This window comes from Barbus barbus (assembly GCF_936440315.1).
Source record: "Barbus barbus genome assembly, chromosome: 19".
Classification (NCBI taxonomy): domain Eukaryota; kingdom Metazoa; phylum Chordata; class Actinopteri; order Cypriniformes; family Cyprinidae; genus Barbus; species Barbus barbus.
Window position 1 is genome coordinate 25461891 of NC_136747.1, and position 144179 is coordinate 25606069.

The following is a 144179-nucleotide window of genomic DNA, read 5'->3' on the forward strand; positions in this document are numbered from 1 at the left end:
TTGTCCTTAATGGAAAGCTTCAAACTATAATGGACACAAGAGCAATCTATGACCATATTCGCTGAGAAAATAAATTAAGCTGTCTCATTCTAATGGAGGCTAACATTAGTCCCTCATAAAACATTGATTTAACCTCTCAACCATGGCCAAACAAATCGAAAACTGTCTGACATGTGGGCAGCGTAGCCTTTTGAAACTCGACTTATTAAATGTCAGACCATTATGGGATTTTCCTGCCGCTGATTTGTCGCATTTTGATCACTCAGAGATCTACATCTGTACGGAAAACATTACTGGCATGCGGGCTTAGATTACTGTGACCTACAATATTAAACTGTGTCAACCTTAACTTTCAGTACTACATTAAGTGTTCTGCTTCTCACAAATAAACCACACTGTGCCTGCAAAGATGAAGGCTGTTTGCATGGCAGCAATGGCAGACTGAGGTGTGTGAGAAACGGATTTGTGGGTAGCAGTGGAGGAAGTTATCATTTTGTGCAACAGATTTATATACTATAAGCTACTGGTCACACAGTGAGATTTTAAAATACCAAAGCTGCAATTCTAAAATGACACTATAAACCAGTCTGAGGTTAAACAATTGTGGAATCATGCTAGATATACTCAGTGCATCTTTCATGTGGTTAAATGGAATGCAAATCTGGAACCATATTTATCAGCCATTATTATTGATTTTTATTCATTTGTTTAGTAACTATTGCTCTATAACCTAACACTCATTAAGAGAGACAGCTCTAGATTGGAAAAAGTCTTAACTCTCTAGTTCTTGAAGAGTGTTTTTGCTAGAACACAGTCACGCTTCTAATACAATAATATAAAAATAAAAAAAATTGCATACTATATATGCATAGAGATAAATTAACATTTATTCAAATTATATAAAGTCATTAATTCATTTTATTAATCAGGCAATATCAAGCAAATCATGCAAATATATATTCCTCCTTAACATCACCACCCTCTTTATTCACCATATTACAATATAGGTCATAGGTCACATAGGTCACTTGTTCAGTTTCGGCTGAAAAATGACTGGTGTCAGTTTCCTGTGACAAACACACAATCACAGTACATTTTTTGGAGTCATACAACACGAATAACACATACCTGCTAAAAAAAACACAGCAGAGATGAAACACAAGAGTGCTGTCATTAGGACGTGAGTCACGGCTAGGAAACATTACGCAATGGTTCTTGAGAACAGTTGAAGGCATTTACCTTTCAAATGACATTTACATAACTGTTCAGTCGCCGTCTAGTACATATGATCACCATTTAGTACATAAACACCATTTATTTCTTTAGAATCCTTCACATTGCAATGCATATACCGTCAGACTATGACAATTCCAAATCATCAGACCACAAGAGCAAGACTGATAATTCCACATTCTCCATGAATCACAATCATTCCACACAATGCTTTCATAGTTTGCATGAGGGTTGTTTTTGTTGCATGGTGGTCAAAAATGAGTGTTTTTTTCATTTAAATGAATGTACTATATTTTAATTAATTTTTTATTTAATATTTTGTGTTTTAGGGGATTTTATGCCGCTAAATTATATTTATGCCATATATTTATACCTGTTAACTACTTTTGAACATTGAAAATGTTGGAAAATGAAATTTCCAACATAAGCTGTCATAAACCTTGAAAGCCTTGGAGCAGACTTAAGTTCGGTATCTTTTTTTTTTTTTTTTTAAAGAAGGGACTTGGAAGATTATTGCTGAAGTGAAAAAAGCAAATTAAAAAAGTGAAGAAAAAATTAGTTTAGTATTATGAAAAAATGCACAAAATACTATTTTTTCAATTGCATGTGAATTTTCCAAAACATGCTTTACTCAAAATCTGAGAAAATCTAAATTTTGTTTGGGTGTTGGACCAAATGTTTGCACTATGAAATTCACTTCCAATTTGTTTCCAGTGCAGTCATTTTTGACTATTTTTTTCAGAACCATTTACCCTTTCCAGGATCATTATTTTGTTTGTGTGTGTGTGTTTTTGTTTTTATATTCCGGTGGGGACTTAAACCTGAATACACACAGACTCATGGGGACTTGTGTCACGGTGGGGACCTAAATTGAGGTCCCCATGGGTAAACAAGCTTATAAATCACACAGAATTAAGTTTTTTGAAAATCTAAAAATGCAAAAAGTCTCCTGTGAGGGCTAAGTTTAGGTGTAGGGCAATAGAATATATGGTCTGTACAGTAGAAAACCATTACACCTATGGGAGTCCCCACAAGGATAGCGAAACAAGTCTGTGTGTGTGTGTGTGTTCACATAAAAAAGGCCAAAATCATTATCAAGTTTCGTACCATTCTGATAAAAAAAAGGAAAAAAAGAAATGTTAAAAAATCAAAACAAAAATGTTTTGGTTCAAAAATGACCAAAGGGTTAAACCAAAAGCCAAAGTAGCTCTTCCACTGAAGAGCAGCACTTAAACTACTACACGTGTGGAAGGAAAAACACAACAGGCCTACAGGGAGTCTGTGAATCTCACTGTCTTGTTTACTGAGCTAATGGGTTAAAGAGTAAAGGAGTGATCAATAATTGGGAGTATGCTTTCAGTTCTGAGGAAACAGCCGTGTGCTTCCCAGTCCACCGAAACAGGCACAAACATGTATATTTTAAGAAACAAAAGGAAATAAAACAAAATTAGTGTGGGTTTAAGTCATTTTCCCAGATTGACAGAATGCCGGAAACTCCTGCATGCTGCGCATACATTTCATACATGATGTGTTCATTGAATCGACATGTAATTGTGTAAGCACACACAGACACACACCCCACCTCTGTGCTGTAGAGTGTCTCAGTTTGTTTATTGCTAGTGTAAGAGAGCTGCTTGCCTTCTACTGTTGCATTCCTCAATAATTACCTACAGCATGTCCCGTCCTGCTGCCGCCTGTGCATCACACCAATCATCTTATAGAAAAGATGCTCTAGTCACATTAAGCTTTTAGGATGCATCTTCTATTACCACTTTGGGTCAGACATCAGGTCTTAAAAGCAGACATTGGTCACACACAACAACATACCATGGATATACCAACACATCAAATACCCACCTAAACAACAAGAAATTCGATTTTTCTTAAAGGACACCAGACTGTTTGATAGCCTACCTCAATTTAGCATCAGGTAGCTAGTTAGCTAGCCAGTTATCATCAGCAAACTTTTTTTGTTTTTCAAATAGACTATTATAATTTTGTAATTCATAATTATTGATTATATTCTTTTTTAAATTTAAGCTAAAGCTGCTTGCACTCTGATCTTGCTGTAAATGTTTAAAGCAAATTGATTTGTCATACTGGGGGCATTTTACCCCACTTATGGAGGCATTTTGAATTTTGAATTTTTAAAAATCTAATAACATGAAAACTGTGGACAATTTTACATACTTGGTTTATAATTTATGTAATTGTCACTAAAACTATGATAAGTTTTCTGAACACATTTAACTTTTGTCTCACTGAAAAAAAAAGTGACACGCTCCTTAAGGGGGTGTTTCCAGTTCCAGAATAGTTTGTTTTATGGGTATTGTAATGTCCATTCAACAAAAGCAACTGAAACCTCTAAAATATGCCGTGTTCTAACAGTTTTGGCCACCACTTTATATTATACCATATATAATGGTTTTTTCATTATAATAATAATTGATGTTTTCTTCGTATTTTTGTGGTTTCGTGAGATTCATTCCAATAGCTGTCTGTGGTGCGGGTCTGGATTTGACCACATAAAGGGATAAAGGGAGGTGGTTTGAATATTTGTAGGGATTTTAGATGAAAAGTTTTTCTTGACAACACTCTCAGCTGGTTTTTTTATAGGTGTCCCACCTGAGGGAAGTCCTGTCAGATCTGATTAGAAACTTAAGTTGCTTTGGGATGAATGTCGGTTCTGAAAATCAGCTACGCCTAATTAAGCAGCTGATAGTGTCTCTTTACAAATCACTATGCAGTGTTGTTTTAGAGCTTTCATTATCATGATGAGTGTCCTCGCTTGAGTTCACCGCAGTCTCTGTTTGAATAGTGGCTTCAGAGCAGCACAAGAGGCACATAATCACTATTTCTTTGAGAGATGAAGACTTGATTTTTGGATGTTTCTGAGGGATGCATATCCAAAAAATAAAGACCAAATTCAGAGCAGATGCCATGTTATTATGACGTAAAAAGTGAAAGCTGTAGATAAAAATTGAATTTTTCTTGTTTTTTTAAATACAATAATAGTGGTTCTAGTATTTTGGTTCTTTGTTATATTGTTTTCTTTTGCATAATTCAACATGAACCATGTTAACACATGGACTTCAAACCCTACAACTGAATTCCCAAAATAAGTCATGCTGAATTTTCATGAAGGGCTGGCAAATTCCAAAAATATGCCCATGTTTTATGGAATAAAGGATGGATGACCCATTTCCAGTAAATCTGCTCAATCCAGTAATCTTTATGATCATTATGACACAATTACTAGCATAAAAATGAGTCAGCTTCCTTACGGAGGTCAAATTGACAGTAAATTGCTTCATCACGACGTCAATTTGTAGGCAAATATGGAATGCATTGGTTCCCTCACAAAAACGTTTTGGATGTATTAGTAATAAAGCTGCTATCAAGTTGATAAATAAGGACTACAACTACCAGAAGAATTTCAGTTTACATTATTACATCTAAAAACCACTGTAGTCCTAATATAGCAAATGTTTTCAAATGTTTACAAAATTCAGGTTTGAGGATTGACTGTGCATAATTTATGTTGTAGGACAAAATGAGAAAGTATCCAAGTAATTTTAACCACAGACCTTGTTTTACTCATAAATCTTAAATCAAGAAAATCTAAAAAACCCATTAGACATTCCAGAGGGAATCCATATCTCCAAAATGCTAGTTTACTTCCAGATCCCATATGACAATTAGTTTTTGTTTTTTTTAATGACCAATATATTTGAAATAGCCTATATATTGTAAACAGGCAGTGAAGCTCAATGGAACTATTTTGGAAATTGAAAATATATTTAGTTAAAATATGTATTACAGACGAATCCTGCGAGCTAAAAGTCAGTCATGTCACGAGCGTCTCTGGGTTTATGACGGGAAGCCAGAGCATGTTCAAACAAATTGCACCGTATATCATACACTGAACAAATACATATAAGGAGCGCCTACAATATACTCGTACAAACCCGCCTAAGGCTTTAAAAGCTGGAAATGAAGCGAGCAAACCTCAAATGAACTCAGATGGGTTATTTCTAACACAAAACAGGCCTATTATTTCCCAGTTGATGCATTTAATTATTTACAGTTTTTACTGTTTAACAATACAGTTACTATAACCGTAAAAACATGTAATATTAAAAATAGAAATTATAGGTTTAGAGAGTTACACACAATCTAAAAGTTGATCTGTTCTTAAAGGGACAGTTCACCCAAAAATGAAGAAATGGACAATTTTTCTGCGGGTCTTAAAGATCTTAATTTCATTCATTCTCAGTCTTTGCATCTTGTTTTCCATGCAAGTCAACATACATTTACTTGAGATGGAAAGTAAAGATATGAAGTCCTGTTTTCTGAGAAATTTTACCAAATTAAAACAACAGCTATGTGAAAAAGCAATTTTATTTGTTATATCTGTTCTTATTTTTTTATCCTAAACTCGCTTCATTTTGATGAATTTCCTTGTTCCCTTCCATTTTCTTGGCCTCAAAAAGCCTTAAATTTACCTTTGCAAAAATGGTTTTCAATACAATATTGGATTTTCATAACATTTAGATTTATGCATTTAGCAGATGCTTTTATCCAAAGCAACTGACAATTGATGAATACAATAAGCGATTCATCATGAAGAGGCAAATAAACGTGGGAAGTGCTTACAATACAAAGTTTGAGGCATTGTTCAGATTAGCACAAGATAGACAGGGAGAGATTAAGGAAAGAGAAAGCAAAGGTTTTTGTTCTTAGGATGACGTCAAATGCTGATGAAAGATTTCAGGTGTCATTACATGGACAAAACACTCAAACACTTCTATTAAAATATCTTCTTTTGTGCTCCACCGAAGAAAGTCATACAAGAACGACATGAAGTTGAATAAATGATGACATATTTTACCATTTTTGTTAGTCAACTGTCTTTTTAACACTTTGTTTTAATCAGAAAATTCCAACAGTTCAAACTTATTTATTAGATGCTTAATAAAATAAAAAAAACTGCTAAATCAGGATGAAACTAATGCAGTTATGTGCTAAGAAAACTAACCCTTGGCATCCAGCAAAGGTAATGACAGCCTTTGGGACTTGCACAAGCAAGTTGGCGAAATGTTTCGACAGCGGAATTAAAAAAACACACAACACCACCGTCATGCACCTCCTCCTGTCTGTTTCTCACACACGCATGCGACGGAGCCACTACAGCTAAATTACTGGTTCACACTGAATACTGCAGACAAACAGGTTTGTAACTTAATGGACTCAGAGAAGGCAGAGAGACGGATACGGCAGAGATGCAATGAGAGCGTGTCAGGGGAGGGGAGCTATTGTGTGAAGGAGAAGAGCGGGGCGAGAAGATACAAACCTGAAAGACTTCATTCTGAAGCCTCGGGGTGTTTACTGAACCGTGAGCAGGGATGGTGAAATACGGTGACCACACACATAAACTCAAACGCACTGTACCATCAGCCCCGGACGATTTGTTTGGGTGGGTCTGGACCAAAGGAGCAGACTATAAAGGACCCTTTGTCATACTAGGTTGTCACCTTCCTGACCATATCACAGATTGGGTGTTTTTTTTTTTTATTGGATATGTGAACACCTCTGGACATGCACATTCAAATGCAGGCAACACCCATGACAAAAATTTACCATGGTAACCCTATAGAGTATCCCAAAACACCAGTTAGTACAGTTCAAATAACTACTGCAAACAAAAACAAAAATGCGATGTATAATCTAATATTTGTTTTATTTAGAAACAATTGGTGTAGAAACAATTTTCACATAGAAATTAATAGTAAATTTCACAATTACATACAAACGATAAGAAACACGTTGAATTAAATGCAAAATTTAGAAGTAGAAACACTCAAATAGTGTTTTCTTGGAAAAATGTCATTCAATGTGTTACTTGCCGTTTCTTGTGAAAATTGTTCCTACACCAATTTGTTTAGAGACATTTTCACTCAGAAATTACTAGTAAATTTCACAAATAATTAGAGTAAAATTTGCTAGCAATTTCTGAGTGAAAATGATTTATACACTTTTTTTTTCAGTGATATACAGTACTTTGATACAATTTACACTTTCAAATAAATACAAAGAAATGGCAGGTAACACATTAAATAAACATGACATTTTGAAGTAGAAATTGTATATTTTCTTGTCAAACATACTAATAATCTTTAATGACATCTTTGAAAATTTTTTAAATGATAGTTTATTTTTACAGTGTGTGATCTACAAAAAGTTTTTGCTGCTTTTTATAAACAACCTTTTTATGTCAAACACCACAGCTTTTGAAGTTATTTATCTATAATATTTTGGCATAAACTGTGGTTATCATGGTATTTTTCTCACTATTCAGAATAACAAAAAGAGACCTGTTCAAGCAACATACTGTACAAACATACTCATCCAGGCCTGTGCCACATTGGATTATATTTCTGAGATGATAAATTGTGCTGTATGGCCAGTGGGAAAGCAGTCATGCATACTTTGGTTTACAGCACACATTCAGTGCATCAGTCAGGGAGTGTTGGAGAAACACCAAAAGCCTCAACAGAACGGCAGGCGTGGCTCTCGCAATTCACAACGGGCCGTCGTGACACTGACTAAACACACATTTGTTTCTTTTTTGACATTTACATTTATTGAATGGGTGCACACATTCAAGTCGAGTCTCCCACAGTGAAGGTATTAAGTACACCTCAGCTTTAAACATCTTTGTGTTGACTTAAGGCCAATGAACCCGCTCAACTGGTCACATATGAAAGGAGACCTGTGCAATTCAACACAGCTCCTTCACACCAGCCCAAGAATAGTGATATTAACGTCCATAAAGAACTGTCTTCAATAGAAAAAAAGAACTGCATACAACATTATGATGTAAACACTGTAAAGCCCATGCAATTAAAATCAGTTAAACAAATATACTGTACGCATTTAACATTTACAGTCTTTCTCTTCCATTAAAATGGACCAAAAATATTGATGATTCATCCTGCACTACACAGATTTTTGTACAATCATATGTTCTCTATTTGGACATTTTTATATAGATGTGATCTCTCTCTTTACCTTTTTTTCTAAATGATTTGTTCAACCCAAGCTAAAGAATAATATTTAATCAGATATAACTGCAGTACAAGATTATAAGATGCATTATGTGAATGCTTGGCTAAAGAGATGTGTCTTTAATCTAGATTTAAACAGATAGAGTGTGTCTGAACACCGAACGTTATCAGGAAGGCTATTAGTTTTGCGACCTTAGGGAGCGGGTTGGATTATAGCGTGGTAGAAGACTAGTTAGGTACGCAGGAGCTAAACCATTTAGGGCCTTATAGGCAAGTAATAATATTTTGTAAATGATATGGAACTTAATAGGTAGCCAGTGCAGAGACTGTAAAATTGGGGTAATATGATCATATTTTCTTGACCTGGTAAGAACTCTAGCCGCTGTATTTTGGACTATCTGTAGCTTGTTTATTGAAGATGCAGGACAACCACCTAGCAGTGCACTACAATAGTCCAGTCTAGAGGTCATGAATGCATGAACTAGCTTTTCTGCATCAGAAACAGGTAGCATGTTTCGAAGCATGGCAATGTTTCTAAGATGGAAGAATGCTGTTTTTGTAACATGGGAAATATGATTTTCAAAGGACAAGTTGCTGTCTAATATAGATTTTTGACTTTAGAGGACGTAACAGTGCATCCGTCTAGTACTGTACTGTTATTTGGTCCAATAAGTAAGATCTCTGTCTTATCTGAATTTAATAGGAGGAAATTATTGATCATCCAATCTTTTACATTTTTTACACAATCTATTAGCTTAGATAGTTTAGACGTTTCATCTGGTCTTGTTGAGATATATAGTTGAGTATCATCAGCATAACAATGAAAACTAATCCCGTATTTTCTAATAATATTACCAAGAGGCAACATGTATATTGAAAATAGCAGAGGACCTAGGACAGATCCTTGTGGTACTCCATACTTTACTGGTGATAATTGAGATGACTCCCCATTTAAATGAACAAAGTGGTAGCGATTGGACAGGTAGGATCTAAACCATCTTAAAGCCTGCCCTTGAATACCAGTATAGTTTTGTAATCGATCTATGAGTGTTTCATGGTCTATAGTGTCGAACGCAGCACTAAGATCAAGTAATACTAGCAATGAGATGCAGCCTTGGTCTGAAGCAAGAAGCAAGTCATTTGTAATTTTAACAAGTGCAGTTTCTGTGCTATGGTGAGGCCTGAAACCTGACTGAAAATCTTCATAGATAATTTTTTTGCAAGTAGGAACACAATTGAGCAGACACAACTTTTTCTAAAGTTTTAGACATAAACAGAAGATTTGAAATGGGTCTGTAATTTGCCAGTTCATTAGAATCTAGTTGTGGTTTCTTAATAAGAGGCTTAATAACCGCCAGCTTGAATGGTTTTGGGACGTGACCTAAAGATAACGATGAGTTAATAATATTGAGAAGCGGTTCTTCTGCTACAGGTAACAACTCTTTCAGTAGTTTAGTGGGTACAGGATCTAATAAACATGTTGTTGGTTTAGATGCACTGATAAGTTTATTTAGCTCTTCCTGTCCTATAGTTGTAAAGCACTGCAGTTTTTCTTTGGGTGCAATGAATGAAGCTGAAATACTAGATGCAGTAGAATCTACATTTGATGTTGTATTTCTGATGTTATCTATTTTATCAGTAAAGAAATTCATAAAGTCATTACTATTAAATTGTGAGGGAATATTTAGATCGGGTGGTGTCTGTTTATTTGTTAATCTAGCCACTGTGCTAAACAATAACCTTGGATTGTTTTGGTTATCTATGAGTTTGCGGATATGCTCTGCCCTGGCAGCTTTTAGAGCCTGTCTATAGCTGGAAATACTGTTTTTCCACGCAATTCTAAAAACTTTCAAGCTAGTTTTTCTCCATTTGCGCTCAAGATTACGAGTTTCTTTCTTGAGAGAATGGGTATAACTGTTGTACCATGGCACAGTACGTTTTTCTCTGACCGTTTTCAATTTGAGGGGGGCAACAGCTTCTAATGTATTAGAGAAGATAGTGCCCATGTTGCTAGTCATTTCGTCTAGTTCATGTGTATTTATGGGTACACAGAGCAGTTGAAATAAATCAGGCAGGTTATTTGTGAATCTGTCTTTGGCGGCTGGAACAATAGTTCTGCCCGGACGATAACGCGGAGTAAAACTAATATCAGTAATACGCAGCATGCACGATACAAGGAAATAATCAGTAACATAATCACTTTGAGGTACGATATCTATATCGGTAAGATCCATTCCATGCAATATAATTAAATCTAGCATATGATTAAAACGATGAGTGGGCCCGGTGATGCTTTGCTTGACTGCAAAAGAGTTAGGTCAGTAAATGCAAGTCCTAACGCATCATTTGTATTATCAACGTCAATGTTAAAATCTCCGACAATTAGCTTTATCAACTTTATCAACATTAACTAATAGATCTGAGAGGAAATCTGCAAATTCTCAGGCCCTGGCGGTCTATACACAGTTTTTTTTTTAGTGACATACTGCCAAGTATGGTGACCCATACTCGGAATTTAACCCATCCAACGTGCACACACACAGCAGTGTCACACCGTGAACACACACCCGGAGCAGTGGGCAGCCATTTATGCTGTTGGAGGAGCATTTGCCCGGGGAGCAGTTGGAGGTTCGGTGCCTTGCTCAAGGCACCTCAGTCGTGGTATTGAGGGTGGAGAGAGTGCTGTACATTCACTCCCCCCACCTACAATCCCTGCCGGCCCGAGACTCAAACCCACAACCTTTGGATTATGAGTCCAACTCTCTAACCATTAGGCCACGACTTCCCCACAGTAGCCAGAGCAAGAGATTTCTTTTGCGTATCTAACAGTGTAACATTAAGCAGACGTATTTCGAATGAGTTAAACCTCCTGTATCCTGTTTTCTGAGTAACATTGAGAATATCACTATATATTGTTGCAACACCGCCGCCACGACCAGTCTGACGGGGCTCATGTTTATAACAGTAGCTTGGTGGAGTAGACTCATTTAGACCAAAATATTAATTTGGTTTAAGCCAGGTTTCAGTCAGGCAGAGTACATCAAAATTATTATCTGTGGTCATTTAATTTACAATAACTGCTTTGGGTGCGAGTGATCTAATATTTAGGAGCCCAAGCTTTAAAAATTGTTTTTGTTCATTTATTTTGCATTTTTCTGGTTTAATCACGATCAGATTTTTTCTAGATCCTGCATTAAATTTATATTTTGACCCCGCTATTCGGGGAACAGACACAGTCTGTATAGATTGGACAACGCAAGTACTTCTATCTAAGTGGGTAGAACAAAAGTCATCATAGCAGTTATTTGAGAGTTGGCTTACTAGTCAGATGGAGCGTAGCGTCCTGGAGATGTTGTCCGACAGGAGTTCCGGTCCGACTCTGCTGGGGTGCAGGCCATCAGCACGGAAAAGCCTAGGACGCTCCCAGAAAAGATTCAAATTATTAACAAAGAGCAGTTTCCGTTCTTTACACCATGACCATAACCAGTCATTTAAAGCAAAAAGTGTACTGAACCTTTCGTGTCGATACGTGGGAAGCGGTCCTGACACGATGATCGTCGTCGCGGGCGATGTGCTGCGTACCGTCTCGATCAGGCTCCTGAAGTCCCTCTTCAGTGTCTCCGTCTGCCGCAGCTTGGTGTCGTTAAGCCCCGCGTGCAGCATGACAGCACAGATGCTCTCATCGCCCTTCAGAATGTGAGGGCTGTAGATACTGCTTTGGATGCGACTAACTCAGGGAGTCCTGTACATTGTTCGTTTCCGGTTGAGCCCGTGCAGCTGGGCAGCTAGGTGACTGTAAGGTAGCTTAGTCGCGGGTCAAAACACAGCTTTTCCGTCCCGATCAGAACATCAAACAGGTTCTCCCCACTCAGTGAGGCACCCACTGAGAAACCTGATGAAAGTGCTCTGGTTATTGGTGATTCTATTGTACGGAATGTGAAAATATAGACACCAGCCACCAAAGTCCAATGTTTACCGGGAGCCAGAGCGCCTTACATCTTGGCAAATTTAAAAGTGCTGGCTAATGCTAAACGTAAATTCAGTAAGATTGTTATCCACATCGGCGCTAATGATGTTTCGACTTCGCCAGTCGGAGATCACTAAAAATAATGTTAAAGAGGTGTGTGAACTTGCAAGTATGATGTCAGACACTGTAATATGCTCTGGTCCGCTCCCTGCTTACCGTGGCGATGAGATTCATAGCAGACTGTTGTCACTCAATGGCTGGATGTCTAAGTGGTGCCTGCAGAATAGCATAGACTTTCTAGACAATTGGACGAGTTTTTGGGGCAGACCTGACCTGTTGAAAAGAGATGGTATTCATCCCTCCTGGGGTAGTGCCGCTCTTCTCTCTAGAAATATGGCACATAGTCTTAGAGTTCGTACTTGACTAACTGGGGCTCAGGTCAGGAAGCAGACAGACTGGCTAAACTGACAGTCTGCTAGCCGCCTTACGTCACAGAAGTCAGTTAATTCTCAGCACATAGAGACTCCCTCACCCAGATATCACACTATAGAGACTGTGTCCGTTCCCCGAACTAGAAAATACAGAAAACGTCCAAACCAAATTAAGAGTAACACTTTAATTGATGTTCAACAAATAAAAAATGTTTACAATACAGAGAAACAATTGATAAAGCTTGGCTTACTGAATATCAGGTCCCTTTCTACAAAAGCACTTTTTGTAAATGATTTGATCAATGATAATAATCTAGATTTGCACTGTTTGACAGAAACATGGCTAAAACCAGATGAATACATTACTTTAAATGAGTCCACCCGCTACTGCTATAAAAATGAGCCACGTCCGAAAGGTAAAGGGGGAGGTGTTGCTACAATTTATAGCGATATTCTCAGTATTTCTCGGAGGGCAGGCTTTAAGTATAACTCGTTTGAAGTTATGGTGCTGCGTATAACATTATCTAGAGAAACACGTGTTAGTGATAAATCCCCTGTGATGTTTGTACTGGCTACTATATACAGGCCACCACACAGATTTTATTAAAGAATTTGCTGATTTTCTATCTGAGTTAGTACTGGCTGCAGATAAAGTCTTAATTGTTGGCGATTTTAATATCCATGTCGATAATGAAAAAGATGCATTAGGATCAGCATTCATAGACATTCTGAACTCTATTGGGGTTAGAAAACACGTTTCCGGACCTACTCATTGTCGAAATCATACTCTAGATTTAATACTGTCACATGGGATTGATGTTAGTGGTGTTGAAATTCTGCAGCAAAGCGATATCTCAGATCATTATCTAGTCTTGTGTAAACTCCATATAGCTAAAACTGTAAATTCTACTCCTTGTTACAAGTATGATAGAACCATCACCTCTACCACAAAAGACTGCTTTGTTAGTAATCTTCCTGATTTATCTCAATTCCTCAGCATATCCAACAGCGCAGAAAAACTTGATGATGTAACAGAAACTATGGACTCTCTCTTTTCTAGCACTTTAGATACAGTTGCTCCTTTACGCTTAAGGAAGATCAAAGAAAACAGTCCGACTCCGAGGTATAATGAGCACACTCTCACATCGAGAGCAGCCCGGAAAATGTAGCGCAGATGGAGGAAAACAAAACTAGAGGTATTTCGTATAACCTGGCAGGAAAATACCCTATCCTACAGAAAAGCATTAAAACTGCTAGATCTGATTACTTTTCGTCTCTTCTAGAAAAAAAAAACCTAACCTCCGGTATTTATTCAATACAGTCACTAAATGAATGAAAAATAAAGCATCAACAGGTGTTGGCATTTCCCAAAAGCACAGCAGTAATGACTTTATGAACTACTTTACTTCCAAGATCGATTCTATCAAGAGATAAAATTGTAACCATGCAGCCGTCAGCTACAATATCGCATCAGATAGTGCACTATAGATCCCCTGAGGAACAATTTCACTCATTATCTACTATAGGAGAGCAAGAATTGTATAAATTTGTTAAATCATCTAAACCAACAACATGTATGTTAGACCCTATTCCATCTAAACTACTAAAAGAGCTGCTTCCAGAAGTCATAGATCCTCTTTTGTCTATCATTAATTCATCACTGTCATTAGTATATGTCCCCAAAACCTTCAAATTGGCTGTTATTTTACATTTATTCATTTAGCTGACGCTTTTATCCAAAGCGACTTACAATTGCTATATATGTCAGAGGTCGCACGCCTCTGGAGCAACTAGGGGTTAAGTGTCTTGCTCAGGGACACATTGGTGTCTCACAGTGGATTCGAACCCGGGTCTCTCACACCAAAGGCATGTGTCTTATCCACTGCGCCATCACCACCCCATAACACCCCATATCTTAATATTATTAAGCCTCTCATTAAAAAACCACAACTTGACCTCAAAGATTTAGTTAATTACAGACCGATCTCAAATCTCCCTTTTCTGTCAAAGATACTAGAAACCGTAGTATCCTCGCAATTATATTCCTTCTTAAGAGAAAAATAGTATTTGTGAGGAATTCCAGTCAGGATTTAGACCATATCATAGTACTGAGACTGCTCTCATTAGAGTTACAAATTACCTGCTTCTATCATCTGATCGTGGTTGTTTCTCTTTATTAGTGCTACTGGATCTTAGCGCTGCGTTTGACACTATCGACCACAACATTCTTTTAAATAGACTAGAACACTTTGTTGGCATTAGTGGAAGTGCATTAGCATGGTTCAAATCGTACTTGTCTGAACGCCATCAGTCCGTAGCAGTGAATGAAGAGGTATCATATCGATCACAAGTGCAGTATGGAGTACCTCAAGGCTCAGTACTAGGGCTGTTACTTTTCACGCTTTACATGTTACCCTTGGGAGATATTATCAGGAGACATGGTGTTAGTTTTCACTGTTATGCTGATGATACTCAGCTCTATATTTCTTCGCGGCCCAGTGAAACACACCAAATTGAGAAACTAACGGAATGCATAGTCGATATAAAAAATGGATGACGAGTAATTTCTTACTGCTAAACTCTGAAAAAACAGAGGTGTTAATTATCAGACCTAAAAACCCCACATGTAATAACCTAGAACACTATCTAACACTTGACGGCTGCTCTGTCAATTCTTCTTCATCAGTTAGGAACCTAGGTGTGCTGTTTGATAGCAATCTTTCATTTGAAAGCCATGTTTCTAGCATCTGTAAAACTGTGTTTTTCCATCTCAAAAACATATCTAAATTGCGACCTATGCTCTCAACGTCAAATGCAGAAATACTAGATCATGCGTTTATGACCTCAACCTTAGACTATTGTAATGCTTTATTGGGTGGTTGTTCTGCACGCTTGATCAACAAATTACAGTTGGTCCAAAATTCAGCAGCTAGAGTCCTAACTAGAACCAGGAATTACGACCATATTAGCCCGGTTCTGTCAACACTGCATTGGCTCCCCATCAAACATCGTATAGATTTTAAAATCTTGTTAATTACTTATAAAGCTCTGAATGGCTCAGCTCCTCAGTACTTGAGCAAGCTCTTATCACATTATAGTCCTCCACGTCTGCTGCGTTCTTAAAACTCTGGCCATTTGATAATACCTAGAATATCAAAATCGACTGCAGGCGGCAGATCCTTTTCCTATTTAGCACCCAAACTCTGGAACAATCTACCTAATACTGTTCGGGAGGCAGACACACTCTGTCAGTTTAAACCTTGATTAAAGACACATTTCTTTAACCTGGCTTACACATAACACACTAATACACTTCTATTATTCAAATCCGTTAAAGGATTGTTAGGCTGCATTAATTAGATCAACCGGAACTGGGAACACTCCCCATAACACATGATGTACTCATTACATCATAAGAAGAATGGCATCTACGCTAATATTTGTCTGTTTCTATACTGTTTCTCAGTCTGTGTCCGGATCAGATGGTGGATCGCCACCGGGAGATGATGTATGTGGCCCTGATCGTCGATGGAGGCCGGACACCTGGATGAGCCCCGGGGACATATCCCCAGTCACTGCAGTCACCAGATCCAGTCCGTATCCAGATCAGATGGTGGATCAGCACCCAGAGACGACCTCTACAGCCCTAAATGTCAGCGGAGACCATGACACCGAGATGATCGCCAGAGACAGATCCCCAGTGAGGACCCCGCCACTTAGACAGCCATCGGGAAAGACCACTGGAACCAGTTGAGCCCTTACAATCTGACTTTGCTGCAGTTGGAATTGAACTGCTGGTTCGTTTGGCCAGAGGAGAACTGGCCTCCCGACTGAGCCTGGTTTCTCCCAAGGTTTTTTTCTCCATTCTGTCACCGATGGAGTTTTGTTTCCTTGCCGCTGTCGCCTCTGGCTTGCTTAGTTGGGGACAATTCATTTTCAGCGATATCGTCGACCTGATTGCAAAGACACTATTTAAACTGAACTGAGCTGAATGATGACATCACTGAATTCAATAATGAAATGCCTTTAACTGAAAATCTTTTTTTTTATCTTTTCATTTTACATTATTGACACACTATTTTCCTTTTTTGATATTGTGCAGTTGCTTTGACACAATTTACATTGTTAAAAGCACTATATAAATAAAGGTGACTTGACTTGAAAAACTGCTAGATGTAAACACAGAATTGCAAGAAACTCAGTGAGATATAAACTCAGAATTGCTAGATATAAATGGAATTGTGAGATAAACGCTGAATTACGATATATAAATCTTGTTGGATGTAAATGCAGAAATTGCGAGAAAAACTGAATTGCTAAATAAAAATGGAATTGCAAGAATAAACAGAATTGTGAGATTTAAATTCAGAATTCTGAGAAAAAAAAACAAATCAGAATTGCTGAATGATATGTGCAAAAAAGCAAATATAAACTATTTGCAATTCTGAGAAAAATACTGAAAACTGCAAGACGTTAACTCTTTCAAGTTTCAAGATAAGTTTCTATCTCACTAAAAAAAGGGTGAAATAAAGTCGCAATTGCCTCGTTTACTTTTTATTCCATGGCAAAAAAACAAACAAACACTATATTGCGAGATACAAACTCAGAATTCAGAGAAAAATGTCAGAATTGCAAGATAAAATCTTACAACTGTGAGATCATTGATTACAACTTGCAATTGCCATTTTTATTTTATATTCCATGGCGGAAGCAAGCTTCCGTAAAAAACAGATCAAAGTCACAGATCAAATTGATTTCTTGTAAATCAATGAATGACACAAAAAAGTGGGGCAGTTCAAACATTCTTTTTAAACACATAACATATAACAGCTACATAAAAGCAAAACATTTGATTTTGAAAATAAATTATTAAAAGAAACATTGAGAATATAAAACATAACTGCACTGCACTTTAACACAATATAAACACCCTGTAAACAACCTGAGAACATTTCACAAATGATAGATGTTGTTTGGTGACTATTCAAATAACTTTAATGCACTGAACAGCATTTGTGCACAAAAAAAAAAAAAAAAAAAAAATCCATTTTAAATTTGACATTATCCAATTGCATTTGAAATTCTATCTATCCTATACAAAAACATACTTCACATTCAAAACAACACCTAATATTAGCTATTGCAAAGTACACAAGGATAAGACGCTCTCAAATGATGTCTGTCTCCATAGTGTGGTACAGTACAAACTAACCGTTAATTCAGTGTATCTGTGGTCAGACTCATATGATTACTGGTCTCTCCACACGAACAGCCCAGACCACTAAAAACACACGCAGGCTGCCGGAGATGGAACTGTCTACAGGTTTGCAAGGAGTTATAAAGCTCAGCATTTTATGATATTTCTGTGTTTTAATGCTAAAAGGGAGTACAAATATATTTAATGAATGGGTTAGTGTGTTTTTGCTGTCGATTTGCACATACATATATATTAAGATGGTTCTGAAAGGTGCTTGCGTACATCTAGGGTTAGAAGAAAGTGTGGGCAAGGACATGTTATAAATCTGATTAACCCATGAATATTGTATTGTTCTCCTCATAGTCCTAGCTGAAGTGGATGCTGGACATTTCTATTTGGATGTTTGTTCACTTAGACCATATGGCAAAAAAATATATTTTTCTGTGGCCAATATATGTTAAGATTGTATTATACAAATTAGCATTATTATATTATATTGTTATTATTATATTATATAATGATATATATTTATCAAATTAAAAACACATTCCGTTTAAACCTTCAAATGCCAAAATATATTACATTATATATTTAAAGAGGCAAAAAAAACTGTTGCAATCTTAAGTTTTTGTGAATGCATTTTTTTAAAATATATTTTGGAAATATATAATATATATTGGAAAATATATTTAGACTGACAATATACAAAAAAGTCTATAAAATATATAAAGAGCTAAAATTAACTAAAACCTATTAAAAATATATTTATGCAAATTTATCAGCAATTTATTTAACTTGGCCATTTTTGTCTATTTTGAAATACAATTTAAAATATACATTTGTAATATATTTGCCATATAGGAGCAGAGGCTTCTTCCATTTTTTTTCAGCCATAACTCTTATTTCCAAAAAAATGAGGGGATCAACTTAGAAATCTCTTAAAATGAATGGGAAATACCAGGAAAGATGGCTGCTCTGCCCCTGTATACAAACAAGCACACAACTAAAGACAAGCTGAGATTCTACACAGATGCATCTCTAGATCTAGAGAGATTATTAAATTAAACAGATAGAAAAACAAGATCGTCAAGGTCACTGTTTTGGTCAAAGAGAAAAACTAAACAATGAAAGAAAGAATCAGTATCAGACATCTGTTGATAAGAAGAAAAAAAATAATTTTCTCACATAATGGATCGCAATAATCAACTTAAATGTATTAATACAAACACTTTTCAGTTTTAAACTTCAGATATGTTTGTCAACTCAAGGTGATTTTGAAAACAGGCCTGTTTTAGAAATCCATTGGAATCCTGATTACAGCAGGACGAATCGTTGTGGGGACGCCCAAGGACAGAGTAGCAATTTCGCTGCAAAACTGTGGTATGCCGTTGTCCGCAAAAATGCATTTTTTTTTTTCCCGCTTCTGAGTTCAAGCATGTTGGATCTTGCCTTACTCTTAAAATACAATGTGTACAGCTCACTAACAGACACAGGAATAGATGAGGGGTAAAAAAAAAAAAAAAAAAAAAAAGTGTAGCAAAACATGGAAAAAGTGTAAGAAGCTTAAAACCTGCATCTGATCTCCAAGGCACGCTTTGGCACGAATGACCTTCCATCGATAGCTCAACAGAGCCTTCGGCTTCAAGTCAAGTTGGCCCAGTATATCTTCATTGCCTTGGGATTTCCGAGCATGTTGAACAGGTCTTAAATTCTTGATATTTCAGTGCCTTGTGGGTGCGTTGAGATCTCAAACACGTGACCGTCTCGTCACCCCTCAGTGCATTTCAGGGTGGATTTTGTTACCAAAACAGAGCTTTTTCAAAGTGACCTCTGTGACGTCAAGCCGAGCTGTCGGTTTCGGGTCAACTGAAGGATTGAGAGGGTGGAGGAGGAAGAACAAAGGAAGCTGTCCACTTCAGCCAAGGAAAGGAAGAGTCTCGCCGTTTGCACAGGGTATAACAGAAAAACAATGGACATTATAAACACGGTGAGCTCCTGAAAGGGCCAAGCCTTCAGGTTTAAGTCACTTGTGAGGGCAGTTTTTCCAGTTGCCTCGAGAGAAGGCTTTTGCAGATAAAAAAGGCTGATAAATGGCTGAAGGGTTGTCTTGAAGATATGCTCTGAGGAAGAGATGTACATATCTGGTTACCCACGTAATCGATTTGTGAGTGCAAGCAAATGCAGACAGACTGACAATACTTTCAGCACATCGACGGCACAAATATTCCCCAGTTGTCATTAAAATAACACAACGGCAAGAGTAAAACAGGCTTCTATCGCAGAGAGTTTCCCACACCCAATGAACAGACATGAAAACTAGTTTTCTTGCGACAGAACAGCCACTCCTTTGTTAGCCCTTCAGATCGAAGCATATCCCTCCTTTCTTTTAAGCATATCTTTGCGAAAGTGTACAGAGCGAAGTCAGGCACTTAATCAACATGTGCTGCCAAAACCGATACTGATATGCGATAAGGAAGCCTTTTGAAAGCCCGGAAGTATCATGCAGGAAAGTCAACAGCCTGGAGACATTGCATAGAGCTAGCATGGAAAACAACAACAAATAAAGCTAAATAAATGATGTTAGTCTGCTGTAGTAAAACAAAAGATGCTATGCACTTACCGGGTCACTTCAACGTCACACATCTCGCTTTAATATGGAGATGCAATGCTAAAAAAAAAAAAAAGGAAGTAATTATATCATGGACAGATGACATTTTTGCATATATGGAGGAATAAATGAATGAAATACACCACTAGGTTACGAAAGAATGGGGTGTAGTCACTATAGGTAAACACAGACACAATGACTTAACTAAAATAAAACCTCACAAGTGACTGAAAACTCCACTTACTCTTATAGCATAAAGGTACATACTGTATCACACACAAACTTTGGGTAAAAGCCTGTTTTTAATTTGATTCAGTTCAGTATTCAATGAAATATAACTGCACTACCATTCAAAAGTTTGGGGTTGGTAAGATTTTCTTATGTTCTTTGAATAAAAGTATTTTATGCTCAACAAAGATTGATTTATTTGATCAAAAAATACAGTAAAAACAGTAATATTGTGAAATATTATTACAATTTAAAATAACCATTTTCTATTTTAATATATTTTAAAATGCAATATTCTTGAGATGGAAAAGCTGAATTTGCAGCAGCTATTATGGTAGAAATTGAGAATTATTTCAGGATTTGTTCTGTTCTATGAATGTAAAGTTTCAAAGAATAACATTTACCGTAAATAGAAATCTTTCGTAAAATTATAAATGTCTTTATTGTCTCTTTTGATCAATTAAAACCATCTTTGCTTTTACTGACCAAACACTTTTGAACAGGAATGTATATTTGTCTGCCCATTTTGCATTTATGTTTTCAATGAACTCTTTCAGTTCATTCTGGCATTGCCTTCTCTGCAAAGTATGACTTCAAGTGAAATAAGGTAACTTAGAAGAAAGCATAAGTTTGGGGTGGTGCCTAGGTAGTGCTGTCTAGGTAGGCGGTTCACAATGTTTTGGAACACAGCAAATATTATTCGCTTGCGTATGTTGCACAAGCATGTTAGTTACATACAAATTACACATATTATGTTCTTCTTCTGATAATGTAATTACAGAGTGAACCATATATTCTTGCAAAATAAATGTTTTAGTGACAAAAAAAAATATCTGAACAACTCGTGCTATGACAAATAGGTCAAGCCCTCTTAGCGTTTGTGAGACTTCATTGACATGCACGACAGATAACAGGGCGAAATAAGCAAGCAACAAGACAGACAGTTGTGCAAGGCTGAAACTACTGCAGAAATGCTCACAAGGGTAAGACAGTGAGACGTGTGTGGACATGACTGACATTCCAACGATATTCCTCAATGATCTCACTTTAATTCTTCTGATTCCTTCATTGAGATACATGAGAGATTTGGATTAAAAGATAATTACATAGCAGGTAAATGTAGGTAATTATGTCATTTCATCATTATTTTTATTCACCTGAATAGAAAAGTCAATCAAAGAGACTTTGAGACTGACAGGCAGGCATTTGAGACTGACAGGCAGTCTCAAATTAATGGTGAGAAAAGAAAAAAAAGAAATGTTTTTTACAAATATGACTTATGTTTTTATATGTACTTATATTCAAATATATATCTGTTGACAAAAATATGCAATCCACAGGTGGTCTAAGAGAAAATGCACTAAGGTTGTACGTTATCTATGACAGAAATCAGAAAACAAATGAAGAGGAGTTGGCCTTCACTCCCTCCCAGGATGCATTTGTCACAGATGAAAAACTCTTGCAACTTCCAGTTAACGATCTGATACATTTTGGCAGTAAAACTCTTTAGATCTTTACACAAACTGTGCATTTCAGAAACTGAAACGTATCTAAAATTGACAAAGAAATGCAATGCACTACCTTCACTTGGGTGGTTTTGCGTGCAGTGTGTGTGTGTGTTTGCATTTCTGTGAGTCGTGTTAGTTTCTTATCAAATAAACATCTCTCTGTTAGACTAATCAGCTGCATTTGCATATGATATCCCTCAAAGCTTAGTTTTGCATTTCCAGTATTTCCTGTCCTTTCCATTTGCTACATATACTATCCCATTTAGATAGGAACACTAGCCTTCTATGAAATTATCAGTATGCTATGAAGCTCTTCTTGTAGTGATTAGACGATTGTCTAAACAAAACATATTTTTCCATGTACTATCATCTATCTGATAAAATCAATGCCAAACTTTTTCTACACGAAATTTAAAAACATTGTCATCTAGTTTCTTTATCATCTCAGCATAAGATGTAAGCTGTAAGCTTACAATGTAAGCTGCTGTCTGCTTTCAGAGTCAAGCGTAGAAGGGTTGGGTGTGGACGGCTTGGCAAACAGACCTCACCACTTGGAGTATTTAGCGGTAGAACATTTGAAGACAGGAAGAGAGTAGAGAAGAGAAGAAAAGAGACAACCATTGATTTTAGAGCGTAAAGGCAATAAAACATCCATAGAGCAAAAGTAAACTCAAAAATGAAAATTCTGTCATTATGTAGCTCAAAACATTCCGAATATGCTGTTGCAGAACACAAAAGATCAAAAATATCAGAACTTTCAGATATGGAATATGTAAGTCATACAAGTCAACTACGTTTTTTTTTTTCCTGTTTGGGTTTGAAACGGACGACATGTGACTGTTTTGGAACGACATGTGAATGAGTCAATAATGACAGATTTTTCAGTTTCATGTTAACTATTCCATTAACAGCCCATACTAGAGTTTTTGCTTTAGTATGCATTCATAACTGCAGTAAATCAGCATATTAGACTGATTTCTGAAGGATCATGTGACAACGAAGACTGGAGTAATGATGCTGAAAATTCAGCTTTGCATCACAGGAATTTTAAAATATATTCAAACAGAAAACAGTTATTTTAAATTGAAATAATATTTCACAATATTACTGTTTTACTGTATTTTTCTTAAATAAATGCAGCTTTGAATACCATAAGAGAAAAATCTAACCCACTCCAAACTTTTGAATGATACTGATGAATAAGTGTGATTATGTTATCAAATACTAGTGCTTAACAAAATTCTGAGTTATATACCACAGGCAAGACTGAACAATATTGCCACATTATTAGTGCTGTATCATCACCTAAAACCACTATAAAAGACTCGAGTTATGAAAGAACAATAATCACTTCAATCCATTTTAAACTGCCCTTTTGGCAATTCAATGTGACTGGAATGGAATCAGGAAGTGGCAGAATGCATCATATCCTCTCTGACAATCATGTCTTACAACACATGTGGGCTGAAGGTTTACTGTGACATCATGTCACCGAAACCACCCCCGTATCCTGTGAGGTCAAAGTGGTGAATTTATTTGCATAATGTCATTGCCTAATTATTAGGTTTAAATGTCTGAGGATGCAAAAATTGAGAAGAGCGGGAAAGGGGCGACATGGAGAATAAAGATCTACAGTAGCTGTGAATGTGAAGAGAAAGAGACAACTGACTTCTGAGGCTTAATGGTGATTATCATACAGAATCATTTCAAATCAAACCTACATTTATATGCACTGGATTCATGAATGTGACGGGAGGGTAGAAGAATGAATTTTAGACTCACTTTGCGTTTGACTTTTTCTTGCGCTTAATAATACAAACAATGATGATCACGGCCACAAGCACACTAATTACAATCCCGGCAATTGCTCCACCAGACAGGCCCTCATCTACCGCACCGACCTCTGCAAAACAGGAGGTGTTTAGATTATAGACCAAACACACACAACAAATGAAAATCACTGTATCTAAACATATAAACAGGGCCTAAAACTATCATTCTGCTACACCTGCCAATGGCTGGTGACTTGAGAAAATTTGCTGGCCATAATTTTTTTTACCATCCCATGAAATTGTGTGCGAATTATTTGATTAAGAAAACAGGCCAAAATTGGGGAAATTAATTGCAGTTTTGTATTATTATTATTTTAACTAAATTAAAAGAATTAAACAAATCAATAAAGAAATATCATTATAATAACTTATGAATTATTCAATTATTAATAATAATTATTATTGACATTAAATAAACATTGTACTTAATATTCACTCTAAATAAACAGTTAATTTTTTCAAATAATGACAAATAATTCTGTTAATCTGGCACATTACAAGCCATTATTCTCAAATCGGACAAATAATGGCCGATTAATCGGTTTGGCTGACATATGTCGGTCGAAATATAGATATGAATTACCATTCAAAATGTATATTAATCAGTACTGGCACACTTAGTGGCCTATGGCAATAATGTCATAATCACTTAACACCGGATAAATACTACTTATATAATATTAAAATAATGAATGCAATATATAATAATACTATATTAATAATTTATAATCTCATAGAATTAAACTACTACGGAAGTTCTACGCGGCCATGCATTATTATAATTTTTCTGTCTTGTTTTCTCGTGATCACGACGTGACGAAAAGTAACGAAAGTTGTTTTGTCGTTATCACGACTTAATTTTCTCGTGATCTCGACATAACGAAAGTTGTTTTGTCGTTATCACGACTTAATTTTCTCGTGATCTCGACATAACGAAAGTTGTTTTGTCGTTATCACGACTTAATTTTCTCGTGATCTCGACATAACGAAAGTTGTTTTGTCGTTATCACGACTTAATTTTCTCGTGATCTCGACATAACGAAAGTTGTTTTGTCGTTATCACGACTTAATTTTCTCGTGATCTCGACATAACGAAAGTTGTTTTGTCGTTATCACGACTTAATTTTCGCGTGATCTCGACATAACGAAAGTTGTTTTGTCGTTATCACGACTTAATTTTCTCGTGATCTCGACATAACGAAAGTTGTTTTGTCGTTATCACGACTTAATTTTCTCGTGATCTCGACATAACGAAAGTTGTTTTGTCGTTATCACGACTTAATTTTCGCGTGATCTCGACATAACGAAAGTTGTTTTGTCGTTATCACGACTTAATTTTCGCGTGATCTCGACATAACGAAAGTTGTTTTGTCGTTATCACGACTTAATTTTCGCGTGATCTCGACATAACGAAAGTTTTTTGTCGTTATCACGACTTAATTTTCTCGTGATCTCGACATAACGAAAGTTGTTTTCTGGTTATCTGGACATAACGAAAGTTGCTGATCTCAACCTAAAAACCGTTTTCTCACGACGTAATTGTAACTATCGTGAGAAAATCAGGGTCGCTATATTGTCTTCGACGATAAAGTTGCAGACCCGACAGCCTCCTTCTCAAGTGTCGAACACTTATGTGTAAGTCGTCAATCACTGACAGACACAGAGCTAAAATGTCCGAGTATGAATATGCATGACAAGTATTCTATCATGGATCAATGTAGTCGGTCACACACACAACACCTTCAATATTTGGGATAGTACTTATACCATATTTTTATTTTTATTATTTCAGTTTGAGTGAGTCCCTGATCAAAGTAAAAGCGAATACGATCATCCATGATGCTGCGATGATGCTGCTTCTATAGCATTTTCTCATGCCGAATACACAGAGAAAATTAAGTCGTGATAACGACAAAACCACTTTCGTTATGTCGATATCACGAGAAAATTAAGTCGTGATCACGAGAAAACAAGACAGAAAAATGATAATAATGCATGGCCGCTTAGAACTTCCGTAAACTACTATAATATAACAGGATGTAAATTAATGTGAAACATAAATATTAACTTAAGATTTAATTAATAATCTTGCCAATATATCAGTATTTGAATTACAAAAATTATATACCAATAATACCTTTACCGATAATCTTAAAATGCCAAGATGTGGATTCTATGTTTTGTGAGCTGAGAATGGGAGTGAATTCTTGAACTGCCACGTTTACCTGTGACTGCGAGTTTGTGTGTCGTTGTTTTCGTCATTCCTGTGATGGAGTTGAATGCCTCGCAGGTGTACGTGCCACTATCCGTGACTCTGGCCTTGTCAATAATAATGTGTGCCTGGCTGACGTTCATTACTGTACCATTGAGCTTCCATGAGAATGTACTGGGAGGAACAGAGTCTGCAGAGCATTTTAATTCTGCAGGTTCTTCAAACTTCACTGCATTCTTCCCTTTAACGTTCACACCTTCTGGACCATCTGAGGGACATCAGAAAGATCAGCTCAGTTAGGAAGGTCACATTTACATCAGAGTAATGCAAACAAACAGTCGGTAACAATACAAGCAGAAAGGAAACCACCACCATTTACAAACAGCATAGGCTAATGTTTAGACAAGACAACAAAAGAGAAGTGATACACGAATCACTGTGTCCTAAGCAGTCATGACACGTGTCTCGGTCCCCCAAAGTGAGAAAATCTCAGTCAATGCTCATGCTCAGTTTTCAGCTATGGATATAACAGGTGGATTTCTGATCAATAAGATTTCAGCGACACAATGTGGAAAAACTATATAATATTGAGTAGGAAATCTTGCAATCTTGTAAAAATAATGTGAATAATATAAAATGAAATATCTTGTCACTGTTTAGTACAAAATCTGAAAAAATATAATGGAGGACATTCAATTTATAGTTAAAACTTGTAGTTTTAGCATCATGTCTGGTTGGGTCACAGTGAACTTTAATTATTGTTACATAAAACCCCTTCTTAAGTTAATTGCGGTAAGAACAGCTCACATAAACAGCATTTCAATTAATCTCTCCTCTCTTGGATACTTACAGCTGATCACCATCACAAAGGTGCTTTCGTCTTTGTTGATTTTGTTCTTCAGTTGGCACTTGTAGCTGCCAGCATCCTCTTTAACAACCTTAATAATGGTCAGAGTTTTCTTGTCAGCCGAGAGAATTATACGGTCACCAGAAGTCACAGGTTTGCTTTCCTTCAGCCATTCCACACTTTCGGTTTTTCCAGCGGCTGCTGAGCAGGTGATGTTGACCGTGCTGTTGCCAGCGATGAGAAGTGATGAGGAGCTGGAGATATTTGTTCCAGATAAGGCCTCTAGCAGAACACAGTAGAAGAGAAGACAAGTAATATGTGATGCTTTCAGAATATGAGAAAAAAGGTTCACCAAGGCTGCATTTATTTGACTAAAAATACAGTAAAACAGTACTACTGGGATAAATTATGATAAATTCAAATAGCTCTGTGCTTTTTGAATATGTTTTAAAATGTAATTTATTTCTGTGATGCCAAGCTGAATTTTCAGCATCATTACGCCAGTCTCCAGTGTCACAATCCTTAAGAAATTATTCTAAATGCTGGTCTGCTGCTCAAGAAACATTTCTTATTTTTTATGAAAACAGATGTTCTGCTTAATATTTTTGTAGAAAACTGTGTTTTAGGTACCTTTGATGAATATAAAAATCAAAAGAACAGCAGTTGTTTGAAATAGAAATTTTTTACAGTCACGTTTGATCAATTTAATGAACCCATGCTGAATAAAAGTATCGAAGGAGTCCTTACTGTAAATTACAATGTAATCCTTACTGTGAACTTTTGAATAGTACTATAAATGGCACATAACTGGGACCACACCACTGGGATTGGTCATTTAAAATTTTATTTAGACGGTGGCTTTCTGTCTAAGTGGGTGAGTCTTGCTTTAAAAAAAAAGACGAAAAAGACAATCCTGACCAGGATTTCTAATTTACCTTTGCTTTACCATTGGTTTCAAACCTGCTGAAGTTAATGACTGTAAAGTAGTTTGACCAATAGCGTGCAGGCATTCTACAAAACCGACCAATTGTGGCCTGCGAGAAGGCAGGATCTACAAAGAATATTCAAATCAATGCAAATATGCGTACATATAATGTATGAACACTGTAGAGAGCACGTCAATAACAAAAAAAAAAAAAGATAAAAAAGGACACAGACATTTTGACAATTTAGAAATCCCTGCCAGGTTATGTGTGAAAACAACAAGATCTATGGTCACCCTAAATTCTGACTGTGTGAGATAATCTCTCAACAGCTTCATTAACCACAGCATTTACTTTTGACCATCGGCCTTCTTCTCTGGCACTATTCTCTTGTTTGTTCAGACATCATTACTGTGGAATGTACCAGTCTGATTCAGACTCATTGCATTCATCAAATATCTGCAACTCTACCGCTCAGCACACGCTGTCTTCCACATCACCACCTGTGCTTTTAGTTTCGTGTAAGATGCATCAAACAGCTGCAAATTACCTCTCTGAAATCATCTTGAAAAATGCATTTAAGAATTGCATTTGTACCCCAAAAGATATTAGATGTCGTTAAATCTGTTTTGCATGAACAGTTTGCATTAAAATTTTATACAAAATCAATGACACAAAAACACATTACGGTTATGACCCTGCACTGACAGATCATTCCAGTATTCTGTGAGTGAAACCTTAGCCGAGCAGTACCTGCCTAAACTGTATGTGACGTCAGACAGTTTGTATTCTGCTTTCTTTAGTGTGCGGGTTTCTCATACACGTGGAAACACCTCAGGGGAAGGCACTGTTCTTTACAAAAGCCACAGAGCCTGAGACCACAGGTTCAGAAGCCATGTACAATCAGTCTGCCCCCAATCAAAGAAAGTAGAACATTCCTGAAACTTCTACCCACTAACATGAGCCGAGGCAGACCTCAGAGCAAAGCAGACAAACAGGTTCATCTTTTAAAAGCACTTGTAAACCAGGAAGCCATTTTGAATAATAAGAAACAGAAAAACAGCTGTTGCTTGGTGATATATATAAAAAAACATTGTTCACCCACAAATGACAATTCTATCATAATGTCATTCCAACCTTATATGACTTTCTTTTTTTCAGCATAACAAAGATAAAATTCTGAAGAGGTACCAGCTGATTTTTTTTTACATGCAATTACAATGAATGGTCCTGAAGCTTTCAAGCTTTTCAAATAATGAAAATGCATCTTCAAAATATACTAAAATCAGTTCATATGACTTATGCACGATATTCTAAATCTTCTGAAGCCATACAATTGCTTTGTGAAACTGGATTTAAACTGGATTTGTGAACCAGATCAATAAATAAATTGAAAAGGGAATTGTCAAGATTTTTCTTGTTCCTCAGTTAAAGTTATGGTAGGATTTCGGAAGATTTGGAATTTAGTGCATGAGGCTTATTTTTATGCTGTCTTTGTGTCCTTTTTGAAGTTTGAATGCCTCGGTTCCCACTTGTTGTAAATGCATTAAAGAAGTGCAACCAGCAGCAAAACCTTTTGTGTTCCAGGGAAGAAAGTCATTCGGGACTGGGATAACATGAGTAAATAATGACTTAAAATGACCATTTCTAGCTAAACTAACCCTTCGACATTTAACAGATCTCAAATCTCATTTAAGTTTAATTTCAATTGTCCTTTCGAGGCAAATATACGTGTTCCTCTTCCAGAGTACTTGCATTTTTTTTAAACCCTTATCTCATTTTTTGGTAAAGCGTGTCTATCGCTGTACTGCTCCACTGCTAATCAAAAGATTTCAACGGCTGTCTTTACTAACTTACACGTCTAAAAACAATGGTGGTTCTATGCAGCACCATTCAGAAGGTTTAAACAAAAGATCCTATCTCATTCAGAAGGTTTAAACAAAAGGTCCTATCTCATGAACTATTTTTTTTACTAGATTGTTCTTTAGAGAATAAATAAAGTTATATTTTAAGGGAATATGGTTTAAAACATGTTAATTCAACTATATATAGCAAAAGGGCCTCTCAATATGCCTTTCTGAAATGAGCATATCCAAATTCTAGCTTGCTATTTTGCAACATTTATTCAAATACAAAATATGCAAGAACATCATAGTTTGTATGATCAGTGATTTCCTAAAAACATTTATCATTATCAATTTGATTTGAGAATATAAAAAAACATTCTTATTGGTGATTATTGGAACTATTGGTTCTTATTAGAACCTATCTTTAATAGTGGACTGTATGTACTTGCATTTACTCAGACTGCTGTAATAGCAGTACTAGAGAAACAATGCACAATTGATGAAACTTCTGTTTGTATTCAAAGCATCTGTACATGTCTTTAGGCTTCTGACTTACCCAGAACAGACACCACAGCGACCGGCGAGGAAACGTAGCGGTTGGTCTTTGCATTGTAGGCTACACAGCTATAGTTTCCACTGTTTGCTTCCTCTATATTGGTGAGGGTGATGTTGGCCGTGGTCTTCTGAGGCATCGCCTCCCCATTAAACATCCACTGGAGCTGAGCAGGAGGGTCAGACTGGGCTGAGCATGTGAAGGTTAAGTTAGAACCTTTCTTAAGGAATGAATCTGCTGGAGTCTGTGTCATGACGACTTTCTCTGGGCCATCTAGGCAGAAGGAAAAAAGAAGAACAAAACGAGGTGATGAAAAGGAGGCACAAGTGAAGGTTCATAAAAGGCAGCTATGTTTTATGGATTTTTGATCAATTTAAGATTAATCCCAAACCAAATACAATTCTGGTTTTTGACAACAAAAGCTCAACGAGAAATTGAAGAATTTGAGTTTTTACTAGAAGAGAAACATCAAACGTTGTGCCATGTTACGTCATTTCACATCTTCCATTTTATCAAGATACTGTTAATCTTATCTTTAAATGAGGAGGATGTATTTTGAGGATCAGGATGTGGTTAAAGTTCAAATTTAGGCTAAAGAATCTTATTGTAACTCAAAAAATGTTTTTAGAAAGCACTGATAGTCTAAGACTCAATAGATTCTGCTGCAATGCATTTACTTTATGACCAAACCATGCACTTGAGATTTGTAAATGCACACATGCACAAACAATATTTTAAAACATTCATCCTCTTCCTGCTGTTCTCAGGCTCATTCACAACCCTATTTTATCTAAGCTCGGCCTGCATTTTTTCCTGCACCTGCAGCAGAACCTGTCTGAACTAGAAAGTCTCTTCTGATCTCTGCTGTCATGTGTGCTTTCTAGTGCACACCATCTGCAGAGACAAAGAGTGCAGATAGTAAAAACCAAAGACAATCTCAATTTATCTTTACTGCAAGTACTTGTTTGCACAGAATTGTGAAAATTTATGTGAATCACATAATCTTTGTTGTAAAATCAGGGTTATTATGAAACACAATTCAGAGGTGCTTTTTTCAAGTTTAGACCTTTTTCCAGCTTGAAAGACCTGGTCACTATGAACTGTCACTCCATGGAAAGTATTGCCTAAACCTAAAAGGTTACAATCATATGGGCTTGGAACAACATAAGGGTGAGTAATCAATGACTACTCTTTGGCTGAACTGTTCCTTTAAGGCATGTGTGTATTTGTCTTAGACTAAGCATGTGTGGGTGTGATCAGGTACGTACAGCTCACAGTGAGATTGAAGGGAGCGCTCCTCCCTGACTCCAGTGCATTTTCTGCAATGCAGAAGATGGGTCCTCGCAGATCTGTACGGCGAACTTCAGCGATAGTTAGCTCATTGCCATCTGTGTTTACTTTCATACGTGTGCCATCCACCACCAAAGGGACTGAACCGTTCAGCCACTTGTAAGTAAAGGAGCCTTTGGCAGAGCAGGAAAGAACCACGGTGTCATTAACCTCTACAGCTTCAGGTAGATTGGACGAGATCTTGACGTCAGTTACAGGTTCTGGAGAAGAGAGAAGAGAACCATGGATGGGGTTCATTCAGAAACATCTTTGCTCTTGCTTAGACTTTCCCAGGGAATGAAACCCAAGAGAAACCTGAGGTTAAGTGCCTTGCTCAAGGCCATAATAGTGACAGGTCATGACTTGCTTTTTGGGCGATTCAGCCAACAACTTCTGGATAACCAACCCTGAGATTTGACAACATATATCTTGCATCAAGAAAGTCTCCTAGACAGATCTAAAATCTCTGTAAGCACTTGATTTCCAGTCAATGGATGAATCATATTGCAATACGTTTAAAGCAAGTCACAAACTGAGTCATCACTATTATCATTTGGGTAGATTCAATCATATCATTCATCGTTCTCTAAAACCAAATGCAAATTGCATATGACCTGAAATTAACCCACTGTTCAGCTGTGAAATGAACTGTTTTTGTGATTCAGTGCAACACTGTCTTAAAGAACTGCTATAAAGTTTACTTTTTGTATTTACCTAATGCTTTTAACAAATTTGTGCAGGACGTGGACCTTCAACCTTTCATTCACCATCAGACCTTCAAACACTAGGCTTCACCAACCAGTGTCTAGATAACTAGACACGAAACCTAAAGATTGTACTGGATAGTGAATACTTACCAAGAACCTCGAGATCAATCTGTCCGGACAGTGGCTGTCCTTTATTAGTGACTATATTGAGAATATATTCCCCTTCATCCTCCTTCACCAGCGGCCCGAGCTGAAGCTCACACGTCGTCTTATTGTAGATGATTCTGCCGGTGTATTTCTCATCAATGTTATCTGTGTTTGTTACTGTGACACTTGTAATTATCGGTGCAATTACTGATCCTTTGTTGAAATTCCATGTTATGGTTAGAAAATCTTGTGTTGAGGTGATTGTTGTCTTGAAGGTCACATTTTTACCTGGTTCAATGAGGTAAGGAGTAATCTAGATTAATAATAAAATATTAGAAACGTATCTAATATTTTATGAATAGCTTCATACATTTTTAATGAATATTTTGATTTAATGAACAAATGGTGGTGCAACCATCTACTGAAATTATACTCAAATACTATCCTTGCATAGCCTTGAATAGCCTACATGTGAGTAGCCTATACAGCAAGTTTTCTCGTCACGTGGCAACAAAATGGCTTAGTTATGCCACACTGTAATAATTAATAATAATTAAAACTATTCAATAAAATTATATTCTAAAATAAATACACAATATATTGTGGCAAACTTCTAAACTATCAAATTACTGACAGCACTTCTTTTTAAAGATTTCCAGACATTTTTTAAATCAAGAAATAATAGAAAACAAAAACACACCGAACCGTGGATAAACCATTCAGCGACTCACCGATAACGCCGTTCGTTTTGTCGTTGAGAAGCGGGCTGCCCTCGGAACAGCATCCTATAACAGGATTGATTTTCAGTCAGGACACTTAATGTGAACTAAGGCATAACAATTAAACTACACATTACCACATCATGTCCTGATGTAGGCTACTGTTAAAAAGCTTTCAATGATTCTTACATACAACATTTTATTTTTTGAAACTTAAAAGTAAAACATGTGCTAAGTGACAATTTTGTCTTACCAAGAGCGGCCAAAATGAGCAAAGACAGCCTAAAGTTATAGAAATCCATATGGAGAGATGTGAGTCTCTGGAGCGACAGACAGGAATGCGAGACGGTGTGACTTCTCTAGAAGAACTTGAGAAAACAGTTTACACCCAAACGGTTTATCTGAAAACCCGCCCCGTTCAACCTGTACTCTTCCGATGTCATCATTTACCGTGCTTTAGGGGGAAGCATTGCCCCCTAGGCTTCATTTGTCATTGGCATTTTGTTTCTTACTATATAAAAGCACACAGCATGTTGCCTATTTGCATAGGATAGGCCTACTTAATCAGGGAATGTAAACAAACTGACAGTATAAATAACTGTTTTTTTAAATTAAATAAGCATTAAATACAAAAGTAAAACAGGCTGTTGTATTAACACTGCAATATATGCACATAAAAAAACATGAATAATATATATATATATATATATATATATATATATATATATATATACACACATACACAGGCCTATGTATGTATATATATATATATATATATATATATATATATATATATATATATATATATATATATATATATATATATAGCCTATATATAAAACATATATACACACACACACACATATATACATAGGCCTATATATATATATATATATATATGTATTATGCTATACACACACACACACACACACACACACACACACACATATATATATATATAAATACAAAAGTAAATTATCAAGCTGTTATATTAACATTGAAATATATATCCATGTTAAATCATATATTATAATAATATATAAACATAGACTAATATGTTATATAAATATGTAGATATGTATGAAAATAATTTTTTTTTTATGCAAACTAAAACATACCTCTTCTCTTAACCGTTGCATTATAGGTAACATTAAACTACTATAATGTGTAATGTGGGGATGGGGATATGTATTTCTTGCTTCTACTGACTCCTAGTGTCAAAATGAGACACTTCATGCTTGCACATGACTGTAAGGAGCAACACCCAAAATTAGGAATATAGTTAGTAATTGGTAATAGGGATCTGATTTTAAAAAGCTTAAAGGAGCTCAGCAAAAACATCGGTTTCTGTAATCACTTTTTTTCCCCCATCGCATGCGACAGTGTCTTATGGGTTTACATCTGTTATCTCTTACTTTACCATTGTGACAGCATGAGAAAATGTGACGGCCCTTGTGTTTTACCTCTAGCTGTCTCTTTGAACATGCTCTCAAGATGCTTTGGGGCTTTAAAAATGTAAATTTCCTAGTCTTTACATAGGAACATTTAAAGGTTTGTCTGTATCTGCCCACTGCCACATGCTGCTCTCCTTCCTCATCCATCCTGCAGTTAAAGGACACGCAGCTGCACTTGTGTGTGGTTCTGCGAGAACACCTTACAGAGACAGATGCCTTTGAAATACATGGCTGTCTATGAAGCTTTACAGGTGTTCATACTTCTTACAACGATCCCTGGAGAGCTGAATGACAGTGGAACAACACTGCTGGCAGTCGGTCTGCTCAAGAGTGAGTTGAAATGGAAAAACAATTATCTTAAGATAACACATTTTTCTACCTTTTTCTGATTTATGTCTACCTCCAACTAATAACTGCCCAGGTGTGTTGCATATGGGAACCGAGCGAATTGACTTGCCATCACATGTTTTCTTATCTAGTCCAGGGCCCCAAATTAAATATTTTTTACCCTTCAGGGGGAAAACAATCAAGTTGACGCATATTTTGAAATATGTAGTGCTGTCAGCTGTCAGTATAGACTAATAATAATTTTGTCTTGCCCAGCTGTAAGTTCATTACTATATTACTATGTATAGTTTTACAAGTTACTGTCAGATGACAGCTGTTTAAGGAATAATAAGGTATAATGCAATGCCATGGTTTTGGGAAAATTTAGGAGAAATGACTCCTTTAATTGACTTTTCTACAAAGTTTTCTTTTAAAATGAATCATGATTCAAACAACAAGAAAATCCTACTTACTGTTAAAAATAGTATACAATATTCAGAAATGTCAACTATACAAATACCATAAAAAATTTTTTTAAATCACTTTCGCAGTGTACATCAGGGACATTGTGCATTTATGTCTTAGGAGGGGGGACTAGGGACAGTTGTGGCTCATTTGGTGTCCAAAACAAGATACAACACGACCAAACAGGGAGGACACACTTTAATTATTTAATTTTAATGCAATTGTATGTTTTCCAGTGAGAATCCTAACTTAAGGCTATTGTTTGATTTTGTAATTAAAAAAAAAATTAATCTGGAGATGAAAATTCATTTACTTTGATTCAAAATAGAAGCTTTGACTTGTAAATTATTTCAGGACTTTCATTTTAAAGCTGTGGAAGATGCAACTTAATTAGACTGACCAAATTTAGACGTGTACATGAATTATGTACACAGCGTTTCACCATTTTACCTACAAAAATGGTGCATTTTAATAATATAATATATATTATAATGTTAGGGACCATGTGCGGGGCGTGACACATTTGAGGTTAAATATTTTAAATGCATGATTACAGCATCTCTCTCTGTAACATTCTGACCCTTTCGCTTGGACTAGAAGACATTGTTTAAAAATAGATTCTCATTTTGTCCTGTTCTGTATTTTCCTTTAAGCCAGTGCTACTCATTTCACTTGAACTCACAGTCTGTGCTTCTTCCCATGTTTTCTAATTTTGCTGCCCTAATTTTAGCCCAGACACCCAGGCCAGAACATCCCATAAAACACACTGCATTCGCCTGTGAACATCTCGATGAAGCCACTATCCTCGGGTAATGCTTCTGTCAACCACTGGAAGGCAGTTTTGTGCAGTTTATTTCACCCTGTTTTCTCTGTTGCATGTAAAAGCACAAAAAACAGGATATCTGCTCCGTTTAGTCATCTTATCATATCCCTTTGGCTGCCCTTATGTAATTCAGAAGCAAATGTCAGGTTGGGAATGCTTTAATATCGTCTGTCCTGTTGAATTCTTTATCTTAAACGATGTTTAACAGGTCGGTAACATGAAGCTACTGTCTGCATAGTGACTCACCTGCGCTTGTCCTTCTAAGAATTTTTCACAGGTTTTTTTTTTAACCTGGGTTTTTAATTACGCATTGTATTTTGTGTTTTCAGGTGATAGGGTTACAACGGATAATGGATAATATCCTGGAAAATTACTTTTGCCTTTTTAATTTTTCTAGATATTTTTCTTACATGTCCTAACTGATGAACAATCGCAGGTACAAGCTACGAATAAGGTGTATCATAAATGAACAATTAATTCAATTATTATTATTAAACTGGACAATTGCAAATAGCAGCTAACTTAATTCACGTGACGTTTGTACTGCTAGGTTTGTACTGTTTGTACTCTTTTGTTTCCTCTTTTTGTGTAATTTAGATGGAAAATGTGTGCCTTTTTATCGTTTGAATCATTTATCAAAAGTTGCCAAATAAATAATAAAAATAGCTAAATTTGTTACTAGGTGCTTTTGTAAGACAAAGTTGCTAGAGTGGTCTGAAAAGTTGCTAAATTTAGGGACAAAATTGCTAAAATGGTGGAGTAGGGTTTTGGACCAATGATATTTCACTAAGGGCGGGGCCACACGGAAGGGCTACGCAGAGATTGGCCAAAATTCGACGTTTGGTGTAAGGATGAAATATAATCTGAGAATGTGAGAGAATATGGCTGGCGCTTTTTTAAATCTATAATTCAATCTCTAATGATAAAAAGCAGTATAATATCAGCAGTCTTCATTTAGACGCAGCCGTAGAAACTAAGTGAGCGACAAAATGTCCTGTCATTCATTGCATGTCGTAGTTACAAGTTAGTACTATTATAAAACTAATTCTGATTTATTAAGTTTTATAACTTTTATCTCCAAATTAATTAATTTATCGCATCACACCTAGTTAGGACACTTGTAAGAATTTGAAAGCATTCCAAACAGAGTATTATTAAGATTGTTATCAACTAACAGAAACATGAAGGGGCGACAATCACAGTTTGAATCACCGTTTTATTCCAAACATGTGTCTATATATTTAACGAAAGAGGGCAACAGCCCTCCTACATTACCCCACAGTTTTATTGGAATATTAATAACAATATAATCTGAATCATTTGCCTTATTTTCTTCATTGTGGGTGTGATTCTTCAAGCACTGGTATAGAAATCTTTGAAAATTAATGAGAAATAAAAAATCAGCTTTGATTAAAAAATGATTATCACATTTCCATCTCCCTTGACACAAACGGACTCACTCTCACACACAATCATAAAGCACCAACATACGAATGCTATAACGCTGCAGATTCTAAACAGGGCTGCTATGTTTACACTTTGGATATAAATGGATATTGGCATCTCAACAAGCACCCAGACAGCAACTTCTAGTGCACTTCAACAAACCATTCATGATAGAGGCTCATTTAGTTCTGTAATGAAAAACATCATTAATTGTCCTCCCACATAATCAGATAAATGCCCCTTCAGGTCCACAAAGGGGTTTCTGTCTCGTCTTGTTGTTGTTCTTGTCATTGTCTTCCAGGGATGAAAAATGTTTCTTGGTGTCCTCGCGAATTGCAAATATTGACGGGCAGCTTGTTAAGTCAACATGAAATCGAAGCTGATCCTATTTAGTTTCTTTACACACATTCCTGGTCTTATTGTGAACGATTCACAAGTGTATGTTAGGGAAAATGCTAAAAATGTAACTTTCTTGCTTCTGAAATAACTTTCCTGTTCGCTTGACATTGTCAAGGTTGTGTGGCTGTTAGTATTAACCAACAGTCAAATTGGTATTATTGTAGATTACTGGATTAAGTACAGTAATGCAGCCTTTCTAAAAGCTTGCCAATAATTAACACAGTAATTCAATGGCAGTTAACAATAATACAATGAAGGTTATGGCAAAAATAGCAAATAAAGTATAGATTTAGAAAGCAGTGTTACCACTAGGATATGCTGAGGTGGTCTCAAGGGTGAATCTTGAACTCCACAATCCAATGATATTCAGATCTGGAATGCTCACTTTGTGAGATCCAATCAATTGTTGATGGATAAAATCCTGCCCTACATATTCCTCCTTGAATATCTTGTTTTACCTGGAAATATGTCACATTATGGAAGTAAACTGGGTTTTTAATACTTTTCATGTTGATTTTGAACTTTAACGGTTGGCATTTTAAGACAGAAGATGAGAGACTGAAACCAGGTGAGCAATCTTAGAGGTTTAAGAAGAGGAAAACCAATTCCTGACCACAAAAACTCCCCAAAAAACTTACAAAAATCTATATACCTTGTCTTCAGAGAAATTAACAAGAGGGAAAAAAACAGGTACCATATATATATATTTTTTTAAAGGACTAAAAGAATGAAACCAAAGAAAAAGCTAGAAAGGAAAACAAGCAAGAGACATTCAGGAATATTGTAACCCTCCCCCCTATTTAAAAAAAAAAAAATCTGGATTTGCACTGAAGTCATTTCAGTTCAACGTGCACACATTTTAGGTATAGACTCCATCGTCCTCTCACAGGAGCATAGTCCCCCATCACAAAGCAGTGAAGATCCGCACTTCTATGCAAAACTAACAGCTGTCCTCATAGTTTTCCTCAGCGTTTCCCTTTATGACATGTTGCATAGCATACTTTCACGGGATATGCATTACATAGTCTCAACAGCATGCCGATCCTCACTGGCTTTCTGAGCGCCGCTGCAAGACGTGGTGTTAAAACCAGACACTTGGACAGCAAGCAGTTGGCTGAATCATCTTTCTCTCACTCAGTGTCCATGTAAATTTGCATCCAAAAATGGCCTTTATTTGCAGTATCCCAGAGGTCCCTTTGACTGGAGGCGTAGGCTGAGTCTTTCCGTCTGTCCTCCAGCACTCATTTACATTAAATTGTTGTCCCGACAAAAGTTTACTTACTCTCGGTCTCAGTCCTGCTTGCAGAGGAGATCGGTAGAGGGAGTTTTAGTGGGCGGCAGCGGCCTTGGAGGGGGCGTGGGTTTGGCCCTGCATGGGCTGCCCGAGCCTCCTCCCTCGCTGTCGGTGTTAGTATTGGAGGTGGAGGGGGGCGGCGGCAAACGCGGGAGAGACGACGTGGCGGAGGCCAGCGGTGAGATGCGCGAGCAAGATGATGTGGAGCGAAGGCTCTGGATCCGCCGGCACTCCTGGCACACCCGCACGTGTGTGCAGCCACGGGGCGCCGCCGTGGGGACCAGAGCGGGTGCGCTACTGGGGACACTGGCACTGAGAGGGTCCTCCAGCAGTCTCTGAGGGCCTGGGCCCATTTCCGCAGCGCCTCCGCTGGGACCCGGTCCAGCAGCGGTGCCGGTTAATGGTCCCGTCCCGCTGTAGAGTTTGCCGTTGCTGAGACGCATCTCCCTCACGAGTCGCATCTGACGGGGAGCTCCTAAAGGGAGACGGGCTGGGTGCCGGAGGATGCCCTTGGACGAGTGGGGCCGCCGGCGCCGCAAACGAGAGTTCTTTTTACAGGAGATAACGTTTCTGAATTCAGTAATCATTTCCTGACATACTGACACCTTAGTGAGGATCAAAGAGGAAGAGAGAGGAAAGAGAGTCAGGAAGGAAATATATAAGGAAAAAGACAAAATGAAAATGGACAGGAGTAAAGTGAAAACAGAACATCATTTGCTCAATTATCTGAAGTGGGCATCGCTATTCGTATCTCATACTGAAAGTTAGGGCAGTGGTTCTCCACCTTTTTCACTTCAAGAGCCCTCATTTGAAGGCCCAATGACTCATCCAACTGCTCGTTATTTACTTCATAAGGATTTGTAAAACTATTTTCACTACCATTTTCTCAAATATTTTAAGCATGGCATCAATTTATAGTCAGAAAAATATTCATGAAATTATACGGATTCAAATTTACATGACTACCAGTTCTATTTTAAAATAGTTTTTCAAGACAAAAGGAATCCTGGTTCTTCAAAGAGGTGGTGAATTATCTTGAGCTTTAGTTGTTTCAGCTTATTTTAATGCTTTTCATCATCTTGAGGCCACTTGGAAGTTTGCTGAGGACCCATAGTGGGCCACAGTCTCCTAATTGAGTTAGGGGTGTATCTACCTGCTGGACTAATAAATTAATGTAAAAATCCCATACATTTAAATGTACAGTGCTGCTAGAAAGTTTGTGAACCCCTTGCAGAATTTGTAATTTTAACAAAATAAGAGAGATCATACAACATGCATGTTATTTTTTTATTTAGTACTGTCCTGAGTAAGATATTTTACATAAAAGATGATTACATTTAGTCCACAAGACAAAGAAAAAAAAAAAAAGATGAAATGATTCAAATAACCCAATTCAAAAGTTTGGGAACCCTTGGTTTTTAATACTGTGTGTGGTTACCTGGATGATCCATGGCTGTGTTTTTTTTTTGTTTTGTGATGGTTATTCATGAGTTCCTTGCTTGTTTTGAAAATATCAACTGAGCACTGTTCTTCAGAAAAATCCTCCATGTCCTGCTGAATCTACAGTTTTCCAGCATCTTTTGCATATTTAAACCCTTTCCAGCAATGACTGTATGATTTTGAGATCCATGTTTTCATACTGAGGACAATACAGGGACGTTCACTGATGCTCCAGAAGGAAATACGATTCATTAAGAGCTGGGCGGTGAAAACCTTTTTGAATTTGAAGATCAAGGTAAATTGTACTTCCGGGAAACATGCAGATATCTTCTGTTGCATCTGAAGGGCAGTACTAAATGGGAAAAAAATATATTTCTATAAAATAATAAAAATTTGGACATCATCCTGTTCAAAAGTTTTCACCCCCCCCCCAGCTCTTAATGCATTGTGTTTCTTCTGGAGCATCAGTGAATGTTTGAACCTTTTTTTAATAGTTGTGTTTGAGTCCCTCAATTGTCCTCAGTGTGAAAAGATGGATCTCAAAATCATACAGTCACTGCTGGAAAGGGTTCAAATATGCAAAAGATGCTGGAAAACTGAAGATTCTTCAGAACAGTGCTCAGTTTAACTGTTCAGAACAAACAAGGGACTCGTGAACCACCATCACAAAACAAAAAACAGTCGTAGATCATCCAGGTATTAACACACACAGTATTAAGAGCCAAGGGTTCCCAAACTTTTGAATGGGGTTATTTTAATCATTTCAGCTATTTTTTTGTCTTGTGGACTAAATGTAAACATATTTTATGTAATATATCTTACTCAGGACAGTACTAAATAAAAACTAACATGCATTTTGTATAATCACTCTTATTTTGCTAAAACTACTCATATTTTCATAGATTCTGCAAGGGGTTCACAAATTTAAGCAGCACTGTATGCATTTGGTAGATCATTTTATACATGGCGACTTACAATGCATTCAAAATACATGTTATATCAGTAAATGTGATATTGCCACGTGAACTACATAAATAACCTGCATTGAATAACGTTTTGTGCAATGTAGAGTTTTCAGAACCAGAACAACTACATCTTTATTTTCTCCATTTGTCTAAAACAAAATGGATAAAATATGTTCTCAAATCTTGTGGAACTCATAAATAAAGGCTGTGATCCATCATTGCGCCCATAAGCATTGCACTTCAGTCTCAAAATTGTTTAATTTTCCATTTAATAAGCCAAAAAATAGGTCTATAATAGCACTCGTTCGTATTCCAAACAACTTGTCTCTAAATTTACATTAATGAATCAGGCAGATGCTTTTATCCAAAGCAACCTATATGCAGCACACACTGCATATACATTTTATCATTTCTGAGAATCAAACCCATGACCTTGTTGCTGCTAGAGCCATGTTTGAACTGCGGTAAACTGTGAGAAAGCTATGGAACAGTTATATCACAAACACAGACGGCTTGACTGGTTGGCGTTGTGACCTACTCGTGAGTGTCTGTGGTTTCGGATGGGGCAGGAGTGAGGGCGTACCTCATCTGTCTCAGCCGAGCGGCGTGTGGACCACACAAATTCCATAATGGCTACAAAAACAGCTATTATGAGTCCACATATCAGCACCACGAATATCCCGCCAATATTCTCCATACCTAGACCTGAAGGAAAAACACGGTAATGTGAGAAACACAAAAACTCCTTCCACACACACACTGTGGATCTAATTAGAGATCTGCATTCCCGCAGGATTCCAGAGGGATCCTATTAAACTATATTTCAGAGATGTAGGCGGGTGGAGGTGGTATTCCTAAGAGTTATCAAGCGGAAGCATGAAGCCAGGTGGTTTGATAAATACAAATTTTAATTTCTCTGTTTCTTAAAAATAAACAATGCATGTCAGAAATGTTTGTTTAAATTAATTGATTATAATAATAATGATAATCGGGGATTATTTGACTTTTATTTGACATGTATGATAATCAGCTTCTGTTGTGTATTGGGTCACCATTCAAATTTGAATCCTGAAGCATCATCAACTAAGAGGAGACAAGGATTTTTGCTTCCCTTAACCAGGATTCAGGTGGTTTAGTTGCCAGCGATACAATTAATTCATTCACTTGCAAAGAAACACCAACTAAAAACTTTTTGAATAAGAGGAAACCCACAACAATTCTAAGTTTAGCAGAATCACAAAAACAGAGCTCATAAGACATTTTCTTGCAGACCTGTAAATAACCCTGAGATCCTGTAAATGTCACTTTCTGGTGAATATACAATGTTTGCAAACCACACTAGAGAAATTACACACACAAGCACACGTGTGTTCATGCCTATGCTCCAAATAGCTCCCATTTTCCCTCCATTCCCCCTGGGCCAGCATGAGTCTACAATACACAGAATGCAAATATCACCAGACCACATAAATAAACACTCACAGTGTTAGTAGAGCTGTGAAGCATCTGTCATTTGAATCAGACCCATGTAGTACATCCTATATGCAATATTATAACAATATAGAGAGTGACAGGAAACCAAATATTCACACTGCCAATGTTTGTGTGATTTGAGCAAATCTCATTTTTTATATTTCACACAAATAGATGTTTATTTGAAGAGCAGATATACTTAGGTAGGCTAGGTAAACGAATCATACCATGCAAACACTACATTCAGGATTCACGCACTTTATGACTAATGAATTTCTATTATCCACGTTTGTTTAGAAAAATCTATTTGGTGACACTGCACTCACAAATAGTCATTTATAACCAAACAAATACTTTAGAAATGACCGTATCTAGAAAAATTTCCATGACCTTTTAAGATTTTATTAATTTTCAGGATTTAGTTGTGAAAATCTCTGATATTATCAGGTTTTCCAGGATAATCTGAGAGAGCCCTTGTGTATTCATATATATTCATCTCTAATCCAAAAATTCGACATAAAATATTAAGGCTAGATGCTTCAGGCAAAACCATTGTTTTTCCATGCACTGGTCTATTGTGAGGTTTTGGGCTCTTTTGCTTCCATAACACATCTTCTTTCAGACTAGTGAAAATAAAACATCCTAAATGCACATTAAGTGTTTGTTTTATGACACTTTATCTATTTGTGCCTGTAGATTTCAATTACACTACATATCTGTAAAGGCTGTTGTCTCAAAATAAGTTTTTTCTCATGCACTAAGCCAGAAATCTCCATTTCAATAGCTCTGACGTACACCAAACATGACAGTTTTATTCCTATATACTGTATATTCTGAATGTTTTTACAGAGAGGTTTATCCACATATCAGTTGCCTGATTTATATAACATTTTATTCCTAAAGACATGGTGAAAATGTATTTATTGTTGACTATATTTTCTGATTTATGGAGTGACAAAAGAGATATATTTGTACTACAGTGTGTCAACAAAATGAAACAAGAATTTTGAACCTGGCTTTATCCATTGTTTAGACTTTTGTTCTGGAAATATATTGTGCCTTATTTGCATATTTAATATATATATTTATATATAAAACTTAAATCTTAATGTACTGCGAACTGGTGAATGCATGGTGATATCTATTAGCTATCAATTTTACCCTGTTCACCTATAAAATAATGTTGCCTTACAGTCTTTTATTGCAAAGACATTCATCAGGTTTTAGTATTCATCTAAAGGATAAAAGAATGAAAAACTATAGGACAAAATGAATAATTTTTTTTGTCCCTGTGAGAATAGCACAACTTTAACTAATACACACACGCAGACTTCAGGTTATAAATATTCAGGATTGTACCAGAACCATATATTAAAATGCCAGTACTGTTGGTATCAGGACGTACAGTAACAGAACGGTATATTATGTTGAGGTGCTAATGAGTAAAATAACAGCATTTCACTCACCTTTGGCTCGATGGTCTTCTTCTTTAGGACACTTTCCACCTTCCCACCATCGACGCTTTAGGATTTCTAATCTGTTGTTCTCTTGCAGCTGCAGTATGCCTAACGTGATCTCATCTCTGAATGGTGAACCTGCAAGAGAGTGAATTAAATTAGCTACACTAGTTTAGCTGTTAGCTAACTGGACTCCAAGGGTTACCTTAAACCTTTGCGAGGCTGAAAAACTTACCAACTATCTACCGCAGACAGGCTAAGGCTAGCAATGCTATGTTAAGTTTAGCAATGATACAGTAAACAGTTTTTGGCCTTTTGGACACCTATAGTGACAAGAACTGTTACAGCAAGTGACCCAAACCAGTGTTGCTCTCATTAGCACTCTGGTTTAACGTGTCATAACACATACGCTAACTGCTAAGACATGACTGAGTATGTCTTAAGTCAACTGATGTTGTGCAAATGAGTTAAATTAGCCAGTGTGTCAGAGTGAAAATGAATGTTATGATAGGTTAATTCCAAATTATTTGACTTGTTAGAATAACATCACCCTTCATTAAACATTACTGTATCACAGCTAATCATGTCTCGTTAATAACGACGTGAAATGAAAGGATGTGTTCATCAAATTAAAAGATGTTAATTCAAATTAAACACTGCAGATATGCACTGGAATGGATCCGGCTGTCACTGAATGTTAGTTTATTTTTCATTCAAAGGCTGTGAAGGTGCACCTCAATATAATAAGCACAAAACATTTATTTTATGTGTCAATCTCACTTACATCAAGCCCTGTGTTCAAAGTTGCAATTTTCTTATGTCATGTAAGCTAATAAATATGCACGCTTTCAAAATTACCTTCAACCTCATTAGAGAAAACCTGCCAGTGTCCAGTGATTGGTGCGGAAAACGTTCAGTTTTATCCGAAATGCCATTTTTGCTTGCTTCAACAAGTCTTTGAGCTGATTTATTGTGACTCATGTTTCACAGGACCCGTATCTGAGCACTTTGCCTCACTGTACCAGGTGAGCTACCGAGCAAGTTTACATCAGGAAAGCCATATGAAGCTAATTATGTGATGCAAACATCAAAATGTATTGGTTTACATATGCTTTGAAATAACAACATTGAATTGTGAAAGGTCTTTTTTTATTGATAATCCCCAGTAATAATAATTTTTATGAAAAAATTTGTGTTTTTTTTCTAGAAACTGCCGTTAATTTGTAGTTTGTTTGTTTTTTTGGTACGTAGAGGCACATTTTTCCAATTAACCTAAGTTATTTCTAAATTAATGTTTCATATCTTATAAAATTGTTTGCAAATATATTGGTTAACAAGAATAAATCTGATATTTAAAACTGCGCAGTTTTGAAAGGTCACCAACTGGATATTGCATTGCTTGTTGTAATTATATTCTAAGCTTGTTATCTCAGGTTATAAATGAATTTCTTTCACCTTTCAGCACTGAAATGTTTTGAGAAGTTTAACTATTTGTTGTTTTATTTGAAAATGACCCGATTGAACCTCACTATTGATGCTGATTATTCAACACAAAAGCACATACAGTACATTAAACATGAAAAGCTATTCACAAACAATTTTACTACTGTAATGTGATGTACTTTTCGACTGAAATAGAATATTTATAGAAGAACATATTCTGATGAATAAAGCAAATTTCATAACATTTGTTAATGCATTAGGTACCTTTAGCCTTTAATCTATCTATATTTAAGTATCTAATATGAACTAACAAATTAAATGACCAATATATTCAAAATAATATTATACTACATCAATAAATGTGTTAATGTTTTTTCATAGTTTATGTTACTAGTCTTCAACAAATTGAACCATATTGTGAGGTGTTACAGAAGGTATGGGTGTGATTAAATAGTCGCTTGAAAGGTCAATTTTGATTTCATGTTTTACAGTCTAACCCAGTCTAAGGACTCTGTGGTGACACCATCTGCACTCCAGGTTGCTATGGAAGTGGATGTGGGGTGTCCATGGTGACCAGCCTCTTCATGAATGAGTGGATGAGAGGATTTTATCACTTGGCACCAGAACTTTAGAAGGCGACCTGAAGAGATGAGTTAGAACCGGGAGGAGGGAATGAATGTTTGAGCTCCTGGAAGACATTCTATGACCTGGAGATAGTCTTTGAAGACGGATGCTGCTCCTGGGCTCTCATTTCAAATCTGTTTACGGGATCATGCGATTATGAGCGTATGGTGATGTTTTGGAGGGCAGTTTAGCCTAGTGGTCATGAGGTTGTTGGACTGATCTTCCCGGAGGACAGAAGATCAAAAACAGCAAGCAGCACTGGTAATTTTCTCACTGCATCTATTAACCTACTGTAGGTACAAGTTCCCCACTGATGTTTGGGAGTATTCATAAGCATCCCAGTTTCATATGTCCTGTCTTTTACTCATACTCTCATAATTTTATCTGCTAAAACAAGACTTGTTAACTATGAATGTTAACTATGTTAATAGTCATTTTTTTCCATGCTATAGAAGTCAATGGCTACCATCAACTGTTTGGTTAACAACATTTTTCAAAATACCTTCTTTTGTGTTAAACAGTTTATAGAAATTCATATACTTTTGGAACTTAAAAGATGAATAGATGATGACAGAATTTTAATTTTTTATGAACTTCCCTTTAATAATAACCACTAGTGAGTATTAAATCTACCTCCCAAAGCCTTTAACACCCCCGACGGGTTTAATTAAAAACCTTTGGACTGAATAGTTTGGATATCAGTGTTGTAATTGTTAACTGAAAGTAAAACTATTTGAATCTGTTTTAGTTGACTGAAATAAAGCTGAAATAAAACAAAATAAAAATATTAGATAAAAAAACCCTCAAACTTAACTTAAAAAACTCAAAAATGAAATTAAAGTTTAGAAATGTTGCCTTTGCAACCAGCTGAAATAAAATAAGTTTAAATTACTAAAACTGAAATATACATTAAAATGAAAATATATAAATAAAATACAAATGACAAAAGCACTTTTTAAAACATTCTTAAAACTTCAACTAAAATCTAAAAATTAAAGTGAATTAAAAATGAAAGTATATAAATATCACTAGAATAAAATTTATTACTTTTTATTGCTAGCAGTGTTTTCAATTTCTGTCCAATTAGATTTCCACTATTTCTAATCCTCCTACAGGTTTCATCAGATTTCATCAGAAAACCCACAGACCATGTCAGAAAAGAGCTATTAAAAGGTTTCTGATATACTACACTGTTCAAGTGTAAGACGTCAAAGACATGAAACAATTCTTTACCAATCGTAGGGACATGAAACTTGATATGTATTGCTGCCAAAAGCAACAAGAGCATTTGGTGACAGCTCCGTGTTCTACTCAAAGCTTCATAAAAATACAACTTTTTAGCATTTTATTTAATATTATTTCATGAGTTAGAATAGTATTCACTGTCATGACTACTCTACTGATGATAGATTTAATTCTTTGTAATCTTCTAGAGGTAGTTTTAATTAAAATCCAGAACGTTCATATTTTAAGCTCTTGTCTCTGTTCTTACAAATGCCAAAGGTGGCTGGTGGGGATCCAATACAGGACAAAAAGCAATACAATTGTTTAGTATTTTCAGTGCTTTGATTAACTGTACTGACGACAGTAGAAGTAAAGACATTTTGCATTTCAGAAATGTCCTGATCATCTTCAAAAGAACGCAGAAAAAATATAATAGAACTATTAGTTTGCTTAGACGTCTTTGGGAATTGGAGCAGTAGGCCTACTGTGCAAAATCACCACATGACGCCAATAACACTTTTACGGCCTATTTCACTTTCACAGCTGGATGTAAGCTTCTTAAATTTTGACTTGACAAGCCCCTTTGCACTCAAGTCCAGAAACCCCTTCTACATTATTCCAGCGTATACAGTGGCTCAATAGTGGGCATTATCTCACCAGCCCAATTCTTTAGCTACGATTAAGACCCCACGTTTTCTCTTTTCCAGCCTTCCTCATCGTAATACCCACTAGTGAGTATTAAAGCCCTCAATGCAAAACACATATGCCATAAATTGTTTCTTTTCCCTCCCTCATATCTTTGTCTGTCAAGGAGTAATTGCTGAAAATGTCAAATGTCAAAGACAAAGTCAGAATTGCTATTTATCAAGCGTTGTGAAAAGTGGCAAGCCATCTATCCAGGAGAAAAATTAGAAAGAAATGTGCAATGCCAGAGTGTAAAGAGATGCTATCATTGTGACAACAGCTTTCTTGTCTGTGTGATGTTCTCTGGGCCATCATCATATTTATTTCTGACAGAAATAAAACACTATTTTTGATTTTACTTTTGGACTTTTTATGCAGAGGGACAATGGAGAGACAACAAGAAATATTAAAGAAAAAATAGCGACTTCAGAAAATGCCACAAACCACACTCAAACTGGCACCATCCTCTTGAGCACCACGGCTAAACATATCAGAGTATATGGTAACAGCTAAGCCACTTCTCAGACACAACTAAAACACAGAAAGTTGATGTTTTGCCTAATATATAAACAAATGTTGGAATGTATTTACAATTATATATTTATATTTATTTACTGGCATATTTACTGCCATAAAAATAAATACATACTGCAAATAAAATGTTTGACTGTTTGGTTAATTAATATAAATACTGTAAATTTTAAAGTGCATAATTTCTGTGCCACTAGAAGTAATTTTTTCCACTTTAGTTGTCTCTGCACATTACACTTGGAAAAGAATAAATGTTCTGGCATTAATAGTGCTGTATATGATTTTTTTGACTGTACTAAAGCATAAAAATACCATAATATATTAGCAGATATTTAGGACACAGTTCACTGAAAAAAAAAAAAAAAAAATTCTACAGCCAGTTATTCTATGTTGAAGTGTGTGTTCCGTGTCAGAATGTCTGTTTTGTTTTGATCTGTGTGATTCTGCCCACTGCCAATTTAACCAATTTCGACAACCTGGGTTGCCAGATGACGGAAAACACAGCGTGTTGCAGCCATGGAAACCAGCAAACAATATGGATCAGTGACTGCAGATTGTATCTGACCTATAAAGCTTTGGCAACCATTGAAAAAGCTAAAGTTGATAAATTAACTGCTCAGCTTAAGGCTTGTTGCCTAACATTGTCAGTTATGCTCTTTCATTGTGGTACCTGGCAGCCTGTGTGAGAATCAAGGAAGAGGTGGCAGAAGAAATAACGCTGTCCAATATTTTGAATTTTGAGTACTCACTAGGTATCAATATTACATACTGCATCTTTAAACTGGAATATGTCTGGATGTCAGTGGGTCATGGTTTGGCTCGGGTTAGATGCCAAAATGAAAACAAGGCTGTGAGTGTACAATACATTGAACACATATGTGACCCTGGACCACAAAACCAGTCTTAAGTCGCTGGGATATATTTGTAGCAATAGCCAAAAATACACTATATGGGTCAAAATTATAGATTTTTCTTTTATGCCAAAAATCATTAGGATATTAAGTAAAGATGAAGATATTTAGTCAATTTCCTACTGTAAATATATAAAAACTTAATTTTTTGATTAGTAATATGCATTGCTAAGAGCTTCATTTGGACAACTTTAAAGGAGATTTTCTCAATATTTAGATTTTTTTGCACCCTCAGATTCCAGATGTTCAAACGGTTGTATCTCGGCCAAATACTGTCCTATCCTAAAAAACCATACATCAATGGAAAGATTATTTATTCAGATTTCAGAAGATGTATAAATCTCAATTTAAAAAAATTGACCCTTATGACTGGTTTTGTGGTCCATGGTCACATATCTCTCACAGCCTTGTTTTCATGTAAAAAATTACTACCCTGAATAATTTTGATTAACTCCTTAAATAAAGCTCTTTATTGTCTCTATGTCTCTTTATTCACACCTATTCCAAAGTCACAATGAAAGTCTGCTTCCACCTCAGACTAAAAAAAATAGAACTGGCAATTTTTCTGAGATAAAGTTCAAAATAAGAAATAGAAAGATTTAAGACTCAAAGTTATTAGACACATTGTGAGACTTTTTCCACCGTTTGCTGCTTTAACCACTTGGATGAATAGGAATGCTAATGGCTAACTTTTTCCAGATACTGCATTAAAGACCTCCTTGCTGGACACTCAAAAATATTTCTACTTACATAAGAAGGTTAAAATCAGACTTTGATTTCTCTTAAACCTTTATATTCCACCTGAAGCCTTTCTCTCTCTTTCTCTTTCTTTTCTGCCTTACTCACCCAGAGGCATGCCGATGCCGTAGCCCTTGGTGTCCAGCAGGCCTCCAATCTGCGTGAGGTTGCAGTTGAGGCGTCGGTAGTACTCGTTCATGGTGCTCTCCAGAAGAAAGGCATACTTGGAGTTCAAAATCCGCGCTATGCCCTCCTCCGTGCTCTTCACGAACACGCTGGGCTGCTTGGAGTACATGTAATTCCACATGCGCTGGTACGTCTGGTAGCGCGAGTTCTGAGAGAGGCGATGAAAGTCATCGGAAAAGATGGAGAGAGAAAAGATAGGTGAAACAGATATAGTATTGGAAGGCGGAGAAAAATCAAAGATGAAATTATATTAGCGGTGACATGAAGACAGGTGAATGAATAAAGAGGCATTTTATTGGCAGACATTGAGTGAACTAGATTAAGGTAACAGATTGAAAGAAAGTGAAAATGTAAGGGAAAGAGAGATGGATAATACATTATTAATGTAATGGGGAAGTGAACTTGGCCTCCAGTGTGAATATGGATGTAGCTGTGAGTCACTAGGCCAACTGCTTACTGCCACAAACAGGACATGATGCATTATGACATGAGTCAAAGCACACACAGACTAGTCAATTAGTTTTACCTCTAATTAAAGAGTCTGTTTCAACTGTTTGTGTATCACATGACTTTATCTGCACTTGTTTTATATGTGGTGACAACATTTTGGTTTAGCTTTGGTTTTTCAGCCAGTATTTTAATTTCGCACACTAGTCAACTACTTTTCTGGGCAACTAATCAAAAAGAGTAGTTAAGAAAACTGTACTGGGAATGGATGCATCTATGATTTGTGGAACTGATTTAAACTAAGCTACACTTAAAAGTATTACAAAATTAGCCAAAGTATCAATAATAAATATGAATGCATTTAAATATTACTAATAATATATATATTGTTAAAATAAAATGTATATTGTTTGTTTTTAAGTATTAATATTCATTAGTAGTAATAAATCAGCAATAAAAAGGTTAGAAATGTGTAATATTTAAACTGTCATTTGAAGTTTTGGGCTCAGTAAGATTATTTTTAAAGAAATTAATACTTTTATTAAGCAAGGATGCATTAAATCAATCAAAAGTAACAGCATTTATAATGTTAAAAAATTATTTCTAATTCAAATAAAAGTTCTATTTCACCGTTTCAGACCGCCAGAGATGGTCAATACATGGTGGAAGAAGTTGCGTCTCTCACATCACATCGAGAATCTCGTATTAATTCAGTCACACGTGACCTTGACCGATGACTTGTCGGAAGCTATATCAGCTCCTGACTACGTCACGGTTGGTCTCTTTGTCATTCTTGCGGAGAGATCTCGTTGAGCGTACACAGCTTTTGGGTTGGCGTTTGCTCCCTGCTATAGCTGTGCCTCAAGAGAGAAAAGACAGTGCGATTGCGTTGAATTATTGGATTAGTCGTTGGATTTTTGGATTGGATTATACTTGGCCCATTGGTTGTCCAGGGTCATTACAAGCGGTGTTCCAGCTGCTGTGGTGAGTACTGCTAGAACTTATTGGGTCACCAGGGTTCTGTGTTCACTGCGTGTGCATTCAAACTAGAGCTCACTGGTAAACCAGGGCGTCGGTTTATTACGTGCGGTTACTGAGGCAACCACGTAACGCGTTATTGTTGCAGTTCTGTATCTTTCCCGTTCGACACCGAGACCAGGGGAATGGTGCCTACACAAGGAGGTTGTTCAGACAATTTGGAAGGATTACGGGACAGCAGCTGTAGACCTTTTTGCCAGCAAGTCAACGACACATTGTCTCCTATCGTTTTCAGCACAGGAGGAAGAGGGCTCATTGGGACAGGATGCTCTGGCCCACGAATGGCCAGATCTACTCCTCTGTGCCTTTCCCCCAATTCCTCTTCTTTGGTCTGTCCTGACGCAGGCGCAGGAGTGACATCACAGACTCCTTCTAGTGGCTCCTTGTTGGCCAGCAATGCCTTGGTTCAGCCTCCTATTGACTCTGACAACTGGTCCGCCTCAGCCGCTACCAGTTCGGAAGGATCTGCTGTCACAAATGGAGGGAGCGTTGTGGCATCCTTTCCCGGGCAGGCTGAAATTGTAAATCTGGCCCCTGGGGTTGAGAGGATGCTATCCCAGTGTTCAGCGGGAGTGAGGAATACGGTCATGAGTGCTAGGGCTCCTTCAACTTGCACTTAGGCGAGTAAGTGGAAGCAGTTTGTCTCTTGGTGCGCAAACCGAGCTCTCAGTCCAACTGATTGCCCAATCAGTGTGGTGTTGGACTTCCTGCAATATTTGTTGGATGCTGGATGATCTCCAGCCACACTTAAAGTGTTTGTGGCTGCCCTGTCAGCCCACCGCCACCAGTACGGGCAGTATGTTCCCAGTAGGATTTACAGGTGGTATTGGACAGGTTATGTCTAGCACCCTATGAGGCTGTTGAGCAAGCAGACATAAGGAGTCTCTCTATGAAGACGGCATTTCTGTTGGCCATAACGTCAGCCAGAAGAGTCAGCGAGTTGCATGCACTGTCTGCGAGCCCGCAATGTCTCAGGTGGGGACCAGAGGACAGTCAGGTTACACTTTGGCCGAATCCAGCGTTTCAGCCCAAAGTATTGTCACCTCAATTCATGAATTAACCTATTCAGCTGGCAGCATTCCCGCAGGAGGGAAGGGCCTCGTGGGCAGCCCTATGCCCAGTCCGTATGTGAAGTGAAGTGAAGTAACATACTGCCAAGTATGGTGACCCATACTCGGAATTCGTGTTCTGCATTTAACCCATCCAACGTGCACACACACAGCAGTGAACACACACACACCGTGAACACACACCCGGAGCAGTGGGCAGCCATTTATGCTGCGGCGCCCGGGGAGCAGTTGGGGGTTTGGTGCCTTGCTCAACCTTTGGAATACGAGTCCGACTCTCTAACCATTAGGCTAGAGACTTCCCAGTTGAAGCAGTATGTATTGAGGACTGTCTCATTGCGCGTCACAGACCCGGCAAGTTTTGGACCCGGCAAGAAAGGTGAACCTTTGTCAAAACAAAGGCTCGCTCACAGGGTGGCGGACTCTATTGTGGAGGCATAACGTGCGACAGGTTGTGTATTGCCTGCAACTGTTAAATGTCATTCCACTCAAGCAGTGGCCACTTCTTATGCAGCATTACGTGGTGTGCCTCTCTCGGAAATATGTGCGGCAGCTACATGGGCCTCACCTTGCACATTCACAATTTTATTGACTTAATGTGGCTCCTTCTTCCCTGATCAGTTCTGCCATATTTTCAGAAGATGTTTGAGCTTATATCCTCGTAACTTGGCTGTATTCGTCTTCCACCATGTCTTGACCGTCTCTGGCGGTCTGAAACGGTGAAATAGAACGCTGGTTACGCCAGAGTCTCTGGTCACTCAGATTGAGAATGACTATGAGACCGACCGTGACGTAGTCAGGAGCTGATATAGCTTCCGACAAGTCATTAGTCAAGGTCACGTGTGACTGAATTAATACGAGATTCTCGAAATGATGTGCGAGACGCGACTCCTTCCACCATGTATTGACCATCTCTGGCGGTCTTCCACCGTTCATAGAACCACGGTTACTCCAGTAACCAGCGTTATTTTAAGCTTTCTATTGATCAAATAATCCTTAAAAAGAAAAAAAAAAAAAAAAAAAACACTTCTTGAGCAGTAAATCAGCATATGAGAATTTTTTTTTTTTAACGCTCACGAGACACTAAGACTGGAGTAATGACACTGAAAATTCAGCTTTGAATCACAGGAATAAATTACATTTTAAAATTTGTTTCAATAAAACACGTTAAAAACAAAAATTTTGACTGTTTTTTGATTAAATAAATGTAGTCTTGGTGGGCACACAGACGGCATTTTTTTACAGACCCCAATGTTTTAAACTGTAGTGTGTAAATATTGTCAGAATTATTCATACAAAACCTAATATTTCCATTATTGAATATTCATATATGCAAGGAGTGGGACATGTGTAGAATTTTGTGAATGAACAGTTTCAGTTCAGTGGAAATCTGAAGCTTTTAGTGAAATTTAGCCGGCAGATTCTGTGTGGGCCTGAATATGAGTCACTAGTTAAAACTCCCGTCATAAACAGGAAGTGATGCAATATGACATCACATGTGCACACATGGTAAGCCAGTGACACAAATCTCACACATAAACAGTTTCAAACAAACAAATATTTGTACCATGAAGAAGGTCATAGTACTTCCTCCTTGAATAGTCCCATACTGGATGTTGGTCTGATCGGCCAAGTCGTCAGCAGATTCGATTGGCACGTCCATTCTCTGGACCGTCAGGAAAGCTGCGAGGTTCGCCGTGTAGGAGGAAATGATGATCAACGTGAATGCCCACCTGTTTCAGACACACACAAACACATTTTTTATTTCCTATCAGAAATATCAGTGTGTACATTAGAGCCACATGTTTACATTAGACACATCTGTGTGCAGATTTGCTGACACACACAAACATCATTCAATGAAATATTGAAAAACACCCACAGCTGCAATGTTGACCACCAGATCAACCTGGTTTGATCTAATGCAAAATAACAAGCTTTCAATAAATACACTAATAATTTCTGGGTTAAATACAACCCAGTGCTGGGTAAATATTGGACAGAACACATGCTGGGTTGTTTTCAATCAACAGTTGGGTTAAATGTTTAACCCAACCTTCTGGGCAATAACCCAGCCGCTGGGTTCGTCCATATTTTACCCAGCACTGGGTTGTATTTAACCCAGCATTTTTTAGAGGGTAGTGTTTTCAAACTCTGAGTTTGAATTATCGGTAATGTGAATGAATTAATGCATCATGACACACTAAATAAAAAATGAAAAAATCAAACACACAAGACAAAAATTTAGCACATTAATCTATATATTTATGCCAGATATTCCAACCAATAAGATCTGCAAAAATTAGGTCATTCCACGTTTAAACTGGAAAACTATAAAAGTGTGTGTGTGTGTGTGTGTGTGTGTGTGTGCGTATTTTTTTCAGATGATGGCCAAATCATGGCCAGATGAAAGGAAACTCCTGAAGTCCTCAGAGAAAGAGCTTTCATGAGACCGGTGAAGCATTTACAAATTTTCTAAAGTGACTGGCCTCCAAAAATACACAAACTGCCAGATTAGTTATTTGTCATTAAATAAAAGCTCTTTATCAAATATTAAAGTACACCAATTGCAGACACACGTCCCCCAGAGCATCACGGAGTCAGAGCCATGAAGCAGAGATAGACGCCAGCTCCACTTTCTGGGTCACCCCTGTGTGGGATTAAAGTTGCATCTATTGTGTTTATTCGCACCACAGATGATTAAACATTCGGCTTCCACTGCATGCACAGATCGAATCATTTCAACTCCATTGTCACTCTTCCTAAAAGTGGTTGTTCAACTTAAATGACCTCAACAGCACGGCGCAGGACAGAAATTGAAGAGATGGAACAGAAGACAGCTTGACTTGATAGCAGAAAGAGCAAAATTAACTCAGCAACATGATTTGAGGTGGGAGACTAATCTAGAAATACACTACAAAAGTGTGAAGCACACAATGTATGTCAGCACACAAAACAAACATGCCCAAACAAATTTCAGTGAGAAAAGACACACTCTTAATGGTCTCTTTACACAGAGAACAGATTTTCAGTCCATGATAAAATGAAAAAATGCGTTCCCATGTGTGAAAATATGCCCTGCAGAACATTTTCTCGCTAAGTAGGTCATTTTTTGGCCGCTTGGCCAAAAAATAAATAAAAACACCTACCAACAAATAAGATATAAGCGGATATTCAGTTAGAGGCACTTCATATGAATTCTTGAAAACTTCCAACTGTAATTAATTTGTTTAAACTTCCAACTGTAATTAATTTGTTTAAACATGCCCTGAAATAAAGTGCTTTTATTTTTAACACCAGAAAGTAGTCAGTTAAATATATAAATATTTATATAAATTAAATTAATTTACATTTAATACTTACATTTAAATATGTAAATAACTTTTATTTCTTAATTAAAAACCGAATTACATTTCTGATCTTTTAACTGCTGTCACGCCCAATTTTTATCATGACAAAATATAGACTTTTTTTTTTTTATACTCAATTGTTCTCAAAATGTTTTGTGTGATGGTAATATTGCTGATAGTGATTCTATGAATTTGAATTTGAAAAAAATAACATACAAATTACACAAAATTAACAAAAATGTGTTTTAGGGTAATTGGCAAAAGTGCAGTACAATTAAATATACTTTTCATCATTTTTGAACACTTTTAATGAATTTACTATAAAAAAAGAAGTTAAAAAGTCTGGGTTGATTGGGACAAAAGCAACAAAACCAAGAAATTCTGGAAAATCTAACCATTTAAGAATCATATTCTAACACTAGAAAAAGCTATTAAAAAGAAACAATACAAAATATAATGCTAGTATAACCTTCCTTTAATATCCTGTAAAATAATTATACCTTTTTTAATTATACCTTAGGTTTTAGTAATTTAGGTGCTTTTATTTATAGTATAGCAAATAGAAAAAAATACACGTATAATGAGCTTATTTATAAATCAATTTTTTTAGGTAGTTTATTTTTAACATTTCTAATTTTCTAAATCTAAAGATTATGTTTTTTTTCCCTAATATTTTTATTTTCAGATTTATTTCAGCTACCGAAAACAGTTACTATTAGCTGTAGTTTTAAGGCTGGAATACACACAACTTTAAAATCTGAAAAGATCATCATACACTTACTGACTTTGTAAATACTTACAGAGGAAAAACTGGGCATTATACACTAAACGACTGAGGTTCTTACTATCAGTCTTTAAAGTCATTCTGATCACAACAACCTCAGAAACGTGCACCTTGTTGCTAAAATCGGCTCAAAATATCAAACATGTTTGATATCCTCTGACTGGATGGAATCAAAATCTGTGTGATTCTGAGACCATTATACAATCCGATGAAATTTATCAACTCAAATCTGCAGACCGGCTCTGACTTAGCATCAACTTCTCCAGGCTGTGAATAGACGCAAACATCTTGTAGCTTATTCCAGCCTTTAGTTTATTAGCTTTGCTGTCACCCATATAAGGATCATGTGGTGTCGATACTGATATTGCATTCGGTGTGAAGAAGTGTACACACGCACACTTACTGCATGGTCTCTTACACCTCAAAGCAAGTGCGAAACATCGGCACACTCACCAAACGCCACTAACACAGCGTGTGGACAGAGCCCGGGGCATGATCTCTGAGCCCTGCTGCATGAAACCACCGACCGGAAACCACAGGCTGTTCCCCAGCGTGTACTGATTCTCCAGCAGGTCCCTACGGTCCCGCCAACACGGGAAGGGGTTGTACCACTCATACGGACTCAGCCTGATGGAGGGAGGGGAAGAAACAGAGAAAGAAGCTGTTACCTCAAGAAGAACACTGGACTGTGAATATAATGATATTCAAACTAGATGTGTGTATATTGAGTGACAGTGCGGTACCTGGCAGCCAGGAAGAGCACACAGCTAACGGCCAGATAGGCTAAAAGCATAAATAGCCAGACAGCTGGCGAAAAGGGATCCAAGAAGGAGAAATAACCTGGCTTCCTGCCCTGTAGAGAGCACATAACAATACAAACAATGTTTTTACCACTCCTACACCCAGAGACTCTCCAAACAGTTGAAAGCTTTTTCTGATACAATCGCTGTTTGTTGTTGTTCTGCTGCTGAGTGCATGCTTTCATATGAAGAAATTGAGTAAAAGTTTGTTTTTGATGCCGACAAAACATTATGCACAATTTTTCATTTGTGCATTTATGCATTATGCATCAACCAGGTGCTTTTATCCAAAGCGACAATGCATTCAAGGTGTACATTTGATAAATTCATGTCTTCTCAGAGAACTGATGCCGTTTTACTCGCGCCATGCCTTACTTTTTGAGCTACAGGAATGATTTTCATGCAGGAAATGTTAAATAATAATTCAACCAAATAAATTCTTCACTAAACACCACCCCTTGGTTACTTTTACTAACCCAAACAAGCAGTTCAGAACATCCCATAGTATATTCAGTATATTTTTACATTGTACTGTGATCATAAAAATTGACTTTTCTTATGTAGTCAGCAGTTTTATTTGCTTTTTTTCTTTAAACGGATTGTTAAATTATGCAGTAATGATTAAAAATAGACACTGTAAATAATAATTGACAGATGGTAATACTAATTATTCTACAATAAGCAAGCATTAATATTAATAACAAAAAAAAAAACAAAAAAAATGTTGTTAGTATTATCATAAATGTTCTTTATAGTTTTTGAGAGGAAATAAGTAAACACTAACAATAATAATTACACCATTTTCAAAATAATAATAATAATAATTATTAAAGCAATATTAAACATTAATAATAAAAAATATTTATAATGATTCTTTTTACTATTACAATTATTATTGTTATTATTTTTATTATAAATAATGTTTTCTTGTTTTTTATGATAAACTAATGTTATTGTTAAAAATGTTCTTGACTGGTTTTAAGAGAGAAAGCAAACAACAACAATAACAACAGTCATAATAAAAAACATTTTATTAATAATAATAATAATAATAATAATTATTATTATTAATACATATATTTTTACATGTTATTATTATTATTATTTTATTATCATCAATGTTCTTGATAAGTTTTGTTATATTGACCCAAGAATACTATAGAGCCATAAAATAGTGAAAATAGTGTGTCAATAATGTAAAATGACCAGATTAAACACTCAATTTTCAGTTAAAGGTATTTCATTATTGAATTCAGTGATGGTGTCTTACTATGTGGACGCGATACAGAATACTGATGCCAAGGTTCATGAAAGGTTTGGAGAAATCGATGACCTTCTCCCTCTCTGATGTGATGGTAAATCCAGCCACCGCCAGATCCGCTTTCTGTAACAGACAGAAAAAAAGAGAGTTACTAGTATACTAGTTTGATATAGTGCTCTTAGTTGTTTTGCCACCAGTGCGGATGCATCGTGCAAAAACATTTTAGGTAAAAATACTATTGGAGAAATTACATTTGCAGAGGTAATTGGAATGAAGTTGCACATTAATGACCTTAAACACGCATGAACTACAGCAAAAGACAAAAACTAACCCTGATTTTTATTTCTCAAGCACAAAATTAAGTGCTATATTCATAGATTAGTTCATAAAAAAACCTTTAAAGAAATGGCTGAAGTCTTACTGAGTAAAATCAGGAATACATTTACTTCCTCTATTATTTGAGACCAATTAAATCAAGTGAGTTTCAGTCACTGAAACATTTTAAAGACTAAATGAACAATAAAAGTATTTTAAAAATGACCTATAATAAACCTGATGGACTTCCGGGACACCTACAGTATGCTTCAAGGTTTTACTGAATTGTACTAACTATCAACTCTCTGTCATGGTGATAATTTAGCAATGTTGCTAAGCACTCATTGGCATATCGCTGTGTCAGTTGTAAAATGCTTGACTGGAAGCAGGCCTGTGATTTGGTTAAATTTTGTTGGTGCTCGACGTGTGTTCCCACGCTAAACATTGACCTTGGTTTCAAGAAGCACTCGAGAAGAAAAGCGTTTGACATTGTCTGAGCTTCATTGATGAAGACAAGGTGTGGCAGACAAAAGAAAAAGGATATTTAGCACAAGGAGAAGGAGCAAAGAGATGGGAGAAGAACTGAAAAGGGGAAAGTCAAGGCTGGAGAGCTGGATGGATGAATGGACAGATAATAAAGGGATATAAGTACACTGGAAGAAGCCTGGCTTGATGGAAGAATTCGATATGAGAGTCCTTGGGTAAAAGGAAAGAGATTTATTTATTACGGGGAAGGAGAGAGATAGAAAAACAGGGCTAAAGAGTGCAATACAGCCCTATGAAAACGGAAGAGCGAGGGGGAGAAATAAAGCAACGGTCCTTGAGAGAAGAAACAGCTACAGAAAGGGGCGATGAGGAATGGTTAAGAACAGAGAGATGGTAAAAACAGGCTTCCAGCGAGGACACAGGGAATATTGTGCCCTTGAGAGATGAAGGGAACGAGGGATACGAATGAAAAATGAAGGGGGAGAGAATAAAAAAGAACAAGAGTGAAAGTTCCTGAGGAAGGAAAAGAACAATAATGAATAAAAAAAAAAGCACACTGTGGCATTATTTTGCCCTTTTTCTTTCCTTCCTCCAGGAGGAGGGGGTGACAGTGTTAGAGTAACTAAAAGTTGTGAGGATGCTAACTTAACTGCATTTTTCAGTAGTGTGACAGTAGATGAACTGTTTCAAAAGTATAGAGTATACAGTGTAGAACAAACTGTTCTTTTTTTGTCACTGTACTTCACATAGAGCATTACAGCCAAACAAGCTCAGGTAAAAATCATATATATGTGTGTGTGTGTTTGTGTATATATATATATATATATATATATATATATATATATATATATATATATATATATATATATATATTATTCAGATGATGTATATATCTCAATTTTAAAAAATTGACCCTTATGACTGGTTTTGTGGTCCACAAAACCAGCCATAAGGGTACATTTTTTTAAAATTGAGATTCATACATCATCTGAAAGCTGAATAAATACGCTTTCCATTGATGTAAGGTTTGTTAGGATCGGACAATATTTGGCCTAGTTCTTAGCAATGCAAATTACTAATCAAAAATTCCGTTTTTATATATTTACGGTAGGAAATTTACAGAATATCTTCATGGAACATGATCTTTACTTAATATCCTAAGGATTTTTGGCATAAAAGAAAAATTGATAATTGGTCACGTGACAAGAGTGACGTGAGAAACTATGATCCATAAGCGAGTTTGTCTTTATTGTTGCTGTTTTCATAAAGAAAAAAATACAATAGAAAGAGAGAAAAGGCCTCATACAATGCAAGTAAGCTATATCTGTCTTATTCATTTTGTTAATAATAGTTAGATGTTTAATATAGGCCTATGCGAATTTGTCATTGTATTATTTTATGGCTGATGTGTTTTAATTAATAGGCTAATAATGAACCCCAAACTACGATCGTTTTAAAGAAAGGGCAACTCCAAAGACTGTTTATTTATTTCTGTTACAGCATGGGTAAAACATATTTCCCTTATTCATATTGTTAATAAAAGTTCAAAGTTTAATATAGGCCTAAGTGAATTTGTCATTGTAGGGTATAGCCTTTTTTATTTTTTTATTAATAACAATAATGAGCCAAACTAAGCATTCGTTTGAAGTAAGGGGAAAATCCCAAAACCTTTTATTTATTTGTTACAACGCGGGTATGTCTTATTCAGTCAGTTAATAAAAGTTTTATGTTTAATATACAGTAAGCTACTTTGTCATTGTATTGCTGATGTTGTTTGGGGGATTTTTTTTATTTTCATTAAGAGTAGCCTAATACTGAATCAACCTTAAGCATTAATTTTGTTCCAAGAATAGGAAAGATTTAACGTTAAAGATCCAAATAAGCGCCGCAGACGCGAGAATGCGAGATTGGTTGCTGCTGAGGTAAATAGACGCTCTCGACGCTCTCTTAAGACTCTGCTTTATCTTTGCAATGGCTGTACAAATTTTCGTAAATCTTGATTTGGGCACGATGCAGGTAATAATATGATCAAAAAGTCATGGCAACAAACGACTTCCTAAGTCAGTTTAAGTTGAAACGTCTTTCACAATCAATTTGATTCAACTTAATTCATGTTCTACTGTTGCTTATTGTCATTGTAGGCTTAGGCTTCTTTTTTCTATTAATTTTAATGAATATACAAATTAATTAAATTAGTTCTATTTATTTTCTGTTACAAAATTTTCATTTATTTATTTATTTATTTAACACTGCACCCCCTACTTCCCGCGGTAATGCCCATACAATGTATTGTTGGCTATTGCTACAAATATACCTCAGCGACTTAAGATTTTGTGGTCCGCTTCTGGCTATAATCCTAATGCTTTCTCCCGGTGCTTGGCCTGTGCATATTTCTCTCCTGATTCAGACAAGGTGACTTTTTCCACTGGAAAACAGCATGATTTGTAATGGACTCGTATTTTAGCAACCAAAGCAACGGTTTGAAGTTAAAAGCATCTTAATGATGGATCTGTTTCTTCACAGGACATTAATTGATGGACTAGAGTGGTGTGGATTATTGTGATGTTTTTATCAGCTGTTTGGACTCTCATTCTGACGGCATCCATTCACTGTAGAGGAACCATTGCTGAGCAAGTGATATAATGCTACATTTCTCCAAATCTGTTTTTATGAAGAAATAAACTCTACATTTACATCTTGGATGGCATAAACTAGATTAAACATTCAGCAAATTTTTATTTCTGGGTGAACTATTCCTTTAAACAGCTTTGATATCCCCCAAATAGCTTTTGTGCAATTAGTCTAGCTGCTTTTATCGGAAGCTAGTAGTCTAGCATTGTCAACCTGAACAATTTGAAATAACAAGTAGCTTGCAGTTTTTCAAGCAAAGTAGTTTCCCCAACAGTAGGGGTGATCAATAGCAGTTTATTCTGCTTAAAAACCAAGTGTACCCCAGATATCTCTCAATCTGCTTAATTACTGGCTAATTGATTACTGAGAGATAGCTTTGTAAATCATCAAACGCTGGTGTCAGGCAAGAGCTGAAGTGCGTGTCCATTAAGAAAGATGTGCGGTATGTGTACGTGCACGGTTTACACACACAATACGTCAACAAGTGCCAACAGTACACTAGCGTTAGCAGCTGTAATGGTATAGCGCCACAGGATAAGTAGACACAGAAGGAACTGATTAGTATGTGTGTGTGTTGGCATATTTCAAAAGGGCTTTGCTGAGACCTGCCCACACTGGAGTTAATAGAATGACATTCCCGTTCTTATTACTGCTGCCATTATTTTTATCATTAGTGTGAATAGCGCTAATATCAGTAATCGTTACTCTAATGGAAATATCAGCTGGCAAAGGTTCAATGTGGAAATCCTGCTAATAAAAAAGAAATATATATATATATATATATATATATATATATATATATATATATATATATAGTGACGAGCGTCCCGAGTTCTCATCAGCGTTGCCCTGGAAACATACACGGAGCACCTGCAACCGCTTATCTCACTCTGATCGGTCACAGCTGCTCTTAATCAGCCCACGGCTAGATAAGCCGCGTGAGCGCCGACGAAGGTGAGACTTTTCTCCAAGAAGCTGAGAACTAATGCTTATTCTCATTCCGTTCCAGAGAGCAGTGTGTGACCGAACAGCCACCCCGAGCAACGCACGGACCCACCGCACCTGGAACCACCCTTTCAAAGAGCACCCCTGCACCGGAGCACGTAATTAAGCCTGTTTATTTAATAAACCCACCCTCCGGGGAATTAGTCTGAGCTCTTCTTGTTGCGTGATTCTTCCACCCCATTACACCGGTGGAGAATGCGGGCAGATTAGTGGAAGAAACAACGACAAGTGACCTCCACCCATTCACCGATTCCTGTGTTTTTTTTCCTCTGACAGGCGGCCGCTCCTCCCCCGAAATGGATGAGCTTCTCCAACCACTGGCGGAGGTCAGCATCCGCCAGCAACAAATAGTGGAGGCAGTGCAGGAGCTCACCGCATTACGTCTCGCCACCGCCCCAACGCGTTCCGCTACCAGATCCCCGAGTACAAGCTGTTCAACTACTACCAAAGATGACATCTCACAGTGATGTGGAGGCGCCCCTGCTCACTGGCGAGGCTCAACGAACCTACTTTGCGTTGCCAACGTCAACGGCCGATCAGTATGACGAGTTGAAGAGGGAAATCCTAGCCCGCATGGGGCTTTCGCCAGTTTGTGCTGCCCAGCACATTCACGAGTGGGAGTACAAGCCCCGCCTTGCAGCCAAACTGTCCCGACTAGCGCGACACTGGCTTTTGGATGGAGACCCAACGGCCACTCAGGTAGCGGAACGTGTAGTCATTGATCGCCGCCTTCGCGCTCTGCCGCGCTCTCACCCCCAAGCCGTGGGTATGCGAAATCCAACAACCACAACGGAGCTCGTGGAGGCGATCGAGCTGGTGGAGGCAGCCCAACATCGAGACGCTGGGGAGCGAACGCCGCTGTTCCCCTGGAGGGTGGTCCAGGAACGACGTGCGCCAGAGGGCATCTCAAGACCGATAAGCAGGCCGGCGGCTCCCTCTCCATGGGACGAGCCCATCCCCACAGAAGCCCCCCCACCACCCGTTCGGACGTGACTGGCCGGCTGCATTGTTCATCGTGACCTACCTGTTGGAGCTCCTGAAGCGGAGGTGAGGATTAATGGCCGGCCGTTTTAAGCCTTGTTGGACTCGGGCAGTGCGGTCAGTCTGGTCCAGGCCCACCTCTTCGCACCACGAGCCAAAGCCAAAACCTTCCTCCCTATCACGTGTGTGCATGGGGACACGAGACATGTACCGGCTCGCAAAGTGACGTTCTCCGCCACTCCTGGTGCCTGGCCGATCGAAGTAGGGGTAGTGAAAGACCTACCTGTCCCCGTTTTGCTCGGAAGAGACTGGCCAGGATTTGACCACCTGCTTGCCGCCGCTACACAGCCCAAAATGGAGACGCCGTCGGAGGAGGCCGACAAGAGGTCCCAGTCGCCACCCGGTCCTACTGGCCTCGGACAGCGGGAGAAATGGTGAGTCCCCTTCCCAAAATTCGAATCTGTTTTACGACGTCTTCCAACAGGTGACGAGTGGGGGTTCGTTTGCCAGAGAACAACGGGAAGACGACAGATTAAAACACTGCCGGAAGCAAGTGCGCACTGTCAAAGGCAAGGAAACCCAACCGGAAACCCCATCCTCTCCTGCACTTCATTGTCCAGAACGGCCTACTTTATTGTGTCTCCCAGCGAAGGGGGGGAGGAGAAACGGTTGCTAGTAGTGCCCTGCTCGAAGACGGAGATGGTGCTGGAGCTGGCTCACTCCCACCCGCTAGCGGGGCATCTCGGGGCAAACAATACCATCCAGCGCATCCGTGATCGCTTCCACTGGCCTGGGTTAGACGCAGAAGTAAAACGGTTCTGCCAGGCTTGCCCCACTTGTCAGAAAACGTCCCAAAGAACTCCTCCCCCCAGCCCGCTGATTCCGCTGCCCATCATAGAGCTGCCCTTCGGGCGCCTCGGGATGGACCTAGTGGGGCCGTTGCCTAAGTCTGCCCGGGGACACGAACACATCCTGGTCATTGTCGACTATGCCACCCTGTATCCAGAAGCCATACCCCTCTGGAAACCACCGCCAAGGTCATCGACCACGAGCTGTTCATGCTCTGCAGCCGGGTTGGCATACCAGCTGAGATCCTGACCGATCAGGGAACCCCCTTTATGTCCCGGCTAATGGCTGACCTCTGCCGGTCGCTCAAGGTAAAGCAGTTAAGGATCACCGTATACCATCTCCAGACCGATGGGCTGGTCGAACATTTTAACCAAACTCTAAAACAAATCCTGCGACGCGTGGTGGCTGAAGACAGCCATGACTGGGACCTCATGCTCCCCTATATTTTATTTGGTATACGGGAGGTTCCTCAAGCATCCACTGGCTTTACCCCATTTGAACGCCTCTTCGGCCGTCAACCCAGAGGGCTGCTCGATGTGGCGAGAGAGGTGTGGGAACGAGAGCCCTCGCCACATCGCTCCGTGGTCGAGCATGTCAGAGAGATCAGACAGAGGATTGACCGAGGCATGCCATTAGTCCGGGAACACCTCACAAAAGTGCAGCAAGCTCAACAACGGCACTACAACTGGACAGCCCAGCCACGGGAATTCCAGCCGGGATTCTTGGCCACCTGGCAGGGTCCATATACGGTGCTAGAGAGAATCGGCCCGGTCACATATCGCTTGCGCCAGCCAGGTAGGCGAAGAACAGAACAGTTATACCACGTAAACCTGTTAAAAAAATGGGTAGGGACCAGAGATCAACTAGCCGCTCTTACAAATCACGGAACCCCCGGTTGTGGACCTCAACCCCCACCTGTCAGCTGCCCAGAAAGCCGAGCTGCAGCACTTGATCGGTCAGATGTGTTCTCCTCACTTCCTGGGCAGACACAAATCCTCCATCATGACATTCGAAAGCCACCTGGAGTCGTCGTAAGGCAACGGCCCTGTCGCGTCCCTGAGGCTCGTCGGCAGGCTATTGAGGAGGAAATCCAGCAAATGTTAAAGTTAGGGGTGATTGAACCATCTCGCAGCCCTTGGTCCAGCCCAACTGTCCTGGTCCCAAAACCAGATCGCACCCTCCGCTTCTGTAATGATTTCCGACGCCTCAATGAGGTTTCGGAGTTCGACGGCTACCCAATGCCTCGGGTGGATGAGTTGCTCGACCGCCTGGGAAGGGCCCGGTTCATTTCCCGTTTGGACATGACCAAAGGCTACTGGCAAGTACCCCGCTCTGAAGATGCAAAACATAAAACCGATTTTTCGACCCCTAGTGGCCACTGGCAGTACCAGACCCTTCCCTTCGGGCTACGTGGGGCATCCGCCACATTTCAGCGGTTAATTGACATCTTGCTACGGCCACATCAGGCCTAGGCGGCAGCCTACCTGGATGATGTGGTGATCCACTCCGAGCATTGGGAAGATCACCTGGACCGTCTGCGGAGGGTGATGATGGAACTCCGGAGGGCTGGACTCACCGCCAACCCTCGCAAATGTAACCTCGCTCTCTCTGAAGCGAAGTACCTGGGCTTCCAAGTGGGTCGCGGTCTCATCAAGCCCCAGGAAAAAATGTAGAGGCAGTGCGCTCCGCCCCGAGACCCAGCACGAAGTCCCAGGTACGAGCCTTCTTAGGGTTGGCGGGGTATTATCGCTGCTTCATCCCTAACTTTTCCTCTTTAGCCACCCCTCTGACAGACCTGACCAGGAAGGGGCAGCCGGAACAAGTACTCTGGAACCCCAATGCGGAGGAGGCGTTCCAGAAGGTGAAGCAAGCACTCACCGCTGAACCGGTCCTACGCGCCCCGGACTTCAGCTGCCCCTTCCTGCTGCAAACAGACATGTTGGACACAGGACTGGGGGCCGTCCTGTCTCAAATCCAGGAGGGAGAAGAGCACCCCATACTGTATATTAGCAGAAAGCTGACCCCGGCCGAGAAAAACTACGCTGCCGTGGAGAAGGAAGCTCTGGCCATCAAATGGGCAGTCCTGGAGCTTCGTTATTACCTCCTGGGCCGTAAATTCACCCTGCTGACGGACCATGCTCCCCTCCAGTGGATGGCATGAGCCAAAGATACCAACACTAGGGTGACACGGTGGTTCCTCACGCTCCAGGACTTCCATTTCCTTGTCCGTCATTGAGCCGGAGCTGCCCATGCCAACACCGATGGAATTCTCGGATCTGGTCAGCTTTCTCAGGTCTGTCAGGGGTCACTCCCCACCCACCCCGATATCTCCCTTGTTATCCCCGTATTTTGTCATCAGGTCCAGGACAACGCTTAGGGGGAGGGAGTGTGATGAGCGTCCCGAGTTCTCATCAGTGTTGCCCTGGAAACATACACGGAGCACCTGCACCCGCTCATCTCACTCTGATCGGTCACAGCTGCTCTTAATCAGCCCACGGCTAGATAAGCCGCGTGGGCACCGACGAAGGTGAGACTTTACTCCAAGAAGCTATGAACTAATGCGTATTCTCATTCCGTTCCAGAGAGCAGTGTGTGACCGAACAGCCACCCCAAGCAACGCACAGACCCACTGCACCTGGAACCACATTTTCAAAGGGCACCCCTGCCCTTTGAATCACGGAAATTAAGCCTGTTTGTTTAATAAATCCACCCTCCGGGGAATTAATCTGAGCTCTCCTTGTTGCGTGATTCTTCCACCCCGTTACTATATATATATATATATATATATATATATATATATATATATATATATATATATACAGTGGTGTGAAAAAGTGTTGGCCCCCTTGCTGATTTTTTATATTTTTGCATGTTTGTCACACTTTAATGTTTCAGATCATCAGACAAATTTAAATATTAATCAAAGATAACACGTAAACACATCATGCAGTTTTTGAATTAAGTTTTTTATTATGAAGGGAAAACAAAATCCAAACCCACATGGCCCTGTGTGAAAAAGTGCTTGCCCCCTAAACCTAATAACTGGTTGGGCCACCCTTAGCAGCAACAACTGCAATCAAGCATTAACTTGCAATGAGTCTGTTGCAGCGCTGTGGAGGAATTTTGGCCCACTCATCTTGGCTACTCAATTGTTGTAATTCAGCCACATTGGAGGGTTTTTGAGCATGAACCGCCTTTTTTAAAGTCATGCCACATCATCTCAATAGGATTCAGGTCAGGACTTTGACTAGGCCACTCCAAAGTCTTCATGTAGTTTTTCTTCAGCCATTCAGAGGTGGATTTGCTGGTGTGTTTTGGATCATTGTCCTGCTGCAGAACCCAAGTTCGCTTAAGCTTGAGGTCACGAACAGATGGCCGGACATTGTCCTTCAGGATTTTTTGGTAGACAGCTGAATTCATGGTTCCATTTATCACAGTAAGTCTTCCAGGTTCTGAAGCAGCAAAACAGCCCCAGACCATCACACTACCACCACCATATTTGACTGTTGGTATGATGTTCTTTTTCTGAAATGGTGTGTTACTTTTACGCCAGATGTAATGGGACACACACCTTCCAAAAAGTTCAACTTTTGTGTCAAAACTGAGACGAGCCTTTATGTTCTTTTTGCTCAGCAGCGGTTTTCGTCTTGGAACTCTCCCGTGCAGGCCATTTTTGCCCAGTCTCTTTCTTATGGTGGAGTCATGAACACTGACCTTAACTGAGGCATGTGAGGCCTGCAGTTCTTTAGATGTTGTTGTGGGGTCTTTTGTGAAGTGACATTCAGCCAAGTATGGTGACCCATACTCGGAATTCGTGCTCTGCATTTAACCCATCCAACGTGCACACACACAGCAGTGAACACACACACACCGTGAACATACACCCGGAGCAGTGGGCAGCCATTTTATGCTGCAGCGCCCGGGGAGCAGTTGGGGGTTCGGTGCCTTGCTCAAGGTCACCTCAGTCGTGGTATTGAGGGTGGAGAGGGCACTGGACATTCACTCCCCCCACCTACAATTCCTGCCGGCCGGAGACTCGAACCCGCAACCTTCGGATTACAAGTCCGACTCTCTAACCATTAGGCCACGACTTTGTGACCTCTTTGATGAGTCGTCGCTGCACTCTTGGGGTAATTTTGGTCGGCCTGCCACTCCTGGGAAGGTTCACCACTGTTCCATGTTTTCTCCATTTGTGGATAATGGCTCTCACTGTGGTTCGCTGGAGTCCCAAAGCTTTAGAAATGGCTTTATAACCTTTTCCAGACTGATAGATCTCAATTACTTTCTTTCTCATTTGTTCCTGAATTTCTTTGGATCTCAACATGATGTGTAACTTTTGAGGATCTTTTGGTGAACTTCACTTTGTCAGGCAGGTCCTATTTAAGTGATTTCTTGATTGCGAACAGGTGTGGCAGTAATCAGGCCTGGGTGTGGCTAGAGAAACTGAACTCAGGTGTGATAAACCACAGTTACAGTTAAACACTTTTTCACACAGGGCCATGTGGGTTTGGATTTTGTTTTCCCTTCATAAAAAAAACCCTTCATTTAAAAACTGTATGTTGTGTTTACTTGTGTTATCTTTGATTAATATTTAAATTTGATTTATGATCTGAAACATTAAAGTGTGACAAACATGCAATAAAATAAAAAAATCAGGAGGGGGGCCAACACTTTTTCACACCACTGTATATATATATGATATAAATGTTATTTCAAACATTTTCATGCATGAACATACACTTACACTAAACAAATAGTAACTGTAAATTCAGTAAAAAGCAGTATTCAAAGATTAAAAAAAAATGCTACAAATATTTAGATTATTAATATTAATACAATTGATTAATTACTGGACATTGGTACCTTTTATCATATTGCTGTTACTGTTTAATTACAGCAATTAATGCATGTGTATTTTTAATAGACAAAAGCAAAAAAAAAAAAAAGTGGTTTAGCTTTGGATTTTAACATTAAAAATGAAATATTATACATTATATTTACATTTATTATACATTACATTTAATAATATGTAATATATATAATATATATATATATATATATATAATACTGAATATAAACGGTTGGTGGTTATTTCAGACATTTTGATAAACGAATATACAATTACATTAAACAAATAGCTTTTAACACTAAAATCAGATTATACAAGCTGTAGAAAAAAAAAGGAAAAAAAAAGCTTTTGTTTGGCAACTATAAATATTTTTTATGCAGGTTCTTAAAATGAATACATTTAATAGCTTATGGAACATTGGTGCATTATCATATTCCTGTTGCTGCAGTTTTATTATAGCAACAAGAAACAAGGAAAGTGCATTTCCAATGGACATAAAGCAAATAAAGCTCATATTATAAAAAGCCCAAGAGTTTCATTGAGGGTCAGGGTGACTGAAAAGTGTCTCTATTTTTACATAATGTGTCCACAGAGCTTAATTATGGACGTGCGCACAGACATGCGTACCCTGTTGATGAGTTCCCCCACCATGCCAGTCCATGACCCATTAGGTTCTGGAGCTCCATACAGCCCGTCATCCACCAGCTTGATCCGGAAGGAAAATTTCAGTTTGTCTGCCAGCTCCCGCAGCATATCCACACAGAATCCCTCATACCGATCATTACCCCGGAAGTCCTGGTAGTTTGCCTTGCGCATCACGTATGGATTTTCCTATAAAACAGGACGAAGGTAACATTTAACGCTCTAATATTCCACTCTCAGTTTCTATACAGTGAAGCGCCATAAACTCAATGACAGTCAATAGCCATACAGTGGAAGTGGCATTTTGATTGGAGTTAAGCCATGAAATGGCAGTAAAATCCAGTGAAACGGTGCTTCCTTGGCTTTGACATGTGAAAGTTCCTATTTGGCTGCAGATTCCTGGTTTGAATGTATTATTTCTTCTACAATATGTTGTCGCCGGATAGCAAACCTATTTTCTTCATTTTGCAAGGACATGATGCAAATAAGATGGTTAACAATGAAGGGATGACTTGTTATGCCATGAGACTGTGATTGTTATGATTGTTTAAAAAAAAAAAAAACAGAACAAATACAAACAGTAAAATGCTTTAAAACTATTAGAGTCCAATACATTTGTATGTTATTAGGAATTGCTTAAATGTGTTTGTTGCCTGGAAGCAACATTGTATGATAGTGGAATGAATAATAATGCAGTGAATATGGATGCAATCAATGAAGGTACTATAGAAAACATTGCAACTATCATTTGTTGTTTTTAATTTAGTTTTTAACTTATTAAATTAGAAAAATGCAAGGCAATTCTCTGTGTTATCCATCTAGTATTGACTGGATGCTGAGACATGGGTGTTATATACCAGAATGGAATGAGACCGAAAGTTGGTATAGGAATTGTTGCTTAAAACGGTGTTTATTAAAATCAGCTTGGTTAATATCATCCAATAGCCCGAGCTAGAAACTGATCACTTTTCCACAATAAGACTAGGAAAGTGCATTAAAGAGATAGTTCACCCAAAAATTAAAATTACCCCATGATTTACTCACCCTCAGGCCATCCTAAGTATCTATGACTTTCTTCTTTCAGACAAATACAATCAGCATTATATTAAAAAATGCCCTGGCTCTTCCAAGCTTTATAATGGCAGTGAATGGGGTTCAAGATAAAGTTGGATGGCTGAAGTCCAATAAATGTGCATGAATCCATCATAAAAAGTGCTCCACACAGCTCTGGGGGAAGGGTTTCTTCCGAAGCAAATCCATGTCTTTGTGTAAGAAAAATATCCATTTTCTAAATTGTATAAACCATAATCTCTAGCTTCCACTAACTGTCGTACACGTGTTCATGAGAGAGTGGTGTTCCAGCGGATGACGTAGGATGTAGGCGTAGCATAATCTCCAGTGAGAATATGCTAGTCTCACAAGAACCAAGTTTTGTTTACAGCAAAGTAAAACCAGTCTCCTCTTGGCTTATATGGAAATCCTCCGACATTTTCCTTTACAAATCCTCATTTTGTACTTCTAATTTGTGACCAGCATTTTGTTTTGCTTTCCCTTCTGTGCTTCCGCATTTGACATTTCCACGTTTGTCACCACACTTGCCTACGTCATCCGCTGGAACACTACTCTCTCGTGTACGTGCATACAACAGTAAGCGGAAGCTAGAGATTATGGTTTATAAAGTTTTAGATAAGGTTATTTTTCTTACACAAACGCATTGCTTTGCTTCATAAGGCCTTGATTAACCTATGGAGCCATGTGGAGTACGTTTTATGATGGATTTATGCCCTTTATTTTGCTTCAAAATCTCTACAGCCATTCACTGCCAATTTAAAACTTTGAAGCGCAAGGACATTTTGTTTTTATATAACTGACTGTATTTGTCTTACAGAAGAAAGTCATGTACACCTAGGATGGCTTGGGGGTGAGTAAATCATAGGGTAATTTTCATTTTTGGGCGAAGTATAAGTAAATAAAATCAATTTTGATTTGATGCTTAACTTCAATATTACTATCCTATGAACTATCCTTTTAATTTATGTTTTGAGATTTTCAAGTTGGAATCTAGTAAGCTTTTCTTACAATCATAAACTCAAGAAACAACATTATTACACTGTATAAGCTCTGTGTAATCAAGCAAGGCTTCTGAATTATCTCCTCCCTGATTTTAATAATGCATTACTTTTACAAACATTTGTAGAGCCCATAATAACATTTAAGACACCTTAATGCAGAATTTGGTTTAGAGAGATGCTCTCAAAAGATCGTGGCTGTTCATGTGCAAGATTTGAATCTGAAAAATTTCTGACTGCCAAATTTCTAAAAGCCCTATAATTCACAATGATCTCTGGTCTGAAACGCTCCTGCCAATGTGCTGCCAAACCCACACAGCCCATGGAGTCATATCTGGAGAGGATCTTACCAGTATTGTTGTGACGATGAGCGTCTTGTTGGCTAAGGTCTCAGACGTGTTGATGTCTAAAGATGTAGAGTTCATAGCCAACGTGTTATTGGAGTACCAGACACCGATCTGCACATGTGAAGTAAAATAAATAAATAAATAATGCTTCGCTTTAATAACAAAGAAGACACAGTTAGAAGTGCTTTCATGAGCAAATCTGCACTGAAAGAGCTAAATCATATCAAATCATTTGCGACCCCTTTAAAAACATGTTTGATCTCGCAGGGGGGAAACAGGCAGGAATAAACGAGTTAAGCGAATAAGACGAGGGGATGAAGGAGAGATAAAATAGCATGAAGTGAGGGATCAATACTATGATCAATAAGAGAGGAGTGAAGTGGTGATTACTCCAGCTACCACCCATTCATTAGACCTCACAACCTCTCCCGTGATTCTGGATAAAATGCAGAGTTAGTGTTCATGAAAATGAGCTTGTGTGTGTGTGTGCACGTTACCTCTTTGTGACCCCCCTTGAATTTCTCAAGAATACGCAGCGTGTAATTGGTCCTCTGGCCTTTGCTGTTAAACTCCACGCGGCCTGTTAGGCCATCATACTCTACCTAAAATGAAAAAGAGAGAAAGGGGGGGATTTAAACCAAGGGTAACAAACAAGAATGACGAATAGCATTAATTTTGACCTACAATATTAAGCTAGAAATTATAGCGCAGGTAGCGAAAAAGAGAGAGAGGCAGCCAGAGGACAAACTTTGAGATGATTAAGAAAGTTAAGGTGAAGTGTCACTTTTGCTTCACCAGTGTCACCAAATGCAGTCGCAAAAATAATGACTGTTTTCATTAGTATTGGCAAGGGAGGTAAACACTTGGAGTTATGGACACAAACCGAGAATGGCGGATGAGAAGAGGTGCGGAGATGGTGCCAAATGGAGTGCTGAAATGATGGAGTGATGGACAAACTGCAAAAACAGATGGAGGGACACAATGAATGAAAGAGCGCACTTGTGACTAGACAACACAAACACCGTCTAGGATCTCACAGAGTATAATAGCTGCATTAAAATGATAAAATACAAGCAGGCCTTCAGACAGGTTGCAATAAACAATGCACATCTGGTGTTAAGGGCACAGTTATAATTGCTCTGAAACTAATGTCAGTTGTAAAATTACTGTGGCTGGGTATAATCATCACAGAGGACATAAAAGTCATACTGCATTGGTCATCATCAGGCCTGTCAATGGACAGAACAACCGGGAACATTGTCCTGGACTCTGTGGCGGCTCATTAAGCACTCCAGCTACTTAAAATGCATTTAAAAAATGCATTTATTTTAAAATGAACATTAATTTTTTTGCATAAATTACAAGATGTTTTGTGGTTGTAGTAGCATAGCCAGTGAATCCTGTGAATTCATTTCAGCAGTTTTTTAATTGAATTTGCACGATTTAAACTATTATAATAATTTTATTAGAATTTCATGTCATCTATGTGCATAGATTTTATTTATTTAGTCATTTATTTAGTAATTTTATATATTTAATTATATATATTTTTTTCAGATTTAAGTTGGTTCATTTGCTGCTGTTATTGCCGTTTTCTGTTTCACAGTGCTGAACTGTGCTAAATGTTTCTTGATGATGTTAAATGATGCTCAGCGACACAATGCACAGTAATGCATTAGCAAAGGTTTAGATTTATTGCAGAGAAAATTGAAAAGCAACCGTCATAAACTCTCTGAATCTTGTTTATCGACGCCAAAGGGCCGCTGCATAGATTACAAAGAATATTTTTTTTCTATTGTATGCACTGATAAACTGTGCACAACAAGACAGGGAACGTATGTTGAGAAAGAAAATAAGGTCAATTTCAATTTCATGTTGGCTTTAACAGAGCCTATAAAAGCCAATAAGCAGTGGCACACAGAATCACACCAACATAAAATCCAGATTAAAACAAGGAAACTGCTGATTAGGCTTCTACAGCTCATCAGAGACGACTTCAAAGTGACATACAGTACAGCTGTAAAGACTAAACACTAAAGTCATCAAACGCATCAGTCAGAAAATGGCTGGAAACGGGGTAGCCATGGAGACACGTACCATGCGCAGGTAGTTCATGAGACTGGTGCCGTGCTGCCAGATGAGTGAAGACGTGCAACTCAGAGGCTTCACTCCGATCTCCTGACTGCGGTTCAGTTCTCGCACCGCTCCGACCACCACATGCACCGCATCGAACATCAGCGCTGATGACAACTGTAGGTGGAGAGAGAGCATGATAGAAACGAGACGAGAGATACACCGAGGCGAAGATAGAAAGAAAGAAGAAGAAAAAGAGAATAAAGGAATGTAGAATTGAGAAAGACAGCAAATGAGGTCATTAGGGGGGCAAGGAGACTTCACGTCTATTAGGGCCCTATAGAAACTGTCTTCCTAACAGGGGTTCTTAAATTGCGTTGTGTGGCACACATCCTATTTGGACACATTTGAAAAAACCTTCTGGCAGAACGTCTCATTATTGAATAGATTTAGTAGTTACTATGGTTTACAGTTTGCATTTTTTCCCCATCTAAGCAAACCTCAGCAAAATCTGGTTTAAATAATGCAATAGAATGTCAATCAAATTACTGAAATTATGGAGGCTCTTAGAATTTTAAAAGCATTTTTAGATGCAAGCGCAACCAAATACATCACTGTTATTCATATGCATCTCAAGACAGATCAAGTTTTAATTGCTTGATTTAAGAATGTTAACAGAATCTCAACCTCTCAACAGCTCATACAGGTAAAGGGTTTGCGTCCTAAGGCTGAATTGCCACTGATTAATATATTTGTGAGTTGTAATGTGCATATTTAGTATTATTTAATAAGTCTATCTTTGTAAGCTCACCGCTGGACCAGGATAGGGGCTGAGATCACATCCTTCCCTCCATGACAGGTTTAGACTCCTGATGAACTCTAGGTAGAAAGGATGACTGCTGTTCAACATGGAGAAGCCAACGATATTTGACTGATCATCTACCACATCATCCAACCTCAACAGAGGGAAATCCTGAGAGAGAGAAAGAGAGAGATTTTTCCATGAGTTATTAAAAAATGAATTTGTGTATTATTCTTGCCTTTATAAGCCCCTTAAAAGTCCCTTCAACATTCTTTTTACAGCCATAAATCTGTGCTGAGCAGCTGGCCCCCATCTTCACACAGATCTTCAATAGATCACTGGAGCTGTGTGAAGTCCCCTCATGCTTCAAACGCTCCACCATCATCCCCGTCCTAAAGAAACCCCAAATTACTGGACTTAATGAGTACAGACCTGTGGCCCTAACGTCTTTAGCCATGAAATCATTTGAAAGACTGGTTTTGGCTTATCTGAAGGACATCACTGGACCCTTACTGGACCCCCTGCAGTTTGCCTACAGAGCAAACAGGTCTGTGGATGATGCAGTCAACATGGGACTGCACTTCATCCTGCAGCATCTGGACAGACCAGGGACTTATGTGAGGATCCTGTTTGTGGACTTCAGCTCTGCTTTTAACACCATTATCCCGGAAACCCTTCAAAATAAACTAACTCAGCTCTCCGTCCCCACCTCCGTCTGCCAGTGGATCAACAGCTTCCTGACAGACAGACAGCAGTTAATAAAGCTTGGTAAATTCACATCCAGCACTCGAACCATCAGCACTGGAGCTCCTCAGGGCTGCGTTCTCTCCCCACTGCTCTTCTCCCTCTACACCAACGACTGCACCTCTAAAGACCCCTCTGTCAAGCTCCTGAAGTTCGCAGACGACACCACACTGATTGGCCTCATCCAGGACGGTGACGAGTCTGCTTACAGACAGAAGGTTAAGGAGCTGGCTGTCTGGTGCAGTCTTAACAACCTGGAGCTTAACACGCTCAGAACTGTGGAGATGATAGTGGACTTCAGGAGAAACCCCCCTGCTCTCCCCCCACTCACCATCATGAACAGCACTGTGACTGCAGTGGAGTCATTCAGATTCCTGGGCACCACCATCTCTCAGGACCTGAAGTGGGACATTCACATTGACTCCATTGTCAGGAAGGCCCAGCAGAGGTTGTACTTTCTTCGCCAGCTGAGGAAGTTCAACCTGCCACAGGACTTACTGAAACAGTTCTACTCTGCCATCATTGAATCCATCCTCTGCACCTCAATAACTGTCTGGTTCAGCTCAGCTACCAAATCTGACCTCAGAAGACTACGGAGGGTAGTCCGGACTGCTGAGCGAATCATTGGTACAACCCTCCCCACTCTCCAAGAACTGTACTTATCCAGAGTGAGCAAAAGGGCTGGCAAAATCACTCTGGACCCCTCACATCCAGCACACAACCTCTTTGAACTGTTACCGTCTGGTCGACGCTACAGAGCTCTGAGCACCAGAACGACCAGACACAGGAACAATTTCTTCCCTCAGTCAATACATCTCATGAAAACTCAATAATAAACGTGGAACACACAACTATAATACAGTATTCATTCACCACACTCACTTATTTTATTTTTATCATTTCTAAATTGCACATACTTGACCTGTACATACATAGTTGTCTATTATATATTATATATAGTTTTTTTTTTTTGCTGCTTTGTACATTGGTTATTGGCTATTTCTTGTTATTTTGTTTTTAATATCTGTGTCCTGTCCTGTTGCTGTCTTTCTGTTGCACTGTGGAGCTTCTGTCACTACAACAAATTCCTTGTATGTGTAAACATACTTGGCCAATAAAGTTCATTCTGATTCTGATAAATAATTTGATTTACTTAACAGACTGCCATTTTGGCTTGACCTAAAATAAAGTCTAACAACCGTCCTTTCTTCTTTTTTTCTTTAGCTTAAAATATATATTTTAAAAAACAGGGAAATCCTGAGAGAGAGAGAGAGAGAGAGTTGCCAAAAAAGTTCCTTGGACATAGAATGCTTTGGAATTTAGAAATAGTTTAATTAACGCTTTACTTAACATCTACTACATAAGTGCACTGTCTTGGTTTTGTGTTAAATGAACACTCGCTAAACTCATTGGGTCTGTCAGTTGGTGCGCATCATCCTTTCCTCATTACCGAAAACACCGGTGGCGCGGTACAGGTGAGTGTTTAACAGTTTAACTATAAATTACTCATGGTTTTGTCACAGTATTTAGTATAAACTGTCATTTTTGTCAAACAGTTACCAAGCACTGCTAATCAGCCCAGTTTTATCATCCCGTTAGCGTGAGCTGAGGTGCGTTTACTAGAATATTCTCTAACACCTTGTCAGTACTGCTTTAACGCTATAAATATTTAAATTTGACCGTTTTACGGAGAAAAACTCGGCCCGAATATTATTTAAAAGCATTATTAATATAGTAAAGAAGTTGCTGTAATAGTTATTGAAGAGAATTTATATTTTATTGACATTCAGGGTCATACTGGTAAAAATATGATAACTTAATCATTGAATATAAACAATTTGTGGTTTTAGACTATTAACACTGCAACACAGTAAAGCTGAGTATGCTGAGAGCTCTTAAAAGGAAAATGTAAATATATGTTTGAGTTTTTTGTAATGTCATCGCATTTTTCCAGATACTTGTCTCCAGATATTGTCTTGACTTATAATAATGTAGTGTGACTTCAACCCTCTGTGATTGCAAACCTAAACACAGCTTTTAATAAATTTAAAGTAAACTCAAACAAATTCTTCAACCAATTTAATTAGCTACTAATTACTACTGATTTTGAAAATCTTGTAGAAATGACAGAAATGGATGCAACAGTGACATGCAACATAATATTTACAGTGCATAAAATTATATTGCACATTTATAGTGATTTAATAAATGTGTGCTTCACTCAAATTCAATATTTACATATCATTCAAAAAAGGTCTACAGGATTTTTAAATAGCTACATTTGCCTGGCCAGTTTTGCAAATATCTGCTGCTCCCTACGGGATTGGGAAAACCCTCATCCATAAATAAATAGTAATTTACTGAAGGCAATATTCAACCCAGCTAGAATTCCACTCAACGTAAGTGGTGCCCACTGGAAACGTTCAATGAAAACATAAAAAATTGGCTCAAATTGTTTTAGAAAAAAAGGGATTATTTTAGCTGTCCTTGAGTACCATGGCTTTCACCTTGTCTACCAAATCAATCAGCTCTTGTGCTTTGTCATTTACTGGCAAGTGGATAATCCCAAGAGGTACAGTAGGCAGTGAGTTTGTCAATGGTAAAATCAACAAAGACTTTTTCTATAGCCGTGTAGCAGCAGCAGGGAAACTATTGGTGAATCCATCAATTGGTGCCAGAGCAAAGCAGCTTTTAGGTTATTTATCACAAACGGTTGCCATCTATATGGCAGATGAAGGAGGATCCAACTCCACCTACTGTATAAATATACCCATTCAGTTTTTCATAAAGAGCTTCCCAATATGTCTGCATACATTGATCCCCATGAAGATTCCCAACACTTTAAGACCTTCTAGAGTTCAGGTGCATTTCAAGCGAAGCCGTACAATGTCCTTGTTCTGTCATTGACCCCTTCAGCAGCAGTAGGCCTTTTGATTCCTCCTGAGGATGCTTGTCGTACAGTTTATGAATGGAGGTATGACAGATAATGTTACTCTCTTTGAAGGGCTTGATAATGGCAAGTATCTTTCATCTTCCATCTGCTCTCAATTAGATTGCTGACAATGTGAAACTGACAAGAAGATGACCTTATTCATTTTAATTTTAGAGACTGCTACTGAAAGCCATCACTCAACAGCCACCAAAGAATCGAATGTACATTTGCAGTATTGCCTGGAGGTTGTCTGCATTTGTCTCTGTTCTTTGGAAAAAGAAGATTTCCAAAGTCAGATTAATAAAAGGATAAGCTTAAATGTTTAAATGAGCAGTTTTAAGAAAGAAAAAGACTGAATTTCATTTTATTACACTTTATAAAAAAATCTACATAGAAAATTATTTAATGATGCCATAATGCTGCATTACTAAATTAAAACATTCACAATAAAATGTAATTCAACTCATCTTCTATTCATGTATCTTTAGACGTTTTCTGGTTGGCACGCTCTCAGCTAAATTGCTGCCTTACTGCAGAGTGAACTCTGGCTTCCTCCCAAATCCAAAAATAAAAAAAAATAAAAACTTCATTAAAAAAAATGCCAGTTAAACAAATGTAATCTCTAAATGTTTTAAATATTTGCCATTTACTGAGGCCATAAGAAGCATTGTGTTTGAACAGTCTCAAATCTCATCTTCCTCGATTCAGTTTGCCTCTCAAGGTCAAATGCTTTAGCCTACTTCACTTTAACTTGTAACAGTCATATTAAAATCCTGAACTCACAACAGTAGCATATGCGACCTCAAAACAAGGACATAATCCACCTCATCCACGATGATGATGATAAACGGCATGCATGCGCTGTGCATCTGTGATGAGCTGGTTATTGGCCTGTTACTGGATGAAAGTGGGTTAAGGGGAGAAAGGGTAGTGTGTCATTGGAGAAAGTGAAAAAAAGGGGGTTTGTTTACCATTGTGGTGAGGATGTACTTGTAGAAGGCTGACGTCATGCCTAATTCTGAGGCCTAGAGAGAGGTAGAAACAGCAAGAGATATGTTGTATATCAGAAATCTAATCGCAAGTCATACTACTGATCTGAGTCATATATGTCAGGTATCTGTTTTTCAGTTGTGTAGAATATAAAAATCTGAAACAACAAATCAGGTATTTATAATGCAATTCAAACTCGGCAATAAACTAAATTTAAGTACTTGTAAATCAAAGATAAAGGTTATGACATGAAAATTATTACATATTAAAATATATATTATATATACTGTAAATATACAAGATTTTTTCCAACTTAAACACAACAAATGTAAAAAAAACATTGAAAGAAAATAAATTAACATTATATATACTGTAAATATACATGATTTGGAAGAAAATTGAAAATTGGAAAAAATCTAAATACAGTCATTTCTGACTTTTTGACTCCTATTTGAGCACACATACCTTCTTTAGTATTAGTATTGACACTGATGCATTGGCATCAATGATAATAGTCGCAACTTTGTCATCACGGATTTCTTTCAGCAGGGGGGTGGGGTCCAAATTTTCATCAAGCATTCTGACTGAGAGTGTTTCCCGGGATATGAGGAAGTGACGCACAAGCTCCTCCAATCGCAGCAGGCCTGAGATGTAGCATAAAACCCCATTATAGCATTATACAACTCATTTGTGCAAGCATTTAAAAAAAAAAAAACATTGTCAACATATATTCCTGGGCATTTGTGAAAAATGTAAAACTCATGAATATTATTAGATTTTTTTTACAATGACTGTATATCAAAATGGGCATTCAGAATAAATATGTCAGGTGGTGATTAAAATAAATGCCATGTAACCATCTAAAACCTTTTAACAACTTTCATAAACTGCCAATTGCTGTAAACCTTACGTTTCTGTCCACCCTGCCCCTCTGTATTAAAGTCAGTGACTATAGAATTAAGTGACTTTGAGAGCCAATAAAGTTAATTCCGTATGTACATAAATTTGTGCTCTAAGCCACCACAAAATCCATATGGTGACGCCATTGATTTTGGACTGCAGTCAACAAGATGCATGGCTAACGATAACAGCAAGGTGAAGTGATGAAAGAGTGCATCCTCAAAAAAAAAAAAAACCATGTATCCATGCTCTTTCACACATCGACATCGGAAAGGAACCAATGGGTAGATGAGCACATCCATGCATGCTAATGCGCACAGAGAACTCAAACCCGAACGTTACCGCCTGCATCTTAAACAGACAAACGCTCGCTTACACTTTAACATGAGAACAGATTGCGATAATTATATGGAAAAGGATGGGATAAGTGCAGATATGCAAACAGCAGTAAACAGTGGTGCATAAAACCAAAGCACCATTATCCAGACCATACCAATCAAGCGAGAGCTGCTTGCATCAGCAAGTCATGAGAGATCAACTTGCAGTCAGCATCGTAACGGCTCACATACGTTTCACTCTAGTGCGCTAACTACTTCTCATTAAGCTGAGTCAACAAAGTAGAACAAATACAATTAATATTTCTTCTTGTTTGCTTGCTTGTTGACACAATCCTCAATGTGAGGTCCCTCAGATCAGAGGGAATCTGGATAGCTCTACTTATCTGAAAAACATATTTTCCAGTGACAATCATCTGACATCACCTGAAAGCCAGATGTGCTTTTTAATTAAGAAGTAAAGCACTCAAGTGTTTCCAACCGTGACTATATTAACAGTTAAACAAGGTTACCCCATACTATTGGTTTAATTTATTCTATTTTTATTAGTGCTGTCAAACGATTAAATGCGATTAATCGCATCCAAAATAAGTTTTTGTTTACATAACATATGTATGTGTACTGTGTATGTTTATAACGTATATATAAATAAACATACATGCATGCATATAGTTAAGAAAAATATGTTATGTTTATATATTAAATATGTTTTTATATAATATAAATTATATGAATGTAAATATAAACAAGTAAATACATGTAAACATTTTCAAAATATATACCGAATGTGTTTGTATTTATATACACATAATAAATATACACAGTACATGCACATGTTATGGAAACAAAAACATTTATTTTGGATACAATTAGTTGCAATTAATCATTTGACAGAACACATTTTTATACTTGATGTACTTTTATTAAATTTTTAGATGAATGGAAAATGTAGCAAACCAAATTAGAATTTGTGTTGCTTATATACGCACTATGAACTAATGCATGTGTGTTTGTTGAATCTAATGTCCTTTTTATCATCATCATGCAGAAAAATGAATCCACACGTATAAAGCGAATAAGAGGTTTAATCTTATAAAAACATGTAATTTGCTGAAGCGGTGGTATAGACGTTAATAACATCATATAAAAGGCACAAAGCCTAAGGATAATGCACTTATGTTATGTTAAAAAATAACATGATTTGTGGCGTGAATCGGCTGTGAAATGAATTATAAAGGGTGCTGTGCACAATGAACGGTTCGGTGTGATCTATAACAGCAGAAAGACAGAATGGCCAGTTCATAGTTGACCGTGTCTGCGTTTTCCCTGCAGACTTACACTCTGCTTTGGCACAAATCAAGCTGGCCGTCGGGTAACTGAAAGAGCGCAGGATGGCACCGATGGCCAAGCTTAAGTCCTCGTTGCTAGGATACAGCGTCACTGAGGCAAAGCGGAGATATGGCAAGCGCGGAGTCTCCTCTGGACCAATCTTGATGTGAGGGATCTTTGAGGAACAGACAAGAATAAGATTTAGAAGAATAGATTGTGGGATTGACTAACATGAGGTTTTCCATGGCTGATGCCAATAGCTAAAGAAGCGGTTTTCAACCTTGGTCTTAGGTGACCAGCAGCACTGTACATTTTGTACATCTCTCTTATTTAAGAAGGAGCTCCGTTACCTAACCTGAGCATGAGAGACATATAAAACGTGCAGAACTTCCTATTCATCAAAGAAACCTGAAAAAAAGTATCAATGTTTCCACAAAAATACGAAGCAGCACAACTGTTTTCAAAAATAATGTTTCCTAAGCAGCAAATTGGAATGATTTCTGAAGGATCATGTGACATTGAAGACTGGAGTAATAATGCTGAAAATGTAAATAACATAGAAAACAGCTATTTTAGAGATTTCACACTTTTACTATTTGTGACCCTGGACCACAATACCAGTCATAAGTGTCAATTTTTTTCAATTGAGATTTCTACATCATCGGAATAAATGAGCTTTCCATTGATGTATGGTTTGTTATGATAGGATAAGATATGGCTGAGATACAACTATTTGAAAATATGGAATCTGAGGGTGCCACAAAATCTAAATACTGAGAAAATCGTCTTTAAAGTTGTATAAATGAAGTTCTTAGCTATGCATATTACTGATCAAAAAATAAGTTTTGATATATTTATAGTAGGAAATTCACTAAATATATTAATGGAACATGATCTTTACTTAATATCCTAATGATTTTTGGCATAAAATAAAAGTGGATAATTTTGACCCATACAATGTATTTTTGGCTATTGTTACAAATATACCCCGACGACTTAAGACTGGTTTTGTGATCCAGGGTCACATTTTTTATCAAATAAATGCAGCTGTGTTGATCATAAGAATCTAACAACAAACAAACAAACAAATACAAATCTGACTGACCCCAAATTTTGTGGTGGGATGCCAATCAAAAAAAAAAAAAAAAAAATCACTATGAAATGTGAATCTATGATCATTGCATTCCACTTGCAGCAATGACAATAGGGATGTGCGAAGATTCAGATTTTCAATTCAAAACTGAACATTCAGAAGTTCAATTCATAATTGAAGTTAAAAAGTCTGTTAAATGCCAAATGAACCCCAACATTTAAATTGAGGTACCAGACAGAATGTTGAATGTTGCAATTTAAATTTGTAGAATTAAAATTCTAAGCAATTCATATAACTGCAATTTTTTACTATAAAATCAAAGTTTGACTAGAATTTAGACTTTAAATGTTGGCTTAAATACTTGTTTAAAAGTTTAACAAATAGTCTTGAGGCCTGAAGGATTTATAGGCCTTACAGACAGATGGACAGAATTACTGATAGATCGTTGGACGATTGTCATTTTTTTCTTTGAAACGCTGCATTAAAACAGCAGTTTTATTTTTATTTATTTAGTCATTTCCAGGTTTCAATTATATTGACAATTTCAGATTAAAAGTGCTGATCACACGGTGTATAAATATAATGCAATTTAATAACAGTAAATTAGGTGTACACAAAATGACTGAAATTAAATGCACATTCATTTTACGCAATGTTAAATTGTTAATTGCCTGAGTGGGCACCAAAACGGCCAGATATCGGCCAATTAATCATCCTGGCTGATATATCATTCTACCTCTCACCGTAAGGAAGGAGAAGAGAGAGAAAATAAGGGAAATTAGGTCAGAGGGGGAGATGCTTTTCAAGCAGCAAAGCAAAGGCACACAGGAAATAATGGCCTGTGGCTGAGGAGCAGTGTACATTTATCATTTCAAGAAATGCTCTCACAGACACATACGCAAATGCACTTCCTTTCATTCTCACCTCTTTTTCCCCACATATATGACTGACGGTGGATCCGGAAGCAGGACTAGAGGCAGGACCGATGATAGAGACCACTCCCTTTGGCAGGATCTGACACACTGAGAGGGGTAAAGATATATTATTAGAAAGAGACAGATAAATAGAGATACCAGGAGAGAGAGAAATAGAGAGCGGAGTGATAGAGCAAGACAGTGACTGAATGAGAAAGGGACAGGGTAGAGAGAGACAGACATTACAGCGGGCAGAGAAAAAGCCAACGTCTTGGACGCCGTCCAGTTCTGTGTCCTGTTCCTAGATGATATATCAAATTAGGAGTCAATGCAAAGCTCTTTTTGATTAATTACATCAATAAGCACAACACAGATTTATGCTCTGCCTACAGGAGATTGCTGCTCTAATTCTACACAAGAACGAGGGGGAGAGAGAGCACACAGGGTGTATATTTAGATGAAAAGATGTTTTTCTTGCTTGCTTTTGAACTGTGTTGCATTGAGATGTTCAGGGCACTGTGCATGTGTGACATGGGTATGTAATTCATTTAGCATCAAATGAAAATATGTTATCCTGTTACATTCACATGCTTTGAGTGTGTGTTATCGGTGCATTTCAGTCCAATGGTTAAAGCAAACTTGAATAAAAAATTGACCCGTGTTCTTGGCTTAATTGTGCACTCTTTATTCTAAAGAAAAAAATTCATGTAATTCATCAAAATGTAAAAATGTAAGCATTCCTTTAAATTACTGTTTACAATAACAGTATAATATAATAATAATAATTTAACTATTAATTGATAATAATTAGTATATTAATTAAATATATTCATTTGAAAAAGAAATAATCCATATTTGACCTTGTACCTTGGCTTTCTATTCAAAAAGCATCCTCTAAACTCCATTCTGTTATGGAAGGCCCACTTATTTACAGTCAAATAATTGGAAAAAATAAAAATTATTTTGTAGATAGTTTAGCATTAAATCTTGCCAATGGTTAATTTAATGGTTACCAAAAATATAACAGCAAATAACAATACATTACAAAAAGAAATCATCCAAATTTGACTTTCCATTCAAAAAGCATCCTCTAAAATGCCCAGTTTTAATCATTCAAATTCCGATAAATATAAAAAAAGACCATTGTTTGAGACTATTTTTTTTTAGAACATTGTAGTTGCTTCATGAAATCATCATAAAATGTAATTCCATTTAACAATCACAGAATAATATAACCTATTAATAACCTATTAATAATAATAATAACAACAATACAATAAGAAATCATCCCAATTTGACCTTTGACTTTCCATTCAAAAGCATCCTCTAAAATGCCCACTTTTCTTAATCCAATCAAACTCCAATAAAATCCTGTCCCACCCTACAATTTGTTGTTGCTGGATTTTCATTCAAGCTGTTCAGGTTTCATTCAAAGTACTTCACATTACAGAAGTAAAACTGTGAATGCCGTTTGATCGGTATGTGTGCGTGTAGTCGTTTTGTTGGACTCACTTGTGTCTGTCGTCTCATACTGAGAGTCTCTCTGCAGCTCAAAGATGTCGACCTCCACGCGGGCTCGTGCCGGGCCCTCCATCACACTGTTGATGTTCTCTCGGGCCAGAGCCAATGCCAACCGCTCTCCACGTCCACACGCTGACTGATCATCTAAAATAGCAGCTGAAGAGGAACAGAAAAAGCTCTGTGTTTTGTTTCCGCTCTGGAATTTAATTGAGTTTTCTGATGTTGACGACTGAAGTTGCATTTGTTATTGCAAAAAGATGGAGTTACTCATCACGATTGAACAGAAACAAGTTTGCAACGAATGTCAAATGTTGTGATTTGAACTGATTAGATTGTGCTATTGAGCGCATTTTCTTCGGAGGCTTTGCCAGAGATTAATTGATGCTTTATTGTTCGCAATAATCAAGACGAACATGCTGATGCTTGAAGCAATCAGTCACATGCTGTGAAGCAACAGCCGAGTACAAGCCACTTTGAAAAAGGCTCCTGCTTGAATCCGATAATACTGGCTAATTTCGCCTGAACTCTGCTCTGAACGGATTCAAAACGGATTAATCTTATTTTTGAGAAATTAACAAAAAATTGAAGCAACCTAACATACATTTCTGAGATTATCGCTTCACGCTCTCTGTTCTGCATAACAGGTGTTTCATTGAAAAAGATTAGGCCTAGTAGGAGGTCAGTACATCAGAAGATGCGTTTAAACATTAAATCAAGGACAAGCTTTGTAGACACTATAAATATGGGCTTCACTTTGATGCTTGCTGCCTTTATTACAAGAAAAATATTTGGGTTATCAGGAGACTCTACCGCTGCTTATTCCAAGTAAAAAGTGTTTTATTTTTCACATGATCTCTATAGATAAAGCTGGAAGAACTGAGGCAGAATTAGACCTTCTAATGGGTAGAAAGTGGATGAGGTTAGTGCCGCTGCCGCAGTTGCGTAGGTGAAGTCCAGTAGTACTATTACTATCATCCCTGACTATTAACCTTTCCAACACTGTTTGTGCTACTGACATGAATGATACCTCAAATTATGTGGCTTTTTGAGGAGATTCTTTCAGCAATGTACTATTTTCACCGGGTACATGATCAAACAGGCAAGATGATCCCCTAGTTTGGACTTGGACCAGTAAAGCAATCACATAGAAACACCCTGGAAACAGAGAGATGATGTGAAGATGCAATTTTGTGTGCTTTGTATCAGTAAGTGGTGGACTCACCCATCCTGACGGCTGCGAGAGCGGGTGCCTGGCTGTGAGAGGACGGGGCCATGGTCAGCAGAAGCAACAGCAGGAGGAGGAAGAGGAGGTGAATCGACAGCAGCAGCGCTGGCAGAGCCGGCATCTTCCACTGCTCCTCATGGAGAAAGGTCGTCTGGCTGCCTGCACCGCCACCTGGAGGGCAGGTACGAAATTATGCATGAGAAGTCATCCACTGATATACAGAGTTAAGAAAGAAACTAAGGATGCATGGTATTAAAATTCTGTGCGATATCGAAAAGCAGATAATCATTTTCATGTTATAGCCAATAACCAATAAAGGGCTGATATTAAAATTCTATTATACCTAAATATACTATTTTGGCTAAATAAAAATGAAATACAAATACAAAAAATATCATTGTCATGTTAAATGTTACCAGTGAATTTAGACATCACAACATTATAAATGTACAATGTGAAAAATTAAGATTCGTTTTGAGATTTTTTTTTTTTTTTATTAAAAAAACATTAACAGTGTTACTAATTTTTGGTTTAACGATTTAATTGATGCTTTTCAAAAAGAGAGATAAAAAAGGGAAAAAGGCAGTATCAGCATTTCTTTCGATATGTTAAAGGTACATAGTTCACCAAAAAGTTTCGCACCACCCATAGTTCACCCTCAGACCATCCAAGATGCAGTAGTGAGTAATTAACAGCAAATTTTCATTTAAGGTGTAAAGTATTAAAGTACCTTAAATTAAGGTACTTTCCCTTTAACAGAGAAGATGAAGCAAGATGAGATCAGACAAAAGTATTTTGCACACTTTGAATCGGTCACAAAATACAATTATGTGTAATTTCACCAGCATTCATAAAATAAAACTAATTTAATTGTGTGTGTGTGTGTGTGTGCGCATGTTTATGTGGTTTATGAGGACACAAATTTGTATAATGACATGGGTATGACAGAGGTATTACAATATGAAGGTGGTTTATGAGGACACTGTCTATGTCCCCGTAATTCAAAAGGATTAAAAAACATACTAAATGGTGTTTTTTTGAAAATCTAAAAATGCACAAAATCTCCTGTGAGGGCTAAGTTTAGGTGTAGGGTTGGTGTAGGGCAATAGCACACACAGTTTGTTCAGTATAAAAACCATTACGCCTATGGAGAGTCCCCATAAACCACAAAAACCAACGTGTGTGTGTGTGTGTGTGTGTGTGCGTGTGCCTGTGCGTGTGACCCTAGACCACAAAACCAGTCATAAGGGTCAATTTTTCAAAATCTGAAAGCTGATTAAATAAGCTTTCCATTGATGTATGGTTTGTCAGGACAATATTTGGCTGAGATACAGCTATTTGAAAATCTAGAATCTTAGGGTGCAAAAAAAATCCTTAGCAACGCATATTACTAATCAAAATTTAAGTTTTGATATATTTATGGTAGTGTATTTACAAAATATCTTCATGGAACATGATCTTTAATTAATGTCCTAATGATTTTTCGCATAAAAGAAAGAACGATAACTTTGACCCATACAATGTATTATTGGCTATTGCTACAAATATACCTGTGCTACTTATGACTGGTTTTGTGTGTCCAGGGTCATTTTAAATAAAATTACAACAAAACAATAAAATAAAATAAATGAAATAACCTAGATAACTACAGTAGATGCTAGAAGTTGAATTAAACATGCAACATTTTAACATTATTCAGTGCAAACATGCAACAAAGTGAGGTCACGTGAAAAGCCACCACATTGAATACATAGTATTAAAAAATATTCAGCATACAGTATATAATGCACAACTTGAAGGAAGCAGCTATTATTCCATTCCAAATATAGTGTTCCATGTGTTGCATCACCCACTTAAGCTATTAAAGGCTTCCTGGTTGACCATTTTGGTTTGCAAGCAGCACAAACATGCCACTTTTAAACATAATATGCCTGTTCTTTCAATGCCCTTCACTAACACACGCAACACAGATATATATTCCCATGCACACATCAAGAAAGGAGATATACCAAAATGCCTGTTACTTGTCCCAGTGCTGTAATATAAGCCATACACAAGATGCTGTGGATATGATGTGATAAAATATTCAGGACTGTTGCCAAAGCGTACATTGCTGTTTATTAGCACCTGAAAACATATTTGCAGCAGTTGCAGTGACTTGCTGAGGTTGTTAACTGGAAACCGAAAACCACATTTTTAAAACCATGATGGATGATTCGAAATGGTCATTTTGACAGATAAAATATTAAAGCATCTGGTCTATTGTGTTTGTATACTTACTATTGATTCACATAGTAATTCTGGGACGCTATATATTTTCCTGAAGAATAACATGAGCTTTCTACGAGTGGTTTTCCAAAACTTTTCAGGCAAGGAGGAAAGTGTATGTATGCAAGCATAAAAATAAACACAGACCTTTCATTTCAAATGTGTTTAGGTGACTGTAGACCTAAACAGGACTGATATAGGCCTAAATTATTACTGTGAATGAATAAAATACCATGCGCGTGATATTTCACATATGCTGCTCACAGATAAAGCAATCTCAGAAGAGGTGCATGTGTGGAAAAATGAGCATGCATACAAATGAAACAGTAAACGAATTACCAGGGAAATCAAAAACGTACAAAAATAGACCAAGACAGAAATTTTACAACCCAGTCCGTCAAAGTGACGTATAAAGATTATTTGTACCGCAACCTTGGCACAGGCCGCACGCTGCGATATAAAACAATTCACCACGAGCAAACCCACAACAGAATACAGAGAAGCCGAGAGAATTTAATGCAGCCAGAAGAAACAGACTCAGAAATGGCTTTGGGAGACAAAGAGGAAAGCGAGAAAGATTGAACGCTTGACGAATGCAGCATAATAGAGCCAAAAAGGCTCCGGTCTGCTGTGTGTGTGTGTGTGTGTCCCATAAAACAGAGACACAAGTCAGCCTAAAGATCAAGAGCCTCATCCCTAAAGCTGCCGTCAATCCTGGGCTGCCTGTGTTTGAGTTTGTCAACAGCTTGATTTGTATTGGCCTTCTCCGGCTCCATGAAGTAAATGTTTATCTTTCCTGCCAATAAGGCCCTTTGAATGCATTCAAATTGAAGTCTGAATGGAACCAAAATGAAGTGAGCGAACCAAAAAGGGAGAAGAGGACAGAAGAAAGACAGCCGTGATGAGATAGCACATGAGAGAACGCAGAAATAGCATGGAGAGAAAGATGAAAGTAAACCGAAGGAGATAGTGAGAGGTGGAGAATGTCAGAAGAAAAAGAAAGTATTAACACACACAAGTAAACACCACATGAGGCGACAGCATGCTGAATGGGCAGAAATTCAAGCTTGGCTGTTTCAATTATTTAACTGTTAGCTTTCCCATCCACCTGCATTGAATTTAACAGTCAGTGTAATTGCCTGCAGGCCCGCCCAATCAATGGAGCTCTGCTTTCACTCTCTATAACAATATATAATGTGTTTAACACATCCTAAGACTGATGCATGGACATTCACACCTTGTTAACCTTTACAAATCTCAACAGTGGCCACAATCTTCTTGGCCCAGTGGCCTGGGTTCCAGAAGTCATTTTCTTTCCTTTTTTAAAATTATGAAATATCACATAAGCTGTTGTACAAAAAAACAATGTGGCTGACGCAGGCCCAAAATATTTGTTGTTGGACATTAAATGTGTCTTTTGTGGAATTTTAAACCTACATATAAGTGTATTTGTATGATAGCAGTAACTGTAAAGGGACTATTGTAATGGGTAAATCAAATTTTAAATCGCGTTTGGTCTCGTACTGTATCGTGTATCTTGTCAGTGTGTGCACTTGCTTGGCCATTTGTAGTTGATAAACAGGAAAGTGGGTCCAGCTGAATTGAAATGATCATTTGTTAGATTGGTATAATAAAGGTTATTATACCGCGGCAGCGGTCGCGGCAGTCGTCGTGTGAAGCCCTCCTAGTGTGAAGACCAAAGAGTGTAAAGACCATCGACTCTACCGTGCGACTCCACCGGGCAGGGACACCGGCAAGGGATAGTAGTAGCTTTTTATTTAATTTTTTCATTGATATGTTTATTATTGAAATGTTGTTGTTATATGCATGTGTTAATTTTATTTAATTTCTTTATTTTCTTAAATATGTGGGTAGATAGTATTTATAGAGTTGTAACTTTTTAGTTTTAGTTACTTTTTCTTATTTGTAAGTCGCTTTGGACAAAAGCGTCTGCTAAATGACAAAAGTAAGTAAAGTAAGTAAATGTAAGCTAGTACAGTACTAATTACTAAGCTCAAATGAGTTAATGTGTGTTTCTTATAACAGTTCAAATATAGTCATTTTCATTTTTAATTCAGTGATTTTAACTTTTAATTTAGTTATTTCAATGCTTTAAAGAGCCATTTTAGATCGTAATGTTCTAATGTTCATGTATCTGTTCTGGAAACTATAAAAAGTTCAGCTGTCATAAAACCAGGTTACCATAGACCAAGTTAGTTTCCCAGCATAAGTTGCCACAGTGACTAAAGCTTGATCTAGGCCTATGTTAAATTTGCTTTATGGAACGAAATCATTTGACAATGAGTCAGACTAACTCAAATAAGCCTGGCTTATTTGGTTAACTTGTTTTATGAAACAGGCCTCGGGGCATTAAAAGTGATCTCCATTGCATCGTATTGCATCGAATCGCACTGCATTGTATCGCATCGCATCGGAAGCTGCTTCATATGTATCTTTAATGTATCGTATTGTTGGCTATGAATTGAGATGCATATCGTATCGGCCTGAGTCATGAGATGCACATCCCTAATATATATGTGTGTGTGTGTGTGTGTGTGAGAGAGAGTGTGTGTGTGTGTGAGAGAGAGTGTGTGTGTGTGTGTGTGAGAGAGAGTGTGTGTGTGCTCCTGGCTGTGAAACTCAGCTAAAGTAATATTTACTATTTTCTACATAAAATCATACTTCAGAAGGTAAAGAACATTTTGTGAAAAGCTGGTTTTGCTTCATTATCAATGTATTGTCTAATAAAAAAAGACATCTATGTTCTTTTATACTTTAAAGGGTAACACTTTTTTTCGATAGTCCACTTTAGCCATTCTACTATGCAAGTAACTTTGCAACTACATGTCAACTAGCAGTCATTAGAGTATTAGTAGACTGTCTGCTTAATGTCTTCTAACACTTTATTTTGATGGGTCCACAACATACTGACTATGAGAAACTTTGCAAGTGTCAACTTATTCTACTAACCCTAAACCTACCCTACTGAGAGTTAGTAGACATGTAGTTGCAAATGAATGAGAATTAGTTGACATGTAGTTACCAAAGTTACTTATAGTTAGTAGAATGTCTAAAGTGGACTATCGAAATAAAGTGTAACCCTTTAAAGTCCCCATTAAAGTAAAATGGAAGTTTTTTTGCTTTTGTTATCTAAGCTCGTGTGCTCCAAAACAACGGCAAAATTCACATTTAGGCAACATAAGCATTCAAAACTTAAAGTCTCTCATTTTCGCCAATATGGATCAATGATTTTGATGACATCACATCACCCTGCACTTCAGCTTTTCAACTTCTCAAACTTTGTCCAATCAAATGCTCTCTAGAATCCGAAGTGCTCTGCCCCCACAATTTAAATAGACGGTGAAACTGCGGCACTTGTTCACAGAATTTGTATTTTTTGGTAAATGACACATATGCACTATATAGGGGATAGGGAATAAGTGTAAATATGCTTTCCATTGGGGCAAAAGAAGTCTGGTTTTGGGTTGTCATGTCCTTTCTACAGAGAATGCAATGTTTTATAGAGATATGGATGAGATTAGGAGGAGAAACTGTTAGACTTGGTATTAGAAACAGCATTGATGAGTAGAAGAAATAACACCGGTGCCATTCACCAATATATTACATATTTTTTAAACTACACATCCTCAGCATGATTATAACTGTTTCGCTTTAACAGTTTCATAGAGAATCTAAAGGAGTAATCTATTAGAATGTGGCTGTCATAAACTGTCAAATGTGGCTTAACCGAGCTCAATGGCTCTAGCTCAAGCTGATATAAATGAAACGCTATTGGCTATTTTAAAAAGGGGGCGGAGCTGCTCAATATATCCCTGCCCTGTCTTCCTGTTTCAGTTGAAATTACATCACCACATAAAATAAAGCTGTGCGCTTCAAGTCACTTCAGTGGACCTTTAACATTAAAACATCCCATATTAACTAACCTGTAAAAGCATCAAATCTGCTGTTAAACACTTTTGCTATTACATTTATTCATTTAGCTGACGCTTTTATCCAAAGCGACTTACAATTGCTATATATGTCAGAGGTCGCACCTCTGGAGCAACTAGGGGTTAAGTGTCTTGCTCAGGGACACATTGGTGTCTCACAGTGGATTCGAACCCGGGTCTCTCACACCAAAGGCATGTGTCTTATCCACTGCGCCATCACCACCCACATATTAAAGCATTGATCCTTTTTTAATAACCTGAAAGCTAATATTAAATCTCCATGACATTTGAATGGTATTTTAGTTAGTATTTAAACCATCTGGAATAATGTACATATGACTAGAAACAAATCTTGTTCTTAGATGGGTGCATGACAAATGCTAAGCATCAGGGCAGAGAAAAAGCATAAGCAATTCCATACATCTACTATTCTTGACCTTAAAGAAAGTTGTTTTAGTGATGCCTCTAGATGCTTTGTTGAAAATTAAGAAGAACGAAAGGCTCTGACCTTGCTTGGCTTTTGATCGAAGGCAAAAGTAGCACTTAAGACTTTTAAAGCTTTTGGGAGTCTAAGTACCAAGAGGCTCAAACAAAATAAAACTACAAAAATGGTCAGGTATTGAAAAAGACAGGTTTTCTAGACCGTGGAAAATATTCCAGGCAGACACTGCTCCCATGCTGTCAAATCCAATATCCTAATTCTCACATTACACCTCAAACACTGTCCTGCGGTTTCATTCGGATTTACTTTGGAGCAGCCACTCCAAGCCAACTGGCTGTGATCCTTCTCCACAGGCTGTTAGAAGAAGGAAAAAAATGTTAAAACAGTGTTCCTAATATGCCTGTCACCCTCACTGTAATGCGTCTCTGTGTTTGGGACATTAATGTGGCTCATCCTGTGAGGTTGAGGAAAATAAAAAGGTTTGTTTGCCTCAGAGGCAGCAGTGGCATGGCATCCGTGCTTCCTCAGATACTATAATGAAGGGATAATCCTCATTTAGCCACAGACAGGGGATATATTTCACTCTCTTTTTGTGATGGGTGAGGTGTGTGTGTGTGTGTGTGTGTGTGCATAAAACGGTGCATAACGCAGCAGCAGAATAAACATTAAAACACTAGCGAGACAAAAGGGTAACAGCTTGAAATGATTGGACGTGTGACAGAAATAGACAGAAACACGCAGTGTCATCTGGACAGAGGGGTTGGTGGCTCGTTGAACGAAAAGGATGATATAAAAATATAAGCTTGAAGCTTTCAAGCTTCAAAAAAGCAAACCATTAAAGCAGTGCATACAGCTTGTGCACTATATGCCAATGATTTTTACCAAGGCTGCATCTATTTGAATAGGGAAAATAGTAATATTGTGAAATATTATTCCAATTTAAAAGAACTGTTTTCTAGATTAATATATTCTAAAATGTAATTTTAGATGGCAAAGCTGAATTTCAGTCTTCAGTGCTAGTTTCAGAAATCAATCTAATACTAAAGTTGGTGCTAAAAAAAACAACTTATTATTATGTTATTATTATCAGTGTTGAAAAGAGTTATAATGCTTAATATTTTTGTAAAAAAAAAAAAAAAAATGATGCATTCTTTTTCAGTAAAATGCTGATTTGGTCTTCATGCACAGATTTCAATTAAATAAAAAAAAATTGGGGAGTATCTTAACAAGAAGAGACATCAAAAATCAAATACAGGACGATAAGAGGAATAAGTCAAAGAATAAGTTTGTCATTAACCTCAAGACATAGATTTAGACCCAGCTCATGTTTCAGCAGAGTTCTGTAGTCTGTGCAGTCAGGGTGTGTGTCTTATTTAGCCAGTGCCTCAGGCTTGAGCTCGTGACCATCATCTCGGGTTGTGAAAGGAGCCATCATCTGTCCCAACACAAAATGACAGTGACTTCACCCTACTTCTTCACTCTCAAGCACTGTTTCTCTCCAGACCTTTTTCCTTGTCACATTCTCAAACTGTCGGCTCAAGGCTACACATGCCATGCACTCTCCCACAAACAAGCCCCATCCAGATGCTAAAAATAAACACCCATGCAGCCAACTAACTGTCCTCTGTTACAGATGCTCTAAAATTGACTGGCAGTTTTTATCTTATATTCATATTTTCTTCATTTAAAAAATGAATTCTGGGCTTTCAGCTTTAAAACTGCACCCAAACTGTGCACCAACCACTGCGACACAGCTCTGACAACTTTCAAAATGCAATGGCATTTCAATACTAAATGCCGCTTTAACAACAAAACCATTAAATAAGCAGGTGCAAGCAAGCACTTGCATTTCCAACTTAATTTATTCTGGATTATTATATGACCTACAGGATCGAAAAGAATTCAGAGATGAGAATAAAGCACCGAGTGCATTTAAATGCACAACAAAACATTGGTCACCAAACAGTTAATTATATAAAACCTGACGATGCAGTATTTTAAATGCAATGGGGTTTTCCTACAAAGCAAAATTTGTACACTGGTCTAAACCGTGATAAAAGAGAGCAGACATCACTTACTGTATGCAATAGATTCCTTAAGTGTAATGTAAGAATTTAATTCTTGAAATTCAAATCACATTGGTTCAGATAATAAATGTGCATTCAAGAGAAAACAAACAGGTGATTCGCTCTTATACGGCAGGACATTAATTCCTACAGCCCCATATTAAGCATTATAATTTCACAATTTCACCTTTTTATACATTTTATGTCCCTGTAATATACAGCAGCTGGTAATAAAATTAGAATATCATGAAAAAGTTGATTTATTTCATTAATACCATTCAAAAAGTGAAACTTGTATATTAGATTCATTCATTACACACAGACTGATATATTTCAATTGTTTATTTCCTTTAATTTTGATGATTATAACTGACAACTAATGAAAGTCCCAAATTCAATATCTCAGAAAATTTGAATATCAATTAAGACCAATGCAAAAAAAAAATATTTTTTGAAATGTTGACCAACTGAAAAGTATGAACATGAAAAGTATGAGCATGTACAGCACTCAATATTTAGTTGGGGCTCCTTTGGCCTGGATTACTGCAGCAATGCGGCATGGCATGGAGTCGATCAGTCTGTGGCACTGCTCAGGTGTTATGAGAGCCCATGTTGCTCTGATAGTGGCCTTCAGCTCTTCTGAATTGTTGGGTCTGGCGTATTGCATCTTCCTCTTCACAATACCCCATAGGTTTTCTATGGGGTTAAGGTCAGGCGAGTTTGCTGGCCAATCAAGAACAGGGATACCATGGTCCTTAAACCAGGTACTGGTAGCTTTGGCAGTGTGTGCAGGTGCCAAGTCCTGTTGAAAAATGAAATCTGCATCTCCATAGAGTTGGTCTGCAGCAGGAAGCATGAAGTGCTCTAAAACTTCCTGGTAGACAGCTGCGTTGACCTTGGACCTCAGAAAACACAATGGACCAACACCAGCAGATGACATGGCACCCCAAACCATCAATGACTGTGGAAACTTTACACTGGACCTCAAGCAACGTGGATTATGTGCCTCTCCTCTCTTCCTCCAGACTCTGGGACCTTCATTTCCAAAGGAAATGCTAAATTTACTTTCAAAGAACATAACTTTGGACCACTCAGCAGCAGTCCAGTCAAGACGCTTCTGATGCGGTCTCTTGTTCAAGAGTGGCTTGACACAAGGAATGCGACAGCTGAAACCCATGTCTTGCATACGTCTGTGCGTGGTGGTTCTTGAAGCACTGACTCCAGCTGCAGTCCACTCTTTGTGAATCTCCCCCACATTTTTGAATGGGTTTTGTTTCACAATCCTCTCCAGGGTGCGGTTATCCCTATTGCTTGTACACTTTTTTTCTACCACATCTTGTCCTTCCCTTCGCCTCTCTATTAATATGCTTTGACACAGAGCTCTGTGAACAGCCAGCCTCTTTAGCAATGACCTCTTGTGTGTTGCCCTCCTTGTGCAAGGTGTCAATGGTCGTCTTTTGGACAACTGTCAAGTCAGCAGTCTTCCCCATGATTGTGTAGCCTACAGAACTAGACTGAGAGACCATTTAAAGGCTTTTGCAGGTGTTTTGAGTTAATTAGCTGATTAGAGTGTGGCACCAGGGGTCTTCAATATTGAACATTTTCACAATATTCAAATTTTCTGAGATACTGAATTTGGGACTTTCATTAGTTGTCAGTTCTAATCATCAAAATTAAAGGAAATAAACATTTGAAATATATCAGTCTGTGTGTAATGAATGAATCTAATATACAAGTTTCACTTTTTGAATGGTATTACTGAAATAAATAAACTTTTTCATGATATTCTAATTTTATGACCAGCACCTGTACAGGCTCTAATACTACAGAAACCACATACTGCAGTAATTACCAAGTAATTGACTTTCCAAAAGTGTGGTCTAAAATGGACTAATGTTCCTTCAGAACACTTGAATCCCCTCTAAACCTCTCCAAAAATTCAAAGACCAAGTAAACCATCATTTCCAACATAATTTCCATGTTTTCTGCACGTCCCCACAGCTGATAATTGAATCACAAAATCACAGTAGCATGAAAAAAAAGACAGAAAATGAGGAAGAATAGGGTGAGCAGGAGGGCAAGAGGAACATTTCGGAACACCAGTATTCAAGGATTTGCGAAGACAAAGAACAGACAGCATAAAGCACTTGAGGCTGAGGTGCTGTGTTCAACATTATTGTTGTCATACCATTTTATGAGCTGTTTAACATTAAATATTTACATTCAGTGGCAATTAGTGGTTCTGGGAACGACAACCAAGGGTGCCAAGGACATCCTTTTCTTTTAATTAACTTTCCCTCAGGAAAATAACGGGATGTCTCAACCCTACTATCATAAATGATGTCATGATTAGACACTATAGCTCGTCTCTGATAGCGCTGAAAGCATTAATGGATAGCATTAAAGCATGTCCAACGTGTTATTTTCCTCCTTTATTTCTAGAAAGTGCTCCTCCGGCTAGCTTCTCCTTTCAAACAATTAATAATCCCCAAGGTGGACGGATGATTAAAAATTCGAAGTGGGAGCCCCCGTTTCAAGTTTTTAAATGAGCGGCCTCCCTCATTTGAGCAAAGTCAGGAGGAGCCTGATGGGACTAAATTTAGCAGAGGAGACAAAAATCCTAGCAATAATGTCCTCCCTTTGCTTCCTGTGAGGATTCAATTAGACAAAACAGTCAAATATTGCTGCAAAATGCCAGCTGCGCGTTTAATCATTGTTGCTGCAATTATGACACGCAAATGTCCTTTTAAAGTCAAGCTTTGGAGTCATCTATAAAACACGAAATAGATAAAGATCGTTTGTTTCCTCTTCTCTTCCCGTTATTGAAACAGGCCATTTTTACAACTGCTATCGACTCTATCCGGCTTGCAATTAATGTTGTTGAACCTGTAGTTAGGTAAATATATGGCCATTATCAAAGTGAAACAGTACATTAATCGGGAGAGAAAACAGATAAAATGTAATTACATTCATGCATTTGGCAAGCACTTTTATCCAAATCGACTTACACTGCGCTTAAAGCGTGCATTTTATCAGTTTCTTTGAGAATTAAACCCATGGCTTTGGCATTGCGAGCGACTTGCCCTGCTGTTTGAGCTACTGTGGGAATAGGAACTCACACTCCAGAGGCAAACCTGCTGACAAGATGGCAACAGAACACATTAAATTGAAATTTAGAAATGATATGGAAAGAGTCCATTTTAGGCCACTATTTGGGCATTTTGAGATCATTGCCATGGCCGAATATCAGAATTGAAACTGCAACCTTGGGTCAGCAATTTGTCTTATTAATAGGCAACATTTTACAAAAAGATGGATCCTTAAAGGTTCTTTACATGAAGTAAGAGTTCCATTTAGATCCATATATTCCTGAAAAACTCTTTTATGGGTTATTTATTTTCTCCGTTTTGTTTCCAAATCTGTAACTGTCAAAGCAGCATCATTACTGATTTTCTGGAGCCCAACTTCCAGCATCACACTGTCAACACAATATCAACAGGTAAATGATTTCATTTTTAAAATAACACATTTTTAACTTTAGGTTTGCAACTGGTTTCCTACAAATCATGTCTTTTTATAACATATGTGACCAGCTCTGTTCAGTTAAGGACACTTCTCTCCTTTTCTCCACCAAGTAATTTGCAGAGATTTTCAATTAATGATTTTTAAATTATTACTAATTAAAATAAAAAAAGAAAATAAAAATTAAAGCTGTGCCATGACATTTTATCACTTTTTCCTTTTACTGTTATGAAGGGCTCATGCTACTTTGTGATTTATAAACATAATTGTTTTTAAACACATGGAAGAGACACATTGTAACTCTAAACTGATTTGTGTGTTTTACCCAGATACTGTCACATCCCACAGCCTCATCATCTGCAAAGAGAAACTGTTATTCAAAATACACACATAATGATACACTCATAAAGAATTGTAAAGATATTTCACTGGAACTTGACTGCATCGTCTTGTTTTATTTCTTTATGTATGTATTCATGTTCAATGTCAGTTGTTCTGTCAATTGTCATGTATTTATATAATCATCAAATAACTGATGATAGAGCAGTGTAATTTCCGCTACACTTTCCTATGTCATTAAAAAAATTACGCTAACACTTTTGAACAGGGAACACATATTCACTATTAAGAGTTTTCCCTGAACAAACTGCTAATTTGCTGCTTATTAATAGTTAGTAAGTTAGCTGTTAAATTTAGGTATGATCTAAAAAATGGTCATGCAGAATAAGACATTAGTATATGCTTTGTAAACAGCCAATATGCTAGTTATATGCATGCCTGTGAGCAACTAGTTAATAGTGAGAACTGGTCCAAAATAAAGTGTTACCAAAATAAATGTACCTAATTGACTCCGAGTTCTTGCTGCCGGTGCAAATGCAACCAAGCTAGTTCCTAGAATAAGTTCGTAGAACTACGTGGTGCAAAAGCACCCATTGTGAGCAAATAATGACAGAATTTAATTTTTGTGTGAACTACCCCTTTAGGTTACTTATATATTGGTCATCCTGTTGTCTTGATTTCATTATCAACATCAGCCACTCAAAAACCTATATCAGACAGCCAGTATTTTCATTTTGCAGGTACACATTTTCATCATTTTTAGATGTTATAAATTGTCTGCTGTATAGACAATATTTAACCGTGAACTTGAGAATTGGCTGTTAATCAGAACTGGAGTTATTTGTTTACTTAAATTGTTGCACGTGTTGGTGGGAAATCAGTCAGTTTGCCATAGCGGGATGTGTTGTAAACATCCCCTTCATATCAACTCTTTAGAGTATGGCTTACGGCCATACCACCCTAAGCATGGCCGATCTTGTCTGATGACTCAACTTCCTGAAGCAGATGGTAATGATAGCACGCTACAGATGCACTAGCTCTTAGCAGTCACACTGCCAAGACTGCAGGTGTAGGATTCGAGATTACGACACCAACAGTAGATAAGCGGTATGATTGTGGATTACACATGTATCAGCGAGTCCCAGGTAACAAAGCCGGATTCCAAACATAAAGCCAGATTACAAAACATAAAGTCGAGGTGGCGACATTAAGCCAGATTACTAGCTTTGAGAAAAAAATAAACACATTTCCAAGAGGTGGTTTCATTGCAAGCGCTGTTAAATCTACCTATACATTTTTGTGTATGTGACGAATAAAAATCTTGAATCTTGAAATGTTATAATTTTTGATAGTGGTGGAAAGCATTTCATGGCCTGTTCATAATTTGAACACTTCTACTACCTTCATCCTGCTACTATACTTGTGGTTGAGTAATACCATGGTATCTGCAAGTGGAAGTGAAGGACATGCTTGAAAGACTCCATTGATTGACCAATGACGCTGATGTGTTATCGTTATGTTCAGGCCGTTTCCTAACATCAAGGAAAAGAAATTGAGTCAGTAAGAAAGGTTTCTATTCATACTCATATTCATTCTTACTCACACGGTTAGATAATCCTCCCCGGACCTTTTAGTGAGAACTCCAAAGGGCAGTAGGGCACCTGCTGAGCTCGGGTCTTTCTGCTGTAAAACCTCAAGAACAGATGGTGATTTTTTTTTTTTTTTGAGTAACTTCTGAGGACTTTTCCTCTTCTAAATATTGGTAGCTGTTTGGAGGTTTAAGCAGGGAAATCTTATAACATAAAAAGGTACGTTATCACAGTCAATGATCCGTTTCTGCTGAGAACCTAGCCTTAAACATATATACTCTGTATACAAAAAGCATTCAAAAAGAGACAACGGTAGTATTTAAGTGGTATATCTTGTTTGTTTTATCACTACTAACTTGTCATCTCATATCATCTTTTTCTTTGCTCATGTCTGCTCTCATCCAAATCACTGGAATTTTATATTTTTATGCAGGGCCAAATCTAGCCTGCTCTGATTGTTGACGGGATGTTCTCCTTGTTTTCTGTCATCGTTAGGGGCCCCGCCAAAAACGAAAAAAAAAAAATCAGCAAAAAAAAAATAAAAATCCCCAAAACATTTTATTCAGATCATTATCGGTTATTTAATTTCATCATAGATTATTCCGATTATTTATTTAGGCAAAACATCTTTTAATCAGCAAGGATGTATTAAATTGTAAATAGCAAAAATAGTAAAAAAAAAAAAAAAAAAAAAACAACAACAACACTAATTTTAAATACGTGTTAAACTATCTGTTCAAAGAATTCTGACATGTACCACAGTTTCCACTGAAAATCAGCGTAATATTGATAATAATAATACTGTAAATGTTTCTTGAGCAGCAAATCAGCATATTAAATTATTTCTGAAGGATCATGTGACACAAATGTACCTCTGGATGGATAAATCACAGATGTGGATGAAAAAGGAGAAATTGCCCATTCGTAAAGCTGTCAACCACTTAGAAATGAGCAGAATAATAATTTGAACACTGCACTTAAATTATGCTTAAAAATGTCAATGCTGGAAGCATGTGAGGGAAAATTTGGGATGGCATAGCCCACCCCAGCAAAATCTGGCCCTGTCATTTGTACAAATCTGTGCATCTATACAGCCTCTTTTAGACCAAAGCATCAGCCTCTCCCATCATTTCACCTGTGCCATTCCCCAGTTGTTTGTTTTCTTTCTTTCTCTCTCTCTCTTTTTCAATTTGTCTATCTCTCTCTGTCTCTTAGTATGGTGTTAAAGGTGTGAAAAGGGTGCTCTGGGGGGGAGGCAGTGACAGGAGGAGGTCAGACAGGCCAGGCGAGACACTGTCGATACTGCTTCTCGGCGCTTCTTGGGAGCAGGTGACGTTGAGGTCCGATGCTGCCTGCTGATAACTTGTGCTTTAGCGAGCCGCCTGTGTCTGTGTGGCATACATCTCTCTCCCCTCCCTGAACTCGCTACACTTTAACATCTAAACAAATGCCTCTGCTTAGTATTTAGATTTGCTTGTTGTGCGATTGGATTGAGTCTTCCGTGTCTGTTTTTGAAAAACACGAACATTTTCGAGTGCATATCGACGGTAGGTGTTATAAATAAATAATGCATTGAACATTGGAGGATTTTGTGCGTCTACTCTGTGATTTTCTGAGCACTGACTGCACCAATAATCACTAAACTGCCAGGCAATCAGTGCAGTTCTTTTGAAAATTGTCTGCGCTGTATCTAGCTCTGTCCTGCACAGCTATTTTCACTTGTCACTTTGACAGTGGCGCTGACTAGCTTCATATACGCCTGAAGTCAAACCCTTCTCCCTATCACACCCTACTTATCTAAATGTTTCTGCTCTTCAGAAAATCGCTTTGTGTGTGCTCCAGAGGCGAAGCTGCATAATTGACTATGCCTATATTAGTCTCTGCTGTGATGAAGGCCTTATAGCTAATTGTAAATTATAAAACGGACAGTTTCAGCTCTAAATTCTGATTGGATGAGCCCCATTTTTAAGTCGTAGAGTCAATCAACTGAACACATGGGTTTCAGAAAATGATGCTTGATTGGCAACTGTCTGCAGATAATGAACTTTATTACTTAGAGTGAGAATTGTTTATTGTGTTTGACTATCATTAATAATGCATTAAATTATTCTATGAACATCTGTGTCTTTCAACACATTGCCTGTGCCATCATAATGCCTCACAGCACTGTTAAGGGCTGTTGCATCATACCTGACAGCCTTAACCACGGTGTAATCGCTGTTTTGTTTGAATGGCTCTGTTCCAAAACCTAGTAAGCTACCTACACAGGATGCTGTCTTCTAAGGTAGCACTCTAACTAAAATGATCTGTGTGTCATACAATAAAACACAATAGTGCACTATTTACGACGGTAGCTAACAACGTAATTGACAAAAACATACATGGCACATGTAATTAGTAACATAAAGCGTGTACTGTAGTGTTTTAGACGCAATCGACCTGGGTTGGAACCTGCCTTTTGCCAAAAACTTTTTTACCTCCCTCATATCACATCCTTGCATTTATTTTCAATAAAAATGAAGGAAATAATCAAAAAGTTGAAAATAAAGTATCTGGTAGGGTTAGGGTAGGTGTAGGGATGGCTTTATTGTCCCAATAAGGTGGCATTCATTTAATAATTTGAATTAAAATGATAATTTACACTCAATGCGTTGTTATTGCATACTGTTTTATAATGTACTACAATACCGAGTTGCCGATAATTGCCATTATTTGCATTAAGTAGTGCAGAAAATCCTGCTATTTTAACAGTGTAAATAGAACCTATAGCTATTTGCACTTAGTGTAAATAGCATATCGCTAAAAATACTGCTATTAAATACTGTACTTAGTGTAAATAGATCCATCACTATTTTCACTTAGTGTAAACAGCAGCTATCGCTAAAAAATGTGCTGTTTTGACAGTGAAAATAGCATCTAATTGCTATTTACACTAAGTGAAAATAGCATATTTTCTTAGCCTGTATCACTATTTACACTTATTGCAAATAGCTGCTGCCTAATTATAATTGTTTACTACCCAGCACTGTATGTATATAAGCAAAATAATCAACTGATTATTATTATTTATCTATTTTTTTTTGCAATAGGCATCTTAATATTGAGCAATCCCAGAACACATTGCAACAAGCAAAGTACAAAAATCCAAAATTACAGATTTATAAAAATAAAGTTACAAATATTATAACAGCAAAAACACTTTCAAATTTAAAATGGCCAAACTATTGCCATTCCTTTTGGCACACACTTCAAGCTGGGAGCATAAGCACAGCATGGTGCCTTAAAATGCTGCTTAAAATGAAACGGCAGCTCATTAGATTTTGAGTAAATAACTGACTTTTTCGTGCTAACTTGCAGTCATCCTGTCTCCAGTAGCAACGTCAATGCTGCCGTACCTGATGTACCCTAGTGTTCCTAATTGCCTGTTACATTTGACCATTAGAGGAATAAGAAAGAGACAGTCGACAGCTTTGAGCACCCACCTGCACGTGCCTTCAGCAAAGAGGTTAAAGAGGGTTAATATACTGATCAATGCATGTGTCCCTGAGGCTTTTACTCTAAATGTCAGTCGCTAGCACTAAAGATGTGGCATAACACATCTCTTATAGCATGCACACACGCCAGGGAGAAAGATTTTTTATCATTATTATTATTATTTTTATCTCAACTGCACTTACAGTTTAGCATGAAGATTATGAAGGTGATATTTCACCATCCAAAGCAAAACCTCCATTATAGAAGAAAATACTGAGAGTTTCAAAATGCTGCAGTGGCAGCACAAAGCCTCAAATTCATCTTAACCTGTGATGCTTGCGATCAGGGACGTGCACAGAAATTTTGAGGGGCGGTTGCTCTGACCTGAAAAAAACCTGAAATACAGCACTCAATCACCTTAACTACTACTAATAATAACACAGAAAAACATGACTTGAGTCATGAAAATCCCTACATCAATATCCCTATCAATATCCTATCAAGTCATTATGTTCTGCTCAGGCAAGATCTTTGAAATGACCTCTAAAATAGCCATTGCTTTTTTAGATTACAATTATTTAGCATGCAGCTCTTTAACCCTATACTTTCTAGCATGGTCCTCTCATCTCATATTTGGTGATCATCACTTAAGCCTACCTGCCCTATGTGCCTCCTCACCTCTGATTTTTGAGCTAATCAATCATGTTAACAACTTTACAGACTTGTGAATTTCACTGACACTGTAGTAGGGTCACTTTGTGAAAATCTAAATCTAAATGGTTAATTATAGATCTAGTAAGACAGAAACTAACCTGTTCCCCACTCATATTGGTCTGAAAAGGTAAAGAGGTGTTTCAGGTCTCGGGAGACTAGCATAAATTGACCGACAGCGCCATCTGCTGTTTTGGAAAAGAAAGTTGCTCAATTGCACATGTGAGAAAATCTGCCCGCACACGTGTGAGAAAATCAGCCTGTCGCATTTGTGAGAAAATCAAGCCAAGTTTCCTCATAAAAAGGCAAATGAGTCTCACAGTTGTAACACACGATACATATATTTGTCCATACCTCTGCATTTTCTCTCAAATAGAGTTTTGTATTTGAAAATCACTTTGCGTTTGTTTGAAAGTTGAGTTTTTCTTTGCAAAGCAGATTGTGTTTATTTGCAAAACACTGGATTTGTTTGATAAATATCGGCACAAAAATCGCTCCATATGAGACGCCTCACCCGACAACCGCGACAATCTCGCGCCCGCTCATGCAGGCTCAGCTCAGGTGCCCGTCACGTGCAGCGCTGCAGCAGCCACGTAAACAGAGTTTGCCCTTCCCCTACTGACTTTCACTTTCGGCGCCCGAATAGAAGTGAATAGGGTGACCAGATGAGATTGGTTGAAATTCGGGACGGCGGCGGCGGCGGCGGGGGGTGGGGGTGGGGGGGGGGGGGGGGGGTCATGAATAATAAAGATAATGAATTTCAAACGAAAGTGACTGAACCAATCATGTTTTTATTAATATAAGTAGCCTACATATACATATAATTTTATATAATATAGAAGTAACGTTAGGCTATTTTTATACTTCAAACTGAAGTTAATGAACCAAAAAAAAAAAAACAAGATGCTGCAGCCAATGAGCAGCCGGCGGGGGCTGGTTGCCAGGCTGCAGGATGACTCAACCTCGCTCCACGGACAGTTTTTTATGTTTTATCAGACAATAACTATTTAAGATTTTGCTTCAGTATAATTTTCGGGACAATTAGAGCGGGATTCGGGATTCGGGACAGCAGCTTAGATTTCGGGACTGTCCCGAATTTTTCGGGACGTCTGGTCACCCTAGAAGTGAATGAGGCTTTTCGATTTTTTTTTAATTATTATTATTATTAATCTAGGCCTACGTGAAAATCTGCATCCATTGTACGATGTTGTTGTTTTTTTCCTCGGAAGGGCAACGTGAGTCGAAAAGGGCATATGGGCAGTTGCCAGGGCAACCTGAGCAACCCCCCTGTGCACATCCCTGCTTGCGATAAATTTCAGTAAAGCATTTTTTCCGCTATGCTCAGTCTCCAAAGAAAGATGAGGTCAGTTTTCAGACATTTATAGTACCTGATGGGGTTTTGATAGCCACTTTCAATATAACCGTCTGCTCAGAATCATTACAGACAACATGAAATCAAAACTGACCTTATTGAGTGTCTTAATACACGTCACTGGGTTGCAAATAAAATGTGTTGTGAATGTAGCAGCATGTTGACTTTAAAGATAACATTATCACTTACCAGACACTTTTTTACTGAAATAATTTATGCTAATTTGAACCTCCTGACTGACACAAACGACCCCAAGATGTTTTATGTCTTAAAATGTGGCTACTAAACTGAGTCCTGTAAGGGCAAAGGGTTCTGCATATTATTCATTCCACCCATGAAGCACAACATTTGATCTGACTAATTAGCTAATGCCTTAAGCCAAAGAGGCAAATGACTCATACAGCACACTGCTTAGTCAGAACAAGTGATACAGACGTATGGCCAACCTGGTTTAGCCTTTACAATAGACATACATCAGATTTAGGGCTTAAGGAAGTTCTTAATGTCAAAATGAATCTCTTCTAAAGCCTAATGAAAGGCAGTTATTTTAAATCATCTGAAATCAGTTCTTTGTGCCTTGAATTTCGGTCGCAATAGAGAAATGTTAGAAAAATGAGGGTGTGTGTGTGTGTGTGTGTGTGTGTGTGTGTATATATATATATATATATATATATATATATATATATATATATATATATATATATATAATTAAATACATACACACACACACACACACACACAGAGTGAAGATCAATTAGAGAACAATTTATATCCATTATACTACCCAGCGCCGGGTAAAACATGGACGAATCTAGCGATTGGGATGTTTAGACCCAGCGGTTGGGTTACTGCACAAAAGATTGAACGTTTAACCCAACTGTTGGTTGAAAACAACCCAGCATGTGTTCTGTCCAGTGTTGGGGGTAACGCATTACAAGTAACGCGAGTTACGTAATAATATTACTTTTTTCAAGTAACTAGTAAAGTAACGCATTACTTTTTAATTTACAAGAAAATATCTGAGTTACTTTTTCAAAAAAGTAACGCCAGTTACTTTTTGGCAGCGGCTATTTGCACTAAGTGTAAATAGCATATTTTTTTAGTGACAGATGCTATTTACACTGTTAAAATAGCAAGATTTTCTGCTATTTATACTACTTATTGCAAATAGTGGCAATTATCTGCAACTCAGTATTGTATTACATTATAAAACAGTATGCAATAACAACGTACTGAGTGTAAATTATAATTTTAATTCAAATTTATTAAATGGATGCCACCTTATTGGGACAATAAAGCCCTCCCTACACCTACCCTAACCCTACCCGATACTTTATTTTCAACCTTTTGATTATTTCCTTCATTTTTATTGAAAATAAATGCCTTTCTGATGCGATATGAGATTTGAAAAGGGAGAAAAAAATGTTTGGCAAAAGGTGGGCTCGAACTCGGGTCGATCGCGTCAAAAAGTATACACCTTACCATCTACACCACTGAAACAGATGTTGAACTGACTTCTTTTTTTATTGTTGACTAACCCCATCACACGTTAGTGGGCGGAGTTAGTGTAAATAGCCTTTGCCAACAAGATGGGCTATTTGCACTTAGTGTAAATAGACACTCCGTTACTTTTTCCCCATTTATTGACTGACAGTGCCTGTGTGAGCATGCTGTTACTATAGATCTAAATGTGAATGTGCATGAATTCATCCCACTCGCAAAAAACTGATTTAGTATTCATCAAAATGAATTAAAACAGTGAAATGCAAACTCAGAATATAACGCAAACTGCAATAATTAAATGTTAAACAACACAAATGTATCTAATCCCATTTTATTAACCAGTGTCTTTGCTGCTGACCTTTGATGATCCAGTTCAACCATACTAATAAGCAAAAATGACTTTAGATAAACTAACAATTGTGCTTCATTGTTTTTTTTATTGCCGAAGAGTGTTAAACCTTCTTATCCTGAGTTTTACTTTACAGACGGGAATTTACTTTTCCTTCACAAGATACAGGGCTTTTACATTTGTATTAATGTAATTTCTTGTATTAAAAACAAGATGGTCTGTGTGGGGTGTTTTTTCAAACACCTTCATCTGGGGTGTTTTTCTGTTGACCTTCATCTGGGCAACCTGCTGTCGGAGGGTTTCAGTTACTTTAGAAAGACTCACCATCTTGCAAAGTCAGTGAAAAGATTAACACCAATAACTGGGAGGTATCTGAAAGTGTTCCCTAATTTTGATCAGAATTCTTTTTCAAATATCTCATTTAAGTTTTTTAATACTCTGTGGCAGAATATATTTAACTTTTGAAATATGCTTAAAAAACTAGGGACTAAGCAGTGACCTCTAATTTTGATCTCCACTGTATATACGCAGGAAAAAAAGAGGAAACAATGCATTGCCGAATTACAGTACGTGTAAAACACAAACGTCATTTATGGTATGTTTATGCAAATGATTTAGCTGCATAATACTAAATTGTGAAATCAAATTCTTTGTATACAGTGGCCCTAAAAGTATTGGAAAAAGTTTAAACAGTATATATCCACTAATATAAACACTTTTCGTCTCAATTTTGAATATTTTTTATAATTTAAAAAAAAAAAATGTGTTTTATATATACACATCAAAAGCTGTTTGTATTTTTTATAAATGCAATTAATTTTGATATTCAATCCTGAAGCAGTACTTCAATGTCTTTTTAGGGCCTTTGTGTATTGAATTATATGAATGCAATGTAGGCTAGCATCACAAAGCTCTTTGTTTATACACAGTTATAATGAGTAAGATCATTACTTGGAACGAGTTCATCAGAACTATGCTGTTTTATTACTCTTGAGCAAGTGCATATTGCAAGAGAGGGTGATAGAAAGAGACTTTCTGTTTTTCCTCCCTCACCCAGTGTTAGAAGTTAACTTTTCTATCTTTATGCCTATGATTTGTTAGTGAGCCACAACCATTTTTTCCTTTCCAAAATCACCAGATATCCCTGAAGAAAAGCAAAGAGGGGAGGATGGGAAGCTCAACCCACTGCTTTACAGCTTAGCTTATGTTCCTTGAAAATAGAAGAAAGATTGATTCCTGGTGAATGATAATGTAGAGATGGCCCGTGTTGTTTGATCGTGGCTTGTGGTGTCTGACTGCCGAGTGCAAAGGATGAAAAATGTGTTTTGAATTTGATACTGTTGCTGTAGCTGTAGCTGGAGATTTCATTAGTGAAGGTATAACAAAGAGCCATTATATGAGATTGTAGAACTTAGCGAGTGAATACAGACACGAGCGGCCTTCAACATCCTCAGTACAGTGAAGTTTATCTTCAGGGGTTAATCATGACTGATCACGGGTCAGGCTTTTGCTGCAAGATTATGCAAGTGGATGCATTCAGAGCTCTCGCAGTGAAATGTCTCGTGGACTGGTGTCTCGAAGGACCAGTGATTGAGTATCCGCTATTAGACTTACTGCCATGATGTAATTAGTTTTGCTGTCCGTCAGTCAGACGTATGATGCACAGACTGTCAGATCACTTCAATCTGTTTAAACACTGACATTGGTTAAATAAAAAGCCACTGCAGTCCTTTTAATCAATTCTAAATCACACATCGGGACAGAATTAAAAGGATTTTTCTCAAGCTCTTCTTCTATCGGTCACTTTACAAACTCATGTCACACTATTTTGCTGTTGGAAAAAGTGCACATGGACATAAAATGTTTTAAACACAGAGTTTTAACAGAAATGCCACAAGACTTAAACATTATATGTGCTAACATGACGTAAATTAGCTTACTAGCCTTATTGACTGTGTCTAGTCTTTCAAGTTGGTTGTCATGACGACGTAAAACCATTAAAGCCGGCAAACCAGGTTAATTTTGCATGACGCGTGCAAAGGCAACAGAAAGGGATGTGATGTAACTACACCACTATTCAAAAGTTTAAGGTCAATAACATTTTTGGTTTTGGAAGAAAATTCAGAAAGGATTTTATTCAGGAAGGACACATTAAATTGATCAAAAGTGGCATCATTACACAAGATTTATACTTCAAATAAATGCTGTTGTTTTACAAAAAATATATTATGTAGCACAAGTGTTTTCAAACAATGATATTAATAAGAAATGTTTTTTGATTTCTGAAGGATCATGTGACACTAAAGAATGGATGCTGAAAATTCAGCTTTGCTTGACAAAAATAAATTGCGTTTTTAAAATCTATTAAAATAGAAAACAGTTATTTTAATTGTAATAATATTTCACATAATTACTGTTTTTACTGAATTTTTAAATCAAATAAATGCGTGAGAATTTGAGACTTGAAAATTTGCAAGGGTTCATTCACCTAGAAAAGTAGTCCCCTACAATTTTGACAACTTTATAATTCAAAGCTCAAATAACGATCAGGATTTTGAAAAATTTAAAACTTAATGTAACGTACAGTAACTGGAATTGAATTAAAGGGCTTAAAAATAATTACTTTCATTGTTGCTTTTACAAATCACTTTTCACAGTCAGAAGTCTGAATGAAAGTCTTTCTATTTCTGTGGTGATGATGTTTGTGTGTCAAACACTTAACTTACACTAAATCCAGAAAACTACTTCAAAACTAATCCACTTGTCTGGGACAAACACCAAAAACTGAAACCGAAATGTATTTCTCCGAATGGACAACTAAATCTATCTTAGTACAGAAAAGACAAGTTCCTATAAAAGCTTAATGTCAAGCCCAACAATTGAACTTTTCGGTCAATTGAGTACGGATCTGCACCCAAAAACAATGGTGTGAAAATCTTTCCCACATTCTCAGTCTATTATCGTGTTTTTTTGTTGTTCTCTTATGCAACACTTTAAAATGAATGTCACTGCATTAGACAATGAAAGGGTCATTGTATGCTTTGTCTCATTATCTTATTCTTATGAGAGGATCTGGCCTCCGTGCTGCATCTACTGTTCTGGCAGCATCCGTATTACGCACCTCTGATCAAACAGGGAGGGGGTCCTTGGGAGACGTCCCCAGGGACGGTCTTTGCCGGGATGCGGGAAGCATGTGTATGTGTGCGGACGGAGGTTTGTGAGAAGTGCTGAATCACAGACACACAGCAGCAGAGGCAGCAGACGGCTCATTGAGATTCTGTGCTGAACACACACACACACACACACACATGTACATACGCGCACAGAAATACATGGCTGCAAAAATATACTCCCATGCGACACCTTTTGTCAAATCAGGCATAAAGTAGGACACTTCTGTAGTACAGACCTGCATTGGCTGAAGACCAACCTCTCTCTCTCTAACTCTCTTTAATACACTTACACAGGCCGAGCAAGCAGAGAGCAGTGCATTTAAAAAGCAAATGGATCAATAAATAAGGACACCCAAACATGGATCTTACTCCAACACATGGTTCCACATCGCAACACCTCTGCTAATCCGAGTGCTGCAGCAAAGCCTTGTTCTCCAAGAATATATGGCTGTGGTTCAAAACCTACTGAGCTGTCTCCCTAGATGGTATTTTTGGGCATCTTTGAATGTTTAAAAATGCCGTCTAGGTTTCTAGTTCACTTCAGTACAGCCTACATGTGACAAAAATGCCTAGAACGCCAAAGGGAGAAACACATTAAATATAGGGAGAAATACATTAAATATTTGGCCCTGTTGCAGCGTGAGTGGATGATATATTTTGATCCAGTGATCAGTAGAATAAATGCATAATAACTTTGGACTCTCACACATACAGCTCGACTGCTGTAGTATAATTACACACTTAGATGACTCAATTCTCTTCTATTTGAATTTAGATATTCAGACTCATGGAAAGAGGAGGTAACACTTAAAGATGAAAGCTTGAGTTCAATTCTCATTTACTCATCCTCGTGTTGTTCCAAACCTGTACACTGCCATTCAAACATTTGAGGTCAGTGGGCTTTTTTTGAAAGAAGTGAATACTTTTATACATTCAGCTGATCAAAAGAGACAGTTAAGAGTTTTATTTTGTTGAGGAAATTAAAGGGGTCATATGATGCCATTTCAAGTTTTCCTTTCTCTTTGGAGTGTTACAAGCTTGTTTGTGCATAGATAAGATCCCTGAAGTTGCAAAGACTAAAGTCTCAAAACCAAAGAGATATTCTTTATAAAAGTTAGGACTCGACCACACCCTCCTAAAACGGCTCATTCAAACACGCCCCCACATGTCTACATCACTGTGTGGGAAGATTTGCAAAACACCGCCCAAATGTATATGCAATGAAAGAAGGCGGAACTATTATTGTCAGGGTAATGACAATGTTTACGCGGCGCGATGCAATGCGACGTGTAAAACGCCAGTACATGTCATTATAATCAGTAATGATGTCTCCACTGGATGCAACAAATGCCATGTTTATAATAGGTTTTATTGTTTTTGTCTCGTCACGTCGGGACACGACATCACAATACGGTAAGGGGCGTAACATTTCACACGTCACACGCTTGAGGTATTCGGCCAATCACAACACACTGGATAGCTGGCCAATCAGAGCTTTGTAAAAATCAACACGTTTGAGAAAGGCGGAGCATAGAGGAGCAACAATAATGTACAGTATGTAGAAAATAAAATGTTTTTTTAACCTTAAACCGCATATTGCACATTGCATTACAACAAATACACAAAATAATGTTCTTTTTAGCAACGTCATATGACCCCTTTAAATCTATTTCAAATAAAAGCTGTTATTTTGAACGTTCTATTGATCAAAGAATCATGAAAATCATTTATCACTTTTTTTTGTTTTACAAATTAACGGTTTTTAACATTGATAACAATAAGAAATGTTTCTTGAGCACCAAATTAGCATATTAGAATGATTTATAAAGGATCACTAAAGGAATTGCTGCTTCATTAAAAGAGTTATTTTAAAACAGTTATTTTAAATTTGAATATTTCACAATATTACTGATTTACTGTATTTTTTTATTAAATAAATGCAGCCTTGATAAACATAAGAGATTTCTTTTTTTAAAAACGTGTTGAAAAAATAAAATCTTAGCAACTACCAAACTTTTGAACAGCAGTGTACTTTCTTCTGTTTATGAAGCACAAAGATAATTGGCACAGGTGCTATATCAAGCTGGGGGAAAACACCTTAAAGTACAACATATTCCAAGTTTTCTGAAGTCATGAAGGCTTTATGTGACAAACAGGCTAAAAAGTTTCTGAAAATCTTCCCACCTGTAGCAAATCTCATTTGCAGGTTCGCATATTCATACTGACATGTTGTGATTGGTGACGTCAAACCTGGCACAAGGCATGCCAATTTGCTATATTTAAATTTGAAGGAGATCTGAGAGTTACAGCGCCTTTTCTGTAAATAAAATAACATTTTCATCCATTCCATGAACAAAGTTGTCCTATGGTTTTATAAGACTTGAAATGTTGTGCAAAAATCATATGGACTACTTTATGGTAAAAAAAGCAAAAAAAAAAAAGCAGCATATACATTCTTCTTACATCTCCCAAAAAGATTGTACATGAGAGTGAGTAAATGATGACAATTTTCATTTTGGTTTGAACTTTTTCTATAGCATTGCTAATTATAACAACAATCCTTTTCTAGAGTGTGTTTTGCAGCAGCCTCATCTGTGGGTTCAGACGGTTGTGATGTAGATGATGGCCATTTATAGCTTTGCTCTGTGGGGTTAGGCAGAATGTTCAACAGGCTCACTTACAAACACACAATCACGCACACAGAGGAGAAAGGTCAAAATGTATCAAAGTACGCTGGGTACATTCACACATACACACACCAAAAAACACATTTGCCACGATCCAGCTGCACCCTTCCCTTTCACACACACACACACACACACACACACACACACACACACACACACACACACACACACACAGCTGCCAAGCCCCGACACCAATCTCATCTCTCGAGCTTCTGGTCTGCTGTTGCCACAGAAGCAGTCAGAGAGAGAGAGAGAGAGAGAGAGAGAGGGGAAAATAAAAGAGGGAACAGAATGCAGTGAAAGGGACGAAAGAGCAAGACAGATGAGATGTAAGTAAATAAGTGAACGATAGGGTGCAAAATAATGAGTGCATGTTGCAGTAATCAATAAGTGAACAAATATCAAAGAGTCATGGAATTACTGCAGAAGAGAATAGATATAAAAAGGCAAGAAAAGTGAATGAATACATGCATTTAAAAAAATCTAAACAATTGAGTGATTAATGGAACTGAAAAAAAAAATCAGAAAGTTGAAGTTGACTGAAAAAAATGATTGTGTGTGTGTGTGTGTGTGTGCATGTTTATGTGGTTTATGAGGACACAAATTTGTATAATGACATGGGTATGACAGAGGTATTACAATATGAAGGTGGTTTATGAGGACACTGCCTATGTCCCCGTAATTCAAAAGGCTTAAAAAACATACCAAATGGTGTTTTTTGAAAATCTAAAACTGCACAAAGTCTCCTGTGAGGGCTAAGTTTAGGTGTAGGGTTGGTGTAGGGCAATAGCACACACAGTTTGTTCAGTATAAAAACCATTACGCCTATGGAGAGTCCCCATAAACCACAAAAACCAACATGTGTGTGTGTGTGTGTGTCTGAAAATGATTACATGAAAGAAACAAAGCAAGAAAACAAAAAAAGTTATTAAAATATATCAAATATCCAAATTAGTCAAAATAAAAATCATATAGTTTACAGAAATTATAAAAAAATTATATATATATTTGAATTTAAAACGTTTTGAATTTGAAGATCAGGGTAAATGTAACTTATTTTGTCTTCTGGGAAACATGTAACTATCTTCTGTAGCCTCTGAATTACTAAATGAAAAAAAATATGCTATTTAGGCAAAATAAGAAAAATGTGCACATCTCCATTCTGTTCAAAAGTTCTCACCCCCCAGCTCTTAATGCATCGTTTTTCCTTCTGAAGCATCAGTGCATCAGAGCATCTGGAGCATCATTTCATATATAATATAGACCTATGTGACCCGTGCTGGCAAAATGAGTCGGAATGCGCACTGTCTAAATTTGAGCTACAGACAAAAGAAGTGTAAAAATTTCAGTTTTTCACAAAAATTAGTTCATTAAACCCTCTTCTAGCGATCCCAATGCTCCAAATAATAATTAAACATCTAAAATGATCTTTATTTGTACGTTTCCTGAAAGGAGTACCGTTTTCTCTGCTCACTCTGGACAACTGCTACTGCTTCTCACCACAATTTGTAGGTCTATTGTTGCAAAATGCAGCATTCCAGCTTTGTGTATATTCATATAGAATTCTCCATGACATGAGTCCAAACCTGTGAAATATGATTTTCAAACCCATACTGATGAAAACAAAATGATCACGCTGACAGACATTTGCAAAGCATGTGCATAAGACGCACCTCTCCGAGAGTGCGCAATCTCCCAGTAAAGTACATTATCTTGAAATATGTCTTGGCGAGATTCATACATTCATAATCTGCTATGTCTTACATGAACGTTTAGTTGAAACGTTGGTTGAAGAACAATCTGATGTGTAACATTATATTAGATCCATGCTTTACAGTAGGTCTTAATATCTTTATTTTAATTCTAATATGTTTATTGGTATCTTTGTTCTTATTTTTAACAACAAATCTAAAATAAAAATAGCTAAATTGTGATAATATAGTAATTATTATTAAGAAAAGAATTGGAGGAAAATATGTAACGTTGCTTGGCGGATTTGCTGTGGAATCTTCAGAAAACGTTAACTGGATATTTCTCAAAATCAACCGAATCTATCTCCTTCAAACAGCTGTAGCTCAGTCATGTTTTATCAGATTCCAACAAGTCAATTATCATTTACAGTAAATGGAGAATGGAAATAAAAAGAACTCATTTTTGAACATTCCGACTCATTTTGCCAGCAATTTTGAAACAATATATATAATTATATTACATTATAAATACAAATACAAAAAATATTAATGTAAAAAATAATATCAAAGAAATACAAACAAGCTGAATGAGTAAATAAACTGACACACGTCAATGACTTCTAACAGCAGTGTGACTAGTCTCCACAAATGTGTTTATATGTGAGTTTATGTTGTTAAAAATACCCTCAGTCTGGTGTAGCATCTCTCTCTTTTAAGCGCATCAGTTGGTAGTCAGTGTTTCAAAGCGTGACATTTTTGTATGGAGGATCGATCGTACATGACACTTTTTTTTCTCCACTTGCCACTGGGGGTCAAATATTTGCTATGTTTTTTCTTTGACTGCAGCAAGAGAGAAGCAGCCTGTTACTACACACATTAATCAAAGGAAACCACGTTGTTTAGTGCAACTGATGTTTGTACTTTTTTGCTCAGTCCTTTCAAGCTGAAGTTCCTGGCCTTCTCCCTGTGCGCGCGTTTCATTTCCTGTTCAATCTGGCTGGTATGAGCAACATCTACATGATACGAGCACAACAAACAAGCATCTGCAATGACACAGCTAAGCAAACAATTCTTGGAAATCCAAATACACTTGCTCATTACTGCAAATTAGAACTGATGTTTGCCCTGTGCATCCACTGTTAGAAGAAAAAGCCTACAGGAATGCAACACAATAAAGATGTTGTTCAAATATAGCCAGTTTAGTCAATTTTACGGCATAGGTAGCACAAAAAAAGCATCGTGCATGCGACCTGCTGAGCTGATACAGTTCCAAAAACTTGTACATATTTGTTCTTATTTATGTTTGCCCCATCTGTTCTCCCAGCATTGCTCCATTTGGTTACTTTCTCATAGTTTACTCTCATTGATTTCCTTCTTTCATTTCCATTTATGTGGCTTCTCTTTTATTTTTATTTCTGTCCCCAAAGGGTTCAGACAGCGTTAATCCTTCTCTTCTGTTCTCTCGCCCTCCCTCAATCTCATTTCTTCTCTCTCTCTCTCTCTCTCTTGCAGTGTTGATCATTAAGATAACAGATTTAGCTTGTCTCTCACTTATAATAGATATCTCTAGGACAACAAGCTGCATGGCAGCTCTGTCAAAAACGAACACGTTTTAGACCCATGTGCACACACACACACACACACACACACACACACACACACACAGTCTGCCAACGAATCTCTGGAAAAAAAGATCTGCTCACAGACATTGAGTCTGTCAGTCATTTGTGTGGAACAAACCCCAAGCTGTTCCTGCTGGTAAAGACTGAGACGATGTCCACAAAAATGTTTTTGATATAAAATCCAAAAAAATCATCGTATTCGTCACACTTTCTCTTATTGGCCAGATAAGGTTGTTAAACTTTAAAAATATATTACTCCTTTTAACATTGGTTCAAGCATCACTAACTATTGCTCATACTTAGATTTAGGGATTGTAAAAAATAAAATCAGGTCCACTTGTAATTTTCACAAGATTTTTACATAAAAAAGAAATAATCAGCTATGTTCTGTCCCTTTCATCTGAACGCTCTGTTTGAATAGGAGTGGTGCATTCTCTACATGGTAGTAAATGCCCAGTGGTATGAAATCATTATACTCTTCACACTTCAGGTTAAAACATATAAATACTAGTACATATCAAACTATCTGTAACAGACAAAGCAATAATGACACGATTAAAAACACTGTAACTAAAACTTGTGTTTTCCGACATTACTGTCGTATACTATTTAGTTGACACATCATTAATTAGGTTTCCATCCAAGGATTGTTTTGCAAAAAAATATTTAGCTCTTTAAAATATTTATGGATGGAAATGCCAATTATGTGTCGACAAAATCTTTTTCCATTTAACTTTAGCGCATAAATTCCATATCGATACTTCAAATGTCGCAAAAATTTGTTTGGAAACACTTTTTGTCGAGAAAAGGGGCTTTAATGCAAATAAATGTGGAGTCACATGACAGAATTAGCCTATAGGCAGCGTCCGTGTTCATGGTGTTGCTCACGTTAAAGCACCGTTTCCCTGTAGTTCAAAAGCACATTAAATCATATTCATATTATTAAAATGAATCATATTCATATTATTAAAAGATATATTCATATCATATTATTGTATCTAAAATTATTCTATACATGGTAAGAAAAAGACGAGTTATCTTAATTTGGTGTTAGTAGGCTAGTCTACGTTTACATGATTATTATTTTTTTTTTTTACAGTGCACTGTTCAGTTTAAATAGCCTGTAGTCCGTGCCTTTCAGCTTGACCACCATACCCTCGTGATATTACGCCAAGCACATTTTGTTTTACATGAACGTGAAGTACAAAAGTTTAAATTAATTCGTTTTGGCTTTTTAGCTTCTTATATTTTTATTCTTGTTTTGTTCTGAGTTCTTTCTACCGTTAAATTTAAATGATTTGTTGTGGAGTGAGGGGAAATACAATATATTTTTCATGTTTCTTCAATATTTTTGGCTGACTGTATTTTATTATGACATGAACAGGCTGCGTTGTGGAGGCTATGCTTAACTGCGCGTGAGGCGCCGGCACGATCGCTTGTGTTTTTTCCCTTTTAAAAGTGGAAACAACTTGCACTAGCCTACTCCTTCATTTGTGGTCATATAAGAGCAAGACATTATTCAAAACTATTCAAAACATTTATATTATTTGTGTACATTCACAATAAAAAAACAACGTACTTTTGTGAAATAAAGGAAAACTGACGCTTTCTCAGGAGTGCATCACAAAAATGAACCGAAATTCTGCATATAGGCTGCTAATTGTTGCAGGTTTTTTTCTTTCATTTTGTTAATTCATTCATTATTTAGAAAAATATATTTTGCATATGGGCCTGTTTCTTATATCTATAATAGCTTATGTTTTTCTCCGTTCGCAGAAGCGCTGCAGGTGCGTGAATCCTCACGTTCATGTTGTTTATGCTGCTTTTTGCGTGTATAAAATAAATCCCTGGAAAACAAATTTAGGTATTTGTAATGGGTCAAGCTACCTATCAATTTAAATTTAATTTAATTGTAATTTAACATAATCTTGTCGGTTAACGGTTAATATGGCTTAACGACCGTCGGTTAGGAGAAATAAAACAACCAGAATGAACATTCATATTTCCTATAAACGTTAATCAGAAAAATGATAATAATACAACTGCAACTGTTTATGATCATTGCTTGATTATCAACAGAGGCCTATCTATCTAGTCTATAACAAAGTACAAAAAAAAAAAAAAAACGCATGACACTTAAAAATTATTTTATGTAGGCCTATACAATTTAATATAGGCTTTTTTTTTTTTAATAGATGAAGAACAGCTAGCCTAGCCTATAATTTATGCAATAGGATAAATTATGTATGGAAATTATCACGTCCGATGTAGACATGGTGTAACAAATAGCTAAAAATACTTTAGTCAACCAACAAAACATTCTAAGAACTAACTAAAAACACAACAGCGACCACCCAGAGCATTGTAGCAACCACCTAAAATACCCAGTCAACCACCCTGGACATCTTAACAACCATCTAAACCACCAAGAAAATCGTAACAACTAGGGGTGCTCCGACTGACATCGCGTCTGCACTATATAAGCGAGCTGAACGCTGCACAGTTGACACACAAATTGTCACTTGCACAATCGAGGCAGTGTCGCATCGTCATTGAAGTTTATAAACTGCATTTCTTTTCAATTCGTGCCAGTGTTTAAACTATTCAGCGCTCATGCGCTCTCCTGGAGACCATGCGCTCATGCACACTTGCAGCGCACACACATTACGCCAGGTTCACATTACTCCGTTTGCAGTGTGTATGTGGTACGTATTTTTTCTGCACTCATGTCTAAAGCATTCACACTGCAGACACGGTTGTGGTCCAGCAGTGTGACCCAGGAGCGGTGCGTATGCAGCAGCGCAAAGATCATTTCCACACCGAGAATATTTTTTGCTGCACTGCAAATGAAGAACTGAAGTAAAAGCGCACTGATTGCGGTAAATATGAACATGGATTGACACGAAAATGTAGTAATTACACCATAAATGCACAGAATTAAAGTCTACTGTGTTTCACAGTCAACACCCTATCAACCACCTAAATCACCCTAAATCAACCACTCAGAACATCGTAACATCTACCTAACAACAGCCTATCAACCACATAAAACACCCTATCAACCACCCCGGACATCCTAACAACCACCTTAAACACCCTATCAACCACCTTAAACACCCTATCAACCACCCCGGACATCCTAACAACCACCTTAAACACCCTATCAACCACTTAAAACACCCCAATCAACCACCCCGGACATCCTAACAACCACCTTAAACACCCTATCAACCACTTAAAACACCACAATCAACCACCCCGGACATCCTAACAACCACCTTAAACACCCTATCAACCACCTTAAACACCCTATCAACCACCTTAAACACCCTAACAACCACCCTGGACATCCTAACAACCACCTAAAACACCTTATCATCCACCCTGGGTATCTTAACAACTACCTAAAACACCCTATCATCAGATCATCCTTACAACCACCTATAACACCCTATTCACTTCCCAGAACATCCTAACAACCACTAAAACACCCTAACAACCAGCAGAACATATAACACCCTGGGAACAGGCATAGCAACACTCTGGCAACCAATCACATTGCAGCAAATTTTTCAAAGGCGAGTACCACTCATGTTTTCTTTAGGAAATGTATTTATATTTGTGTTGTCATTGTAATGCGGAACACAAAGGTGATGACAAACGCGCCATTCTGGTCACATCCTCTCAAAACTGCTTTGCCATGTGCAAATCCTCAGATCAGATCTAAGGCTTTAGAGTATTCATAATGTTCGCCTTGTCTTGAAATTGAGTCTCAGTGTGGCTTGTCATGTCACAACCAATTAATCTAGTGGAACTGCCAAGAGGAATCTAGCTCACAAAATAAAAGAGACAAAAGGAGGAAAATCTGTCTACGGACAACCGGTCACATCCTGCGTCTTCACTCTCAGAGTTTTTATCTTGAAAGCATTTTGAAACATTTGAACATTTGGAGATCTGAACCTTGCTTCGAAACAACAGCTTTTTTTGGTCTGCAGGCCATGGCAGATTATATTGGGAATTGGATCAAAAATGGTGTGTGACAGACAGTATTGTGCGGATAATGAATTCTTGCCATTGTAGACTGTACAGTGTCGCACAATTCTCTCCACTACTGGTTCCTGCAACTAGTTTAGTTTTCCCCCCATGGATTTCGATATACTTATATAGTTGAATAACTGATGCCACTTAAAATTTATATAATATATAATGTTTACCACAAAATACAAATAGTAAAAGCCAAAGGTATATATTAATGTTTATTTTCTTCTACTAGAAAAAATATATAGATATAATAACAGAAATCAAGCAACAGCCTACATAATTTCATGCTAAACATTCTGTTCACTTTCACATAAAAAGATCACAATATGTAGTTAAATGCACTGCAGTTGGAGTTTCATTTTCTTGCAAAGTCTGAATGCGAGTGAGAGGAGAACAATGACTGACATTTGACGCCTCCACAGTGTTAACAGCCGACTTATGAGCTGATCGCCTTGTACAAAACCTCAAGTCAAGCTTAATTATGATTGAAAAGCGTTTTTTGGCCCTGCATGAAAACTGTTGCCTCAAATGTGACGCATTATTTAAGCTCCAGTCTACCTCTGTTGTACTCAAATTAATGTATGCATGGTACATGCATAACAGATGTGACAAGCAACATGAGCACATACGTGATGGAGAAGGCCTGCAGTATTCCTGCTCACACTCTCACAGCCCATTTCTGCTGGTGTTAGGAGAGGTTAGTGAGCTTTGGCACACTTTTAATGTGATCAAAGTCTGGATTAAGACTCTTATGGGATCACAAGACCAGGGCTTTATTAGTTTCCCTTTTAATGGCAATAAATGAAGGGTAACCAATGGCTAGATCCCAGCTTTGCCCCTCATATTGATCCAATCAACCAGAACGGCAGCGGAGCATCATAAATCACTATGCTTTAAGATCTTTACTGAAGAAAAAAAACTTTTAACAGAGATTCTTCACTTCAGAGAAATTAAACCAGAGACACTTGATCCCTAGGATTGGAGGTGAGGTCAGCGTTTCATTATAGGAGATATTAGAGACGATGGGGGTGCAACTTGACTCTGCTTACGGCTGTGCGATGAACCACTCAAGTCATCAGAGTTTGTAAAGACCACTAAAAGCTCATCCACTGAACAGAATCAATGCAGAACGGCCACTACACATGCTCATTGATCTGGTCATCACATGGATGAGTTGAGATCATGTGAGGCATCATGTGAGGCAGATGAGATGATCTCGTAAAGATCTGATCTTCATCGACTCAAGTCTGATGATGTAGCTCTCATCAGCCTAGCTTGCAGAAAACGATTCATTGATTAAAAGGCATTTTACATTCCTATGCTTGATTTCTCAAAACAGCATGAAAGTCATGCGCAACTCACTGTGTATCCAGACAAATTTCGCATGAATATGAACAGAATATTCAGTGAGGAAAAAGTCCATTATTGAAATTTGATTATACACACATCAGTGCAAGCGTAATGTTGCCTGCTATGAACATATATTGCATCTCTGATTGAGGTTATTACTGTAAATATTGCATTCTGTGATGCATGTAAGTGACAGCTAATAAAACTAACTAAATGAATTAAATGAAATACATTGATCAGAAACTGGCCTAAATGATTGATGAGCAGACATACTGAAGGGAAATAATTTATCAACGCCGTCCCTGACCACATAAAAGCAACATGTGTGAAAAGGGAGATGCAATTTACACTACCGTTCCAAAGTCTGGGGTCAACACATCTCTTATGCTCACCAAAGCTGCATTTATTTATTAAAATATAGTACAACCATAATATTAAGTATTATTACAATTCAAAATAACTGTTTTCTAGTGTAATATACTTAACACTGTAATTTATTCTTGTGCAAAGCTGAATTTTCAGTATCATTACTCCAGTCTTCAGTGTCAAACGATCCTTTTGAAATCATAGGCTTATGCTTAATTGCTGCTCAAAAACATTTGGGTAAAAGTCTTTACTGTCACTTTTGATTAATTCAATGCATTTTTGCTGAATAAAATAGTATTAATTTCTTCTAAAAATATCTTACTGGTAGATATTGTTAGCATAAAATAACACAACAAATAGCATTATTTCACAGTAAGTGCAGATATAGATGTGACAACATTTACTGAACATATAAAGCATTATGTTATTTGCACTAAAGTTAAAAATATCAGGGCAGTGGTAGAAGACGTGTGTGACAATAGCCTCTGCTAACAAGGTTGGCTGTTTGCACTCAGTGAAAATAGACAATAGACCTCTGATTGATCAAAGACATGTGGCAGATGCAAAACAATAAGATAGTTTTATCTTGGGCAGATATGTGTGCTGCTAATAGTCATGCACGACAAAGCGACAGGATTTTGTGTACAAGCTTGGAAAGCAGTGCCTCTGTCAGTGCCCTCTGAAAATAAACTGGAAACAATGCAAAATGGCCTTAACTGACTTACTTTGACAACAGAATAATAATTGGAATAGCCTCCTCATTGATTTTTTTTATACTGAAAGCAATACAGCATTTTTTAAGTGCCAAATCTTGTTTTAGCCCCAAAACAGTGATGTACACAACCTCCACAAGCGAGCTGCTTCTATGCCAAAAGCAAGCATTGCTCATGCTTATGTATGAGACCCCAACATGGAGCACTTCAAAGAACAGTCCAGCCGTATTAAAAAATAGAAAAAAAAAAAATCTCAAGATGTCCTCCCTGTGCCTTATTACATATAAACAAATCTGAAACCTGCTGAGCCAACTGGCCATGTCTCTTCATACGGTTTCTACCACCCACACCAGTAAACACTATGGCAAAATGTTGCAGGCAACCGCATAAAAGGAAAATACTACACCATACTAGTAGAGTAAGACAACTTGTAGCTATAAAATTTCTTGTGTTGTAACCTGAACTGCCAATGGGAGCCTTACAGCACCTTTGTACCAACAGATCTAGCCAATGTTAACATTATCTGTTCTGCATGACTGTTTCATCTCTTCAAAAGTATTTCATACTTGCGTACTACGGAATGAAATTGTACAAACTTAAAATTAACTCAGCACACAGCACATAACTTAAAAATGTGCTCAACTGATACTGTATTATATTTAGCAAACCACACTATGCCTGCCAAATCACCACAGATGCTCTGGCAAGATACAGTCATGTAACAGTTTGTAAATTTGCTTCAAACAACTTTTAGCCCAAATTAATGATATAACTAAGAGAAAAATAAGCATTTTAGCACCATGCAAAGCAACAGTGTTATTTGTCAGTCTCAACTTATCTCTGTACAGATAATCACACCATTAAGGCTAGACTGAGAAATATGACTTGTATGCAGACTTTTAACTAAGCCCAAAGGTAAGAAGCGAACAGAGTGAGGGGAATATAAAACTAACACTGAGCAAGTATGAAATGTCAGTGGCTTATTACAGGTAGGCATCGTCATTAACCAAATCAATTACTTTAGCAAATAAGCGAACTGTGTAGCACATTAATGTAAGGGGCTTGTTTATGCATACTAAACTGTTGCATTACTTTGTCCTCATTAACATTTCCAATCATATTTACACAGCAATGTAAATGTATTGTTTATGCATATTAACCAGATTGCTCTCTTGGACAAGCAAAGTTTGATGCTTGTTTAGTAAAGCCTGACGTCAACTGTCAGTGACCTGGTAATATAATCTGAACTGAAAATTAATAAATCAGTAAATTTAGTGTACTGTTTTCGATAAGCTTAAAAGCATAAAAGTGCTCGCTCTAGAGTACACTAATATTTAGGGACTGGAATTATAATCACTCTGATTCTAATTGATTCAGAGTACTTCTGTGGGGAAACAAAGAAAGAGAATTTCTGAGCAATCTGTTGCCAAATGAAGTAGTCATTTCAGATCTTAACATAATGGAATAAAATAAAATCATTCAGATAAAAATCGTTTAGGGTTCATTGGTTCAAGAATTGGACTACACTAGTAGCTACTACACTGGACTGAACTGTCAGATTTATAGAAGAGGACTGTTGTACAATTACGACAGTGATTTAAGCTTTAAAAAAAAACACTGTTGAACAAAGAGATCATATTCAAAGAGATGTCACGGTGTACCGTTTCTACAGTGCAGACAGACCGTTTTAGTCAGAGACTAAACTGTCCGTTGTACTCTGACATTTTGATTTCATGTAAGAGTAGCAAAAGAAAGAAACACTTTGTCTATATGTAATCATACTTTACATACTATCTTTATAAAGTACTATTGTTGTTGTACAGTCGATAGTCTATAAAGTTAAGAGAGGAGGCACTTAAAGTCCCCTGCTGAAAGCTGCCCTTTTTCCCCTGACCTGAGAACGGTCTTTCTGGTCTTTAATCATGCCTTCCTTAAATCTGAAGCAAAGCTAAATCTGTGCCCAGGCCTGTGCTTCTACTTATTCTCCAGCTCATACCTCAAGCTGACAGCAGATCGATGCGTTTTGATTGGGTGCCATCATGGCTCTGCCAGGCCCTGGCTTAAAGAGGTCTGCGGCCACTGGGAAATTCGCTTGGTACTGAGCATCCTTGGAATAACCTCCACAGATTAGAGCTGTGTGCCGCGGGCTGTCAGAGCACGCTCTACTTTATGAGTCTAAAGCTGGAGATGAGAAAATATGAAACAAAAGATTAACTAGCAATCCCTGTTATATTTTTCAAATTGTACAAAAACTCAAGTGAAACCTGAGGTAGCTGAGACCGAGGAAGAGATGGGGCCCTGGGGACTACCGTCCAGGAGGACTCAGGTCAGCGTCCCAAATTACTCTGTTGTCACTTGGGAGAAGACAATCCTTCTATATCTGTACGTCTGTGCTGGATAACAGCAGGCACTTTTGATAAATCTGCCTGCCTCTAATGGATGCAGCCTATAGATATGGGTTTATAATGAGGAGTAACTTAAATTATGTTATGTATACAGAAGGTTAATTAAAATAATGCAAGCCTTATTTCACAGGACCATAATATGAGAAAAGAACAGATATAAAAGCACACATGGTTTACTTTATAACAATCTAAGACTGACACTGTGTGTGTCCTCCACCGAAGGCATTCATTTACACTGGAAAATTGCTGATAGATGTGAAATGACCCATCATGGTGTTTTATAATGAGCTTCTTTACTCTGTGGTGGACCGATGATGAACATGATTAGGTGAGTGGAATTATATGTGTTATAGCAGGCTAATATCCTAACAGTCTTATAATAGGATGAGATTCCCTGCAGGTTTTAACAACAAATTATTTCCATTAGGTAGTTTATAGGCCAATTGTTTAGATTGTACGCTAAACTTCATTGCACGGCATGTACTAAACTAACTAAATGCCAAACATCAATGCAGAAGCATATTTAACTGAAGGATGCTGTAAATATCTAATGTAGTGGATAAAAAACTTAAATCATGAATTAAGCTGTCCAAGCATGAATCTTTTGCTCAGATACTTATATCTTATATGTATTTTTTTTTACCTTTGACAGCAGTGGTGCTTTAATTAGCATGATGACGTTGTGGTTTTTAGCTGTGCATATTGAAAGTTTTTCCTTGCTCATTCAGACGGACGTGGTTTCTTGAGCACCCTGCATCTTTAATAAAATCTAAAAATAGGGCCACAGTTAAAAAAACTTTTCAAACTGCCTCTAGAGACCCCTGCATATTTTTCCATTTGGTCGCAGTTCTTATATAAACGCTTCCTAATAAATCTGTTCAGCCTAAAACCAGCCTAATTACACAGTGCTTCCGTATCAATTAGCCACGTTAGTTGTATGTAAGGCAACCTACAATTATTCACATGTTAAAAATATAAAGATTTGCAGAGTTGTAGCATAACAATTTGTGATGTTTGCATCATAGTTGTTAGCTTGAAACAGGCCATAATGGAAGTACAATGTTAATCCATATGGTAAACTTTCTTTGACACCGTATTGCCGTCCCTTTCCCTCGTTTTGCTCAGCCCCATCGTACCCTCTACCAGCAGAAGCAAAGATTAGTCGCTTTAGGTCCTTTGATCTAAAACTTAGGCTTCTAGTAGGTGGGAATGGTCTCCCTGCTCGTGTATACATTAGACAGCACATATTGATTTTTTTTTGTGCTGCTCATCCCAAAAGGCCTTTACGTTTCTCCCCCCATCTGCTTTCCACACATGGAGATGAATTACGCTTCAAGGCCGGTTTTGATGAACCTGTGATTGGCTGTCCTTAGCCTTGGGATCTTCTGGTGTAATTAAAGCCAGGAGTCAGCCTGCCTCACAGTGAATGAGATGGCCCCTAGTGCCTGTCCTGTAGAAAAATACATCTACATTCACCGAACCAAAAACTGCCAAGAACAAGATTCATGCTAGCTCTGAGCTATTTGAGGAAAAGTGAAAGCTCGGAAGCGGTAGAGATTCATGCATGCGCCTAAATATAGATCTGAAAACCAAGACCTGACAAGGTCAGGAGAAAATCTATAGAAGTGTCTTTTTTTAATCAATAGCAGTTTTTAATCTGTCAGTTGTAAGCAACTGAGACTAGACCTGTTGACTCTGAACAACGGGTAACTCAACCTGCAGGCAAACTAGGCGGAAGGTATAAAGAATGTGCACTAATAAGAAGATGTACAGAGAGAGTGGTAAGGTCAGCTCACACTAAGATTGTATTCAAAGCCCTTAGTTTGTGAGAGTTTTCTCAAGTCTCCTTGACAATTAACATCTCACTTGCACTGAAAAAATGCAACCGCACATTTTCCAGTTTACAAAACCTTTTGAGTCTCATATCCTAAAAAATGCTATTTTCTTGAAACTACATAAAAACCCTTGTCAGACCAACAAAATTACCCCAAATGTTGTTCCAACTAGTCAAACACAGTTGTCTGAACAAAGAATTTCATGTTGTTGAAATGTTAAGGCTTTGTGAGTTCCCAGCATGCATTGCAACATGAATAAATGATGCAGTTACTGTTATAGGATTATTGTTTTGCTCTTTGCTGATTTCATTTAAACTTTTTTGTTGTTGTTTTATCATTATTGTTAGTTATTTGTTGTACTGCGATGTAAAGGGCTCATCTTTTTAACATTTGTTGATTGCCAGCGTTCTTGAGGTTAGTGTCTAGTTTTGAAGCATAGAGTATGTTCAACCACTTTTGTCTGTTTTCTGGATATCTTAGTCTTGTAAGTTGTCTAACAAACAAAGACAATATTGTCTAATTATCAGACTAACTTATGCATTAATGTTTGTCATTTGTAAACAAGTAAAAAAGTTCACAGAATATAATTTGAGACACATTGGAAAAGCATTACTAAGAAAGTCTTTAACTAACAAAACTGTTAGCTGAACAAAAATGTGACTTTACTCCGTAACTTGGGTTGAGTGAACAACTTGGCACAAAGTTGAGTAAACTCAAAAAGCTGTGCAGCAAGTTGCCTTTAATTTTTTTTTACAGTGTAATAAAATTTCTCCATGCTTATTTCAGGTGCTACATAAATGCTACAAAAAGAAGGGTGCAGTATATCATGACAAGAACAATTCACTGCCTTGAATAGAACACAATAGCTTACATTTAAACATTACTTTATCGACTGTTAACTACCTGAAAGTCACAGCATTCCTCCCATATTTTCTTTAGTAAGTAGATTAACTTCATTTGTGGTGATGTCAGTCCTCTGTCGTGTGTGTCATGTGTTCCTGCCTCTTGTGTCCATATTTGGTTTGTTTCCTGTCCTTGTTCTATGTGATTATTAGTTAATTCTTGTCCAGCCATGTTTGTCTAATTATGTATGATTCTCCTGTGTATTTATAGTCCTGTCCATTCAGTTTGATTGGGTCTGGTCTACTTGTTACTCATCAGTGTTCCTGTCTGTGTCAGCCTTGCCTTGTCTTGCCCTGCCTTGATGTCTTCATTAAAGACTGTTATGTTGAGTTTATCCTCATCTCCGTGCTCCTTGTTCCTCCTTGCTGTGTGCGCTGTGACAGGTGAAAGTCTGTTGATTAGCACTGAAGCAGATTTCATTGTTCAACATTATGTACTTTAGTTCCAACAGAGCAGGATTAATTATTAATAATGTACTTTGATATCTACCAAAACACTTTTGTACTCCTACAGTCAGGATGTAGTTTCAGAACTATGTTTGTTTTTATACATACAAAATGTATTTGACTCATTTGTGGATATAAAATATAAAATAATTTCCAAAAACCTTGCGACTTTAGTGAGTGAATGGATGATATGGGCTATGAATTTCAAAATCTACAAGTAAAAAAAAAAAATAATAATAATAATAATTAATATATATATATATATATATATATATATATATATATATATATATATATATATATATATACACACACACACACATACACACACACACTCACCTAAAGGATTATTAGGAACACCTTTTCAATTTCTCATTAATGCAATTATCTAATCAACCAATCACATAGCAGTTGCTTCAATGCATTTAGGGGTGTGGTCCTGGTCAAGACAATCTCCTGAACTCCAAACTGAATGTCAGAATGGGAAAGAAAGGTGATTTAAGCAATTTTGAGCGTGGCATGGTTGTTGGTGCCAGACGGGCCGGTCTGAGTATTTCACAATCTGCTCAGTTACTGGGATTTTCACGCACAACCATTTCTAGGGTTTACAAAGAATGGTGTGAAAAGGGAAAAACATCCAGTATGCGGCAGTCCTGTGGGCAAAAATGCCTTGTTGATGCTAGAGGTCAGAGGAGAATGGGCCGACTGATTCAAGCTGATAGAATAACCACTCGTTACAACCGAGGTATGCAGCAAAGCATTTGTGAAGCCACAACACGCACAACCTTGAGGCGGATGGGCTACAACCGCAGAAGACCCCACCGGGTACCACTCATCTACACTACAAATAGGAAAAAGAGGCTACAATTTGCACGAGCTCACCAAAATTGGACGGTTGAAGACTGGAAAAATGTTGCCTGGTCTGATGAGTCTCGATTTTTGTTGAGACATTCAGATGGTAGAGTCAGAATTTGGCGTAAACAGAATGAGAACATGGATCCATCATGCCTTGTTACCACTGTGCAGGCTGGTGGTGGTGGTGTAATGGTATGGGGGATGTTTTCTTGGCACACTTTAGGCCCCTTAGTGCCAATTGGGCATCGTTTAAATGCCACGGCCTACCTGAGCATTGTTTCTGACCATGTCCATCCCTTTATGACCACCATGTACCCATCCTCTGATGGCTACTTCCAGCAGGATAATGCACCATGTCACAAAGCTCTAATCATTTCAAATTGGTTTCTTGAACATGACAATGAGTTCACTGTACTAAAATGGCCCCCACAGTCACCAGATCTCAACCCAATAGAGCATCTTTGGGATGTGGTGGAACGAGAGCTTCGTGCCCTGGATGTGCATCCCACAAATCTCCATCAACTGCAAGATGCTATCCTATCAATATGGGCCAACATTTCTAAAGAATGCTTTCAGCACCTTGTTGAATCAATGCCACGTAGAATTAAGGCAGTTCTGAAGGCGAAAGGGGGTCAAACACAGTATTAGTATGGTGTTCCTAATAATCCTTTAGGTGAGTGTATATATATATATATTTATATATACTAATATTTAAAAGAAACTGACATTTATTTTTTTAAAAATGAATGGAAAACCATTCAAAAGTTATGAAAATTCTGTCATTTTAAATTAGTTTCAGCAGCAATAAAAGCAGGTGTCTGAAAGGGTAATAATCTAAAACATATTTTTCCTGTGTTTGGACACTGACTTGTTTCCATGGTTTTAGCAACTGACTGATAGAACTGTTTCTGCTTTTGCTAGATAAGCTGCATCCTAAATACAGGTACAGTACTTGAATATGAGCACCAACTAATCTTAAACAGTGGTGTATACAAGTACTGAATCTGAACTGTACTCCTCAATAAACACCATTTGGAGCTTTAGTTATAGCTCTCAAAATTCATTTGCTAGTCCACATATTCATACCTGGCACATCATGAGCAGCCAGACAAGAACCAATGTCATTTGGTGTCATAGATACCAAACTTGAAGTGCCGTACTGGAATGCACATGGACACGAGTGAGATTTGAGAGCTGCAGCAGATGGGAACTTTTTAACAACTTAGTCTGTTTTGCATGGCTTCAGAAGACTTGCAAAAAGCAGCATGAGTCATATGGACTACTTTTATGGTGCCTTCATGGTACATTTTGTTTTCCTTTTTGTAGCTTGACAGCTCGTGGTCACTGTACGCTTTCATAGTACGTTATAGTGCAGCTCTTTTGTGCTCTGCGAAAGAAAGTCTTTTTTCGAATGGGTTTTGAATGACATGAGGGTGTGCGTAAATGAAGAATTTCCATTCTTGGATGAACTCTTCAAGGCTGATGGAAAAGTGAGGAAAAACTACAGTACTGACTTTTCTATGTGACATAATTGCCATTGTAACAAATCCAGGAGGTGTAGACAAAGCTTATTAAAGCAGGGCTTTAGTATTTGGACAGCATTGTTTCATACGGTGTCTGTGTGCTCTCCCTCTCATTCATACACACGCAAGGGGACCCGGCACTGACTGCGGTGATGGATTAGCTCTCAAGCTTTGGTCCTCCCTCTTTCTCCCTCTCGTCTCTCTGTGGCACAGTCTGTGACCACAGCAAGAATATGTGTATTTCTGACCCCAGAATTCTACATGCACTGAATGAAAAAGCTAGACGGAGAAAGAGACTTGAAGAATCAAGAAATGGTGGCTGCAAAGGCAAATGGAGAATATGAAAGACGGGGAGAGGAGGGGCGACAGAAAAAAAAAAAAAGTGTCTTGCTCAATTGAACACTGTTGACTAAGTTTTGCTCTTCCAACAAAAACCAGAATATCTGACCAAAAGATCCGCAAAGCTACAGATGACAGATTTATTCATCCAGCATGTCTATAGCTGTTTGTACACCACAGGCATGAGTAAAAAGAAAAAAAAAAATTCCAAGCCTATAAAAACAGTGAAATAAAGTAACAATAATAAAAAAAATGAAGGAAAAAAATGAATAGAAAGATTAGGGCAAAAATTATAGTGAAGCATTTTTCTGAACCATTTATTTTTTCCTTGATTTATGACTCACAAGTGACCATAAATGTCACTGAAATCTAGAATAAAGCTATTTAAATGCGATTTCCAGGCCTGAAAAAGTCATAGAAATTAAAAATAATAATAATAATATTAAATTATAGAAATGGAAAACTAGAAAAAAAAAAAATACAGAAACATTATAATTCATTTCTATAGTAAACCATTATTTTCTACTTAAACTTTTAGTGGCTTTAAGCTGCTGTTTAGGAGTGTAATCTATACAAAATTATTGAAATTACTTTAAAAAGTAATCACAAATTATTGCAAATGTCATGGGAATTCATTGGTCAAACCAGCTAGTTAGTTATCAAGCTAGGATATGTGGGCAACAACAGATAAACCATTCACCATGCTACAGAAACTAAACTTAGTTAAGTATAGATAAGTCATTTTTATTTTAAGGTTTTCACCTTTTCTATTAACCATATGTGACCCTGGACCACAAAACCAGTCTTAAGTCGCTGAGGTATATTTGTAGCAATAGCCAAAAATACATTGTATGGGTCAAAATGATTGATTTTTCTTAAAGTATTAAGTAAAGATATTAAGTAAAGATGTTCCATGAAGGTATTTTGTAAATGTCCTATTGTAAATATATTAAAACTTATTTTTTGATTAGTAATATGCATTGCTAAGAACTTCATTTGGACAATTTTAAAGGGCGATTTTCTCAGTATTTAGATTTTTTTTTGCAATTTCAAAAAATTGACCCTTATGACTGGTTTTGTGGTCCAGGGTCATATATATCAAAATACATTGCTGCTACAGTCCTTTAGATATTGTGGAAATATTATAATTCTGTGAAAAAAAGTGAAAAAAAAGAAAAGTTACTCTAGGCAGAGCAACACAGATTCAAAATCTGTCTGAACAGATGTTATGATACATATTGTGATCTTTATTATGTGTCGTGTACGAATACTGCAATATCTAGATCTTCTTATGCATGAAGAGTTTCCTGCAGAGGAATCAATGAGCAAAATATGAACATGCAATTTGCAAGCAATATAGCCTGGATCTGGTATGATCAAGAGCGCAACAGATGTTGACCGGTATGGCAGCAGCTGACCTGTGCAGTGCCAGGACTACAGATAGGAACACATGGCATTTTGGGAAAGAGCCCACTCTGACTGTGACATTACCAATAACTTTAGCAACCACACACTTTCAACAGGAGGCAGCAAACCAACAGGTGTCATTCCACAGGAAGCACATGAGAATAAAGACATTTACAAAGCTTGCCCATCCTAAACTACATTTCCTGTATGAGCAAAGCTGCCTTCTTAAATGATTAAGAACAATGTAGGTGGTAAATGAATCACATCTCTGGCCTTAAACTGATTCTTTGAAAGGAACACCTCCACATCAGCACTATTGCAACATTTTTTCCAATTCAATTAAATTGTCATTTGAGATGTACATCCTCCTTGAACTGTGGCCCACCAGGCAAAACCCCCAGTTTTGTCCACATTGTTGCCCTGTCAGCATCATTTTTCATCTCCCCAAAGCTTATTACCGGCCAGACAACAAGTCATAGTCAGCCCACAGTAAAGCAGAAAACCTTCTAGTTATTCTCAAGCCCATCTAACAGCATTGAAACAATTAACCAGAAAGGATGCTCAAACCTAATGTGTTTCACAAGTACTTTTTGTATCGCACTCCATGCGATTAACTGTAAATAGAAGTGTATTTTTTCCCCTCCGTCTCCCCTGAGAAGAATATCAATATAGCTTTTCAATTATTGGCCGGCCCCAAGTGAGGTCCAGACACTGATTGAGCAAGTGATGGGAAAAGGGCTGAGAGAAGAGACAGAGACCACAGCTGTTCAATCTGGGGGGCAAAGCAGGAAAAAAACACAATCATTTCTCACTGCAACAGCATTGTCAGTCACATTTATTACGAATAGCTATCGTCACATAAACTTCATGCCGTAGACACATGCATTAGTACAGATAATAAATATGCCACTCTATTCAGCTTGTTTTACGAAAAGACATTCAACAAAAGAATTTTATCTTCCAGTGAGTGCATCTACATCAATTTGCATTCATTAGAGCACAACTTCCGAGAACTAATCATGTTCTGGTGTCACCCTATAGACTAAAAGGTGCATGCACACGAGAACGTTACGCTTGTGACACCTGCTACATACGTGCCTCTACAAACACACTCTATCTGCAGCAGAACATATATTTGTCCATTACGGAAAACAAGCTATGCACTATTTGCATGAGTAGCCCAGCAAAGAAGCCCATGCCATTAACCTTGACTCATTTTTACGTTCATGTAGCGTACACGTCCAAGTTAAACACCCACCCAGACGTACACACATAAACAGATGATAGATAAGCACAGCTACACAGGGGATTGAACACCATATGGAGCCAAAGTCAAATACACACACGCACACATGACTGCACACACTCGCACAGACAGGCAGAGAGAGCGCAATCTACTCACAGAATGAAGCAGACGACACCGGGAGCTAATATCAAAGGATTGGCACGGATACAAGCTGGCTGCGTCCCGTTGGGAATGCTGACAGATTCCGGGGAAAAAGAGGAAGGAATATCTGAGGACACCTCTGAAACTGGATGGGAAATTGGGGGTGGTGGTGGTGGAGCGGGGAGGGCGAAAGTAGATCTCACGCTTTTTTAAGATCGGAGGTTAGGCTTCAGAAGATTTCCGTCTCTTGTTCTCGTTGCCTGGCTCTCCTTGTGGAATCTTTTGCCAAACGCTATCAGGTTCCTGATTTTGACTTGAGATACAACAGCATTTTGTCTGGGGTAAACAGGAGTACAGAAGAAAAATCAGTTGGGAGGGCAAATAAAAGAAATTCCAGCAGAGATGAAATAATTCAATTCTCTCCTTTGCTCTCCCAGAGGCACGGAGAGGGGGTTAAAAACGGAGATGGAGTGACAAGATAAATACCTAAAACTGCAAAAATGAGAAGCCAACAGAACATTCTGTTTCTGAAAAAAAAAAAAGCTTCTCCCTCCTTTTCCCCACCTTATCTCAGTCACTGCAATGTGTTACGATCTCCCTTACAGTCTTAAGGGTTATCTGGAAGAAAAAAAAAAAAGAACCAAAAAAATCTAATTTTCAAGATGAAAAGAAGATGAAAATGGAAAAAGAAGCTTAATTTATCAAAAGGTAGGAGTTGGCGACGATCTGTGGCATCTGGCCCCCTCGCTCCCTTTTTCGCTTTCTTTGGTCTTGTTCTCCTTCTGTCCTTCAATTTACCTGAATCTGAATAGTTAAACTAAAGCATGTAATACATTTTTCCTTTTTGCCCCAGATTGCAGGGAACAGCCTTGTCAATCCAAAGCATACCATATGATCTCTGTTTCTTTGTTTTTCTTTCTAGACCTACTCAGTAAAACTGTTGAATGTCAGTCTAAAAGTTGAGATCTGATTAAGGTCTAATACAAAACAATCCCAAAATCAGTCTTTCCCTCATCAGAACTAGACAGAACAAGGGAGGAAAAAGACCACCAAATGCCACAGATCGCAAGAAGATCGCCAACAGAACTGGCCTGCAATCTGATTCTGAGTGGCGGGGTGCTTGAACGTATCCCCCTGAAAAGCCACTTGAACTTCTAGTTCTCCATTTTCGGCTGCCTGCCAGGCAGGAAGTTCAATTATCTCCCGTTGAATGGTATCGCTTAGGATCCTCTCTGTGCGATATGAAATCAAAGGATCTTCATGTGATTGGATGACACTTATTCCTTTGGCCCCTCAGGGTTCCGTTCCAACTTAAAACGTTGGATGGTTTCGGAGTAGTAAACGTCAAGTGATTTCAATAAAAAAAAAAAATCCCAATCAAGGATTTGTTCTTGTCTTTTCAGTCCTACTTCCTTTTTAATGGCAGATATCCTCAAGTCTCTGTGCTCCTGTCACCGTGCTTTTCTGGCAGGAAAGTAGGTGCATTCTGAGAGCGTCTGGGGATGTATGGAAGAAGAACTTGCTGTCAGCAGGCAGGAGCGGTAAGATGCGTCAAGGGTGGAGAAATGGGCCTTTACGGAGCAGGGAACAGCCTGGAGCCGGAGGAACAGACAATTAGGAACATATAATTAAAGCAGGAAAAGACATAATGATGTAATGCCAGGGATCTAGAGTGGCCCGAAATGGTCTTTTTCCATTACTTGCTCATTTTATGAGTGCAGTCGCATCACCCACACCTCTTACTCTGTGATGTCCTTGCATTGACATTATCCCTTTCCCAAGTCCCTTCCTTCCAGCATTCCCACCTTTTTTGTGTCCCTCTGTCATTGAACTACCATTTCAATACAGTCTTACCTCTTATCCAACATATACAATTCTCGCTTTATAAAAAGTAATTACAGCCGATTGTCCTTCAGATGAAGTGAGAAGCCATTGCAAATGCTTTAACCAGAGAACAATCACTGCGATAATATTTTCACAGCGTGAAGTGGTGTTACGAGGGACCGTATGGAAAATGTTCTGTGATAAATATTAGCGAAACACTGGCTCCTTGCGTGCTTGAACGTTACGTAAGCCTGTTAGCCGTAGCTGGAATAAAGAGAGAGGGGAAGCCAGTCAAGTGGTTGCCATGTTTCTAAATCTCCCAATCTACTGTGCTTTTAAATGTGAACGCTCACAAGCTCATGCTTTTTACATCATGGAATGAGAATCGAGTGCTTGACACTGTAAACACATTAAGCCATTAAAATACATTATACTTTGGCTCTCAAGTCAAATTTGATTTGTTTTGACTCATTGAAATTGATTTGGGTTTGTTTGGCTAACATAGAGTATTACTTTTACAAATATTTGGACGAATTTGATATGATTTTGGGATCTGTTGTCCTGGTTTTTGTGCGACAGCAGTGCCAATGCATTTTACATAAGAAAACAAGGGAAAATATTCCCTTTCAAACACACGTCAGTGCATTTGTCCTTGAAAACCATGCCATGTCACAGGTAAATCGAGACACTTCTTAGTATTATCTGATTGTGTGTGGAGTCAAAGCAATCCATTTGTGCCTACTCAAAGCCTTATTACACCATTTTAGAAGCCGTCATGTTAAATCAATAGGTCTGAGCCCTAGCAGACATCAAACTCTGTAGCTTCGGCACACATATTAACAAAGACTTCAGCAAAGGGCGCTGAGATCACATTCTGTACTTTCTCTGTGTGATCTAATGCTACCGCGAGCGAGTCAGAGTATCGTGCCAAGAAACCAAGCGAAGGTGAGAGGTTGAAAACGAGCTTCGTTTTTCTCTTGCACTTCTCGCGCTTGGCACAGTGAAACATAATTCGGTCTGCTTTGTCATCCTCTATTCCTGCCCCTCTCTGTCAGAGATAGAGGCTCTGAAAAGGATTTACAACTCTGAAGATTTCCCTGATAAATCCGATGCTTTGCATCATCTCAGTTACACAGAGGTAGAGACAACAACAGTATTTCACTCTGTGACATCACGCAACTCTATTTCACGGTAATTTATGAATCACGCCACGCGGGCGATAAATCGGTTTCCAGTATATCACCTCTCTCATCATCGTCGGTTTATACTTTTGTTATCTTTTGCAATTGTTTAGGAAGGGTTGTGCTTATATCTGCCTTGTCAAAAAGTGGGAGATCCTCATATTACTGTAGATTCGCAACTGACAGGACGTTTTATTGCTTTGCGGTTGCTCTTTCATCGCTCAGAAGTCTTAATGGAGGTCTTGATACAAATAAGGCAATACTTGACATACAGTAAGAATATAGAGCTATTCATTTAATGTGAATAGCATTAGAATTTGATGAGAAACCGGGTTAATCCTGAGATCCCTGACTCTTGATTGCGAATGTAGGCATTTTTGTGAAACTCAAGACAACGAATGAACATCTAAGAGGTCTCTCCATTTGGTCTCCATTTAGTCTCATCGCTCTCTAAGAGAAACAACTGAGATATCAAAGAGAACTAATTGGGAGTTTTCTTTGCTACAAGTTTGTACACCCTTTAGTATCCAAAATGAGCGTTTTATATATGTGCTTATATGCTTCCCCTTCCTCCCAGGTGCTAAAGTTAAATAACCTTCACACACACACTCAGAGCCAATGGTAGCATAGCCAGCAAAAGCACAGCATCGTGGGTAAGCTGTCACAATCACCATCAATCTGCATGCTCGCTGCCTCACCCATGAAAGACAAGCAGAGTTCACCGGCAGACGCATATACAGCCATGACGATATACGAGGACTGCGTGTGTGTTTGTGCGAAGCATGTGTGAAGGATGTGTTTGACCTGAGCGCATTGGTTTAGGTTGAGCGCTCCTGTGACACAGACAGTTGTTAATGGCTGTTGAGGGATGGGCAGATGGGGACCGATGGGGGGAGCGAAGGGGGGACCGTGACAGATGAGAGAAAGAATGAAAGATAGAGAGAAAGAAAGAGTAGGAGAAGACAATGAAAAAGGATAAAATAGCTGATGGACAACAGAAAAAGGGAATTTGGGAAAAAAAGAGGGGTGAGGAAAATGATTGCGGTCAACTCAAAGTGCATCATGCATGGAAAAGAGAGATGAAGAAGAGCAAACGAGAAACGCAAGACACACTCACCCATGGCTCTTTTCCTTCACTTGCGATGCTTGAAGTCGGCTGCCCTGGCAGAGAGAGGAAGAAAAACCGATAAACCTCAACAGAATGCCAAAAGGACTGATATTATGAACGTGTGCAGAAAGAAGAAAAAAAAGCCAGAGAGAAAACCAAGAACATCAGACAGAGATATCAGAGGAGCTCAAGTGTCCGAGCGTCTCGCCGCATCAGTCCCGGTTATATGCATAAATGCAAAATGACTTGCTAATTGGAGTCTTAGAGAATTACACATGCGGCTATAAATCAGCATGTCAGCATTCATGCATTCACTGACACACACACATGCACGCAGCGGCATGAACAGGCTCCACAGGCGCTACCTCAGAGGACGCTAGGCTCTCCTCTCCTCCTCCTTCCACCCCTCTCTCTCTCTCTCTCTCTCAGCCTCTTCTGCGGTTTCTGTTTATTCACCACAAATCATTTCCCAAGAGAATGCGATGGAGTGTTCTCTTCATTTTCTGCGTCCTTGCCATCCTCTCGTTTCACGCCCTCCCTGTTCCAGACCGGCAAAATTGGGCTTGCTGTAATTTCTGGCAGCTGGGCTAATGTGTAAACTGCATTTGTTCCCTCTCGTTCTCTCTCTCACTCTCTCGTTGTGTCTCAGTGCCTCTTCAGCACTGCCTCCAATCCAATCAGAAGCACATCTCTCCCTCTCCCCGTCTCTCTCGCTCATACCTCTCTCCCACAAATACTGTAAAATAAACATCGAAATGTACATTCATCACAGTCACACTGGTCTCCGGAGCTTTATCCGCCATCAAAACACACACACCCCACGACAAGGATGATTTCCACATACAGTACTCTACAGTTCTTGGTAGATATGGTAGATTGAGACATTTAGAAGTTACTATACAAGTGTATTGACAATATTAAATCATTAAAGAAAGCAAAATAAACTATTGACTATAATCTAAGAGTGTAATTGTCTGTTCCAGGCAAACAATGTCCTATATAAGTAGTTTCATGTCTCTTGAATTACTTTTTACTCGCATAATAATGTCAACTTTACTGTTTAAAAAGTCGGTAAGATTGAAAGAAAGAAGCTTCTAATGCTCACAAAGGCTGCCTTTATTTGATCAAAAATACAGTAAAAATTTTAATAGTGTGACATATTATTACAATTCAAAATAACTGTTTTCTATTTTAATATATTTTAAAATATATTTATTTCTAATGCAAAACTGAATTTTGAGCATCATTACTCCAGTCTTCAGTGTCACATGATCCTTCAGAAATCATCCTAATATGCGGATTTCCTATTATTTTTAATACTGAAAACAGGTGTGATTTTTTCAGAATTCTTTGATGAATAGTTCAAAGGAAAAATAGGTAGCACTTTATTTTACAGCCCTGTTCCACATATACACACTATATACTTATTATAGCAACTACAATAACTGGGTAATAACTAGGTACTAACCCTGAATCTAACCTTATGCCATGTTGCTTTATATTACCCAGTACTTTCTCAAGTAAGTACACTGTAAGTTCATGTACTGTAAAATAAGATAAATATCTGTCACTTAATCATCCTTGCACGATTTCCTTCCAAAAAAAAAAAAAAGCTGGATATCATCGCAAAATAAACCTCTTGAGGATTATGCAAGATATTATGATCAGGGATATATTCTCGAATGCTCTGTAGAGGTTTATTTAGTGACCTTTATCCCTTAATTACATAATGTATTTTCAGCCTTAAGCCGAGGAATTTATTCACACAACAAGCCAGACGTGATGTCATGCTCTAGGGCTTCGGTTTATAGTAAACAATAAATCATATAATAATAATAATACAATTTACAGTACCATCGACTCCATTTTCCTGCATGTGGCACGAATGGAATTCAATTGAGTGTGAAGTCTAGTTTGACCGCGCTTTACCCTGAAAATCATGTCAGTCACACAGTAACTGGAAGACATCAAGAATGTACATAGCAGCTTTTCATGGATGCATGCACATATAACACATGCACATACACTCACCTAAAGGATTATTAGGAACACCATACTAATACTGTGTTTGACCCCCTTTCGCCTTCAGAACTGCCTTAATTCTACGTGGCATTGATTCAACAAGGTGCTGAAGCATTCTTTAGAAATGTTGGCCCATATTGATAGGATAGCATCTTGCAGTTGATGGAGATTTGTGGGATGCACATCCAGGGCACGAAGCTCTCGTTCCACCACATCCCAAAGATGCTCTATTGGGTTGAGATCTGGTGACTGTGGGGGCCATTTTAGTACAGTGAACTCATTGTCATGTTCAAGAAACCAATTTGAAATGATTCGAGCTTTGTGACATGGTGCATTATCCTGCTGGAAGTAGCCATCAGAGGATGGGTACATGGTGGTCATAAAGGGATGGACATGGTCAGAAACAATGCTCAGGTAGGCCGTGGCATTTAAACGATGCCCAATTGGCACTAAGGGGCCTAAAGTGTGCCAAGAAAACATCCCCCATACCATTACACCACCACCACCAGCCTGCACAGTGGTAACAAGGCATGATGGATCCATGTTCTCATTCTGTTTACGCCAAATTCTGACTCTACCATCTGAATGTCTCAACAGAAATCGAGACTCATCAGACCAGGCAACATTTTTACAGTCTTCAACCGTCCAATTTTGGTGAGCTCGTGCAAATTGTAGCCTCTTTTTCCTATTTGTAGTGG

At 37.7% G+C, this 144179-nt stretch overlaps 2 protein-coding genes across 3 annotated transcripts; both read right to left on the reverse strand.

The window, feature by feature from the left end:
• Positions 1 to 18711: 18711 nt before the first annotated feature.
• LOC306885866 (cell adhesion molecule CEACAM5-like) lies at positions 18712 to 33726 on the reverse strand. The gene is made up of 10 exons (XM_079442659.1): positions 33609 to 33726; positions 33368 to 33421; positions 32640 to 32924; positions 31722 to 32003; positions 30457 to 30726; positions 27134 to 27412; positions 26297 to 26551; positions 24022 to 24142; positions 20516 to 20563; positions 18712 to 20015 (listed from the first exon to the last, which is right to left on the reverse strand). The coding sequence occupies exons 1-9, from the start codon at positions 33655 to 33657 to the stop codon at positions 20545 to 20547; spliced, it is 1614 nt and encodes a 537-aa protein (XP_079298785.1). The 5' UTR covers positions 33658 to 33726; the 3' UTR covers positions 18712 to 20015; positions 20516 to 20544.
• A 5833-nt stretch (positions 33727 to 39559) lies between these two features.
• LOC306884989 (glutamate receptor ionotropic, kainate 5-like) lies at positions 39560 to 89154 on the reverse strand (the record flags this gene model as incomplete). Of its 2 annotated transcripts, none has more annotated exons than XM_079441283.1 (19): positions 89016 to 89154; positions 87785 to 87949; positions 86283 to 86380; positions 84275 to 84440; positions 82167 to 82345; positions 81683 to 81736; positions 77045 to 77206; positions 76258 to 76410; positions 74658 to 74762; positions 74164 to 74271; positions 71730 to 71933; positions 59996 to 60109; positions 58669 to 58778; positions 58379 to 58552; positions 55359 to 55524; positions 51162 to 51387; positions 44908 to 45036; positions 42552 to 42673; positions 39560 to 40168 (listed from the first exon to the last, which is right to left on the reverse strand). In XM_079441283.1, the coding sequence occupies exons 1-19, from the start codon at positions 89137 to 89139 to the stop codon at positions 39560 to 39562; spliced, it is 3168 nt and encodes a 1055-aa protein (XP_079297409.1). In that variant the 5' UTR covers positions 89140 to 89154. The 2 variants fall into 2 exon arrangements, with proteins under 2 accessions (XP_079297409.1, XP_079297408.1); XM_079441282.1 differs by having other exon boundaries at positions 42507 to 42673.
• Positions 89155 to 144179: the final 55025 nt, after the last annotated feature.

What these genes read in the sequence shown, in the direction of transcription:
- LOC306885866 (XM_079442659.1), bottom strand. Translation starts at nt 33,657, where the DNA reads ATGGATTTCTATAACTTTAGGCTGTCTTTGCTCATTTTGGCCGCTCTT. An exon ending in CAAAACGAACGGCGTTATCG is followed by an intron (nt 32,925 to 33,367) that starts GTGAGTCGCTGA and finishes TCATTGAACCAG; the next exon opens with GTAAAAATGTGACCTTCAAG. An exon ending in CTTTGTGATGGTGATCAGCT is followed by an intron (nt 26,552 to 27,133) that starts GTAAGTATCCAA and finishes GATGTCCCTCAG; the next exon opens with ATGGTCCAGAAGGTGTGAAC.